Source organism: Oncorhynchus nerka, linkage group LG3, assembly GCF_034236695.1.
Source record: "Oncorhynchus nerka isolate Pitt River linkage group LG3, Oner_Uvic_2.0, whole genome shotgun sequence".
NCBI lineage: Eukaryota > Metazoa > Chordata > Actinopteri > Salmoniformes > Salmonidae > Oncorhynchus > Oncorhynchus nerka.
Genome location: NC_088398.1, coordinates 10,739,302 through 10,883,056, shown reverse-complemented (window position 1 = coordinate 10,883,056; position 143,755 = coordinate 10,739,302). Strand labels below are relative to the sequence as shown.

General features: G+C 44.6%; 7 protein-coding genes, 2 long non-coding RNA genes and 2 pseudogenes across 13 annotated transcripts; 10 read left to right on the top strand and 1 right to left on the bottom strand.

Moving 5' to 3' along the window:
* The first annotated feature begins 25,582 nt into the window (after positions 1–25,582).
* On the top strand, positions 25,583–28,260 carry LOC115125544 (uncharacterized). Its single transcript, XR_003862985.2, has 3 exons — positions 25,583–25,647; positions 25,747–25,778; positions 27,267–28,260. It is a non-coding gene; the product is annotated as an uncharacterized LOC115125544 (long non-coding RNA).
* Positions 28,261–43,381: 15,121 nt separating this feature from the next.
* On the top strand, positions 43,382–48,388 carry LOC115114058 (IgGFc-binding protein-like; the record flags this gene model as incomplete). Its single annotated transcript, XM_065006626.1, has 8 exons — positions 43,382–43,429; positions 43,934–45,160; positions 45,372–45,712; positions 45,831–46,056; positions 46,217–46,402; positions 46,495–47,099; positions 47,262–47,832; positions 47,991–48,388. Coding segments are annotated over exons 1-8 (3,600 nt in total), but the record flags the coding sequence as incomplete, so codon positions are not given.
* A 4-nt stretch (positions 48,389–48,392) lies between these two features.
* LOC135564020 (IgGFc-binding protein-like) lies at positions 48,393–51,613 on the top strand. The gene is made up of 7 exons (XM_065008416.1): positions 48,393–48,588; positions 48,680–49,223; positions 49,385–49,581; positions 49,827–49,965; positions 50,114–50,442; positions 50,563–51,136; positions 51,281–51,613. Exons 1-7 carry the CDS (start codon positions 48,430–48,432, stop codon positions 51,457–51,459), a joined length of 2,121 nt encoding a protein of 706 aa, XP_064864488.1. The 5' UTR covers positions 48,393–48,429; the 3' UTR covers positions 51,460–51,613.
* A 6,362-nt stretch (positions 51,614–57,975) lies between these two features.
* Positions 57,976–59,353, top strand: LOC135563627 (uncharacterized). Its single transcript, XM_065006619.1, has 3 exons — positions 57,976–58,092; positions 58,597–59,165; positions 59,339–59,353. The coding sequence occupies exons 1-3, from the start codon at positions 58,047–58,049 to the stop codon at positions 59,351–59,353; spliced, it is 630 nt and encodes a 209-aa protein (XP_064862691.1). The 5' UTR covers positions 57,976–58,046.
* An 805-nt stretch (positions 59,354–60,158) lies between these two features.
* LOC135563626 (IgGFc-binding protein-like) lies at positions 60,159–62,898 on the top strand (annotated as a pseudogene).
* A 1,677-nt stretch (positions 62,899–64,575) lies between these two features.
* Positions 64,576–67,431, top strand: LOC135563625 (IgGFc-binding protein-like; annotated as a pseudogene).
* A 40-nt stretch (positions 67,432–67,471) lies between these two features.
* Positions 67,472–68,132, top strand: LOC135563624 (IgGFc-binding protein-like). Its single transcript, XM_065006605.1, has 2 exons — positions 67,472–67,953; positions 68,043–68,132. Exons 1-2 carry the CDS (start codon positions 67,558–67,560, stop codon positions 68,130–68,132), a joined length of 486 nt encoding a protein of 161 aa, XP_064862677.1. The 5' UTR covers positions 67,472–67,557.
* A 14-nt stretch (positions 68,133–68,146) lies between these two features.
* LOC135563623 (IgGFc-binding protein-like) lies at positions 68,147–70,007 on the top strand. Its single transcript, XM_065006604.1, has 5 exons — positions 68,147–68,588; positions 68,750–68,946; positions 69,195–69,284; positions 69,482–69,655; positions 69,924–70,007. Exons 1-5 carry the CDS (start codon positions 68,147–68,149, stop codon positions 70,005–70,007), a joined length of 987 nt encoding a protein of 328 aa, XP_064862676.1.
* A 3,961-nt stretch (positions 70,008–73,968) lies between these two features.
* LOC115102204 (IgGFc-binding protein-like) lies at positions 73,969–80,171 on the top strand. The gene is made up of 11 exons (XM_065006596.1): positions 73,969–74,156; positions 74,275–74,848; positions 74,941–75,545; positions 75,708–76,278; positions 76,428–76,951; positions 77,118–77,661; positions 77,823–78,019; positions 78,265–78,403; positions 78,553–78,881; positions 79,002–79,575; positions 79,720–80,171. The coding sequence occupies exons 1-11, from the start codon at positions 73,998–74,000 to the stop codon at positions 79,896–79,898; spliced, it is 4,395 nt and encodes a 1,464-aa protein (XP_064862668.1). The 5' UTR covers positions 73,969–73,997; the 3' UTR covers positions 79,899–80,171.
* Positions 80,172–81,006: 835 nt separating this feature from the next.
* On the top strand, positions 81,007–88,173 carry LOC115102198 (uncharacterized). Its single transcript, XR_003859423.2, has 5 exons — positions 81,007–85,078; positions 85,238–85,434; positions 85,616–85,872; positions 86,078–86,168; positions 86,505–88,173. It is a non-coding gene; the product is annotated as an uncharacterized LOC115102198 (long non-coding RNA).
* On the bottom strand, positions 87,311–106,885 carry LOC115102181 (neural cell adhesion molecule 1-like). 5 transcript variants are annotated; one of them, XM_029621831.2, is made up of 16 exons: positions 106,636–106,873; positions 104,690–104,761; positions 102,433–102,627; positions 101,717–101,854; positions 101,342–101,482; positions 101,083–101,200; positions 100,588–100,742; positions 97,455–97,597; positions 97,196–97,334; positions 95,187–95,354; positions 94,820–94,940; positions 93,013–93,142; positions 92,720–92,885; positions 89,007–89,208; positions 88,750–88,875; positions 87,311–88,327 (listed from the first exon to the last, which is right to left on the bottom strand). In XM_029621831.2, the coding sequence occupies exons 1-16, from the start codon at positions 106,694–106,696 to the stop codon at positions 88,288–88,290; spliced, it is 2,115 nt and encodes a 704-aa protein (XP_029477691.2). In that variant the 5' UTR covers positions 106,697–106,873; the 3' UTR covers positions 87,311–88,287. The 5 variants fall into 5 exon arrangements, with proteins under 5 accessions (XP_029477691.2, XP_029477700.2, XP_064864481.1 ...); XM_029621840.2 differs by having other exon boundaries at positions 89,007–89,211; positions 101,342–101,479; XM_065008409.1 differs by having other exon boundaries at positions 89,007–89,211; positions 93,013–93,140; positions 94,821–94,940; positions 106,636–106,871.
* Positions 106,886–143,755: the final 36,870 nt, after the last annotated feature.

Below are 143,755 nucleotides of genomic sequence, written 5' to 3'. Positions count from 1 at the left end.
ACACTGTCTAGGCTATTGATTAGAACATCATACAATGAAACAGGTCCCTAGCAGACCAACACAATGTGACAGGTGTTACACGAGATGGGGATTTAGAAAGAGAGAGAGCATGAGAGAAAAGCACACTTGGATACATTTATAAACTACGCTTAGTTTAGCCCCAACATCTTGCCCCAAACTGCTGCTCTTATGGGTCAGAATTATAATGATGTAATTACTTGTTGAAGGTCTCCGTTAAGTATCTCTTGGACCGAGTTCCGCTTAGTGGAAAAGATTTGGCTGACAAATTTTATTTTGATGACTGCGTCTCATTCGTTAACGGGTCTACGTCTCTGATTGTCCACACGATGTCACACTTTCCTTTCTCTGAGTAGTCTGTTCCTTGCAGATATTCTGAGAGTAGTCTTCTCAGGAAGCTAATCAGCCATGTCGAAGCTCCCAGCTTTGGTAGAAGTGGCCGTGTAGACAACCGATGACAACCGTAGCCATAATTGTTAAGAGGTTACTTTGTCTTCTTCCTCGTGTTGCGTTTGTGGGGTTGTGACTATCTTAGATCACGCTGCAGCTGTGGTCCGTTTAAGTCTGTTATGTTTTTTATTGTTTTTTTCACCTTTATTTAACCAGGTAGGCCAGTTGAGAGCAAGTTCTCATTTACAACTGAAACCTGGTCAAGATAAAACAAAGCAGTGTGATACAAACAACAACACAGAGTTACACATGCAATAAACAAACGTACAGTCATTAACACAATAGAAAAAATATATATACAGTGTGTGCAAATGAGGTAAGATTAGGGAGGTAAGGCAATAAATAGGCCGTAGTGGCGAAGTAATTACAATTGAGCAATTAAACACTGGAGTGATATTTCTATTTACCCATGGGCTGTGTACAGGTGCAATAATCTGTGAGCTGCTCTGACAGCTGATACTTAGAATTAGTGAGGGAGACATGAGTCTCCAGCTTCAGTGATTTTTTCAATTTCTTCCAGTCATTGGCAGCAGAGAACTGGAAGGAAAGGCGGCCAAAAGAGGAATTGGCTTTGGGGGTGAACAGTGAAATACACCTGCTGGAGCACGTGCTACGGGTGGGTGCTGCTATGGGGACCCGTGAGCTGAGATAAGGCGGGGCTTTACCTAGCAAAGACTTATAGATGACCTGGAGCCAGTGGGTCTGGCGACGAATATGAAGCGAGAGACAGCCAACGAGAGCATACAGGTCGCAGTGGTAGGTAGTATGTGGGGTTTTGGTGACAAAACGGATGGCACTGTGATAGACTACATCCAATTTGCTGAGTAGAGTGTTGGAGGCTATTTTGTAAATGACACCGCCGAAGTCAAGGATCGGTAGGGTAGTCAGTTTTACGAGGGTATGTTGGCAGCATGAGTGAAGGATGCTTTGTTATGAAATAGGAAGCCGATTCTAGATTTAATTTTGGATTGGAGATGCTTATTGTGAGTCTGGAATGATAGTTTACAGTCTAACCAGACACCTAGGTATTTGTAGTTGTCCACAAATTCTAAGTCAGAACCGTGTAGAGTAGTGATGCTAGACAGGCGGGCAGGTTTGGGCAGCGATCGTTTGAAGAGCATGCATTTAGTTTGTCTTGTATTTAAGAGCAGTTGGAGGCCACGGAAGGAGAGTTGTATGGCATTGAAGCTCATCTGGAGGTTAGTCAACACAGTGTCCAAAGAAGGGCCAGATGTATGCAGAATGGTGTCGTCTGCGTAGACGTGGATCAAAGAATCACCAGCAGCGAGAGCGACATGATTGATGTATATAGAGAAAAGAGTTGGCCGGAGAATTGATTGAACCCTGTGGCACTCCCATAAAGACTGCCAGAGATCTGGACAACATGCCCTCCGATTTGACACACTGAACTCTGTCTGAGAAGTAGTTGGTGAACCAGGCGAGGCAGTCATTTGAGAAACCAAGGCTGTTGAGTCTGCCGATAAGAATGTGGTGATTAACAGAGTCAAAAGCCTTTGCCAGGTCGATGAATACAGCTGCACAGTATTGTATTTTATTGATGGCGGTTATGATATAATTTAGGACCTTGAGTGTGGCTGAGGTGCACCCATGACCAGCTCAGAAAACAAATTCCATAGCGGAGAAGGTACCGTGGTATTCGAAATGGTCGGTGATCTGTTTAACTTGGCTTTCAAAGACCTTATAAAGGCAAGGTAGGATAGATAAAGGTCTGTAACAGTTTGGGTGTAGAGTGTCTCCCACTTTGAAGAGGGGGATGACCGTGGCAGCATTCCAATCTTTGGGGATCTCAGACGATACGAAAGAGAGGTTGAACAGGCTAAGAATAGGGGTTGCAACAAATGCAGCAGATCATTTTTAGAAAGAGAGGGTCCAGATTGTCTAGCCCAGCTGATTTGTAGGGGTCCAGAATTTGCAACTCTTTCAGAACATCAGCAATCTGGATTTGGAAGAAGAAATGGGGAGGCTTGGGCAAGTTGCTGTGGGTTGTGCAGGGCTGTTGACCGGGGTAGGGGTAGCCAAGGTGGAAAGCATGGCCAGCCGGAGATAAATGCTTATTGAAATTCTCAATTATCATGGATTTATCGGTGGTGACAGTGTTTACTAGCCTCAGTGCAGTGGGCAGCTGGGAGGAGGTGCTCTTAATCTCCATGGACTTTACACTGTCCCAGAACTTTGTGGAGTTTGTGCTACAGGATGCAAATTTCTGTTTGAAAAAGCTAGCCTTTGCTTTCCTAACTTCCCTGAAAAGTTGCATATCGCGGGGGCTATTTGATGCTAATGCAGTACGCCACATTTTTAACTCACATGTTTTATACCCCCGGGTCACAAAGGGCGTTTCCGTCTTCATGGCAAGTTATTTGGGGCGTATTTTTACCAGGCAAGGTATCACAATGTTGACTCTGATCTAGTTTAAACAACTAAATTCACAGTTCATCTTTACGTAAACATTCTCTATGATCTGGAGATTTTCTACACAACGCACAGGATGTAAACACCATGTATATCAGGTATCAAGGTACGACCCAGATTCAGACCGTGTCGAAGTAACTATGTTATTACAGCAATATTGGCAAAGGTACAGGATGGCAGTCAGGCTCAGGGTAAGGGGCAGACAGAGTGGTCAGGCAGGCGGGCTCCGAGTCAGTACAGGCAAGGATCAAAACTAGGAGGGTGAGAAAAGAGAGACTTGGGAAAAGCAGGAGCTGACACAAAAATACTGGTTGGCTTGACAAACAAGACAAACTGGCAACAGACAAACAGAGAACACAAGTATAAATACACCCCCCTAGGTGCACCACCTGGTGTCCTACCTGGGCGCATACCTGGTTGGCCGGGGTGCCGGCGGTGGAAGTCAAAGATTAGGGCCGGGTCCAGGATGTGTCTAGCGGGGACCCAGCACCTCTCCTCCGGGCCATAACCCTCCAAGTCATCCAGGTACTGGCAACCCCTGCCCCGTGGTCAAACCCTCAGGAGGTATCACACTGTGTACGCCAGATGGCCATCGATGGCATGGGGTGGAGGGGTGGGCCTGGAAATAGAAGATAAAGGGCTGTGAGACACGGGCTTAATTCTAGACACATGGAATATAGGATGAATATGAAGGGTATGGGGCAACAGAAGGTGGACAGCAGAGGGGCTAATGATCTTGCAGATGGGGAAAGGGCCGATAAACCAGGGAGACAGTTTGCGAGATTCCACCCGAAGGGGCAGATCCTGGGTGGACAGCCATACCTTCTGCCCGAGATGATACTGGAGAGCCGGGGTCTGATGGTGATCCGCTTGTTTTCGGTACCTGGAGGTGGTCTTGAAGAGAGCCGACCGGGCAATCCTACTGGTACGACGACAGCGGCTGACCAAACATCAGGGCAGAAGGTATGCCGACCACCTCTTCCTGCTCAGGGAAGAGCGGGGGCTGATACCCCAGAGAACACTCAAAGGGAGATAAGCCCGTGGCAGAGCACGGATGGGTGTTGTGGGCGTATTCGACCCACACCAACTGCTGGCTCCAGGTGGTGGGGTTGGCAGAGACCAGGCAGTGCAGCATAGTTTTGAGGTTCTGGATGGCTTGCTTCAACTGGACATTGGACTGGGGGTGGAACCCGGAGGACAGGCCGGCCAACACCCCAATGAGGTTGCAGAACGCCTTCCAGAACTGGGACGAGAACTGAGGATCCAGTCGGAGACCATGTTCATGGACAGTCCATGGATCCGGAAGATGTGCTGCACCATGAGCTGGGCCGTCTCTTTGGCAGAGGGTAGTTTGGGGAGAGGAATGAAGTGGGCGGCTTTGGAAAACCGATCCACCATGTTCAGGAAGACGGTGTTGCCATCAGATGGGGGAAGACCTGTGACAAAGTCCAGGGAGATGTGAGACCAGGGACAGTGGGGGACAGGTAGAGGTTGGAGGGAACCAGCCGGAGCTTGCCAAGGAGTCTTTTTCTGTAAACACACCATGCAAGCAGCAACAAATGCGGACACATCAGGAACACCAGGCCACCAAAAGCACTGTAAGCACAAAGACCAGGGTCCCACGGGCGCCCGGGTGGCAGGCAAGCCTGGAGGAGTGGGACCGTGGAACGGACGGCTTCAGGAATGAACATCCGGTTATCAAGGCTCCCCCCGGGGTTCGGCTGGGGACGATGCATCTCACGGACCTGCTTCCCTACTTCCCAGCTGAGTGTCAGATGGATGGACTCGGGTTCTGGGGTAGTAGTCATAGGGCTACAGCGGCGGGACAGTGCATCTGGCTTGGCATTCTTGGATCCCAGCCAGTATGAGAGGGAGAAGTTGAACCGTGTGAACAGCAGGATTCATCTGGCTTGACTGGAGTTGAGGCACTTGGCGGTGCGGAGATACTCCAGGTTCTTGTGGTCAGTCCACACGATGAACGGATGTTCCGTCCCCTCCAGCCAGTGCCTCCATTCCTCCAACATCATCTTCACCACGGGAAGCTCACGATTCCCTGCATTGTAGTTCCATTCCGTGGCGTTGTGAAGATGAGAGAAGAAGACGCAGGGATGTAGCTTGAGGTCAATGGCAGAAAGCTGGTACAGGACAGCCCCACTCCGACATCCGAAGCGTTGGCCTACACCATGAACTGACGAGATGGGTCAGGATGAACCAGGATGGAAGCTGTGATGAAGCGATCTTTGAGGTCCCAGAACGCCCGGTCAGCAGTTGGAGTCCACGTGAACGGAACCTTGGGCGAGGTGAGTGTTGACAGGGGGGAAACCAGGGTCTGTATAAAGTGGCGATAGAAGTTGGTGAACCCCAGGAAACGTTGCAGATCCACCCTGGATGTAGGCTGAGGCAAATCCATCACTGCTCTCACCTTCCCGGGATCCATCTGGACACTTCCAGCAGAGATGATGTAAACCAGAAAGGGATTGGTGGAGCGATGGAACTCGCACTTCTCCGCCTTTACAAGAAGGCGTTGAAGGACCTGCCGGACGTGGAGCACGTGTTCTTGAGGGGAGTGGGAGAAGATGAGGATGTCAATGTAGACGAAGATGAACCGGTTCAACATGTCGCGGAGGATTTACCAGAGCCTGGAACACAGCAGGGGCGTTGGTGAGGCAAAAGGGCATGACCAGATACTCGCAGTGAAAACTGGCTTTGAAGGCTGGTGTTGAAGGCAGTCTTCCACTCGTCCCCCTCCCGTATCCGCACCAGGTGGTAGGCGTTTCGTAAATCCAGCTTGGAAAACAAAGCGGCTCGAAGGCTGAGGAGATGAATGGTAGTGAGTAATGATTATCGGTTCTTAACTGTAATGTCCTTGAGTCCCCGGTAGTCAATGCACGTACCCAGGGTCTTGTCCTTTTTCTCCACAAAGAAGAACCCTGCTCCGGCGGGAGAGGAAGAGGGACAGATAAATCCAGCAGCTAGGGAGTCCCCAATGTAGGTATCCATTGCCTTGGTCTCCGGTCCCGACAGAGAGTATAGACGTCCCATGGGGTGGTGTGGTGCTAGGGAGAAGGTCAATCCCGCAGTCTCAGGGTCAGCGCAGTGGAAGCAATGTGGCCCAGGCCTTGCTGAACCCCTCTCAGAGGTCCTGGTACTCCACAGGAATGGCAGAGAGGTCAAAGGCACCTTCCAAGGTTGTGTAGTCTTCAGGCAATGAGCGTGGCAGAATGGACTCCAGCCAATGATGGTACCAGTAGACCAGTTAATGTGGGGATTGTGTCATTGGAGGCAGGAGAATCCCAATAACACAGGAATCAGAGGTGGACTTGATGAGCAGGAACTGGATAGCCTTGCTGTGGATCCCCGACACCCGTTAGTTGATGGGAGTGGTGTTGTGGGTGACTCGGCCTATAGAGCGCCCATCCAGTGCTCCAATGTCCATGGGATATAAGAGATATAACAAAATATAGTTATCACACCTTAATCATCTAATTGGACTGTAAATTGATAACTACATGATACGTATACAGCTATAAGACACTCGTTTTGGGCAGTCTACAGGGATAACCTATGGACTTCTGGCAGAGAAACTGGTGAGTACAGTAGCTTTAGGGTCAAAGGCCTCAGGGTAAATTTTCAACTTTACCCAGGCTGGCATTTTAAAATCAAATCAAATTTTATTAGTCACATGCACTGAATACAAAAGGTCTAGACCTTACAGTGAAATACACGACTCAAAAAAATAAAGCGAACACTTATACAACACAATGTAACTCCAAGTCAATCACACTTCTGTGAAATCAAACTGTCCACTTAGGAAGCAACACTGATTGACAATACATTTCACATGCTGTTGTGCAAATGGAATAGACAACAGGTGGAAATTATAGGCAATTAGCAAGAGACCCCCAATAAAGGAGTGGTTCTGCAGGCGGGGACCACAGACCACTTCTCAGTTCCTATGCTTCCTGGCTGATGTTTTGGTCACTTTTGAATGCTGGCGGTGCTTTCACTCTAGTGGTAGCATGAGACGGAGTCTACAACCCACACAAGTGGCTCAGGGAGTGCAGCTCATCCAGGATGGCACATCAATGCGAGCTGTGGCAAGAAGTTGTGCTGTGTCTGTCAGCGTAGTGTCCAGAGCATGGAGGCGCTACCAGGAGACAGGCCAGTACATCAGGAGACGTGGAGGAGGCCGTAGGAGTACAACAACCCAGCAGCAGGACCGCTACCCCCGCCTTTGTGCAAGGAGGAGCAGGAGGAGCACTGCCAGAGCTCTGCAAAATGACCTCCAGCAGGCCACAAATGTGCATGTGTCTGCTCAAACCGTCAGAAACAGACTCCATGAGGGTGGTATGAGGGCCCGACGTCCACAGGTGGGGGTTGTGCTTACCGTACACCGTACAGGACGTTTGGCATTTGCCAGAGAACACCAAGATTGGCAAATTCGCCACTGGCGCCCTGTGCTCTTCACAGATGAAAGCAGGTTCACACTGAGCACATGTGACAGACGTGACAGAGTCTGGAGACGCTGTGGAGAACGTTCTGCTGCCTGCAACATCCTCCAGCATGACCGGTTTGGCGGTGGGTCAGTCATGGTGTGGGGTGTCATTTCTTTGGGGGGCCGCACAGCCCTCCATGTGCTCGTCCGAGATAGCCTGACTGCCATTAGGTACCGAGATGAGATCCTCAGACCCCTTGTGAGACCATATGCTGGTGCGGTTGGCCCTGGGTTCCTCCTAATGCAAGACCATGCTAGACCTCATGTGGCTGGAGTGTGTCAGCAGTTCCTGCAAGAGGAAGGCATTGATGCTATGGACTGGCCTGCCCGTTCCCCAGACCTGAATCCAATTGAGCACATCTGGGACATTATGTCTCGCTCCATCCACCAACAACGTTGCACCACAAACTGTCCAGGAGTTGGAGGATGCTTTAGTCCAGGTCTGGGAGGAGATCCCTCAGGAGACCATCTGCCACCTCATCAGGAGCATGCCCAAGCGTTGTAGGGAGGTCATACAGGCACGTGGAGGCCACACACACTACTGAGCCTCATTTTGACTTGTTTTAAGGACATTACATCAAAGTTGGATCAGCCTTTGGTGTGGTTTTCCACTTTCATTTTGAGTTTGACTCCAAATCCAGACCTCCATGGGTTGATAAATTTGATTTCCATTGATCATTTTTGTGTGATTTGGTTGTCAGCACATTCAACTATGTAAAGAAAAAAGTATTTCATAAGAATATTTCATTCATTCAGATCTAGGATGTGTTATTTTAGTGTTCCCTTTATCTTTTTGAGCAGTGTACTTACTTACGAGCCCCTAACCAACAATGCAGTTAAAAAAGATTTTACATAAAAAATATGAATAATAAATTAAAGTAACAAGTAACTAAAGAGCAGCAGTAAAAAATAGCGAACCTATATACAGTGGGGTACCGGTACAAAGTCAATGTGCGGGTGCACCGGTTAGTTGAGGTAATATGTACATGTAGGTAGAGATATTAAAGTGACTATGTAAAGATGATAACAACAGAGCGCTGCAGCGGTGTAAAAGAGAGGGGGCAAATAGTCTGGGTGGCCATTTGATTAGATGTTCAGGAGTATTATGGCTTGGGGCTAGAAGCTGTTTAGAAGCCTCTTGGACCTAGACTTAGTTCACCTGTACCGCTTGCCGTGCAGTAGTAGATAGAACCGTCTATGACTAGGGTGGCTGGAGTTTTTGACAATTTTTAGGGCCTTCCACTGACACCGCCTGGCATGGAGGTCCTGTATGGCAGGAAGCATGACTTCAGTGATGTACTGGGCCGTACGCTGATAGAGGAAAATATGGTTGAAATGACTAATTATGTATACATTCCAATCAGAAACTGACTAGTCCAAATGCTATAATGTACGGTACATGTGAGTTATCCCTCTTGCTCCCTTTCCCAATTGTATATAATGTAGTCAGGAGTTAGTAACAATAATAGGTATGTTCCTTAGTTCATTCAGTTGTACAAATCTCCAGGTGGTGGGAACGGCCATCTCCAAATGGTCGGGAATGTTGATTTATGCTGACTGGCCTTGACTTCGTGCTGATAACGCGGAGGCTTGAAAGTTAGAGGGGCCCTCTGTTTGTGAAACGGAACGTTTGGAAAACGCTGACGTCATTTTCAGTTTATAACCTGTGGAAATGTGTGTAAGCATTCAGTACTCTCTGGAATTAAACGCTCTTTACCTGGCTTTTAAGACTGGTCTCGATCTACTTCATGCATAATTAATGAACTTACACCTCATTAATGAATAGAAACGAGTGTGAAATTGGTTTTGGCAATTAAAGCATAGAGTAATTTAGAATTTCTCTATCAATTTGGTCCTTTGAGCCGGATCTAAAATATCCCTCTCTGTGCCTGTAGGTATTACGCTGGAAAATCGTGCACGGACGAGTTTTGACTCATTTTACTAAAGACCTGACCTCTGAATTGAGGTAAAAATTTAAACAGGCCTGCGTATTATCACAGAGGACAGAGAGGGTGACTAGATTCAAACGAACAATGCTTATCCCAGTCGGCAGCAGGTAAAGTAGCCTTTATTCTTGAATTTGGGAGGGATTATTTAGGATATTTATTGATTAAAATGTTATGAAGGAGTTGAATTTGATCAATAATAGGTGCTTGAATATTCAGAACAAATAAAATGGGTTTCTACCGGGGGTATTAACCAGGATATCGATAAAATGGAAGCAGGACCGAAATTGACCTGAGGTAAAGTGCGCTACCAACAAATAAACTAGAGCTTAATACGGCCTGGTTTTGCAAGCCAAGGATTATTAAGGAGTGATATAGTACGCATTGGAGAATTAGGACGCTTGTTCCGTACAAATAGGATGGCCAATACTTCAATAAACATACCTAAATAAAGTTTTTACCTAATAGTCTATCTGTATATGGGAAACTGACTGTGGAAAGTAGCAGATAGATATGTTAAAACAGGTGAGGATAAATTAGGCTTGGTGAGAAGGCAGGGTAATTCTAGGCGAACAGAATAAATGAACCTGTACAATGCTGAAAGAAATTAATATCTGAAAGAAATTAATATCAAATGATACGTGATTAGTCTATAGTAGTGAGATTTGAGACATTTTACGTTGAAAGTCCCAAAAGGAATATCCTACGGGTGAAATTTGAATGTCCGATCAAAAGTCTTCTATAGACGTGGTTCACAGGAGAGGTCAACTTAGTCTAGAGAAGTGAGATTTGAGACATTTTACGTTGAAAGTCCCTAAAGGAATATCCTACGGGTGAAATTTGAATGTCCGATCAAAAGTCTTCTATAGACGTGGTTCACAGGAGAGGTCAACTTAGTCTAGAGAAGTGAGATTTGAGACATTTAACGTTGTCCCAGAAGGAATATCCTATGAGGGAAATGATGTCCGATCAAAAGTCTTCTATGGACGCGGTTCACAGGATGGAAAATACATACTGATTATTTTTAAAGGGACACACACGTAGTCAGACTTCGCCCAAAATGATCTGGTGGAATAATGTATTGAGATAGGAGTCGTAATTAAATAGATGTATCATAGAAGAGAGAGAGTTACCTAAAGTTAAATGGGGGGAACTCAATCTGAATAGGGAATATATATTTTACAAAGGCAGGCAGATTTGTGGCTATGGCCAGCAACGGAATTGCTAGACACTCAATGGGGCTATATAGTGCAACGCTTTGGACTATAAATTAGGTAAGAATAGTTGAATCGTAAGAAGTTGTGATTGTTTTTCTGATTATTGATTTTTGGTTAAGGTAACACCAGTGAATTTGAACAAAAAGTAACGTATTCTAAAAATGATCTGATTTCCGTTCTCGTTGCGGGGAACAAATGAAAAGTCTTATCTTAAAGGGACAGTGCACGGTAATCACAGTGGTTTGAGTGTATGACAGTGGGAAAAAATATTGTGGGACGACAATTCGAAGAGAGAAAAATAAGTTACATGATACATCAAGAGATTTAAAACGAACGACGTGAAGGGATCATAAGAATTATTGGGTGTCATTGTAGGAGTAAATGTTTGGGTTAAGGTGATTTCCCTGTTCCCAGAGACAAGGCATTTTTAAGGCGAGCACTCACTAATGCTGGTCTGAGTTGTAATTAGACAAGTGAATAACGTATTGGGAATATAGTTGTAATTAAAATACTAAGTCAAAGACGAGACAGGTATTTAGAGCAAAATGGATTCTAAATGATAACAAAGAGACAATTATGGTTTATGTCCATCGAAAAGGTTTTATAAAATTGGCGAATTTAGAGATGTTGGTTGGGGTGGTAAATTATAATTCAGGATTAGAACAGATGTGATAAATTAGGTTTGGTTAATCGAACAAGAATTATTTACAATCCATTTGAAGTCGCTACGAATTGGCAGGTTGAGCGCTTGATGATGACGTCACTAGCGCGACACTTTTGTCACCAGAGACTGGGAATAACGGAGCAAACTGTATGGCTATTAGTGTGTGTATCGAGGCTTCGAGTAACCTTTCAGAAGTTGAGATAAAAGTGTTTTGTTTATTTGTTTATTGGTTATAGTCAATTTTTGGGTTTGATTTAATTTAGTTGAACAGTGTGTTCTGGCGGGTTTAGGTAGAACTCTTTGTTCCGGAACGGATGAAAGTTACCCATAAGTAAGTAAATTAAAAGAGCCATGAGGGAATGCAAATGCATATTTATTAAATATCGGGGATTAAATTACGGATTCCTTACACTGCGAAATGTACGACATTTGCGGCAGAGAGAAAAAGTTATGCATTGGATAATAATGTTATCGGGTTAATTGTATACATTTACATTACATTTAAGTCATTTAGCAGACGCTCTTATCCAGAGCGACTTACAAATTGGTGCATTCACCTTATGACATCCAGTGGAACAGTAGTGCATCTAAATCTTTTAAGGGGGGGGTGAGAGGGATTACTTTATCCTATCCTAGGTATTCCTGTATCTAAAGGTAGCATGGTCATTTAAGTAAACATATCCGTAGACGATGTTTAAAATTTACGATTATTGATTTGAGTCAAAGGGGAATTATCATTAGGTTTTAGTTATAGTTCACTTATTGAGTTTCTGATTCGAGGTAGCATTAGTGAATGATAGTTAGGGATGTGGTGGCTCACTTTTAGAGGCCTCCTGGGATTATAATTTTGGGGGAGAGTGCAGCTTTAAACGACCAAATTGAAAAAGGTCTGCAAATTATATATATATAAAACAACTGTTAGAACGATTTGTTTTAGTGCAAGGAGATTTTAAAGAGGCACGCTCACATATGGAATCTTATGAGATGTTTTTTTATGGGTTTGAATCATACAGGTGACTATTTCTATTGTAAGGATAAAGGGATCTTTATGTCTAATATGGTATGGCCTTTTGACCTTATCATGACTGGCTTCTGGGGTCTGATCAGCTTCAGGGGAGAGTCATTTGTATAATGAATGGGGTCATATTGAGTTACTAGTTTTAAGGTAAATTCATTAGAAATGAAGCAGTTTTGGTTGAGGGTTTAGAATTACTGTTTGAACCGCAAATGAGAAAGTGGTTCAGGATTCTGTCTTATAACATTAGCTGTGAAGTTTTTTTTTTTTGGATGGGCTATTAGGGAATTGGTATTGTAACAGAGAGAAAGTCATATTCATCATTGAGAATAAATAGGGGAAGATAACATATTTTGAGCCAACAGGGCAGGGAAGGAATTGAGGTATTTTTGTTTGATTTTAACACCCGTGTACAGGAGTTCAAAAGACGGGGGACATTACCTGTGTAATGGGGGAGGGTGTCCGTATGGGGATTACATGATAACCAATTTGGGACAGTTCTGGGACTGGAGAAGAGGATATCCTTATGGCATAGGGAATCCCACAAAGGTGGATAGGTTTTCCATGAGATGGGGGAAACCTGGGAGTACTGTTGAACTTTGTAAAGGTGATGAAATCCTACTAACCATCAAAACTATTAAGCTCTCTGATGCAGGCACTTACACCCCCGGACTACAAAGGACCGGGACAGACACGGTGGGTGTGTTTTCTATTAAGGTACTGCCAAAAACACAGGTCTCAGACGAGCCAGGGGGCCAGACACACTCCTCTATCACCCCTGGACCGAACCTGCCACCACTGTGCTAAAAATCCCATTCAGGTAATTAATGTTAGACTATTCAGCTATTGATCAATTAGACACGGAGACTGGTTTTGATGGTAGGGACAATTTGTGGCTGTCTTATACAGAATAGACTTGCTTAGAATATGCTTCTTGCTAGTCAGGGGGGAGTCTGCAAGATGTTCGGTGAACAATGTTGTACGTATATCCCTAATAACACCAGTCCAGATGGTAGTATATCTAAGGGCCTTAAATGGGCTCGATGCACTATCTGCTGAGATGAGGACCATGGCGGGGGTAGAGGAGTATACTGGTATGGTGGTTACTGGATTTCTGACCCTAATTCTTGTATTATTTGTTATTGATGTGATGTGCTGCTTGCATCATACCGTGTTTTACGAAGTCTGTTACAGATGTGGTGAAGGCTTCAGGCATGATGCCTTTGCTTGATGCTCCAGTTGGAGAGGCTGAGGTGAAGCATGCTTTGAGGGGAGGATAAGACTGACTGAGGATGACCCATGTATGTTTGTTCTCCCTGTCGTGAAGGGTGGCATGGTGCCCACCTGGTGCTGGATAAGAATAGCTGAGAGGACCAGATGGGTTATAAGAATGCTTTGTTCTGCTTTACTCTGTTTTACAGGACCAAAGTTTTATTCCACACTTTGCAACACATTAAATCCATGTTATTGTCAGATAGAATACTGAGGGTCCCCAAGGAGAGGGCTTGTTAGTGTAGGAAGGATTTTTAATATGGTTAGCATTTATTAGATTATAAGTTTTTAAATAGTATTATATTTAACAGGAATATAGGACATCTATGAGGAGTTAGGATTATTGTTAGGATTAAGATAGATTGATTAAGGAATTTGGAGAAAAGCCGCTCATAGATATGTTTTTTTTCTAAAAGAGGGTCCATGGGTTTGGATGGAGCCAAATAGTGAGACATGTAGTTCAAATTTGGAAAACATGAGAAACATACAGAGGAGCCCTCCCCCGCACTGCAGAGACCTTGAAGGTTGGAGAACAGAGAAGCTTTAGAAGGGGGACCAGGACGAGCAAAGATAACATAGTGGGTAGATAAGTTACTGAGTGGAGACAAAAGTGAGAATTGGACATGTGGAAAATGAAAGGGACACTCCTAAATGGAATTTCAGACATAAGGATAATTCACTAAATCTTATCTAAGTCATTGTATAAGAATAAGGCAAGGTTGTTACCTGGGCAGAGCCAGGTAACAAAAGGGGGATGGGTAAATAGTGTTCTAGAATAGGATGTGACCTACGGGATAATTAACTAATAAAAAATATAAAAAAATGTTAATTGGTTTGACGAATAAGAAACTGTTTTATTAACCAAACCTGTATGGTCAAAAGTTTTATGCCCAGCAGGAGAACTACAGAGGGAGGTGGCACACGAGATTCAACCAGGAGACTGGATCTGGATCCAATCACTAAAGAAAAAAAACTGGAAGCAACCTCGGTGGGAGGGACCATTCCAAGTACTACTGGTGACTGCCTTCGCTGTGAGATTAGCCGAAAGAGCTACCTGGGTACATATCACACATTGTAAGAGGGTAAGTCACACTAGCACTGTCGGACGATCACAGGAGTAGGAGAGGAACCGTGACCCATATGGAACGGGGGTCAAACTCCTTCTGAAGATTCCCTATACCCGACCTTTCCCCAGCTGTGAGCGTTCATAGAAGTGAAGTGATGGCTTGGCCTCTGGCTGTTGATATGTTCTCGGGGAGAGGGTGGGGCTTCACGTGCGCACTGACCGTCCTGAGCTGTTTTATTGTGGGGGCCATATTCCTGATTCACCATGATCCCCCCGGAAAGTGCCAAAGAGGATAATTTGACTCATGTGCTAGATGAGGGAAATGGGATGTTACCTAAGATTCTCAGAAGGTCACTGAAACAAAATAGTAAGGAAGTGAGGGTGGAATTGGGCAAGGATCTCTCAGTAGAATTTTGTGTAGATCAATTGGGGTCATTCACCCCTTGGCAGTCTAGAACCATGGGACTCTATGGGAAGTATTTGTGTAAATCACCATATTGATCGTGGACAGGTCATAGCTCACACTGAAAGGGATGGCTACGTAAACCCATACACTCAATTTGGGACCAGGTGGAGTATAGTAAGGGTTGGCGTTTTGGACTGTGTTCCTGAACAGAGGAAGTATTGTATAAAGGTACGAATAGTTCAGACCAAAGACCTCAAAGAAGTTATAGAAGTGGAGACTGGGTTTGGGGAGTCCAACTTATGGTTGGAATGGATTCAATATACGGAAAGATCAGTGGCTAAAGAAGAATGTTACGCCTGTGCGAACGCTAAACCCCAGTTAACAACTATCCCTTTTCCACTGAACGGAATTAATTCCCCTAAGGGAATGGCATGTATGGTAAAGCTGTTCATGAAAGCAGGAATGCCAAATAATGACAGTTGTATTGATTTGCACTATTTATATCCCCAGGAACCAAGTTGGTACAGAGAATATGACCACTGACGAGACCATGTCTGAATTGACAGGCTGGTTGAACTCTGGGGACTTCAATAAAATAAAATGGGCCAGTGTCGACATCTGGTGGTTGTGCGGGGGAATGAGTTTGTGCGGTATTGCCGACTGATTGGACTGGACTATGTGCTTTAGTACATTTAGGAATGCCTTTTACACTCATACAACACCAAGACATGAAGTTAGCCAAAACGAGAGAGAAGAGATGCTCCATCTAGGTCTTTTGGCGAAAGAGTATATATTGATAACATTGGGGTTCCACGAGGTGTGCCGGATGAGTTCAAGGCAAGAAATCAGATACTAGCAGGATTAGAGTCAAGTATTTTTTGGTGGTCTACTCTCAATAAGAATGTAGACTGGATTAATTATATTTATTATAATCAACAGCGCTTTATCAATTATTCCAGAGATGCGATTAAAGGGTTGGCAGAACAGACTGAAGCAACCAGCCTGATGGCTTGGCAGAATAGAATTGCATTGGATATGTTATTGGCTGAAAAGGGAGGAGTATGTGTGATCTTCGGGAACATGTGTTGTACTTTCACCCCGAATAACACAGCTCCGGACGGATCTGTGACCAAAGCCTTAGCTGGTTTGACCACCCTGGCTCACGAGTTGGCAGAAAACTCTGGGGTGGATCCTTCCCTGACTACTAATTGGTTTGATAGTACATTTGGAAAATGGAAAAGTGTTGTAATCACGGTGTTTTGGGCTGTATCTACCTGTATGACTGTTTTAATTTTATGCGGCTGTTGTCTAATTCCCTGTGTGCGAGGCCTTGTTTCCAGGACTCTGGAAAGATCAATGACACTACAGATGGTGCGTTATGGGCCGATTCCAGGTTCTGACCCATGGAGGACTGAAGGCATGTCTACAGAGGAAGTGGACGAATCCGGATCTGTCATTTGTGGGGAATTTATGTTTGATGAGAATAGTGTTGAGATGAAGGGGAATTAGATTGTAATTTGTTTCAATGATTAAACTGTTTTTTTAATAAAGATTGTAAAAAGAAAAAAAATCCTGAAAGAGGAGTTATGATTCTGATGTAGGTTTAAAAACAGTTGGAGTTAAGGTTAGATTTGATTAATGATGGGTGAAAAGTCGGGTAAACATTTATAATAATATTTTTATTTTGTAGATTTGAATGTATAATATTTGATCAAAGGGAGGATTGATAGAGGAAAATATGGTTGAAATGACTAATTATGTATACATTCCAATCAGAAACTGACTAGTCCAAATGCTATAATGTACGGTACATGTGAGTTATCCCTCTTGCTCCCTTTCCCAATTGTATATAATGTAGTCAGGAGTTAGTAACAATAATAGGTATGTTCCTTAGTTCATTCAGTTGTACAAATCTCCAGGTGGTGGGAACGAGCCATCTCCAAATGGTCGGGAATGTTGATTTATGCTGACTGGCCTTGACTTCGTGCTGATAACGCGGAGGCTTGAAAGTTAGAGGGGCCCTCTGTTTGTGAAACGGAACGTTTGGAAAACGCTGACGTCATTTTCAGTTTATAACCTGTGGAAATGTGTGTAAGCATTCAGTACTCTCTGGAATTAAACGCTCTTTACCTGGCTTTTAAGACTGGTCTCGATCTACTTCATGCATAATGAACTTACACCTCATTAATGAATAGAAACGAGTGTGAAATTGGTTTTGGCAATTAAAGCATAGAGTAATTTAGAATTTCTCTATCAACGCACTACCCTTTGCAGTGCCTTGCAGTCAGATGCCGAGCAGTTGCCATACCAGGCAGTGATGCAACCAGTTGGACCATGTTCGTTTGTTGTCGAAGTGGACACCAAGGAACTTGAAGCTCTCGACCTGCTCCACTACAGCCCAGTCGACGAGAATGGGGGCGTGCTCGGTCCTCTTTTTCCTGTAGTCCATAATCGTCTCCTTTGTCTTGATCACATGAGGGAGAGGTTGTTGTCCTGGCACCACACGGCCAGGTCTCTGACCTCTTCCCTATCGGCTGTCTCGTCGTCCCAGACTCCGACTGGGAGCCCCCGGTGCCAAGCTGCCCGCTCTACCTCTGCCCCCTCTACTCCTGCCTCCAGTGGTGTTCATATGCCACAGTTCATTACTGCAGGCTTGACTGTGCCTCAGGGCCAGCAGCATACCACCCTGCATAACACTGCTGGCTTGCTTCTGAAGCTAAGCAGGGTTGGTCCTGGATGGGAGACCAGATGCTGCTGGAAGTGGTGTTGGAGGGCCAGTAGGAGGCACTCTTTCCTCTGGTCTAAACAAATATCCCAATACCCCAGGGCAGTGACTGCCCTGTGTAAGGTGCCATCTTTCGGATGGGACGATAAAAGGGGGGCTTCACTCTCTGAGGTCATTAAAGATTCCATGGCACTTATTGTAAGAGTAGGGGTGTTAACCCTGGTGTCCTGGCTAAATTCTCAATCCGGCCCTCAAACCATCACGGTCACCTAATAATCCCCAGTTTACAATTGGCTCATTCATCCCCCTCCTCTTCCCTGTAACTATTCCCCAGGTCGTTGCTGCAAATGAGAACATGTTCTCAGTCAACTTACCTGGTAAAATAACGGATTAAAAAAAAGGGCCAAAAGGGCACAGCATGGAGGTGTTGTTGTGTTCTGTGTCGCATGACCTGCACCACTTGTTCAGTTTGCCTATGCTTTACATCAGAAAGAGACTGCTATGGGACATGGCACAGGCAGCAAAATATTGTGGAGAGGACTTCCAAAGGGTCTACTGTTTAAAAAAATTCAAAAAATCTAATATTTTTTAAAACATTTTTATTTAAAACAATTGTGTGTTAGAATTGCTTTTTGATATGTTGCATATAGTTATTTGCACTGTTGTATATAGTTATAGGTCATTTCACCAATTTGGCCACTTGGGTACATTTGGGCAACTTGTGTGGGACACCTGGGTGACTTCATGCTAAATGTCATGTAGCTCACCCATTCCTGAAGTTATCAGTCTGACGCTTTGAACACCTACAGTTGCCCTCTTGTGTTATCCATCAAAATTATCTCCAGCATCCTATCTGACTGTGTGGCTATTCTAGTACATGTGAAAGATCATGCTACAACAATTTAAAAAAGGAAACGTATGCTCTTTCTTTCTCTTTTCTTCCACCAGATCTACTGTGTTATATTCTCCTACATTCTATTAACATTTCCACAATCTTCAGAATGTTTCCATTCAAATGATACCAAGAATATGCATATCCTTGCCTCTGGGGCTGAGCTACAGGCAGTTAGATTAGGGTATGTCTTCAGGTGGAAATTGAGAACAAGGGATGCAGCCATAAGAGGTTAAGGACTGAATAGAGGATATTTTTCACCAGTCGGATCAACCTCTCCCATACCGCCCCCCCCCCCATGGTGGGCTCCAGAGGGAGGGTTGAATGACCAGTAATTCATTTTCAATCTTGTTGTGATCCAGCTCTTTCAGAGCTTCTCCTAGCTCTCTGTGTGTTCCATTGTCTGTTCTGATACTTGTTGCTGGGCCCCTTCGACAGATGAATCTGTGCAGGGCATTGATGCAGGCATCAGAATCCAGATAACTAGCAACGTCTAGATGGACAGCTCGACTCACAAGGCAAGTAAAGATCACACCATACCGCTTCACATGAACACGGCCTCGCTTCACCTCTATGGGGCCGAAGTAATCTATGCCCCCATGGGTGAAAGGCGGCAAATCAGGTGACACCCGATCTTGTGGAAGGTCGGCCATCTTCTGTTCTCCAGCTCTAGCTTGCATCCGCCTGAAACAGCTCTTAAGCTCTCTGTGATATGCTAGTCCCACCTGGCCAAAAGCCAGGGAAAATGCAGAGCGCCAAATTAAAATAAATTACTATAAAAATCAAACTTTCATTAAATCACACATGCAAGATAGCAAATTAAAGCTACACTTGTTGTGAATCCAGCCAACATGTCAGATTTCAAAAAGGCTTTTAGGCGAAAGCAAACGATGCTATTATCTGAGGATAGCACCATAGTAAACAAAAGAGAGAGAAGCATATTTCTACCCTGCAGGTGTGACACAAAACGCATAAATAAAATATAAATCATGCCTTACCTTTGACAAGCTTTTTTTGTTGGCACTCCAATATGTCCCATAAACATCACAAATGGTCCTTTTGTTCGATTAATTCCGTCCATATATATCCAAAAGGTCAATTTATTTGGCGCGTTTGATCCAGAAAAACACTGGTTCTAACTTGACCAACGTCACTACAAAATATCTCAAAAGTTACCTGTAAACTTTGCCAAAACATTTCAAATTACTTTTGTAATACAACTTTAGGTATTTTTAAACGTAAATAATCGATCAAATTGAAGACGGGATGATCTGTGTTCAATACAGGAAGACAACAAACATCAAGCATGCTTTCTGGTCTTGCGCCTCTACCAAACAGTACACATGACATGACACTTGTTCAAGATGGCCGTACTTCTTCATTACACAAAGGAATAACCTCAATTTCTAAAGACTGGTGACATCCAGTGGAAGCGGTAGGAACTGCAAACAAGTCCCTTAGAAATCTGGTTTCGCAGGCTCACAGGCGTGATTCAAACAGTTTTAGAAACTCCAGAGTGTTTTCAATCCAAATGTACTAATAATATGCATATCTTATATTCTGGGGATGAGTAGCAAGCAGTTGAATTTGGGCATGCTATTTATCCAAAAGTGAAAATGCTGCCCCCTGTCCCAAAGAAGTTAATGTTTTCCCTATGTAAGACAGACTGCAGGGGCATTTCAACATGCAAACGACATTGGGGGACATGCAGGTAATCAGGCCTTTAATCCTAAATCTTTGTCCTGTGCAGAGGTGGGTAAATGAGTCATTTGAATGTTGATATTGTGAATCTATGCTACAGTGGGGAGAACAAGTATTTGATACACTGCCGATTTTGCAGGTTTTCCCACTTACAAAGCATGTAGAGGTCTGTAATTTTTTATCATAGGTACACTTCAACTGTGAGAGACGGAAAAAAACTAAAATCCAGAAAATCACATTGTATAATTTTTAAGTAATTAATTTGCATTTTATTGCATGACATAAGTATTTGATACATAAAAAAAGCTGAACTTAATATTCGGTACAGAAACATTTCTTTGCAATTACAGAGATCATACGTTTCCTGTAGTTCTTGACCAGGTTTGCACACACTGCAGCAAGGATTTTGGCCCACTCCTCCATACAGACCTTCTCCAGATCCTTCAGGTTTCGGGGCTGTTGCTGGGCAATACGGACTTTCAGCTCCCTCCAAAGATTTTCTATTGGGTTCAGGTCTGGAGACTGGCTAATCCACTCCAGGATCTTGAGATGCTTCTTACGGAGCCACTCCTTAGTTGCCCTGGCTGTGTGTTTCGGGTCGTTGTCATGCTGGAAGACCCACCACGACCCATTTTCAATGCTCTTACCGAGGGAAGGAGGTTGTTGGCCAAGATCTCGCGATACATGGCCCCATCCATCCTCCCCTCAATACGGTGCAGTCGTCCTGTCCCCTTTGCAGTAAAGCATCCCCAAAAAATGATGTTTCCACCTCCATGCTTCACGGTTGGGATGGTGTTCTTGGGGTTGTACTCATCCTTCTTCTTCCTCCAAACACGGCGAGTGGAGTTTAGAAAAAAAGCTACATTTTTGTCTCATCAGACCACATGACATTCTCCCATTCCTCCTTTGGATCATCCAGATGGTCATTGGCAACCTTCAGATGGCGTAGTGTGTTACTAATGGTTGTCTTTGAGACTGCAGTCCCAGCTCTCTTCAGGTCATTGACCAGGTCCTGCCGTGTAGTTCTGAGCTGATCCCTAACCTTCCTCATGATCATTGATGCCCCACGAGGTGAGATCTTGCATGGAGCCCCAGACCGAGGATGATTGAGCGTCATCTTGAACTTCTTCCATTTTCTAATATTGTGCCAACAGTTGTTGCCTTCTCACCAAGCTGCTTGTCTATTGTCCTGTAGCCCATCCGAGCCTTGTGCAGGTCTACAATTTATCCCTGATGTCCTTACACAGCTCTCTGGTCTTGGCCATTGTGGAGAGGTTGGAGTCTGTTTGATTGAGTGTGTGGACAGGTGTCTTTTATACAGGCAACAAGTTCAAACAGGTGCAGTTAATACAGGTAATGAGTGTAAACAGGAGGGCTTCTTAAAGAAAAACTAACAGGTCTGTGAGAGCCGGAATTCTTACTGGTTGGTAGGTGATCAAATACCTATGTCATGCAATGAAATGCAAATGAATTACTTAAAAATCATACAATGTGATTTTTTGGATTTTAGTTTTAGATTCCGTCTCTCACAGTTGAAGTGTACCTATGATAAGAATTACAGACATCTACATGCTTTGTAAGTAGGAAAACCTGCAAAATCGCCAGTGTATCAAATACTTGTTCTCCCTAATGTATGTTCTCTCCTCGTTGTGTTCAGTAATATGGCGTCGTAGCGCAGTTGAGTATTGAATACTGAATGTATCAGGCACGTTGTGCGTAAACGGAGGTGTGAGGATTGGATGAGTGAGTTTTGTACGAGTTGTTAATATGTTGAGCTGAAGTAAAGACGTTCAATTTAATTGCACAACACGCCTCCTTGCATTTGTAACATTTGGCGACGAGGATGGCTGAGTTTAGCTTACCTCCACCATCTCCATTTCTCCCAGTCCCTGGAGATCCACTTGTTCCATGGAATCGCTGGTTTCAATCCTTTCAGTTGTATATGGTAGCTAGCAATCTACATGGAGCTGCCGATGCAAGAAAACAGGCGATTCTACTCCACTGTCTCAGCGCTGAGGGACAACGTGTCTTCTCCACTCTACAGACAGTGGATAACAACTTTACATCAGCGGTCCAAGCTCTCGAGGAACACTACAGTGGCTCATGCAGTGTGATCCTGCATCGTTTTCTCTTCAGACAACAAGCTCAACTGCCAGGTGAGTCCATAGCATAGTCTGTCTCCTTGAGAGAGCTAGTGGGACCATGCAGATTCGGACCACTCGAAAACAAATTTGTACGTGATCAGTTCATTGAAAAAACATAATGTGCTCACTGAGGGAGACATTGTTGTTAGAGACCGATAATCTGACACTGGAGAAAGCACTTAATATTGGAAAACAAATGGAATTTGCTCTCGCTGACCTACATAAACTACAGAGCGCATCTCAGGGGGCGGGGCTTCATACACTGGCTGAGGCACCAGTGTAGGAAACACTGGAGGGCGACTTTGTTCATATTGTTGTTCATATTGTGGCTCCAGTGGGCATGCTACAAGAGCATTAACATGTCCAGCAAGGGGCAGCGATGCAAGAACTGCAACAAATACAATCATCTTGCCCAATGTTGTTGTTCAGCAGCGGCAGAACATCATCGAGCAGATGCAGGACGAAGTTCACCAGTCTCCATTAACTCTGTACATGATGACTCAGTTGTGTTCAAGAAATGTGACTCCTACATTGAGGGTGTTAAAACCTCACTGGTGATTGACACTGGAGCGAAAGTGTCACTTTTGAACAAAGCCACTTATGAATCATTCTTCTCACATGTGCAACTGCAGAGACCAGCAGTATCCCTCTACAGTTACAACCACACACCAATCTCAATCATTGGGACTGTCTCACTGCCAGTCTGTTACAACAACAAAACCACACCGGCCAGCCAGTTCTACATTGCAACAGATGGCTCTAACATCCTGGGACTGGACTTATTTCCTGTCCTAGGGTTCAAGATGTCAGATTCAACTGGTGCACATGTGCATCACTTGCCTACACCAGTGTCTACGGAGTACTCAAAACTGTTTGAGGGGCTAGGTCACCTCAGAGGTTTTGTCCATCGGCCTACAGTCAACAAAGATGTCAAGCCAGTAGTGCAGCCATTGCCGAAGGTTTCCATTGACAAGGGACTTGAAAAGCTCCTGGAGGATAACATCATCGAGCCCATTGATGCCTCGCCATGGGTCTCAAATCTGATAGTTGCGCCCAAGAAAAATGGCGATCTTCGGATATGCATGAACCTCAGGGCCGTGAACAAAGCTATTATTGTCGACAAGTACCCACTACCAACTGCTGAGGAGCTCACAACCCATTTTTATGGATCCAGGTTATTCAGCAAACGCAGGTTGCCCTAGCACATGAGAGTCGAGATCTCACTGCATTTATAACACACAGCAGATGTTTTGTCAGCTCTTTGAGAATGGGGCCAGACTCAACACTGAAAAGTGTATGTTCAGGGTGTCAGACGTTGAGTTTCTTGGATACAGGCTCTCCAGCCAGGGCATCACCCCCATCCTGTCCCATGTGGATGCCATTCTCACATTCCCTGAGCCTCAGCCCACAGCACAGCTAGCGTCATTCCTCGGCATGGCAACATACTACTTACGGTTTCTTCCAAACTACGCTGAGACAACTGCTCCTCTTCGACGGCTTCTGAAAAAAGACTCATCATGGAGATGGACTGCCAGGATGCTGTGCAGGAGCTCAAGTTGCAGCTCACATCGACCCCAACACTGGCTCACTTCGAAACACATCAGCACAAACGATTGTCACCTGTGATGCCTCGGCACTCGCCCTTGGAGCGATTTGTCTCAACTGCACGAAGGCGTGGATCGGCCAGTGGCTTTTGCAACATGGGTCTTGTCTCTGACTGAACAAAAGTACTCTGTGGGAGAGCGAGCACTGGCACTTGTACTTGTACGGCAGACCATTCAAACTCTGCACAGACCATCAAGCCCTCACAGCACTGCTGGCCTCACAGGGTTCTGGACACAAGCCTCTATGGCTTTTCAGATTGTCAGACCGTCTGAATGTCGTGTTCAGTAATATGGTGTCGTAGCCTAGTTGAGTATTGAGTACTGTTGCTTTAAAAATGTATCAGTGTTAATGGAATTTATATGTTTAAATGAATGATTACAATATTCCACCCTGAAACCATATAATTGTATGAAATTGAGTATAATCATAAAATTATTATTAATGATGTGTGTAGTTTTAATCAGAATTAGGGTAAAACAATATATCTGTACAATATATCTTTATAGTATCTTAAACACAGACTGTCTGAGCAAAATTCGGTGCCGACCTTGCTAGGGGCCTCTGAGAGATTTGGGAGAGGGCAGTGAGTACTCCCTAACCTTGAGGGAGGACAGGGAGTGTTTCTCACGGTCTCCATAATCTATGTCGGCTGGGTAGGGAGACAGTACGTGCGTAGGATACCTTCTGTTTGTGTGTGAAAGTATGTGCATAAGGAGTCTGTTTGTGTGCAAAAGAATGTGCATAAGGAGCTAATATAAAATGAATGGTTTTGTACAACGAACCAGCGCTCTCGTGAATAAACATTTTGACTATTTTAGCTGGGCCTTCGTCTGTTTCATTCAACCAGTATCTTACAAATTATGGGTTGCAGTCCGAGTCGTTTAATTGAATTGGTTTATGAACATTGAGAACATAATTCTCGTGACAATCAGGCGCGTTGTGCGTGAAAGGAGGTGCGAGGATAGGATGAGTGAGTGTTGTAGAGTAGTTAACATGTTGATCTGAAGTAAAAACGTTCCGTTTTAATTGCACAACAAGCCTCCTTGAATTTGTAACACTCCTGCTTCAGGAAGTGATGTCACTGAGTACTGCCCCTATAGGACCTTCTACCTCCACCTGGGATGTGGATGCCTGATGGAGAGCTAAGGGTCAAAACGTTGTTATAATAAAATCATCTGGGAGCATGAGCAGCATGCGTAATGTGCAGTAGCCTATATATCATATATGTATTGGATAACATCACAATCATTTGGTATTTTTTAACTTGGGCTCATAAAATGTATTTAATGTATGGCTCATCAGGCTTAGGTAGCATCAGGCTTGAATATTAGATTAAATCTCTAATCAAATCAAGACGTAGGCCTATTTATATGCTTTTGAATTACACTTCCGGCTTTGGAGAGAAATACTGTATAACCTGGAGAAAAGTGATTTCTTCTCGGGATGGAACAATTGTAAAATACCTGGAAAATATTCAACCCTAGTCCACACTTCAGTCCAGTTGGTGGCAGTAACGCACCTTTAATTTGGTTCCGACTGCAATATCAATCCACTGAAGAAAAGAGTGGGACTTTCTTTGTTCCTTGTTCTCAGAAAATGGGGTACGTGTTAACATAGCATTCCACAAATGTTTAACAAAGTCCATGGATTATTAGAAGCCGATTTCAAAGAGTGTATGTCTCTCTGTCTTTGTCTTTCAGGTTGCACGTGGTCTCCATACCTCTTATTATCAGTAAGTAAAAAAGTGTTACCATATGGTTTGTATGGACTAGTAGTAGGTCCTATATCAAACTTTTACAAATACCCTTTAAATAAATGGCATCCCTCATCAATGATCACAGGTGTACATTGATTAGTGCATTAGTGTGCCTCAAGTTAAAAAATTTGACTACATATTCCACATTTTTTGATGAAAACAAATAATAAATGCCTTAACAAGCCCAGGTAAACATATGTGCTTATAGAAAGTCTACACACTGCTTGGATTACTTCACATTTTATTGTGTTACAAAGTGGAATGAAAATGTATTTAAATGCCTTTTTTTGTCAATGATCTACACAAATTGCTTTTTCGAAGTGAAAGAAAAATTCAAACATTTTTTAAAGATGAATGAAAAATAGAATAGTAATATACCTTCATTAGATAAGTATTCACCCCCCTGAGTATACATGTTAGAAACACCTTTGGAGTCATTACAGCTGTGACTCTTCTTGGGTAAGTATCATAAGAGCAGATTAAGTCAAAACTGTAACTTGGCCACTCAGTACCATTCACTGTCTTCTTGGTAAGCAACTCCAGTATATATTTGGCATCGTGTTGTTGGTTATTGTCCTGCTGAAAGGTGAATTCCTCTCCCAGTGTCTGGTGTAAAGTGGACTGATGCAGGTTTTCCTCTAGGATTTTTTTGCCTGTGCTTAGCTCCATCCTGTTTCTTTGCATCCTGAAAAACTCCCCAGTATTTCCCGATGTCAAGCATACCCATATCATGATGCAGCCACCACCATACTTGAAAATAAGGAAGCCGTTAAACAGTGATGTTTTATATTTGCTCCAAACATTGAGGCCAAAAAGTGTATTCCTTTGTTGTGATTTGCTGCAGTATTACTTTAGTGCCTTGTTGCACACATATGGATGTTTTGGAATACTTGTATTCTGTATATATTTTTTTCTTCACTAACATCCCTAAGCAGTTTCCTTCCTGTCCTGCAGATCAGTTCAGAAGCACGACTGTATCTTTGATGTGTCTGGGTGGTTTAATACATAATCTAAAGCATAATTATTAACTTAACCATGCTTAAAGATATATTTATTCTCTTATGTGTTATTGTTAACCATCTACTAATCACTGCCCTTCTTTAGGAGGCTTTTGAAAAGCTCCCTGGTCTTTGTAGTTTAATCTGTGCTTGAAATTCAATACTTGACAGAAGTACCTTACATGCTGACCAGACCGCGTGCGTGCGTCTGCGTGCGCATGTTAATTTTGTCCCCCCCCCACACCAGACGTGATTAAGACACGCAGGTTGAAATATCAAAACAAACTCTGAACCAATTATATTAATTTGGAGACAGGTCGATGAGCAAACATTTATGGCAATTTAGCTAGCTAGCTTGCTGTTGCTAGCTAAATTGCAACAATTTAATGATCTATTATTAATTATTACCAATACCATTCTCTCTTCCACATCATTCTTCTCTCTTTCCACCTATTCCATATATCAGTGATATCATCGGTGCTAACTACAACCAGTCTACAACCCAGAGAAGTGGCAGCTCCGGGCAGTGACTTCACCCTTAGCTGCTCTTTTCCTTCATCTAAAAACCTGAATCTCAACCACCTGGTCATCAACTGGCAGCGTGAAGAATCCGAGATGGTCCACAGCTATTACCATGGGAGAGGTCAGCTAGAAAGACAGAGTGTTGTTTACAAGGGACTCATCTGTTTGAAGACCAGCTCGCTGTGGGAAATGCCTCACTTACACTGAGTGGTGTGCAGCCGAGTGACCAGGGTCAATACACCTGTGATGTGACAGATGAACAGGCTAGCACCCAGGAAAAGCTGCTAGTTTTAGTTGCAGGTAAGTTCCATTGTTGCTGCGTGTTTCTTTTGGTGAACAATTTTATTTATTTATTCTTTATATATTTTTTTGTATTTCACCCCCTTTTTCTCCCCAATTCCGATCTTGTCTCATTGCTGCAACTCCCTAATGGGCTTGGGAGGCAAAAGTCAAGTCATGCGTCCCCCGAAACATGACCCACCACACCTTGCTTCTTAACACCCGCCCTGACGGGTGTTCACCTGACGACCGAGGTCAGCCTGCAGGCTCCTGGTCCGCCACAAGGAGTTGCAAGAGCGTAAGAGCCAAGTAATGTCCCCTTGGCTCTAAACATATCCAGGTGTTAGAATGGCCAAGTCAAAGTCCAGACCTGAATCCAATCGAGAATCTGTGGAAAAGAACTGAAAACTGCTGTTCACAAATGCTCTCCATCCAACCTCACTGAGCTCGAGCTGTTTTGCAAGGAGGAATGGGAAAAAATGTCAGTCTCTCGATGTGCAAAACTGATAGAGACATACCCCAAGCGACTTACAGCTGTAATCGCAGCAAAAGGTGGCGCTACAAAGTATTAATTTAAGGGGGCTGAATAATTTTGCACGCCCAATTTTTCAGTTTTTGATTTGTTAAAAAAGTTTGAAATATCCAATAAATGTCCTTCCACTTCATGATTGTATCCCACTTGTTGTTGATTCTTCACAAAAAAATACAGTTTTATATCTTTATGTTTGAAGCCTGAAATGTGGCAAAAGGTCGCAAAGTTCAAGGGGGCCGAATACTTTCGCAAGGTACTGTAGGTCACTGTATGGACTTGGAACCTGTTTTGCATCAAATCTTACAAGTGGTGTCCATTACGATCGATGACAATGTTTAAAATGAATTAGCTGATGGTATGGGTTCTTTGATGAATTAAATATTTTCTCCCAGACATTCGCTCAATCAATAGTCTTATCATTGACAGCGAATCCTATACCCATGTTTTAATGCTTTAAACATTTGAAAAATGTTTCTCCTTTTAGTAATTGAAGATGACAGTAAATACATAACCTCTGGACAAGAATGTAAAAATCCACACTATCATCGGGTGCCTTCCCAAACTTGTACCCAATGGGACCCCACAGGCACAAGCGCTGACCGCAGTCTAAGATATAGAAAGAATGACGACCCTGGCAAATCAAAACGTAAGGACACCCTCTGAGTTGAATATATCCCCTAGGTTATGGACCCCTTTTGCAGACCAGGCTCAATTGGTTTACTACTGGAAGTAATAGCCTTGTTATGCCACAGAGGTGTATGGAGATGCCATTTCCAGTTACCACCTAGAACCCTTCTCAACCTTCCTAAAATTCTCAATTGAATTAGAAATAATAGGACCAAAATACAATATTCTTATTAGATATATCAGAAATGAACGCATCCTGTAGTCTATTAGGTGAAACAAGTTCTTCCTCAATAGTTCTCCAGGAGACTGATGCAGACTGATCAAACCATGATCTAAGTGGGCGTAACTGGTGGTCAATACTCAAATTTGGTCATGCAAGTCCACCATTACACTTCTTTCATTGTAACACCTCAAACCTGATCTTTGGATGCTTGCGATTCCAAAGGGATTCACATATAAATGTATCAATCATTCCGCAATAACCTAGTGATGGAGGGAGTGGAAGCAACGCTAGTTTTATAAGGAAGCATGCAACTTCTCCCAAATGGTTAGATCTCGTTAAATTTGATCATAATTCCAATTCAGCAGACAGTGCAGAGATGTTTGTGTACTATAATAAGTGAACTGAGTTTGCATAGGAATTGTTGAGGGAAAGTGACACTTTCGTGGGCGCTTCATTAAGCAACATTAATGCTGATTACGTCCGTTATTGTATCTCAGACACCCAGACAGCAACTTGAGTTCTTCAAATGTAGATAATAAAGATGGGATTGAATTATGAATATCTGTCATATATAGTAGGATATCATCCGCATATAGTGATATTATATGAGTGGATCATTTAAGCAGTATAGGAGAAGAAATTACATTCTGCCTTAGATGTTTGGCTAAAGGCTCTAGTGACAGAATGAATAATGTTGGGGATAGACCATCACCTTGTCTACACCCCTGAAGAATAGGGAACAGACTTGAGTGTATGCCATTAGTAGACACCATGGCAACAGTATTAGCATATAACACACGAACATGTAGATATATTTTTTTCAGAAACCTAATTTTGTTGCTGCATCTTTATAATGAAACTTAAATGGTGACAACTGACCTTACAAAAGTATTTATAATATCTCAATCCAGCCCCTTATGATGATACCAGGCTATCCGTCTAAGCCACTTGTGATGGCTTCATTGTCACCCTCCCTGCCTCTCAGGGGTATCCCCAGCCAGAGGTACCATGGGAAGGTGTGATGGGCAATGACATCACCACTATGGAGTTGGACAGCAGGGGGCGCTATGAGCTGGAGAGTGAAGTGACCCTGAGGCTGAACAGCACTCTGACTGTTACAGCCAAGCTGAGACTGAGGGTTCTGGACCCGAGTTTTACTAAGTCTCTCACACTCCACCCACCACCAGGTACAATATCAGGGTTCCAAGGTTTGTTCGTTGACTCAGTGTTGTTTTCAGATACTTAATTTACAGTTCTTTTTGCGATTTGATATTTTTCATCATTCATTTGTTTTATTCTTCTGGTGCTGTATGTACCTAACACAGTCCATCGAGATGTGATACCATACTTGCATATAGTGTTTAGAGGGAGCTGCAGGTCTCAGAAGGTGATGTTATGTGCAAAGCTAAGCTGCCTGCAGCTGGCTCCACCACCACATCCACCCCCTTTTGACCATGTCCTTCTCCAGGGCAAGATGTGATTGTGTTGTTCACAATACTATACTACAGTTCATGATCAAGTACTAGTCAGATATAGAGGGAAATGTTGTCTATTTCAGTGACTGAGGTTGAGTGTTCCTTTCTTCTCTCCTCCCTTCCACAGTGTGCTGTGTGATGCCTGCTGAGCAGAGGAGAATATTGTTGATGTATCCACTGCTGCTAATGCTGTTGGAAGAGGTCTGAGCAGGAGACCAAAAAGGATAAGAAAACACAAGACTATAATTTTTAACCAGGCAAGTTAAAACAGCAATCTTCAGTTAAGGACAAATTCTTATTTTCAATGGCGGTCTAGGAACAGTGGGTTAACTGTCTGTTCAGGGGCAGAACAACAGATTTGTACCTTGTCAGCTCAGGGGTTTTGCAACTTGCAACCTTCCGGTTACTAGTCCAACACTCTAACCACTAGGCTACCCTGCCTCACCAGAATGACCTTCAGTCAACAGGCTTTATGCCAGAGCAACTATCATTGCTTGTTTACAGAGAAAACATAAAGGGAGGATAACCTTTTACACCAAAGTCCATTTTCATGGACAATACATTATACACAAAGTTCAACACAATACAGTTGACTGATTCCTTACAGGACTCAGACTAACTCAAAATCATATGAGGAATGGGAGCTGCACACCGCACATAAACTTGTCTGGCCTAGCTGGATGGTCACCCACATAAATGTATATACTAATATTTTGTTTGCGTATACTCCGCCCATTTCCCTCCCAAATATTCCAATTTGTGCCACCCATGAGTGAGTAACCTACATGCCAAGTATAGACCACATATTGTTACATTACAGCCTTATTCTAAAATTGATTAAATCTTTTTTCCCCCTCATCAAACTACAAACAATATCCCATAATGACAAAGCAAAAACTTTTTTTTACACATTTGTGCAAATGTAAAAAAATAAATTAACTAAAATATTATATTTGCATAAGTATTCAGACTCTTTACTCAGTACTTTGTTGAAGCACATTTGGCAGCGATTACAGCCTCAAGACTTCTTGCGTATGACGCTACAAGCTTCGCACACCTGTATTTGTTGAGTTTCTCCCATTCTTCACTGTAGATCCTCTCAAGCTCTGTCAGGTTAGATGGGAGGCGTCGCTGCACAGCAATTTTCAGGTCTCTCCAAAGATGTTCGATTGGGTTAAGGTCTGGGCTCTAGCTGGGCCACTCAAGGACATTCAGAGACTTGCCCCAAAGCCACTCTTGCGTTGTCTTGGCTGTGTGCTTAGGGTCATTGTCCTGTTGGAAGGTGAACCTTTGCCCCAGTCTGAGGTCCTGAGCGCTCTGGAGCAGGTTTTCATCAAGGATCTCTCTGTAATTTGCTTCGTTCATCTTTCCCTCGATCCTGACTAGTCTCCCAGTCCCTGCCTCCACCATGCTTCACCGTAGGGATGCTGCCAGGTTTCCTCCAGATGTGACACTTGGCATTCAGGTGAAAGAATTCAATCTTAGTTTCATCAGACCAGAGAATCTTGTTTCTCATGGTCTGAGACTCCTTTAGGTGCCCTTTGGCAAACTCCAAGTGGGCTGTCAAGTGCTTTTTTTTTTTACTGAAGACTGGCTTCTGTCAGGACACTCTACCATAAAGGCCTGATTGATGGAGTGATGCAGAGATAGTTGTTCTTCTGGAAGGTTCTCCCATCTCCGCAGAGGAACTCTGGAACTCTGTCAGAGTGACCATTGGGTTCTTGGTCACCGCCCTGACCATGTCCCTTCTCCCCCGATTGCTCAGTTTGGCCGGGTGGCCAGCTCTAGGAAGAGTCTTGGTGGTTCCAAACTTCTTCTATTTAAGAATGATGGAGGCCACTGTGTTCTTGGGGACCTTCAATGCAGCAACATTCTTTGGCACCCTTTCCCAGATCTGTGCCTCAACAAAATCCTGTCTCAGAGCTCTACAGATATTTCCTTCGACCTCATGTCTTGGTTTTTGCTCTGACATGCAATGTCAACTGTGGGACCTTATATAGACACGTGTGTGCCTTTCCAAATCATGTACAATCAGTTGAATTTACCACAGGTGGTCTCCAATCAATTTGTAGAAACATCTCAAGGATGATAAATGGAAACAGGATGCACCTGAGATCAATTTTGAGTTTCATAGCAAAGGGTCTGGATACTTAAGGTAATTCAGTTTTTTTGGTATGAATTTGCTAAACTTTCTAAAAACCCGTTTTTGTTTTCTCATTATGGGGTATAGTGTGTAGATCGATTATGAAACCTGAACCTCAACAACGTGATTGTCAACTGGCAGTGTGGAGAATCAGAGGTGGTCACAGCTATTACCATGGGAGAGATCAGCTGGAAAGACAGTGTTGTTTACAAAGGACACACTCATCTGTTTGAAGACCAGCTCGCTGTGGGAAATGTCTCACTTAGTGGTGTGCAGCTGAGTGACCAGGGCCCATACACCTGTGATGTGATGGATGAACAGGGATTAAGAGACAAACAAGTATTAAGCTATCGGCACAAAATCAGTTAATAGTCATCTACTTGCCTAAAGCCTATTGCAGTCAGAATTATCCTTAGGTTAAAACTGAATATGAGTGTTGTTGTTGTTTTTGTTTACCCATAGACCCCTACAAGGAGCCCCGGCTCTCTGTACAGTCATCCTGTGACAGCTTCATCATCACCCTCAACTCCTCCCAGGGTTTCTCCCAGCCTGATGTGTGGTGGACGGATTCATCCTAAATATGGATTTGACATTTCACTTTGAGGGCAAATGAGTCATATGAGCATTGTGTATAGATGTACTTCATGCAAGAATAACACCATTGCAGAGTGCAACTTTCCATGACAGTAACTGTTTACAATGCCCTCAATGAAAGGTTCAGTGACCAGGCAGTACTACTAGAGGAACAGGTCTTTGGGATGTGAAGCTGAAAGCCTGTCTCTTTCCCTCTTCTCCTCTTCAACAGAATGCTGTGAGGTGCCTCTTGCAACCGGGGGCAGACCTGCTTTGATATTATTAGGGATAAGTCTCGCTTTGCCATGCAAATGAACTGAATCCCAAAAAACATTTCCACTGCATTTCAGCCCTGCCACAAAAGGACCAGCTGACATCATGTCAGTGATTCTCTCGTTAACACAGGTGTGAGTGTTAACAAGGACAAGGCTGGAGATCACTCTGTCATGCTGATTGAGTTTGAATAATAGATTGGAAGTTTCAAAAGGAGGGTGGTGCTTGGAATCATTGTTCTTCCTTTGTCAACCATGGTTACCTACAAGGAAAAGGGGGCTCGCTCACAATTTTACCTAAACACAGCCATGAATAATGAATGGTACCAACACATCCTCCGAGAGCAACCTCTCCCAACCATCCAGGAACAGTTTGGTGACGAACAATGCCTTTTCCAGCATGATGGCGCACGTTGCCATAAGGCAAAAGTGATAACTAAGTGGCTCGGGGAACAAAACATTGATATTCTGGGTCCATGGCCAGGAAACTCCCCAGACCTTAATCCCATTGAGAACTTGTGGTCAATCCTCAAGAGGTGGGTGGACAAACAAAAACCCACAAATTCTGACAAACTCCAAGCATTGATTATGCAAGTCTGGGCTGCCATCAGTCAGGATGTGACCCAGAAGTTAATTGACAGCATGCTAGGGCAGATTGCAGAGGTCTTGAAAAATAAGGGTCAACACTGCAAATATTGACTCTTTGCATCAACTTCATGTAATTGTCAATAAAAGCCTTTGACACTCATGAAATGCTTGGAATTCTAATTATACAGTATTCCATAGTAACATCTGACAAAAATATCTAAAGACACTGAGGCAGCAGACTTTGTGAAGATTAAAATTTGTGTCATTCTCAAAACCTTTGGCCACGACTGTAATTCTTATTTGACCTTAAGCTTAAAGTGATATTAAGTATCCGATTTGTTATCGTTCCCCATCTATCAATCATTGCCCTTCTTTATGAGGCTTTGGAAAAGCTCCCTGGTCTTGTAGTTGAATTTGTGCTTCAAATGCAATACATGACTAAGGGACCTTATAGATGTTGTATGTAAGGGGGACTGGTGAGTCCATGTAACTTCTTATTTGATTTAGTAAGCCAAATGTTACTCCTGAACTAATTTTCCTAAACAAATGTGGTGAATACTTATGCAGAAAATATACTAAGCAATGCAACATGTGAAGTGTTGGTCCCATGTTTCTTCAGCTGTAATAAAAGATCCCTGAATTTTTCCAGAAGCACAAAAAGCAAATTTGCTTACATCCCTGTTAGTAAACCTTTCTCCTTTGTCAAGATAGTCCATTCACCTGACAGGTGTTGCAACCTAGACATGTGAAATTCATAGATTAGGGCCTCATTAATTCATTTCAATCGACTGATTTCCTTATATGAACTGTAACTCACTACAATCGTTGAAATGGTTGCATGTTGCATTTATATTTTGGTTCAGTATGTACTTTTGTCATTTTAGGTTTTTCTAATTTATACAAATTTGTTTAATTTTCTTTTCACTTTGACATGGAGTATTTTGTGTTATTTAAATTAAATCTATTTTAATACTACTTTGTAACGCAACAAAATTGGGAAAAATCCAAGGGGGGTGAATACTTACGATACCCACTGTAAGGATTACTTTTCTGTTATTATTTACATGATGGCACAAGGGAATTACCATAACTGTGTGCACTAAGTACCACACCCACACTCTCTCACTATCACTCTCACACACTTTATATGGTAAGAGCTGCTCTAACTTCACCATTTGGAGAGATGTAGGCTTGCAACCCCATAACAACTACAGTATCTTAGCGAACAGTAAGCAGTCAGATCACATAATGTTTTTACATAACTGAAATGTAGAGTATGTTTACTCTAATCAATATTTATGGACATTTTGCCCAATGTTATTGTCAAAGGGTTCCCAACAACTGTGGGAAAAGTACTATCCACCTTACAGTTGGGCTGGTTGTAAAGTTGATGCTACATGATGTTGTGGATGTAACTGCAACTTCTGGGGCATATTACAGAAATATTTCACGTTATTACATGATACTTGGTATCACTCTGTGAGACAGTTCATTACATTACCAATTTACTGTTGCTGCAACGCAGGCATTTTGAAAAGCAACTGTTCAACCAGCATATCAGCCAATAGTTGTTGCAACAAGACATGCTCGACAGAAGGTACAAATACAACACACCTACTCCTCCATCACCACCTTAAGTATAATAGTTTTGTAAATCCATACATTAACCCACCAGGAAACGGTTACTAATAGGAACTTTCATTTTATGGGAGGAATTTGCATTGTCACTTAGATAAAGAATGACATTCAACCCTAGTGATAGCAGTTCAAAAAGGTGCCCTCTGACACGTCACCCTCAGAGCTAGACTGTGAAACCATACATGCATATTAATAATTTGCCCTTTACTTATATTGTTGACAGGGATGAGGCCTGCCTGTGCCCATCATTTCAAAGTGTCAAAGAAACTAAGCAGGAGGAGTGTTTTGTTTGTGAGTTGCAGTGCCATGTATGCCTACTGTTGGTTGTAAGTATGTTGGCAGCTCTGTAATGCGTTTCACATACTCACCTCCCTCTTAAACTATACACACACGCCCATGACATGATGTGTATTTAAGACAAATAAATACTCACCTCAACCCTCTCGTCACACCCCCAAAATCCTCATAAGGATCCATAGTCAATTCTTGTTCTGACCTCTGTCACCCTATTCTTGATTGGGCTGACAGTAAATAAAGATAGTTTTCTTTGTTAACTGGGATGCGGCTCTCATATCCTGTTTCAAGATCAATGTTTCTGTAATGGTATCCATGGTTGGCTTTGTTTGTGTAAGGAAAAAACCTCTAACTGAGATGCTGTGAGTCGAGAAGCAGGTGCAGGTGAAACCATTAATAAAATAACAAACATGAGATGAGACTGCATAACAGTGGCGATAAGGCATGAACAATACCAACTGAGGAAGGAACCTAAGGGAGTGACAGATACAGGGGAGGTAATCAGGAATACAATGGAGTCCAGGTGAGCATCCTAATGATCTGCAGGTGCACGTAATGATGGAAGCCAGGTGTGCGTGATGAAGTATCCCAGGACCAGTGGTTAGTATACTGGCGACGTTGAACGCCGGAGGGGAGGAGCGGGAGTAGACGTGACAGTACACCCCCTCAGACACGAGGCTACCGCCGCAGGACTTCACCGACCAGAGGATGAGGAGCGGGCTGGTTTGGGGAGTGAAGGTGGAAATCACGGATGATGTTGGGATCCAGAATGTCCTCCACCGGAACCCAACACCGCTCCTCTGGGCCATACCCTTCCCAGTCCACCAGGTAGTAAAGCAGACCCCCATGATGCCGGGAGTCCAGTAGGGATCTGACAGCATATGCTGGATTCCCCTCGATGGTCGTGGGGACAGCATCAGCTAGTGGACAAGGAACCACCAGCCTGAGAAGGGAGACATGAAAAGAAGGTGAGAAACAATAGTGACTGGGAAGCTGCAACCTATACGTCACCTCGTTGACCCTCCGGAGAACCTTGAATGGACCCACAAACTAGGGACTCAGTTTCTTGCAGGGCAGGCAGAGTGGGAGGTTTCTGTTAGAAAGCCAGATGCAATCTCCAGGGTTTAACACAGGGGTCGCACTACGGTCGCACTACGAGCAGTCTGTCTGCTCCTTTTGCCGGTGTACGGCGCACTGGAGTCTCACGTGAGCGTCGCTCCACACCTCTTCTGCGCGCTGGAACCACTCATCCACCGCAGGAGCTTCTGAACATACTGGAAGGGGGTCAACCCAGTGGAGGAGTGATGTAGCGAGTTTTGGGCGCACTCTGCCCATGGAAGGAATTGCGCCCACTCTCCCTGCCGGTCCTGACAGTAGTGACTCATCAGGAACCTCCCCAGCTCCAGGTTCATCCTCTTTACCTGCCCATTGGACTGAGGCCAGTACCCGGAAGTGAGGCTGACTGTTACCCGGAGCTTCTCGATAAAGGACTTCCATACGCATGATGTGAATTTAGGGGCACTGTCGGAAACTATGTCCCCCGGAAGGCCATAATGCTGGAAGACCTGCCCGAAGAGTGCCTCAGTGACCTGGATAGCAGTAGGGAGACCAGAAAGAGGGATTCATCGACAGGACTTTAAAAATCTATCTGCAACCACCAAAATGGTTGTGAAACCATCAGAGGAGGGGAGATCAGTTACAAAGTCAATGGATAGATGTGACCAGGGTCGCTGAGGCACGGGAAGGGGGAGGAGCTTCCCTGCTGGAGCGTTCTGGGGGGATTTGGTTTGGGCACATATGGAACAGGTGTTGATGTAACAAGTGACATCCTGCGTTAATATGGGCCACCAGTATTTCCCAGAGATGGATTGGGTAGTGCGAAAAATACCTGGATGTCCAGGGACGACAGCTGAGTGCACCCAGGTCAGCAGTCGGTCCCTTATCTCTGTGGGAATGTAAATACGCTCGGGAGAACAGTTAATGGGTGCGGGCTCCCTGAGAGCCTGGCGGATGTCCACATCTACATCCCAGACCACAGGAGCTACGACTCAGGAAGATGGGATTATAGGCGCGTTCTGGACCTTCTCCCAAATCGTAGAGATGGGACAGGGCATCGGCCTTGGTGTTCTTTGAACCTGGACGATAGATCAGCGTGAAGTCAAACCTTATGAAGAAAAAATAGCTTGGAGCGGATTCAGCTGCCTCGCTGTCAGTATGTACTCTAGGTCCCGATGGTCGGTGAGAATGACGAATGGCTCCTTGGCGCCCTCCAGCTATTGTCTCCACTCGTCCTGGTATACCTCCGGGACGTTGGGCTGAAGGGCATCCACAGGCCTCTCAACCGCCATGGAACCACAGGGGACAGGGAATCAGGTCCTCCAGCATTCGGGTGACCAATCTGTAATTTTCATCCTCGGCCATGAGATGGTAGGGTTATGGCGTTGAAGCCAGGGAGGCCGAGGATGATCTTGTGGACTGGTTCACTGGTAATGAAGAAGGGGATGTTCTCCTGATGAGTGGACTCCACAGTGAGTGTGAGTGGTTGAGTGATGTGGGTTATGGTTCCGGATCCTAAGGGCCGACTTTCATGGACTTGAACCGGAAAAGGAGAGGACAGAGGAAGGGTTAGGCCCCTTTTTTCTCCATTTCCTGTCTGAATGACGTGTCCAAAGTAAACTGCCTGTAGCTCAGACCCTGAGGCCAGGATATGCATATAATTGGTACCATTGGAAAGAAAACACTTTGAAGTTTATATAAATGATAAAATAAGAATATAGAATATAACACAATAGATATGGTAGGAGAAAATCCAAAGAAAAACCAACCAGAATGTTTTTGTTTGGAGCGACCATCCTCTTAAAAATGCAAGAGAAAGGTCATATTGAAAATGAGCTCCCTGGATGCAATTCCTATGGCTTCCACAGGGTGTCAGCAGTCTATGTTCAAGGTTTCAGGCTTGTAACTTCAAAAACGAATAAGAAATATCAGTTTTAGTAGACGGACACAGTCTTGGAAATTCATGTTTGCGCATGCCATGAAGAAATTACGCACCTGCTAAAATCGGTTTCCTATTGAACATATTTCTTTCTGTGTGACCCCTACCTCCATGGGTTCAGGCTCTGATTCCGAGTGTTCAGAATCACTGAAGGTATGGACAGCCATACCTTCTGCCCGAGACGATACCGGGGAGCCGGGGTCCGCTTGTCATCGATACCTGGAGGTGGTCTTGAGAAGGGCCGACCGGGCTCTCATCCAGGTACAACGACAGCGGCGTGGCAGAGCAAGGAAGGGTGTTGCGGGTGTTTTCGACCCAAACCAGTTGCTAGCTCCAGGTGGTGGGGTTGGTGGAGACCAGACAGAGCAGAGTCGTCTCCAGGTCTTGGTTGGCTCGCTCCGACTTGCCGTTGGACTGGGGTGGAAACCGGAGGACAGGCTGGCCGACGACCCAATGAGTGAGCAGAACGCCTTCCAGAAGGGTAGCTTGGGGAGAGAAATGAAGTGGGCGGCTTTGGAAAACCGATCCACTAAGGTCAGGATGGTGGTGTTGCCATCAGACAAGAGAGACGTGACAAATTCCAGGGATATGTGAGACCAGGGATGGTGAATGACAGGTAGAAGTTGAAAGAGGCCAGCCAGAGCTTGCCGAGGAGCCTTGTTCTGTCCACAGATTGTGCATGCGGCGACGAATGCGGAGATGTCAGGAACCACGGTAGGCACCAAAAGTGTTGTCACACAAAGGCAAGGGTCCGACGGGAGCCCGGGTTGAAAACAAGTGGGCCCACTCCAGGAACGAGGGGTGACCCGTGTCAGGAACAAACATCTGATTATCTGGGCACCCACCAGGGTTCGGCTGGGAACGCTGCGCCTCACGAACCTGCTTCCCTATTCCCCAGCTGAGTGCCGTCTTCAGACACGAGCTGGGAAGGATGGTCTCGGTTTCTGGGGATGTAGCCGTGGGGATATAGCGGCGTGACAGCGCATCCTGCTTGACATTCTTGGATCCCGGCCGGTATGAGAGGGAGAAGTTGAACCGAGTGAACAGCAGGGTCCACCTAGCTTTCCTGGAATTGAGGCACTTGGTGGTGCGGGCTCTGTCCACACAATGAACAGATGTTCCGCCCCCTCCAGCCAGTGCCTCCACTACACCACCACCATCTTCACCGCGAGAACCTCACGATTCCCCACATTGTAGGTCCTCTCCATGGCGTTGAGGTGGTGGGAGAAGAAACCGCAGGGATGTAACTTGAGGTCCAGGCCAGAACGCTGGGACAGGACAGCCCCCACACCGACATCCAAAACATCAGCCTCCACCACGAACTTGCGGGACGGGTCAGGATAAACCAAGATGGGAGCTGTGGTGAAGTGGTGTTTGAGATCCCGGTCAGCAGCTGGGGACCATGTGAATGGAAACTTGGGAGAGGTAAGTGCAGACAAGGGGGAAGCCAGGCTGCTGTAGCCCCGGCAACAACGACGATAAAAGTTGGCAAATCCCAGGAAATGTTGCAGCTGTACCCTGGACTTAGGCTGGGGCCAATCCATCACTGCTTTGACCTTCCTGGGATCCATCTGTACACTCCATGCAGTGATGGTGTAACACAGGAAGGGGATGGTGGAGTGATGGAATTCGCACTTCTCTACCTTTACAAAAAGCTGGTTCTCCAGGAGGCGTTGGAGAACCTGTTGGACGTAGAGCATGTGTTCTTGGGCGGAGAAGACGAGGATGTCATCGAGGTAGACGAAGACGAACCAGTTCAACATGTTGCGGAAAACATCATTAACCAGAGCCTGGAACACAGCAGGGGTGTGGGTAAGGCCAAATGGCGTGACCAGATACTCTTAGTGACCGCTGGCCGCGTTGAAGTCTTCCACTCGTCCCCTTCCCGTATCTGCACCAGGTGGTAGGCATTCCGTAGGTCCAGCTTGGAGAACACAGTGGCCCCCTGGAGCGTCTCGAAGGCCAAGGAGATGAAGGGTAGTGGGGAGCGGTTCTTCACCGTGATGTCGTTGACAACCCTGCGCTGGCGGGGGAGGCAGAAGGGAGTCCTCAATGTAGGTCTCCATAGTCTTTGTCTCTGGACCCAACAGAGAGTACAGTCGTCCCCGGGTCTGAGTGGTGCATGGGAGAAGGTCAATCCTACAGTCATATGATCGGTGCGGTGGAAGCGAAGTGGCCAGGGCCTTTCTGAACACCTCCCAGAGGTCCTGGTACTCCGCAGGAATGGCGGAGAGTTCTGGGGCAACTTCCGAGCCCTCAGGAAGACGTCCTGGGGCAGGCTGCGCTGACTTCAGGCAATGGGTGTGGCAGAATGGGCTCCAGCCCATGATGGCACCAGCAGACCAGTCAATGAGGGGATTGGGTCACTGGAGCCAGGACAATCCCAATACCACGGGAACCTGAGGAAACTTAATGAGCAGGAATTGGATTGTCTCGCTGTGGTTCCCTGACACACGTAGTTTGATGGGGGTGGTATTGTGGCCTATAGAGTGCCCGTCCAGTGATCTAACGTCTATGGAAATGGAGAGGGCTGAGTGGGGATGCCCAGCTCAGATGCCAGGGTGGCATCCAAAAACTATCATCGGCCCCAGAGTCGATGTGTACCCAGAGAGATTTAGACTGGTTCCCCAACAGCAGGATGGCATGGAAAGGACTGCGAGTAAGGGGAGAGGAAAAGTTCTCCATAAAGCCCACCAGAGTACTCGCTCCTTCTTGATGAGTCTGTTTTTGTAATGGCCAGGTAGCTACGACATGTCCTGTAGTTCCACAATATGGACAGCTCTGGGTGTTGAGTCGGCATATGCGCTCAGCCGGAGTCAATCTCGCCCTGCTCGGGTGCTTGGACTCCAAAGTAGGCGAGTCGGTAGCCCATGGTGAATCCCGAGAGAACTCAGGTGACGTCGGGTTCACTCGGACATGTAGAATTTGGGGGTCTCCGGGATTCTTCGGAGGCGAGGTGGGAATCGAGCGCGACAGGTCACAGGATGGTCAAGGCTATGAGGGAGTCAAGGTGCATGGGCAGCTCCCGGGCTGCAAGCTCATCTTTGACCACCTCCGATAATCCGTGAAGGAACAATGCTTGCTTGTTTATTATGGGTGTGACCCGCGGAATTGCTCCAGCAAAGTATTGATTGCCTGGTCATGGCATTCTGCAAGGGTATGGAGTCCCTCCAAAAGACATTGCAGTAACTTCTCGTGTCGTCCAATGGTGGCTCCTTGCAGGGAGACAGTATTGTGGAGCTGGTCTGAGTCTGCTGGGTCGGTCATGGCCAGTTGGTACTATCACGTTTCAGGTAAGACCCAGATGCAGACATTGTCAGAAAAAAAAGTGTATTACTAGTACAGGGGCAGGCATAGGTCAGTAATCCAGACAGGGTGCAAAAGATCCACAACTGCAGGCAGTCTCAGGATCGGAGTAGGCAGGGATCAGTAATCCAGTGTGGTGTGGAAAGGTACAGAACGGCAGGTAGGCTCAGGGTCAGGGCAGGCAGAAAGGTCAAACCGTGAAAACTAGAAAACCGGAACTAGAACAGACAGGAGCAAGGGGAAAAACGCTGGTTTCACGAAACACAAAAAACGGGCAACAAACGAACATATGTATAAATACACTGGGGATAACAGGGAAGATGGGTGACCCCTGGAGAGGAGTGGAGACAAGCACAAAGACAGGTGAAACAGATCAGGGTGTGTGCGACAAAAGTAGACGTTGTGAGTCAAGAAGCAGGTGCAGGTGAAACATTTAATAAAACAAGAAACATGAAATGAGACAGCATAACAGTGGCAATAAGGCATGAACACAGGAACAATGCCATGTAATGGGTCCAGGTGAGTATCCTAATGATCTGGAAGTGCACATAGTGATGGATGCCAGGTGTGCATAATGAAGGATCCCAGGACCAGTGGTTAGTATACTGGCGACTTCAAACGCCAGAGGGAAGGAGTGGGAGTAGACGTGACAAAGCCTATGTAAATGTTTTGGTTAGATGGAATCTAAAGATGCAAAGTTGTCAATATATGCATTACAGTCATATATACGCTATGTTGACTTAATAAGCACGGTAATTAAATATTTTGGCAAGGATTGTGTTATTTTTTATCGATCCTCTTCACAATATAAGACACCCTCTCATCCCTGTCTGTCTGTTATATCCTTCATGGTCCCACCAACAGGTAAAGTATGGACATTAAGTCAATATTTTGCATTAGAAATATTGGTGAAAAGTATCAGTTGAAGACCAAATTATTACGGAGCTGAAAGTGATTTGAAATAAACTATTTCCTGTCTTCGTACATGCATGTACAATGTACTAATGCATAGTAATCACATTATTTTTGTGAATGTAATTTATTGATGGATATTAATTAATGAAAGTAAATGCCTTTACTATTAATTACACTTGTCTTCTCTCCCTGTCAGTAGCCATGGGGCCAACTTTCCTGCTTTGTGTGGCTGTCACCCTATTCAGAGGTATGAATCACAGTTTACCTTTCAATATTACATGTCATGTAATCACTACCAGAATTTAGCAAGTTGATCATTTATTATTATCTAACATTATGGGTACAAATAATACAAATACTGTACCGTAGCTTGGCAAATTAAATATTTCTAGACTCCTCTAATTAGAAAGTACATTCATGTAGTTTGTTCTGCAAGGCACACTATATTATAGACATGTAATACTGGTTATAAAGCTATGCAGGGGGAAGCGACAGCATGTGTATTGTTATGTACACAAACATTTGTATAAGGTCATGTCATTCAAGCAAAAACCAATTATTTTGTGCCTTACTAAAATGACACTTGACAGTCAGTGAATTCAGCAAGAGCAGTCGGAGCAAGACAATTGTACTGTACTTAATTAAGCTATAGTATATGTTTCCTTATTAAACTGATATTACATTAGTCAAATGGTTGTGAGAAGAATGCAGGTGCTCATCTGTAAAATGGTCTTTCTTCCTTTATGTTTAGTGGTCAGTGGATCATGCCCAGTGGGGCGGGAGTTCATTACTGCCTTTATGCCTAACTATTTGCTGAGCTTCCAAGATGATCAGAGTCTTAAACTGGCCATAACCACACAGGATTATCCAGCCATTGTTCAAATTCAGGTCAATGCAATCGGCTTCTCGACCTCAGTGAAAATAGAGAAACAGAACACCAAATGGATCGGCATACCTGGTACCGCTGAAATTGGGGGTCCAGGAGCTTCCACCAAAACAGTGCAGGTCACCTCCAACTCTGACATCTCGGTGGTGGCCTTCAACTACAAGTTCTCGACTGGAGACAGCAGTGTGGTCTTCCCGACTGACCAGCTGGGTACTGACTATGTGGCCTTCACCCCTGTAGGGGGTCCAAGCAACATGCACAAGCTTATGTCTATTATCAACGGCAAAGAGCCCAACAAGATCACGATCATCCCTGCCTCCAACATTAATCTCAGTGGCGTGGATTCCTGGAAACAAAGACAGGCGGTGATTGTTACCGTGGACCCATACCAGGTCTACCTCTACCAAAGCTATACCACTTTCACTGGGACCAGGGTAAAAGCTAAGCACCCTGTGGCAGTCCTGGGGGGACACGAGTGCATTGCAGATGGAGGCCGCTGCAATCACGTTTACGAACAACTGCTACCGGTACAGAGCCTCTCCACCAATTACCTGGTTCCTTCCATGCACATGACCGAATCAACAGACTTTGTCAACATTGTGGCCTCAGAGGACAACACTCTAGTGAAGATCTTTGAGGGAAAGGTATCCACTGCTAAAGAGCTGAATGAGGGGCAGGTGTATGTGATATCTGTCCAACCCAAATATCCGCTGATCATCAAAAGTGATAAGAAGGTCATGGTGATGTACTTCAGCAACAACAAGCCCTACGATCCGTTCCTCACCAACATCCTCCCAACGTCTGATCTGGCCAAAGAGTGGTCGGTGGACACGCAGAGCAAATTCGAGAGCACATTGGTCATTGTCTCCGAGGGGGAAGGGATCAAAACCGTTAAAGTCTGTGAAAAAAATAATTGTGTGAAATCTCTCCAATGGACATCATTCAACTCAGACCCTAAGTACATGTGGGTAAATGTTCCATTGGGAGAGCAGCAACAGCATTTCTCTATCAAAGGCGACTCCCTCATGACTGTTTACGTTTATGGTGGCATGCCAAGAGACGGCTACGCTACAACAGGAGTATGTTCCAAAGGTAAGATGTTTATTTGACACATGCACTTAACTGGCCTATCAACTGCCCCTCGACACCTCCCCTGTTAAAGAGGACAACTCTTAAACAATACAATGCAACGCAACACATCGCAATGCAACGCAACACAAAAAAATATATCGCAACACAACACAACAAATGCACTGCATGAAAACTAGAGTTAGTCTTGAACGTTGATCCTGTTCTCACTCAGGCACTGCACCACCCACTCCATCACCAGACCCATGTGAGAAAGTCAAATGCAGAGAAAAGGAAGAATGTACAAAGGGGGTTTGTGCCCACATCTCCAAAGCAATCTGCAGGGCCGTGGGCGACCCCCACTACCTCACCTTTGATGGGGAGCGATTTGACTTCCAGGGGACCTGCTCTTACATCATGGCCACGGTTGTTAAATCTGAACCTGGCCTCATCCCGTTCGCTGTCCTGACCAAGAACAACCACAGAGGGAACAAGAGGGTGTCTTTCGTAAGGAAAGTCTCAGTCACAGTCTATGGGCTGACTGTGGTGATGAGCACGCATAGAGGGAAGCTTGAGGTAAGTAACAAGAGACCAGAGAGAAATTATCAGGACTGGGGTCGGTTCCATGGTAAATTTGGTCAACCCAGGAGGTGAACTGAATGGTTTTTCCATATGCTTATTGGTCTTTTCTTAGGTGAATGGTGAGAATGTCTACCTGCCTGTGACCCTGGCCGGAGGAAACCTAACGGTGGTGTATAGTGGCAGCTATGCTGTTCTGAAGACAAATTTTGGCCTGAAGGTTATGTACGACTGGAACATGAAGTTCTACATCACTGTCCCCAGCAGCTACTTCCGCACCCTGGGTGGGCTCTGTGGGAACTACAACGGGGATCACAATGATGAGTTCACTAACCCCAAAGGTAACAAGGAACCCACAGTGGTGAAGTTTGCCCAGAGCTGGAGAACTGAAGACGGCGACTTGTTCTGTCATGATGACTGCCAAGGGGAATGTCCTAGCTGCACTCCGGCTCTCCAACAGAAATACAAGGGAGAGAAGTCATGTGGTCTCTGGCCAAAAAGACGGCCCATTCGCCAGCTGCCACAAGGTCCTGGACCCAGGCATGTTCATGGACAACTGTGTCTATGACGTCTGCATCAATAAAGGCATCTATCAGTTCCTCTGTGAGAACATGAAAAGCTACAATGATGCCTGTTTGGCCGAGGGGGTCAAAATTAGCCCTGAGTGGAGGACAATCACTGGATGCTGTGAGTTTCCTTCTTTCCAGACATTTCATAAAGATTTTTAGATTGTAATTTTCACAATTATTTAAATATATTTTCTCATTTCACATTTGCAGCACTGGAATGTCCGTCAAACAGCTACTACGAGGCGTGTGGCACAGCTTGCCCTGCCTCTTGTTCAGATCTAGATGCCGAAGCAAAGTGCAAGGAACCCTGTGTGGAGACTTGTCAATGCAACAAGGGCTTTGTCCTCAGTGGAGACAAATGCGTCTCCAAGGGGAGCTGTGGCTGCTCTTATGAAGGACGATACTACCCATCTGGAATGAAGTTCTGGGAAGATGACAAATGCACAAAGCAGTGTGAATGCAATCCAGGAACAGCCAAGGTTGAATGCAAAGCAACAGCATGCAAGAAGTCAGAGATGTGTGGCCTGCAGATTGGTAAGAGAGATTGTTACCCAACATCTTATGCCACTTGCCAGGGTTCAGGCGACCCCCACTACCGCACGTTTGATGGCAAGAGGTTCGACTTCCAGGGAACGTGTACTTACGTTCTCTCCAAATTGGTCAGCAAAGATGACAAGTCTCTGGTGCCTTTTGAGGTGCTTGTAAAGAATCAGAATAGGGGGAGGAACACGGCAGTGTCTTACACAAAGACAGTCACCGTCATTGTCTTCAAAAACATCATCACCATGAGTAGGGACAACCCTGGCAAAGTATTGGTAAGCTACCTTAAAATGTTATCCATTCCAAATGAATGACATAATTGCATTCCGGGTTTACTTGGTCAATGAGCTTTTATGATTATACTATTTAATGTAAGAGGAAATATCAGGACAGTATCATCCTTCGTGTTTCATCAACGTTTCTTTCTCTCTTCTCAGGTCAACAGCCAGTATGTGAACTTGCCATTTGATGTAGAAGATGGCCAACTGTCCATCTTCCGCAGTGGGTATTTCGGGGTGGTGAAGACCAAATTTGGCCTGACACTGAAGTTCAACTGGAACAGCCACGTCTCCCTAACCCTCCCCAGCACCTACTCAAACCTCATCGGAGGGCTCTGCGGAAACTGGAACGGCCAACGGAACGACGACCTCCTCAAACCAGACAAGAGCCCTGCCAACACCCCAACAGTATTTGGGGATAGCTGGAAAGTGGGGAACGACCCTGGCTGCTCCAGCGACTGCGACGGCAAGAAGTGCCCCACCTGTGACCACAGCCTGATGCTTGATTACCAAACAGGGAAATATTGCGGCAGGATCACAGACAGAAACGGTCCGTTCAAGTACTGCCACGCCAAGGTGGACCCCACAGAGTACTATGAGGACTGTGTGTTTGATATGTGTCTGTACCGTGGCCATGCCTCTGCCCTCTGTAACGCCCTCAGCACCTACACCACTGCCTGCCAGGATGCCCCTGCCAAGGTGGAACAGTGGAGGTCGGACAGCTTCTGTCGTAAGTAGTGCATAGACACACCTCATCAGATGTGTATTTCAAAACAACGACTGTAACAATTATGGTCATTACAATATGTCAGAAGTGGCTGGTCTAGCTAACAGCTCCTGGTTCCCGACATTATTCAATTGTATCATGTTTGACCTAATGTGTTGTAGCATCTTCCTGCAAGGTCAACAGCCACTATGAGGTGTGTGCCTCAGGCTGCCCCCAGACCTGCAGTGGCCTCGATGAGCCTGAGAGCTGTTGGAACTCCCTGTGCACCGAGGGCTGTGTCTGTGACGACGGCTTCATACAGAGCGACAGCGAGTGTGTGCCGCTGGCTGAATGTGGCTGCATTCACCAAGGCCAATACTACCAGATGGGCCAGGTGTTCTTCCCCAGCAGCCAGTGCAAAGAGCGCTGTGTGTGTAAAAAGGATGGACACATGGAGTGTAATGTGAAGTTTGCCTGCGGTCCCAATGAGAAGTGCCAGGTCCAAGACGGGGTGCAGGCTTGTATACCCATGAGCACGGGCACCTGCCATGTGAGCGGGGCCAGGAGATTCCACTGCTCGATGGCAGCTGCTTCAGCTTACACGGGGACTGTGTGTACAAAATGTTGGAGGTTGTGGAGAAAGACGGATCGATGGCTCCATTTGTTGTGTCAGTACAGCAGTTGACCAAGATTGATGATGCAATGGTCACCAGGAGGGTTGAAATACAGGCCTACAAATACAAGATATCTATGTCTCCCAGAGTTATATGGGAAATAACGGTAGTTTTCTGTCTTGATCTACTCATTTCAGTATTAAAAAGCAACACTTGATTAGAAAAACGGATGTTTTCAATCATTCCTCCTTTCACAGGTGGATGACGTTGCAACAAATCTCCCGCTGTCACTCGGAGATGGAAAGGTCAGGGTCTACCAGAACGGCATTAACATCATCGTGGTAACAGACTTTGGCTTGATGGTGACCTACGACACCGTTGCTGGCGCCATCATACAGCTTCCATCCACTTACAAAGGTGTTACCGGTGGTCTCTGTGGCAACTATAATGACAAGAAGGAGGATGACTTCCTGCTGCCCAGTGGGCTGCAGGAGGCGTCTGTGGAGAAGTTTGCAGCGGGGTGGTTGGTGGTTCAGGAAGGGGTCAAATGTCAGACAGGATGTGACGGTGGCTTGAAGTGTCCTCCCACCAGTGGACCCCCGCCGGCTTGTAGCATCATAAAGTCACCCAAGGGTCCATTTGCCCAATGCCATGCTGTTGTGCCACCACAAGAGCACTTTGAGGAGTGCACGAAGGAGGGAGAGGGTGGGGATGCCCTGTGCCGCCACTTACAGACGTATGTGACTTTCTGTCAAGCATCCGGTGGCCTTGTCAGCAGCTGGAGATCTGACCAGTTTTGTCGTGAGTAAATTTTGATATTGAAAGTTGATTTACCTTAACCTGGTTTATCTTAGTGTATAATATTTCTCTAACCTAATGCTCTGCTGAAAAACAATTGAAGCTGAAGCTGATTTAAGTTTTTTGATAACATGCATCTCCTCCCATTTCCATCTGTCCTCCAGCTCTGACGTGTCCAGCTAACAGTCACTATGAGTTGTGTGCCGACACCTGTTCTTCCACCTGTGACTCTCTGAGTGAGTCTCCCAAATGCCCACTATGCCAGGAGGGCTGCCAGTGTGATGACGGCTTTGTGTTTGATGGTGGCAAGTGTGTCCTACTGGAGAACTGTGGCTGTGTGGTTGATGGACACTATTACAAGGTGAATACTGATTTATTGTGTATTGACAAGTAAATTGTTTTTTCATATCTCAAAAATTTAATGGTATCCTAAAGTGATTATTACAATTAAAGACATGCATCTGTTCTATGCTATATGCAAATATAAAGTGCAAATAATATAATCAGTCACTATCCTTGGTAAATATTTATTGTTTACAGTCGTCCTATGGTTTCCACCATAGTGTAAACTCAATGATATCATTTACATGTCTTGCTGGTTTTCAGTCTGGCCAGTCTGTGATGCTGGGCAACTGTTCTGAGACCTGCAGCTGTGCAGCAGGAGTATTCACCTGCAAGAACTCACAGTGCAAAGAGGGTCAGCAATGTGGGTTGAAGAATGGAGTCATGGACTGCTACAGCACAGGTAAAAAAAACATGAATAATAATGCAACCAAACAGATATGGCTTTGTGTTAGTACATTTGGATGTGAAATTATGAACTTTGTCAATGTTCTTATTTTCATATTACTATGATCAGGATTTGCTAATGTCTCTAATGCACATTTTGTCAGACCCCTGTGAGGATACTGAGTGCCGTGAGAAGGAAAACTGTGTTGTGATGAACAATAAGGCGGTATGTGTGGCCCAGTCCAAGGCCACCTGCTGGTTGTTCGGTGACCCTCATTACAGCACATTCGACGGCCAGCCCTTCTCCTTCATGGGCACCTGCTCCTACATTCTGGTGAATACGACCGGCAAAGATCAATCCCTGCCTCAGTTCAGCATCCTGACCAAGAACGAGCTGCGCGTCAACTCCAAAGGCTCCTTCCTCAAGTCAGCCAACATAGACCTGAGTGGTCACAGGATCACCATTCTCAGTGGCCAAAGAGGGACAGTGGAGGTGGGTGGCTTCCAGTTATACGTGATACAGTTTTTCCATGTTGAAGTTGAATGTAAGAATCCTCTATGCTCTCCATTCGCTTTAAGTCCTCTTTAAATCCTCATCTCTCTATCTTCTCAGATTGATGGCATTAGGTCTGCCCTCCCTTTGAGTTTGGAGTCTGACAGCATCAGAATCACAGAGTCTGGTATCCAAGGGACCATCCAGACAGATGTCGGCCTGAAGATCACTTTTGACTGGACAGCCTTCTTCATGGTGACCATCAGCAGCAGTTACTACGACAACCTCGGTGGTATCTGTGGCAACTACAATGGTAACAAAGCAGATGACTTCACCACTCCCACAGGTGTGCTTTCATCAAATACCACGGCGTGGGTGGCATCCTGGAGTGTTGCCGACGGTGACCCATTCTGCTGGCACGTCTGTAACAGCAACTGCCCCACGTGCTCAGATGCAGACCGGGCACTTTACACTGGACCACAGTACTGTGGTTTGATGACAGACAGAGGGGGCCCATTTGAACAGTGTCATAAGAAAGTGCCGGTGAAGGAGTTTGCCTCAAAATGCCTCTATGATGTGTGTCTGAATGAGGGTCGACAGGAGGTGTTGTGTGAGGCCTTGGCTAACTACGTGGCCGAATGTCAGCAGGCTGGGGCTGTTGTCTCACCACTGTGGAGAAAGGCCTCCAACTGCCGTTAGTACTCAGCTATAACAAAACATCACATTTAGGAACACAAACATTCTTAAATGTGTATAATGACACGATAGAACCACTTGTGCATTTGCAGCATGTATTAGGACTACATTTGTGATGTTTGTTTATTCTTAACTCGAACAGCCCTGGACTGCCCATACCACAGCCACTATGAGCTATGTGGCACAGCCTGCCCTGCTACCTGTGCCGATCCCAATGTCCCAGAGATCTGTTCCAAAGTCTGTGTGGAGGGCTGCCTGTGCAACAAGGGTTACATGCTCAGCGGTGAACAATGTGTCATCAAGGTGTCAGGGTGTGGCTGAATGAAAAAACTCCTGAACAAATACGTAAAACCTGTACATATCAAGTTTGGAGGCTTAATTTTCAACTAAACTCTCATGGCTCCAAAATATCCCTTAAAAATTCAAATGTCCTGGTTGTAGGCTAGAGCATTTCGACATAAAATCATAAAATTACCTTAAAATGACCTTCTGCATTTGATAACATATTCCAAACTATATAATGTTGTGAGGGATTATGAGTATTCATGCATGGAATTGTTATTGAACTCTATATTCATTAAAATTCAAATATAATCCCAGAGTTGTGTATTACTAAAACAGAGATTATCTCTGTACGCGTGTATCTGTTTCTATCCTTTACAACTTTCAAAAGCCTAATAATAAACATATTGCAGCAAAATGAGTCCTTGTCATCTGTTTATCAATCATTTAGTTGGAAATACAACAGTTTTGATTTAGTCAGATGACTCAAAAACTCTCAAGTAATTAATTCAAACAAAACGGTTGAGTATATTAATCTTGTATATGCCATGCCATATTATATACTGCCTCTGCCCACTGGGCACAGATGTCAGTTCAACATCTAGTTTTGAATTATTACTTGCGAGGTATTGAGTTGTCAACTGATGTGAAATCAACAACACGTCACCATGTCGTTGGATTTAGGTTAAAAGTTTGGTGAAAAAAGACAATCCCCTTACATTGATGCCTTTAGGCAAATCCAATCCGTTCTTCACGTTGATTCAATATCATAGTATTGATTTTGGGGGGTGGAAATGACATGGAAACAACATTGATTCAACAGGTTTTTGCCAGTGGGTCATATTGCAAAATAACAGAAATCAGTTTGATGGTTAAGCTATTATATTGTTGTGGCCGTTGGAATTTTTTTCTCTCCAAAAAGCAGAAGTTTGACAGAAATTTCAGCGAAATAGATGTTTTATGTTGACATCAGTACTTCTCCACAACCTTCCAGTCTTCAATAAGAATAATTTGCCCAGTCACTGCTGGTCAGATAACACAGCAGAGATGTTGGTACTACGTTCTTGGATCAAAGATTGTATTAATTATATATTTTCTGGAATACTACTCTCCTTCCTACAGGGCTAAAGTCGCTATGCACTGTCAGTACAGTCTAGTTATCTATGTTAACTCTACTCTCCCTGCCAGGTACATTTTATTTTGCTTCAGTTAATTATATTCATCAGTGGAAAATGAATAAATCAGCTTAGTGTAGTCTGCCACTAGCACAGTCAGTGTAGTCAGCTCATCTATCCCCATTGAGACTGTGTCTGTGCCTTGATCTAGGTTGGGCAAAACTAAACATGGCGGTGTTCGCCTTAGCAATCTCACTGGAATAAAGACCTCCTTCATTCCTGTCATTATTGAAAGAAATTGTGATATCTCACCTCACAAAATAGTGCTACTTAATCGCTCACTTCCAAGGCAGTTATAGTCAATGAACTATAATCTTGATGTGATTGGCCTGACTGAAACATGTCTTAGGCCTGATGAATTTACTGTGTTAAAGGAGGCTTCTCCTCCTGGTTACACTAGTGACCATATCCCTCACACATCCCATCCCGCAAAGGAGGAGTAGTTACTAACATTTACGATACCAAAATTAAATTTACAAAAAAATAAATGACTGCATTTTCTTCTTTTGAGCTTCTAGTCAAGAAATCTATGCAGCCTACTAAATCACTTTTTATAGCTACTGTTTACAGGCCTCCTGGGCCATATACAGCGTTCCTCACTGAGTTCCCTGAACTCCTATCAGACCTTGTAGTCAAGGCAAATAATAATAAACATTTTGGTGACTTTAATATTCACATGGAAAAGTCCACAGACCCACTCCAAAAGGCTTTCGGAGCCATCATCGACTCAGTGGGTTTTGTCCAACATGTCCTTGGACCTACTCACTGCCACAGTCAAACTCTTGACCTAGTTTTGTCCCGTGGAATAAATATTGTGGATCTTAATGCTTTTCCTCATAATCCTGGACTATCGGACCATCATTTTATTATGTTTGCAATAGCAACAAATAATATGCTCAGACCCCAACCAAGGATCATCAAGCCATGCTATAAATTCTCAGACAAACCAAAGATTCCTAGATGCCCTTCCAGACTCCCTCCACCTACTCAAGGATGTCAGAGTACAACAATCGGTTAACCACCTAACTGAGGAACTTAAATTAACCTTGCGTAATACACTAGATGCACCCCTAAAACCAAAAAACAGTTGTCAAAAGAAACTAGCTCCCTGGTATACAGAAAATACCCGAACCCTGAAGCAAGCTTCCAGAAAATTGGAACGGAATGGAATGGCGCAACACCAAACTGGAAGTCTTCCGATGAACTTGGAAAGACAGTACCGTGCGGTATCGAAGAGCCCTCACTGCTGCTTCATCATCCTATTTTTCCAACTTAATTGAAGAGAATAAGAACAATCCTACATTTATTTTTTATACTGTCGCAAAACTATCTAAAAAGCAACATTCCCCAGGAGAAGATGGCTTTCACTTCAGCAGTGATACATTCATGAACTTCTTTGATGAAAAGATCATGACCATTAGACAGCAAATTACGGACTCATCTTTAAATCTGCGTATTTCTCCAAAAGCTCAGTTGTCCTGAATCTGCACAACACTGGGAGGACCTAGGATCAAGGGAGACACTCACATTTTTTAACACTATGTCTCTTGACACATTGATGAAAATAGTCATGGCCTCTAAACCTTCAAGCTGCATACGGGACCCCTTTCCAACTAAACTACTGAAAGAGCTGTTTCCTGTGCTTGGCCCTCCTATGTTGAACACAATAAATGGCTCCCTATCCACCGGATGTGTACCAAACTCACTAAAAGTGGCAGTAATAAAGCCTTTCTTGAAAAAGCCAAACCTTGACCCAGAAAATATAAACAACTATCAGCCTATATCAAATCTCCCATTCCTCTCAAAAAAATGAAAAAGCTGTTGCACTGCAACTCACTGCCTTCCTGAAGACTAACAACGTACACAAAATGCTTCAGTCTGGTTTTAGACCCCATCATAGCACTAAGACTGCACTCGTGAAGGTGGTAAATTACCTTTTAATAGAGTCAGACCAAGGCTCTGCATCTGTCCTCATGCTCCTAGACCTTAGTTCTGCTTTTGATACCATCGATCACCACATTCAAATCAAATCAAATGTATTTATATAGCCCTTCGTACATCAGCTGATATCTCAAAGTGCTGTACAGAAACCCAGCCTAAAACCCCAAACAGCAAGCAATGCAGGTGTAGAAGCACGGTGGCTAGGAAAAACTCCCTAGAAAGGCCAAAACCTAGGAAGAAACCTAGAGAGGAACCAGGCTATGTGGGGTGGCCAGTCCTCTTCTGGCTGTGCCGGGTGGAGATTATAACAGAACATGGCCAAGATGTTCAAATGTTCATAAATGACCAGCATGGTCGAATAATAATAAGGCAGAACAGTTGAAACTGGAGCAGCAGCACAGTCAGGTGGACTGGGGACAGCAAGGAGTCATCATGTCAGGTAGTCCTGGGGCATGGTCCTAGGGCTCAGGTCCTCCGAGAGAAAGAAAGAAAGAGAGAGAATTAGAGAGAGCATATGTGGGGTGGCCAGTCCTCTTCTGGCTGTGCCGGGTGGAGATTATAACAGAACATGGCCAAGATGTTCAAATGTTCATAAATGACCAGCATGGTCGAATAATAATAAGGCAGAACAGTTGAAACTGGAGCAGCAGCACAGTCAGGTGGACTGGGGACAGCAAGGAGTCATCATGTCAGGTAGTCCTGGGGCATGGTCCTAGGGCTCAGGTCCTCCGAGAGAGAGAAAGAAAGAGAGAAGGAGAGAATTAGAGAACGCACACTTAGATTCACACAGGACACCGAATACGACAGGAGAGGTACTCCAGATAAACAAACTGACCCTAGCCCCCCGACACATAAACTACTGCAGCATAAATACTGGAGGCTGAGACAGGAGGGGTCAGGAGACACTGTGGCCCCATCCGAGGACACCTCCGGACAGGGCCAAACAGGAAGGATATAACCCCACCCACTTTGCCAAAGCACAGCCCCCACACCACTAGAGGAATATCTTCAACCACCAACTTACCATCCTGAGACAAGGCTGAGTATAGCCCACAAAGATCTCCGCCACGGCACAACCCAAGGGGGGGGCCAACCCAGACAGGATGACCACAACAGTGAATCAACCCCCTCAGGTGACGCACCCCTTCCAGGGACGGCATGAGAGAGCCCCAGTAAGCCAGTGACTCAGCCCCTGTAATAGGGTTAGAGGCAGAGAATCCCAGTGGAAAGAGGGGAACCGGCCAGGCAGAGACAGCAAGGGCGGTTCGTTGCTCCAGAGCCTTTCCGTTCACCTTCCCACTCCTGGGCCAGACTACACTCAATCATATGACCCACTGAAGAGATGAGTCTTCAGTAAAGACTTAAAGGTTCTTTTAGAGAGATTGCAAACCCAAATTGGACTACACGGACAAATTCTGGCCTGGTTTAGATCTTATCTGTCAGAAAGATATCAGTTTGTCTCTGTGGATGGTTTGTCGTCTTACAAATCAACTGTACATTTATGTGTTCCTCAAAGGTTCCGTTTTAGGACCTCAATTGTTTTCACTATATATTTGACCTCTTGGTGATGTCATTCGGAAGCATTATGTTAACTTTCACTGCTATGCAGACGATACATAGCTGTACATTTCGATGAAACATGGTGAAGCCCCAAAATTGCCCATCCTGGAAGCCTGTGTTTTTGACATAAGGAAGTGGATGGTGGCAAATGTTTTGCTTTTAAACTCGGACAAAACAGAAATGCTAGTTATAGGTCCCAAGAAACAAAGAGATCTTCTGTTGGGTACGACAATTAATCTTGATGGTTGTACAGTCTTTTGACGAACATATCAAGACTGTTTCAACGACAGCTTTTTTCCATCTATGAAACATTGCAAAAATCTGAAACTTTCTGTCCAAAAATGATGCAAAAAAATGTATCCATGCTTTTATCACTTCTAGATTAGACCACTGCAATGCTCTACTAAACACGGCTGCTAGAATCTTGACTAGAACCAAAACATTTGATCAGGTGACGTCGGGTTCACTCGGACATGTAGAATTTGGGGGTCTCCGGGATTCTTCGGAGGCGAGGTGGTCAAGGATGGTCAAGGCTATGAGGGAGTCAAGGTGCATGGGCAGCTCCAAGCTCATCTTTGACCACCTCCGATAATCCGTGAAGGAACAATGCTTGCTTGTTTATTATGGGTGTGACCCGCGGAATTGCTCCAGCAAAGTATTGATTGCCTGGTCATGGCATTCTGCAAGGGTATGGAGTCCCTCCAAAAGACATTGCAGTAACTTCTCGTGTCGTCCAATGGTGGCTCCTTGCAGGGAGACAGTATTGTGGAGCTGGTCTGAGTCTGCTGGGTCGGTCATGGCCAGTTGGTACTATCACGTTTCAGGTAAGACCCAGATGCAGACATTGTCAGAAAAAAAGTGTATTACTAGTACAGGGGCAGGCATAGGTCAGTAATCCAGACAGGGTGCAAAAGATCCACAACGGCAGGCAGTCTCAGGATCAGAGTAGGCAGGGATCAGTAATCCAGTGTGGTGTGGAAAGGTACAGAGCAGCAGGTAGGCTCAGGGTCAGGGCAGGCAGAAAGGTCAAACCGTGAAAACTAGAAAACCGGAACTAGAACAGACAGGAGCAAGGGGAAAAACGCTGGTTTCACGAAACACAAAAAACGGGCAACAAACGAACATATGTATAAATACACTGGGGATAACAGGGAAGATGGGTGACCCCTGGAGAGGAGTGGAGACAAGCACAAAGACAGGTGAAACAGATCAGGGTGTGTGCGACAAAAGTAGACGTTGTGAGTCGAGAAGCAGGTGCAGGTGAAACATTTAATAAAACAAGAAACATGAAATGAGACAGCATAACAGTGGCAATAAGGCATGAACACAGGAACAATGCCATGTAATGGGTCCAGGTGAGTTTCCTAATGATCTGGAAGTGCACATAGTGATGGATGCCAGGTGTGCATAATGAAGGATCCCAGGACCAGTGGTTAGTATACTGGCGACTTCAAACGCCAGAGGGAAGGAGTGGGAGTAGACGTGACAAAGCCTATGTAAATGTTTTGGTTAGATGGAATCTAAAGATGCAAAGTTGTCAATATATGCATTACAGTCATATATACGCTATGTTGACTTAATAAGCACGGTAATTAAATATTTTGGCAAGGATGTGTTATTTTTTATCCATCCTCTTCACAGTATAAGACACCCTCTCATCCCTGTCTGTCTGTTATATCCTTCATGGTCCCACCAACAGGTAAAGTATGGACATTAAGTCAATATTTTGCATTAGAAATATTGGTGAAAAGTATCAGTTGAAGACCAAATTATTACGGAGCTGAAAGTGATTTGAAATAAACTATTTCCTGTCTTCGTACATGCATGTACAATGTACTAATGCATAGTAATCACATTATTTTTGTGAATGTAATTTATTGATGGATATTAATTAATGAAAGTAAATGCCTTTACTATTAATTACACTTGTCTTCTCTCCTGTCAGTAGCCATGGGGCCAACTTTCCTGCTTTGTGTGGCTGTCACCCTATTCAGAGGTATGAATCACAGTTTACCTTTCAATATTACATGTCATGTAATCACTACCAGAATTTAGCAAGTTGATCATTTATTATTATCTAACATTATGGGTACAAATAATACAAATACTGTACCGTAGCTTGGCAAATTAAATATTTCTAGACTCCTCTAATTAGAAAGTACATTCATGTAGTTTGTTCTGCAAGGCACACTATATTATAGACATGTAATACTGGTTATAAAGCTATGCAGGGGGAAGCGACAGCATGTGTATTGTTATGTACACAAACATTTGTATAAGGTCATGTCATTCAAGCAAAAACCAATTATTTTGTGCCTTACTAAAATGACACTTGACAGTCAGTGAATTCAGCAAGAGCAGTCGGAGCAAGACAATTGTACTGTACTTAATTAAGCTATAGTATATGTTTCCTTATTAAACTGATATTACATTAGTCAAATGGTTGTGAGAAGAATGCAGGTGCTCATCTGTAAAATGGTCTTTCTTCCTTTATGTTTAGTGGTCAGTGGATCATGCCCAGTGGGGCGGGAGTTCATTACTGCCTTTATGCCTAACTATTTGCTGAGCTTCCAAGATGATCAGAGTCTTAAACTGGCCATAACCACACAGGATTATCCAGCCATTGTTCAAATTCAGGTCAATGCAATCGGCTTCTCGACCTCAGTGAAAATAGAGAAACAGAACACCAAATGGATCGGCATACCTGGTACCGCTGAAATTGGGGGTCCAGGAGCTTCCACCAAAACAGTGCAGGTCACCTCCAACTCTGACATCTCGGTGGTGGCCTTCAACTACAAGTTCTCGACTGGAGACAGCAGTGTGGTCTTCCCGACTGACCAGCTGGGTACTGACTATGTGGCCTTCACCCCTGTAGGGGGTCCAAGCAACATGCACAAGCTTATGTCTATTATCAACGGCAAAGAGCCCAACAAGATCACGATCATCCCTGCCTCCAACATTAATCTCAGTGGCGTGGATTCCTGGAAACAAAGACAGGCGGTGATTGTTACCGTGGACCCATACCAGGTCTACCTCTACCAAAGCTATACCACTTTCACTGGGACCAGGGTAAAGCTAAGCACCCTGTGGCAGTCCTGGGGGACACGAGTGCATTGCAGATGGAGGCCGCTGCAATCACGTTTACGAACAACTGCTACCGGTACAGAGCCTCTCCACCAATTACCTGGTTCCTTCCATGCACATGACCGAATCAACAGACTTTGTCAACATTGTGGCCTCAGAGGACAACACTCTAGTGAAGATCTTTGAGGAAAGGTATCCACTGCTAAAGAGCTGAATGAGGGGCAGGTGTATGTGATATCTGTCCAACCCAAATATCCGCTGATCATCAAAAGTGATAAGAAGGTCATGGTGATGTACTTCAGCAACAACAAGCCCTACGATCCGTTCCTCACCAACATCCTCCCAACGTCTGATCTGGCCAAAGAGTGGTCGGTGGACACGCAGAGCAAATTCGAGAGCACATTGGTCATTGTCTCCGAGGGGGAAGGGATCAAAACCGTTAAAGTCTGTGAAAAAAATAATTGTGTGAAATCTCTCCAATGGACATCATTCAACTCAGACCCTAAGTACATGTGGGTAAATGTTCCATTGGGAGAGCAGCAACAGCATTTCTCTATCAAAGGCGACTCCCTCATGGCTGTTTACGTTTATGGTGGCATGCCAAGAGACGGCTACGCTACAACAGGAGTATGTTCCAAAGGTAAGATGTTTATTTGACACATGCACTTAACTGGCCTATCAACTGCCCCTCGACACCTCCCCTGTTAAAGAGGACAACTCTTAAACAATACAATGCAACGCAACACATCGCAATGCAACGCAACACAAAAAAATATATCGCAACACAACACAACAAATGCACTGCATGAAAACTAGAGTTAGTCTTGAACGTTGCTTCTGTTCTCACTCAGGCACTGCACCACCCACTCCATCACCAGACCCATGTGAGAAAGTCAAATGCAGAGAAAAGGAAGAATGTACAAAGGGGGTTTGTGCCCACATCTCCAAAGCAACCTGCAGGGCTGTGGGGACCCCACTACCTCACCTTTGATGGGGAGCGATTTGACTTCCAGGGGACCTGCTCTTACATCATGGCCACGGTTGTTAAATCTGAACCTGGCCTCATCCCGTTCGCTGTCCTGACCAAGAACAACCACAGAGGGAACAAGAGGGTGTCTTTCGTAAGGAAAGTCTCAGTCACAGTCTATGGGCTGACTGTGGTGATGAGCACGCATAAAGGGAAGGTTGAGGTAAGTAACAAGAGACCAGAGAGAAATTATCAGGACTGGGGTCGGTTCCATGGTAAATTTGGTCAACCCAGGAGGTGAACTGAATGGTTTTTCCATATGCTTATTGGTCTTTTCTTAGGTGAATGGTGAGAATGTCTACCTGCCTGTGACCCTGGCCGGAGGAAACCTAACGGTGGTGTATAGTGGCAGCTATGCTGTTCTGAAGACAAACTTTGGCCTGAAGGTTATGTACGACTGGAACATGAAGTTCTACATCACTGTCCCCAGCAGCTACTTCCGCACCCTGGGTGGGCTCTGTGGGAACTACAACGGGGATCGCAATGACGAGTTCACTAACCCCAAAGGTAACAAGGAACCTACAGTGGTGAAGTTTGCCCAGAGCTGGAGAACTGAAGACGGCGACTTGTTCTGTCATGATGACTGCCAAGGGGAATGTCCTAGCTGCACTCCGGCTCTCCAACAGAAATACAAGGGAGAGAAGTCATGTGGTCTCCTGGCCAAAAAAGACGGCCCATTCGCCAGCTGCCACAAGGTCCTGGACCCAGGCATGTTCATGGACAACTGTGTCTATGACGTCTGCATCAATAAAGGCATCTATCAGTTCCTCTGTGAGAACATGAAAAGCTATAATGATGCCTGTTTGGCCGAGGGGGTCAAAATTAGCCCTGAGTGGAGGACAATCACTGGATGCTGTGAGTTTCCTTCTTTCCAGACATTTCATAAAGATTTTTAGATTGTACATTTCACAATTATTTAAATATATTTTCTCATTTCACATTTGCAGCACTGGAATGTCCGTCAAACAGCTACTACGAGGCGTGTGGCACAGCTTGCCCTGCCTCTTGTTCAGATCTAGATGCCGAAGCAAAGTGCAAGGAACCCTGTGTAGAGACTTGTCAATGCAACAAGGGCTTTGTCCTCAGTGGAGACAAATGCGTCTCCAAGGAGAGCTGTGGCTGCTCTTATGAAGGACGATACTACCCGTCTGGAATGAAGTTCTGGGAAGATGACAAATGCACAAAGCAGTGTGAATGCAATCCAGGAACAGCCAAGGTTGAATGCAAAGCAACAGCATGCAAGAAGTCAGAGATGTGTGGCCTGCAGAGTGGTAAGAGAGATTGCTACCCAACATCTTATGCCACTTGCCAAGGTTCAGGCGACCCCCACTACCGCACGTTTGATGGCAAGAGGTTCGACTTCCAGGGAACGTGTACTTACGTTCTCTCCAAATTGGTCAGCAAAGATGACAAGTCTCTGGCGCCTTTTGAGGTGCTTGTAAAGAATCAGAATAGGGGAGGAACACGGCAGTGTCTTACACAAAGACAGTCACCATCATTGTCTTCAAAAACATCATCACCATGAGTAGGGACAACCCTGGCAAAGTATTGGTAAGCTACCTTAAAATGTTATCCATTCCAAATGAATGACATAATTGCCTCTGGGTCTATTTTGTCAATGAGCTTTTATGATTATACTACTTAATGTAAGAGGAAATATCAGGACAGTATCATCCTTCGTGTTTCATCAACATTTCTTTCTATCTTCTCAGGTCAACAACCAGTATGTGAACTTGCCATTTGATGTAGAAGATGGCCAACTGTCCATCTTCCGCAGTGGGTATTTCGGGGTGGTGAAGACCAAATTTGGCCTGACACTGAAGTTCAACTGGAACAGCCACGTCTCCCTAACCCTCCCCAGCACCTACTCAAACCTCATCGGAGGGCTCTGCGGAAACTGGAATGGCCAACGGAACGACAATCTCCTCAAACCAGACAAGAGCCCTGCTAACACCCCAACAGTATTTGGGGATAGCTGGAAAGTGGGGAACGACCCTGGCTGCTCCAGCGACTGCGACGGCAAGAAGTGCCCCACCTGTGACCACAGCCTGATGCTTGATTACCAAACAGGGAAATATTGTGGCAGGATCACAGACAAAAACGGTCCGTTCAAGTACTGCCACGCCAAGGTGGACCCCACAGAGTACTATGAGGACTGTGTGTTTGATTTGTGTCTGTACCGTGGCCATGCCTCTGCCCTCTGTAACGCCCTCAGCACCTACACCACCGCCTGCCAGGATGCCACTGCCAAGGTGGAACAGTGGAGGTCGGACAGCTTCTGTCGTAAGTAGTGCACAGACACACATCAGATGTATATTTCAAAACAACTACTGTAACAATTATGATCATTACAATAAGTCAGAAGTGGCTTGTCTAGCTAACAGCTCCTGGTTCCAACATTAAATTCTATCATGTTTGACCTAATGTGTTGTAGCATCTTCCTGCAAGACCAACAGCCACTATGAGGTGTGTGCCTCAGGCTGCCCCCAGACCTGCAGTGGCCTCGATGAGCCTGAGAGCTGTTGGAACTCCCTGTGCACTGAGGGCTGTGTCTGTGACGAAGGGTTCATACAGAGCGACAGCGAGTGTGTGCCGCTGGCTGAATGTGGCTGCATTCACCAAGGCCAGTACTACCAGATGGGCCAGGTGTTCTTCCCCAGCAGGCCAGTGCAAAGAGCGCTGTGTGTGTAAAAAGGATGGACACATGGAGTGTAATGTGAAGTTTGCCTGCGGTCCCAATGAGAAGTGCCAGGTCCAAGACGGGGTGCAGGCTTGTATACCCATGAGCACGGGCACCTGCCATGTGAGCGGGGCCAGGAGATTCCACTCGTTCGATGGCAGCTGCTTCAGCTTACACGGGGACTGTGTGTACAAAATGTTGGAGGTTGTGGAGAAAGACGGATCGATGGCTCCATTTGTTGTATCAGTGCAGCAGTTGACCAAGATTGATGATGCAATGGTCACCAGGAGGGTTGAAATACAGGCCTACAAATACAAGATATCTATGTCTCCCAGAGTTATATGGGAAATAACGGTAGTTTTCTGTCTTGATCTACTCATTTCAGTATTAAAAGCAACACTTGATTAGAAAAACGGATGTTTTCAATCTTCCTCCTTTCACAGGTGGATGATGTTGCAACAAATCTCCCACTGTCACTCGGAGATGGAAAGGTCAGGGCCTACCAGAACGGCATTAACATCATCGTGGTAACAGACTTTGGCTTGATGGTGACCTACGACACCGTTGCTGGCGCCATCATACAGCTTCCATCCACTTACAAAGGTGTTACCGGTGGTCTCTGTGGCAACTATAATGACAAGAAGGAGGATGACTTCCTGCTGCCCAGTGGGCTGCAGGAGCCGTCTGTGGAGAAGTTTGCAGCGGGGTGGTTGGTGGTTCAGGAAGGGGTCAAATGTCAGACAGGATGTGACGGTGGCTTGAAGTGTCCTCCCACCAGTGGACCCCCCACCGGCTTGTAGCATCATAAAGTCACCCAAGGGTCCATTTGCCCAATGCCATGCTGTTGTGCCACCACAAGAGCACTTTGAGGAGTGCATGAAGGAGGGAGAGGGTGGGGATGCCCTGTGCCGCCACTTACAGACATATGTGACTTTCTGTCAGGCATCCGGTGGCCTTGTCAGCAGCTGGAGATCTGACCAGTTTTGTCGTGAGTAAATTTTGATATTGAAAGTTGATTTACCTTAACCTGGTTTATCTTAGTGTGTAATATTTCTCTGACCTAATGCTCTGCTGAAAAACAATTGAAGCTGAAGCTGATTTAAGTTTTTGATAACATGCATCTCCTCCCATTTCCATCTGTCCTCCAGCTCTGACGTGTCCAGCTAACAGTCACTATGAGTTGTGTGCCGACACCTGTTCTTCCACCTGTGACTCTCTGAGTGAGTCTCCAAAATGCCCACTATGCCAGGAGGGCTGCCAGTGTGATGACGGCTTTGTGTTTGATGGTGGCAAGTGTGTCCTACTGGAGAACTGTGGCTGTGTGGTTGATGGACACTATTACAAGGTGAATACTGATTTATTGTGTATTGACAAGTAAATTGTTTTTTATATCTCAAAATTTAATGGTATCCTAAAGTGATTATTACAATTAAAGACATGCATCTGTTCTATGCTATATGCAAATATAAAGTGCAAATAATATAATCAATCACTATCCTTGGTAAATATATTATTGTTTACAATCATCCTATGGTTTCCACCATAGTATAAACTCAATGATATCATTTACATGTCTTGCTGGTTTTCAGTCTGGCCAGTCTGTGATGCTGGGCAAACTGTTCTGAGACCTGCAGCTGTGCAGCAGGAGTATTCACCTGCAAGAACTCCCAGTGCAAAGAGGGTCAGAAATGTGGGATGAAGAATGGAGTCATGGACTGCTACAGCACAGGTAAAAAAAAACATGAATAATAATGCAACCAAACAGATATGGCTTTGTGTTAGTACATTTGGATGTGAAATTATGAACTTTGTCAATGTTCTTATTTTGATATTACTATGAGCAAGATTTGCTAATGTCTCTAATGCACATTTTGTCAGACCCCTGTGAGGATACTGAGTGCCGTGAGAGAGAAAACTGTGTTGTGATGAACAATAAGGCGATATGTGTGGCCCAGTCCAAGGCCACCTGCAGGGCTGTGGGGACCCCACTACCTCACCTTTGATGGGGAGCGGTTTGACTTCCAGGGCACCTGCTCTTACGTCATGGCCACGGTTGTTAAATCTGAACCTGGTCTCATCCCGTTCACTGTCCTGACCAAGAACAACCACAGAGGGAACAAGAGGGTGTCTTTCGTGAGGAAAGTCTCAGTCACGGTCTATGGGCTGACTGTTGTGATCAGCACGCATAAAGGGAAGGTTGAGGTGAGTAAACAAGAGACCAGAGGGAAATGATCAGAGTTGGGCTCGGTTCCATGGTAAATTTGGTCAACCCAGGAGGTGAACTGAGTGGTTTTCCATATGCTTATTGATCTTTTCTTGGGTGAATGGTGAGAATGTCTACCTGCCTGTGACCCTGGCCGGAGGAAACCTAACGGTGGTGTATAGTGGCAGCTATGCTGTTCTGAAGACAAACTTGGCCTGAAGGTTATGTACGACTGGAACATGAAGTTCTACATCACTGTCCCCAGCAGCTACTTCCGCACCCTGGGTGGGCTCTGTGGGAACTACAACGGGATAACAACGACGCAGTTCACTAACCCCAAAGGTAACAAGGAACCCACAGTGGTGAAATTTGCCCAGAGCTGGAGAACTGAAGATGGCGACTTGTTCTGTCATGATGACTGCCAAGGGAATGTCCTATCTGCACTCCGGCTCTCCAACAGAAATACAAGGGAGAGAAGTTATGTGGTCTCTTGGCCAAAAGATGGCCCATTCGCAAGCTGCCACAAGGTCCTGGACCCAGGCGTGTTCATGGACAACTGTGTCTATGACGTCTGCATCAATAAAGGCATCTATCAGTTCCTCTGTGAGAACATGAAAAGCTACAATGATGCCTGCTTGGCTGAGGGGGTCAAAATTAGCCCTGAGTGGAGGACAATCACTGCATGCCGTGAGTTTCTTTCATTCCAGACATTTCATAAAGATTTTTAGATTGCACTTTTCACTATTATTTACATATATTTTCTAATTTCACATTTGCAGCACTGGAATGTCCATCAAACAGCTACTACGGGCGTGTGGCACAGCTTGCCCTGCATCTTGTTCAGATCTAGATGCCGAAGCAAAGTGCAAGGAACCCTGTGTGGAGACCTGTCAATGCAACAAGGGCTTTGTCCTCAGTGGAGACAAATGCATCTCCAAGGAGAGCTGTGGCTGCTCTTATGAAGGGCGATACTACCCGTCTGGAATGAAGTTCTGGGAAGATGACAAATGCACAAAGCAGTGTGAATGCAATCCAGCAACAGCCAAGGTTGAATGCAAAGCAACAGCATGCAAGAAATCAGAGGTGTGTGACCTGCAGAGTGGTAAGAGAGATTGCTACCCAACATCTTATGCCACCTGCCAAGGTTCAGGCGACCCCCACTACCGCACGTTTGATGGCAAGAGGTTCAACTTCCAGGGAACGTGTACTTACGTTCTCTCCAAATTGGTCAGCAAAGACGACAAGTCTCTGGCGCCTTTTGAGGTGCTTGTAAAGAATCAGAATAGGGGAGGAACACGGCAGTGTCTTACACAAAGACAGTCACCATCACTGTCTTCAGAAACGTCATCATCATGAGTAGGGACAACCCTGGCAAAGTATTGGTAAGCTACCTTAAAATGTTATCCATTCCTAATGAATGACATAATTGCCTTCTGGGTCTATTTTGTCAATGAGCTTTTTATGATTATACTACTTAATGTAAGAAGAAATATCAGGACATTATCATCCTTCATGTTCCATTCAAGTTTCGTTCTCTCTTCCCAGGTCAACAACCAGTATGTGAACTTGCCATTTGATGTAGAAGACGGCCAACTGTCCATCTTCCGCAGTGGGTATTTCGGGGTGGTGAAGACCAAATTTGGCCTGACACTGAAGTTCAACTGGAACAGCCACGTCTCCCTAACCCTCCCCAGCTCCTACTCAGACCTCATCGGAGGGCTGTGCGGAAACTGGAATGGCCAACGGAACGACAATCTCCTCAAACCAGACAGGAGCCCTGCTAACACCCCAACAGTATTCGGGGACAGCTGGAAAGTGGGGAACGACCCTGGCTGCTCCAGCGACTGTGACGGCAAGAAGTGCCCCACCTGTGACCACAGCCTGATGCTTGATTACCAAACAGGGAAATATTGTGGCAGGATCACAGACAAAAACGGTCCGTTCAAGTACTGCCACGCCAAGGTGGACCCCAGAGAGTACTATGAGGACTGTGTGTTTGATTTGTGTATGTACCGTGGCCATGCCTCTGCCCTCTGTAACGCCCTCAGCACCTACACCACCGCCTGCCAGGATGCCACTGCCAAGGTGGAACAGTGGAGGTCGGACAGCTTCTGTCGTAAGTAGTGCACAGACACACATCAGATGTATATTTCAAAACAACTACTGTAACAATTTTGATCATTACTATAAGTCAGAAGTGATTTGTCTAGCTAACAGCTTCTGGTTCCAACATTAAATTCTATCATGTTTGACCTAATGTGTTGTAGCGTCTTCCTGTAAGACCAACAGCCACTATGAGGTGTGCCTCAGGCTGCCCCCAGACCTGCAGCAGCCTCGATGAGCCTGAGAGCTGTGGGAACTCCCTGTGCACTGAGGATGTGTCTGTGACGAAGGGTTCATACTGAGCGACAGCGAGTGTGTGCTGCTGGCTGAATGTGGCTGCGTTCACCAAGGCCAGTACTACCAGATGGGCCAGGTGTTCTTCCCCAACGGCCAGTGCAAAGAGCGCTGTGTGTGTAACAAGGATGGAGACGTGGAGTGTAATGTAAAGTTTGCCTGCGGTCCCAGTGAGAAGTGCCAGGTCCAAGACGGGGTGCAGGCCTGTGTTCCCATGAGCGCAGGCACCTGCCATGTGAGCGGGGCCAGGAGATTCCACTCGTTCGATGGCAGCTGCTTCGGCCTACACGGGGACTGTGTGTACAAAATGTCAGAGGTTGTGGAGAAAGACGGATCGATGGCTCCATTTGTTGTATCAGTGCAGCAGTTGACCAAGATGGATGATGCAATGGTCACCAGGAGGGTTGACATACAGGCCTACAAATACAAGATATCTATGTCTCCCAGAGTTATATGGGAAATAATGGTAGTTTTCTGTCTTGATCTACTCATTTCAGTATTAAAAGCAACACTTCGTTAGAAAAACGGATGTTTCAATCTTTTCTCCTTTCACAGGTGGATGAAGTTGCAGCAAATCTCCCACTGTCACTCGGAGATGGAAAGGTCAGGGCCTACCAGAACGGCATTAACATCGTCAGTGGGTAACAGACTTTGGCTTGATGGTGACCTACGACACCGTTGCTGGCGCCATCATACAGCTTCCATCCACTTACAAAGGTGTTACCGGTGGTCTCTGTGGCAACTATAATGGCAAGAAGGAGGATGACTTCCTGCTGCCCAGTGGGCTGCAGGAGCCGTCTGTGGAGAAGTTTGCAGCAGGGTGGTTGGTGGTTCAGGAAGGGGTCAAATGTCAGACAGGATGTGACGGTGGCTTGAAGTGTCCTCCCACCAGTGGACCCCCACCGGCTTGTAGCGTCATGAAGTCAACCAAGGGTCCATTTGCCCAATGCCATGCTGTTGTGCCACCACAAGAGCACTTTGAGGAGTGCATGAAGGAGGGAGAGGGTGGGGATGCCCTGTGCCGCCACTTACAGACATATGTGACTTTCTGTCAGGTATCCGGTGGCCTTGTCAGCAGCTGGAGATCTGACCAGTTTTGTCGTGAGTGAATTTTGATATTTGAAGTTAATTTACCTTATCCTGGTTTATCTTAGTGTGTAATATTTCTCTGACCTAATGCTCTGCTGAAAAACAATTGAAACTGAAGCTGATTTAAGTTTTTTGATAACATGCATCTCCTCCCATTTCCATCTGTCCTCCAGCTCTGACGTGTCCAGCTAACAGTCACTATGAGTTGTGTGCCGACACCTGTTCTTCTACCTGTTACTCTCTCAGCGAGTCTCCAAAATGCCCACTATGCCAGGAGGGCTGCCAGTGTGACGACGGCTTTGTGTTTGATGGTGGCAAGTGTGTCCTACTGGAGAACTGTGGCTGTGTGGTTGATGGACACTATTACAAGGTGATCACTGGTTTGTGTGTATCGACAAATAAACTGCCATATCATATATTAACAAATCTATGTTATCCTAAAGTGATTATTACAAATATATGCCTATATCTGTTCTACGCTAAATGCAAATATAAAGTGGAAATAATATAATCAATCACTATCCTTGGTAAATATATGTATTGTTTACAATCATCCTATGGTTACCACCATAGTATAAACACTCAATGATATCATTGACATGTTTTGCTGGTTTTCAGTCTGGCCAGTCTGTGATCCTGGGAAACTGTTCTGAGACCTGCAGCTGTGCCGCAGAGTGTTCACCTGCAAGAACTCCCAGTGCAAAGAGGGTCAGAAATGTGGGATGAAGAATGGAGTCATGGACTGCTACAGCATAGGTAAAAAAAATACATCAATAATAATAAAACCAAACAGATATGGCTTTGTGTTAGTACATTTGGATGTAGAATTATGGACTTTATTGATGTTCTATTTTGATATTACTATGAGCAAGATATGTCAGCATCTCTAATGCACATTTTGTCAGACCCCTGTGAGGACACTGAGTGCCGTGAGAGAGAAAAACTGTGTGGTGATGAACAATAGGCGATATGTGTGGCCCAGTCCAAGGCCACCTGCAGGGCTGTGGGGACCCCACTACCTCACCTTTGATGGGGAGCGGTTTGACTTCCAGGGCACCTGCTCTTACGTCATGGCCACGGTTGTTAAATCTGAACCTGGTCTCATCCGTTCACTGTCCTGACCAAGAACAACCACAGAGGGAACAAGAGGGTGTCTTTCGTGAGGAAAGTCTCAGTCACGGTCTATGGGCTGACTGTTGTGATCAGCACGCATAAAGGGAAGGTTGAGGTGAGTAAACAAGAGACCAGAGGGAAATGATCAGAGTTGGGCTCGGTTCCATGGTAAATTTGGTCAACCCAGGAGGTGAACTGAGTGGTTTTTCCATATGCTTATTGATCTTTTCTTAGGTGAATGGTGAGAATGTCTACCTGCCTGTGACCCTGGTCGGAGGAAACCTAACGGTGGTGTATAGTGCAGCTATGCTGTTCTGAAGACAAACTTTGGCCTGAAGGTTATGTACGACTGGAACATGAAGTTCTACATCACTGTCCCCAGCAGCTACTTCCGCACCCTGGGTGGGCTCTGTGGGAACTACAACGGGATAACAACGGCGAGTTCACTAACCCCAAAGGTAACAAGGAACCCACAGTGGTGAAATTTGCCCAGAGCTGGAGAACTGAAGATGGCGACTTGTTCTGTCATGATGACTGCCAAGGGGAATGTCCTATCTGCACTCCGGCTCTCCAACAGAAATACAAGGGAGAGAAGTTATGTGGTCTCTTGGCCAAAAAGATGGCCCATTCGCAAGCTGCCACAAGGTCCTGGACCCAGGCGTGTTCATGGACAACTGTGTCTATGACGTCTGCATCAATAAAGGCATCTATCAGTTCCTCTGTGAGAACATGAAAAGCTACAATGATGCCTGCTTGGCTGAGGGGGAGTCAAAATTAGCCCTGAGTGGGAGGACAATCACTGCATGCCGTGAGTTTCTTTCTTTCCAGACATTTCATAAAGATTTTTAGATTGCACTTTTCACTATTATTTACATATATTTTCTAATTTCACATTTGTAGCACTGGAATGTCCATCAAACAGCTACTACGAGGCGTGTGGCACAGCTTGCCCTGCATCTGTTCAGATCTAGATGCCGAAGCAAAGTGCAAGGAACCCTGTGTGGAGACCTGTCAATGCAACAAGGGCTTTGTCCTCAGTGGAGACAAATGCATCTCCAAGGAGAGCTGTGGCTGCTCTTATGAAGGACGATACTACCCGTCTGGAATGAAGTTCTGGGAAGATGACAAATGCACAAAGCAGTGTGAATGCAATCCAGCAACAGCCAAGGTTGAATGCAAAAGCAACAGCATGCAAGAAATCAGAGGTGTGTGACCTGCAGAGTGGTAAGAGAGATTACTGTACCCAACATCTTTATGCCACCTGCCAAGGTTCAGGCGACCCCCCACTACTGACGTGATGGCAAGAGTCTCAACTTCCAGGAGCGTGTGCTTTACGTTTCTCCAAATTGGTCAGCAAAGACGACAAGTCTCTACAGCGCCTTTGAGTGCTTGTAAAGAATCAGAATAGGGAGGAACACGAAAGTTATCTTACACAAAGACAGTCACCATCACTGTCTTCCAGAAACGTCATCATCATGAGTAGGGACAACTGGCAAAGTATTGGTAGCTACCTTAAATGTTATCCATTCCTAATGAATGACATAATTGCCTTCTGGGTCTATTTTGTCAATGAGCTTTATGATTATGTACTACTTAATGTAAGAAGAAATATCAGGACATTATCATCCTTCATGTTCCATTCAAGTTTCGTTCTCTCTTCCAGGTCAAATAAATCAGTATGTGAACTTTGCCATTTGATGAAGACGGCCAACTGTCCATCTTCTCCGCAGTGGGTATTTCGGGGTGGTGAAGACCAAATTTGGCCTGACACTGAAGTTCAACTGAACAGCCACGTCTCCCTAACCCTCCCCAGCTCCTACCAGACCTCATCGGAGGGCTGTGCGGAAACTGGAATGGCCAACGGAACGACAATCTCCTCAAACCAGACAGAGCCCCAAGCACACCCCAACAGTATTCGTACAGCTGGAAAGTGGGGAACGACCCTGGCTGCTCAGCGATCAGACGGCAAGAAGTGCCCCACCTGTGACCACAGCCTGATGCTTGATTACCAAACAGGGAAATATTGTGGCAGGGATCACAGACAAAAACGGTCCGTTCAAGTACTGCCACGCCAAGGTGGACCCCAGAGAGTACTATGGAGGACTGTGTGTTTGATTTAATGTATGTACCGTGGCCATGCCTCTGCCCTCTGTACGTCCTCAGCAGCCCTGCCACCACCGCCTGCAGGATGCCACTGCTGGGTGGAACAGTGGAGGCCCGGACTTGGCTTCTGTCGTAAGTAGTGCACAGACACATCAGATGTATATTTCAAAACAACTACTGTAACAATTTTGATCATTACTATAAGTCAGAAGTGATTTGTCTAGCTAACAGCTTCTGGTTCCAACATTAAATTCTATCATGTTTGACCCTAATGTGTTGTAGCGTCTTCCTGTAAGACCAACAGCCACTGAGTGTGTGCCTCAGGGCTGCCCCCAGACCTGCAGCAGCCTCGATGAGCCTGAGAGCTGGGAACTCCCTGCACTGAGGGATGTGTCTGTGAAAGGTTCATACTGAGCGACAGCGAGTGTGCTACTGGCTGAATGTGGCCGCGCTTTCACTGGCCAGTACTACCAGATGGGCCAGGTGTTCTTCCCCAACGGCCAGTGCAAAGAGCGCTGTGTGTGTAACAAGGATGGAGACGTGGAGTGTAATGTGTTTGCCTGCGGTCCCAGTGAGAAGTGCCAGGTCCAAGACGGGTGCAGGCCTGTGTTCCCATGAGCGCAGGGGCACCTGCCATGTGAGCGGGGCCAGGAGATTCCACTCGTTCGATGGCAGCTGCTTCGGCCTGCACGGGACTGTGTGTAAAAATGTCAGAGGTTGTGGAGAAAGACGGATCGATGGCTCCATTTGTTGTATCAGTGCAGCAGTTGACCAAGATGGATGATGCAATGGTCACCAGGAGGGTTGACATACAGGCCTACAAATACAAGATATCTATGTCTCCCAGAGTTATATGGGAAATAATGGTAGTTTTCTGTCTTGATCTACTCATTTCAGTATTAAAGAATACCCGTTAGAAAAACGGATGTTTTCAATCTTTCTCCTTTCACAGGTGGATGAAGTTGCAGCAAATCTCCCACTGTCACTGCGGAGATGGAAAGGTCAGGGCCTACCAGAACGGCATTAACATCGCCGTGTGGTAATGGACTTTGGCTTGATGGTGACCCTACGACACCGTTGCTGGCGCCATCATACAGCTTCCATCCACTTACAAAGGGTGTTACCGGTGGTCTCTGTGGCAACTATAATGGCAAGAAGGAGGATGACTTCCTGCTGCCAGTGGGCTGCAGGAGCCGTCTGTGGAGAAGTTTGCAGCGGGGTGGTTGGTGGTTCAGGAAGGGGTCAAATGTCAGACAGGATGTGACAGGTGGTTTGAAGTGTCCTCCCACCAGTGGACCCCCACCGGCTTGTAGCGTCATATGAAGTCAACTTAAGGGTCCATTTGCCCAATGCCATGCTGTTGTGCTACCACAAGAGTACTTTGAGGAGTGCATGAAGGAGGGAGAGGGTGGGGATGCCTGTGCCGCCACTTACAGACATATGTGACTTCTGTCCCAGGTATCCGGTGGCCTTGCCAGCAGCTGAGATCTGACCAGTTTTGTCGTGAGTGAATTTTGATATTTGAAGTTAATTTACCTTTATCCTGGTTTATCTTAGTGTGTAATATTTCTCTGACCTAATGCTCTGCTGAAAAACAATTGAAACTGAAGCTGATTTTAAGTTTTTGATAACATGCATCTCCTCCCATTTCCATCTGTCCTCCAGCTCTGACGTGTCAGCTAACAGTCACTATGAGTTGTGTGCCGACACCTATTCTTCTGTTACTCTCTCAGCTTAGTCTCCAAAATGCCCACTATGCCAGGAGGGCTGCCAGTGTGACTTCTAAGCTTTGTTTTGATGGTGGCAAGTGTGTCCTACTGGAGAACTGTGGCTGTGTGGTTGATGGACACTATTACAAGGTGATCACTGGTTTATTGTGTATCGACAAATAAACTGCCATATCATATATTAACAAATCTATGTTATCCTAAAGTGATTACACAAATATATGCCTATATCTGTTTCTCGCTAAATGCAAATATAAAAGTGGAAAATAATATAATCAATCACTATCCTTGGTAAATATATGTATTGTTTACAATCATCCTATGGTTACCACCATAGTATAAACACTCAATGATATCATTGACATGTTTGCTGGTTTTCAGTCTGGCCAGTCTGTGATCCTGGGAAACTGCAAATGAGACCCCACTACCTCACCTTTGATGGGAGCGATTTGACTTCCAGGGGACCTGCTCTTACATCATGGCCACGGTTGTTAAATCTGAACCTGGCCTCATCCCGTTCGCTGTCCTGACCAAGAACAACCACAGAGGGAACAAGAGGGTGTCTTTCGTAAGGAAAGTCTCAGTCACAGTCTATGGGCTGACTGTGGTGATGAGCACGCATAAAGGGAAGGTTGAGGTAAGTAACAAGAGACCAGAGAGAAATTATCAGGACTGGGGTCGGTTCCATGGTAAATTTGGTCAACCCAGGAGGTGAACTGAATGGTTTTTCCATATGCTTATTGGTCTTTTCTTAGGTGAATGGTGAGAATGTCTACCTGCCTGTGACCCTGGCCGGAGGAAACCTAACGGTGGTGTATAGTGGCAGCTATGCTGTTCTGAAGACAAATTTTGGCCTGAAGGTTATGTACGACTGGAACATGAAGTTCTACATCACTGTCCCCAGCAGCTACTTCCGCACCCTGGGTGGGCTCTGTGGGAACTACAACGGGGATCGCAATGACGAGTTCACTAACCCCAAAGGTAACAAGGAACCTACAGTGGTGAAGTTTGCCCAGAGCTGGAGAACTGAAGACGGCGACTTGTTCTGTCATGATGACTGCCAAGGGGAATGTCCTAGCTGCACTCCGGCTCTCCAACAGAAATACAAGGGAGAGAAGTCATGTGGTCTCCTGGCCAAAAAAGACGGCCCATTCGCCAGCTGCCACAAGGTCCTGGACCCAGGCATGTTCATGGACAACTGTGTCTATGACGTCTGCATCAATAAAGGCATCTATCAGTTCCTCTGTGAGAACATGAAAAGCTACAATGATGCCTGTTTGGCCGAGGGGGTCAAAATTAGCCCTGAGTGGAGGACAATCACTGGATGCTGTGAGTTTCCTTCTTTCCAGACATTTCATAAAGATTTTTAGATTGTACATTTCACAATTATTTAAATATATTTTCTCATTTCACATTTGCAGCACTGGAATGTCCGTCAAACAGCTACTACGAGGCGTGTGGCACAGCTTGCCCTGCCTCTTGTTCAGATCTAGATGCCGAAGCAAAGTGCAAGGAACCCTGTGTAGAGACTTGTCAATGCAACAAGGGCTTTGTCCTCAGTGGAGACAAATGCGTCTCCAAGGAGAGCTGTGGCTGCTCTTATGAAGGACGATACTACCCGTCTGGAATGAAGTTCTGGGAAGATGACAAATGCACAAAGCAGTGTGAATGCAATCCAGGAACAGCCAAGGTTGAATGCAAAGCAACAGCATGCAAGAAGTCAGAGATGTGTGGCCTGCAGAGTGGTAAGAGAGATTGCTACCCAACATCTTATGCCACTTGCCAAGGTTCAGGCGACCCCCACTACCGCACGTTTGATGGCAAGAGGTTCGACTTCCAGGGAACGTGTACTTACGTTCTCTCCAAATTGGTCAGCAAAGATGACAAGTCTCTGGCGCCTTTTGAGGTGCTTGTAAAGAATCAGAATAGGGGGAGGAACACCGCAGTGTCTTACACAAAGACAGTCACCGTCATTGTCTTCAAAAACATCATCACCATGAGTAGGGACAACCCTGGCAAAGTATTGGTAAGCTACCTTAAAATGTTATCCATTCCAAATGAATGACATAATTGCACTCTGGGTTTACTTGGTCAATGAGCTTTTATGATTATACTACTTAATGTAAGAGGAAATATCAGGACAGTATCATCCTTCGTGTTTCATCAACATTTCTTTCTATCTTCTCAGGTCAACAACCAGTATGTGAACTTGCCATTTGATGTAGAAGATGGCCAACTGTCCATCTTCCGCAGTGGGTATTTCGGGGTGGTGAAGACCAAATTTGGCCTGACACTGAAGTTCAACTGGAACAGCCACGTCTCCCTAACCCTCCCCAGCACCTACTCAAACCTCATCGGAGGGCTCTGCGGAAACTGGAACGGCCAACGGAACGACGACCTCCTCAAACCAGACAAGAGCCCTGCCAACACCCCAACAGTATTTGGGGATAGCTGGAAAGTGGGGAACGACCCTGGCTGCTCCAGCGACTGCGACGGCAAGAAGTGCCCCACCTGTGACCACAGCCTGATGCTTGATTACCAAACAGGGAAATATTGCGGCAGGATCACAGACAGAAATGGTCCGTTCAAGTACTGCCACGCCAAGGTGGACCCCACAGAGTACTATGAGGACTGTGTGTTTGATATGTGTCTGTACCGTGGCCATGCCTCTGCCCTCTGTAACGCCCTCAGCACCTACACCACTGCCTGCCAGGATGCCCCTGCCAAGGTGGAACAGTGGAGGTCGGACAGCTTCTGTCGTAAGTAGTGCACAGACACACCTTATCAGATGTGTGTTTCAAAACAATGACTAACAATTATGATCATTACAATAAGTCAGAAGTGGTTTGTCTAGCTAGCAGCTCCTGGTACCAAAATGTAATTCTAAATTTGACCTAATGTATTGTAGCATCTTCCTGCAAGGCCAACAGCCACTATGAGGTGTGTGCTTCCGGCTGCCCCCAGACCTGCAGCGGCCTCAATGAGCCTGAGAGCTGTTGGAACTCCCTGTGCACCGAGGGCTGTGTCTGTGACGACGGCTTCATACAGAGCGACAGCGAGTGTGTGCCGCTGGCTGAATGTGGCTGCATTCACCAAGGCCAATACTACCAGATGGGCCAGGTGTTCTTCCCCAGTGGCCAGTGCAAAGAGCGCTGTGTGTGTAAAAAGGATGGACACATGGAGTGTAATGTGAAGTTTGCCTGCGGTCCCAATGAGAAGTGCCAGGTCCAAGACGGGGTGCAGGCTTGTATACCCATGAGCACGGGCACCTGCCATGTGAGCGGGGCCAGGAGATTCCACTCGTTCGATGGCAGCTGCTTCAGCTTACACGGGGACTGTGTGTACAAAATGTTGGAGGTTGTGGAGAAAGACGGATCGATGGCTCCGTTTGTTGTATCAGTGCAGCAGTTGACCAAAATTGATGATGCAATGGTCACCAGGAGGGTTGAAATACAGGCCTACAAATACAAGATATCTATGTCTCCCAGAGTTATATGGGAAATAACGGTAGTTTTCTGTCTTGATCTACTCATTTCAGTATTAAAAAGCAACACTTGATTAGAAAAACGGATGTTTTCAATCTTTCCTCCTTTCACAGGTGGATGATGTTGCAACAAATCTCCCGCTGTCACTCGGAGATGGAAAGGTCAGGGCCTACCAGAACGGCATTAACATCATCGTGGTAACAGACTTTGGCTTGATGGTCACCTACGACACCGTTGCTGGCGCCATCATACAGCTTCCATCCACTTACAAAGGTGTTACCGGTGGTCTCTGTGGCAACTATAATGACAAGAAGGAGGATGACTTCCTGCTGCCCAGTGGGCTGCAGGAGCCGTCTGTGGAGAAGTTTGCAGCGGGGTGGTTAGTCGTTCAGGAAGGGGTCAAATGTCAGACAGGATGTGACGGTGGCTTGAAGTGTCCTCCCACCAGTGGACCCCCGCCGGCTTGTAGCATCATAATGCCACCCAAGGGTCCATTTGCCCAATGCCATGCTGTTGTGCCACCACAAGAGCACTTTGAGGAGTGCACGAAGGAGGGTGAGGGTGGGGATGCCCTGTGCCGCCACTTACAGACGTATGTGACTTTCTGTCAAGCATCCGGTGGCCTTGTCAGCAGCTGGAGATCTGACCAGTTTTGCCGTGAGTAAATTTTGATATTGAAAGTTGATTTACCTTAACCTGGCTTATCTTATTGTGTAATATTTCTCTGACTTAATGCTCTGCTGAAAAACAATTGAAGCTGAAGCTGATTTAAGTTTTTTGATAACATGCATCTCCTCCCATTTCCATCTGTCCTCCAGCTCTGACGTGTCCAGCTAACAGTCACTATGAGTTGTGTGCCGACACCTGTTCTTCCACCTGTGACTCTCTGAGTGAGTCTCCCAAATGCCCACTATGCCAGGAGGGCTGCCAGTGTGATGACGGCTTTGTGTTTGATGGTGGCAAGTGTGTCCTACTGGAGAACTGTGGCTGTGTGGTTGATGGACACTATTACAAGGTGAATACTGATTTATTGTGTATTGACAAGTAAATTGTTTTTTCATATCTCAAAAATTTAATGGTATCCTAAAGTGATTATTACAATTAAAGACATGCATCTGTTCTATGCTATATGCAAATATAAAGTGCAAATAATATAATCAGTCACTATCCTTGGTAAATATTTATTGTTTACAGTCGTCCTATGGTTTCCACCATAGTGTAAACTCAATGATATCATTTACATGTCTTGCTGGTTTTCAGTCTGGCCAGTCTGTGATGCTGGGCAACTGTTCTGAGACCTGCAGCTGTGCAGCAGGAGTATTCACCTGCAAGAACTCACAGTGCAAAGAGGGTCAGCAATGTGGGTTGAAGAATGGAGTCATGGACTGCTACAGCACAGGTAAAAAAAAACATGAATAATAATGCAACCAAACAGATATGGCTTTGTGTTAGTACATTTGGATGTGAAATTATGAACTTTGTCAATGTTCTTATTTTCATATTACTATGATCAGGATTTGCTAATGTCTCTAATGCACATTTTGTCAGACCCCTGTGAGGATACTGAGTGCCGTGAGAAGGAAAACTGTGTTGTGATGAACAATAAGGCGGTATGTGTGGCCCAGTCCAAGGCCACCTGCTGGTTGTTCGGTGACCCTCATTACAGCACATTCGACGGCCAGCCCTTCTCCTTCATGGGCACCTGCTCCTACATTCTGGTGAATACGACCGGCAAAGATCAATCCCTGCCTCAGTTCAGCATCCTGACCAAGAACGAGCTGCGCGTCAACTCCAAAGGCTCCTTCCTCAAGTCAGCCAACATAGACCTGAGTGGTCACAGGATCACCATTCTCAGTGGCCAAAGAGGGACAGTGGAGGTGGGTGGCTTCCAGTTATACGTGATACAGTTTTTCCATGTTGAAGTTGAATGTAAGAATCCTTTATGCTCTCCATTCGCTTTAAGTCCTCTTTAAATCCTCATCTCTCTATCTTCTCAGATTGATGGCATTAGGTCTGCCCTCCCTTTGAGTTTGGAGTCTGACAGCATCAGAATCACAGAGTCTGGTATCCAAGGGACCATCCAGACAGATGTCGGCCTGAAGATCACTTTTGACTGGACAGCCTTCTTCATGGTGACCATCAGCAGCAGTTACTACGACAACCTCGGTGGTATCTGTGGCAACTACAATGGTAACAAAGCAGATGACTTCACCACTCCCACAGGTGTGCTTTCATCAAATACCACGGCGTGGGTGGCATCCTGGAGTGTTGCCGACGGTGACCCATTCTGCTGGCACGTCTGTAACAGCAACTGCCCCACGTGCTCAGATGCAGACCGGGCACTTTACACTGGACCACAGTACTGTGGTTTGATGACAGACAGAGGGGGCCCATTTGAACAGTGTCATAAGAAAGTGCCGGTGAAGGAGTTTGCCTCAAAATGCCTCTATGATGTGTGTCTGAATGAGGGTCGACAGGAGGTGTTGTGTGAGGCCTTGGCTAACTACGTGGCCGAATGTCAGCAGGCTGGGGCTGTTGTCTCACCACTGTGGAGAAAGGCCTCCAACTGCCGTTAGTACTCAGCTATAACAAAACATCACATTTAGGAACACAAACATTCTTAAATGTGTATAATGACACGATAGAACCACTTGTGCATTTGCAGCATGTATTAGGACTACATTTGTGATGTTTGTTTATTCTTAACTCGAACAGCCCTGGACTGCCCATACCACAGCCACTATGAGCTATGTGGCACAGCCTGCCCTGCTACCTGTGCCGATCCCAATGTCCCAGAGATCTGTTCCAAAGTCTGTGTGGAGGGCTGCCTGTGCAACAAGGGTTACATGCTCAGCGGTGAACAATGTGTCATCAAGGTGTCAGGGTGTGGCTGAATGAAAAAACTCCTGAACAAATACGTAAAACCTGTACATATCAAGTTTGGATGCTTAATTTTCAACTAAACTCTCATGGCTCCAAAATATCCCTTAAAAATTAAAATGTCCTGGTTGTAGGCTAGAGCATTTCGACATAAAATCGTAAAATTACCTTAAAATGACCTTCTGTATTTGATAACATATTCCAAACTATATAATGTTGTGAGGGATTATGAGTATTCATGCATGGAATTGTTATTGAACTCTATTTTCATTAAAATTCAAATATAATCCCAGAGTTGTGTATTACTAAAACAGAGATTATCTCTGTACGCGTGTATCTGTTTCTATCCTTTACAACTTTCAAAAGCCTAATAATAAACATATTGCAGCAAAATGAGTCCTTGTCATCTGTTTATCAATCATTTAGTTGGAAATACAACAGTTTTGATTTAGTCAGATGACTCAAAAACTCTCAAGTAATTAATTCAAACAAAACGGTTGAGTATATTAATCTTGTATATGCCATGCCATATTATATACTGCCTCTGCCCACTGGGCACAGATGTCAGTTCAAAATCTAGTTTTGAATTATTACTTGCGAGGTATTGAGTTGTCAACTGATGTGAATTCAACGTGAAATCAACAACACGTCACCATGTCGTTGGATTTAGGTTAAAAGTTTGGTGAAAAAAGACAATCCCCTTACATTGATGCCTTTAGGCAAATCCAATCCGTTCTTCACGTTGATTCAATATCATAGTATTGATTTTGGGGGGTGGAAATGACATGGAAACAACATTGATTCAACAGGTTTTTGCCAGTGGGTCATATTGCAAAATAACAGAAATCAGTTTGATGGTTAAGCTATTATATTGTTGTGGCCGCTGGAATTTTTTTCTCTCCAAAAAGCAGAAGTTTGACAGAAATTTCAGCGAAATAGATGTTTTATGTTGACATCAGTAATTCTCCACAACCTTCCAGTCTTCAATAAGAATAATTTGCTCAGTCACTGCTGGTCAGATAACACAGCAGAGATGTTGGTACTACGTTCTTGGATCAAAGATTGTATTAATTATATATTTTCTGGAATACTACTCTCCTTCCTACAGGGCTAAAGTCGCTATGCACTGTCAGTATAGTCTAGTTATCTATTTTAACTCTACTCTCCTTCCTACAGGGCTAAAGTCGCTAAGCACTGTCAGTATAGTCTAGTTATCTATGTTAACTCTACTCTCCTTCCTACAGGGCTAAAGTCGCAATGCACTGTCAGTATAGTCTAGTTATCTATGTTAACTCTACTCTCCTTCCTACAGGGCTAAAGTCGCTATGCACTGTCAGTATAGTCTAGTTATCTATGTTAACTCTACTCTCCTTCCTACAGGGCTAAAGTCGCTATGCACTGTCAGTATAGTCTAGTTATCTATGTTAACTCTACTCTCCCTGCCAGGTACATTTTATTTTGCTTCAGTTAATTATATTCATCAGTGGAAAATGAATAAATCAGCTTAGTGTAGTCTGCCACTAGCACAGTCAGTGTAGTCAGCTCATCTATCCCCATTGAGACTGTGTCTGTGCCTTGATCTAGGTTGGGCAAAACTAAACATGGCGGTATTCGCCTTAGCAATCTCACTGGAATAAAGACCTCCTTCATTCCTGTCATTATTGAAAGAAATTGTGATATCTCACCTCACAAAATAGTGCTACTCAATCGCTCACTTCCAAGGCAGTTATAGTCAATGAACTATAATCTTGATGTGATCGGCCTGACTGAAACATGTCTTAGGCCTGATGAATTGACTGTGTTAAACGAGGCTTCTCCTCCTGGAGAACAGCCCTGAAGCAAGCTTCCAGAAAATTGGAACGGAATGGCGCAACACCAAACTGGAAGTCTTCCGATGAACTTGGAAAGACAGTACCGTGCAGTATCGAAGAGCCCTCACTGCTGCTTCATCATCCTAATTTTCCAACTTAATTGTAGAGAATAAGAACAATCCTACATTTATTTTTTATACTGTCGCAAAACTATCTAAAAAGCAACATTCCCCAGGAGAAGATGGCTTTCACTTCAGCAGTGATACATTCATGAACTTCTTTGATGAAAAGATCATGATCATTAGACAGCAAATTACGGACTCATCTTTAAATCTGCGTATTTCTCCAAAGCTCAGTTGTCCTGAATCTGCACAACACTGGGAGGACCTAGGATCAAGGGAGACACTCACACATTTTTTAACACTATGTCTCTTGACACATTGATGAAAATAGTCATGGCCTCTAAACCTTCAAGCTGCATACTGGAACCCTTTCCAACTAAACTACTGAAAGAGCTGTTTCCTGTGCTTGGCCCTCCTATGTTGAACACAATAAATGGCTCCCTATCCACCGGATGTGTACCAAACTCACTAAAAGTGGCAGTAATAAAGCCTCTCTTGAAAAAGCCAAACTTTGACCCAGAAAATATAAACAACTATCAGCCTATATCAAATCTCCCATTCCTCTCAAAAAACATGTAAAAGCTGTTGCACTGCAACTCACTGCCTTCCTGAAGACTAACAACGTAAACGAAATGCTTCAGTCTGGTTTTAGACCCCATCATAGCACTGAGACTGCACTCGTGAAGGTGGTAAATTACCTTTTAATGGAGTCAGACCAAGGCTCTGCATCTGTCCTCGTGCTCCGAGACCTTAGTGCTGCTTTTGATACCATCGATCACCACATTCTTTTAGAGAGATTGCAAACCCAAATTGGACTACACGGACAAATTCTGGCCTGGTTTAGATCTTATCTGTCAGAAAGATATCAGTTTGTCTCTGTGGATGGTTTGTCCTCTGACAAATCAACTGTACATTTCTGTGTTCCTCAAGGTTCCGTTTTAGGACCTCAATTGTTTTCACTATATATTTGACCTCTTGGTGATGTCATTCGGAAATATTATGTTAACTTTCACTGCTATGCAGACGATACATAGCTGTACATTTCGATGAAACATGGTGAAGCCCCAAAATTGCCCATACTGGAAGCCTGTGTTTTTGACATAAGGAAATGGATGGTGGCAAATGTTTTGCTTTTAAACTCGGACAAAACAGAAATGCTAGTTATAGGTCCCAAGAAACAAAGAGATCTTCTTTTGGATCCGACAATTAATCTTGATGGTTGTACAGTCTTTTGACGAACATATCAAGACTGTTTCAAGGACAGCTTTTTTCCATCTATGTAACATTGCAAAAATCTGAAACTTTCTGCCCAAAAATGATGCAGAAAAATGTATCCATGCTTTTATCACTTCTAGATTAGACCACTGCAATGCTCTACTAAACACGGCTGCTAGAATCTTGACTAGAACCAAAATATTTGATCATATTACTCCAGTGCTAGCCTCTCTACACTGGCTTCTTGTTAAGGCTAGGGCTGATATCAAGGTTTTACTCCTAACCTATAAAGCATTACATGGGCTTTCTCCTATCTATCTTTCCGATTTGGTCCTGCCGTACATACCTACATGTACGCTACGGTCAAAAGACGCAGGCCTCCTTATTGTCCCTAGAATTTCTAAGTAAAAAACAGCTGGAGAAAGGGCTTTCTCCTATAGAGCTCCATTTGAAGTCTTTCTCCTTTAAGTCTTTATTGAAGACTCATCTCTTCAGTAGGTCCTATGATTGAGTGTAGTCTGGCCGAGGGGTGTGAAGGTGAATGGAAAGGCACTGGAACGACGAACCGCCCTTGCTGTCTCTCTCTGCCTGGCCGGTTCTCTGCCTCTCTCCACTGGGATTCTCTGCCTCTAACCCTATTACAGAAGCTGAGTCATTGGCTTACTGGTGCTCTTCCATGCCGTCCCTAGGAGCGGTGCATCACTTGAGTGGGTTGAGTCTCTGACGTGATGTTCCTGTCCGGGTTGGCTCCCCCTTCTGGTTCGTGCCGTGGGAGAGATCTTTGTGGGCTGTACTCTGCCTTGTCTCAGGGTAGTACCTTGGTGGTTGAAGATATCCCTCTAGTGGTGTGGGGGCTGTGCTTTGGCAAAGTGTGTGGGGTTATATCCCGCCTGGTTGGCACTGTCTGGGGGTACAGTCGGATGGGGCCACAGTGTCTCCCGACCCCTCCTGTCTCAGCCTCCAGTAATTATGCTACAATAGTTTATGTGTCGGGGGCTAGGGTCAGTCTGTTATATCTGGAATATTTCTCCTGTCTTATCCGGTGTCCTGTGTGAATTCAAGTATATTCCCTCTAATTCTCTCTCTTTCTCTTTCCCTTTCTCTTTCTATTTCTCTTCTCTTGGAGGACCTGAGCACCAGGACCATGCCTCAGGACTACCTGGTCTGATGACTCCTTGCTGTCCCCAGTCTACCTGGTCGTGCTGCTGCTCCAGTTTCAACTGTTTTGCCTGCGGCTATGGATCTCTGACCTGTTCACCGGACATTCTACCTTGTCCCGGACCTGCTGTTTTCGACTCTCTCTCTCTACCGCACCTGCTGTCTCTAACTCTGAATGATCAGCTGACATTTACTCCTGAGGTGCTGACCTGTTGCATCCCCTACAACCACTCTGATTATTATTATCTGACCCTGCTGGTCATCTGTGAACATTTGAACATCTTGGCCATGTTCTGTTATAATTTCCACCCGGCACAGCCAGAAGAGGACTGGCCACCCTTCAGAGCCTGGTTCCTCTCTAGGTTTCTTCCTAGGTTCCTGCCTTTCTAGGGAGTTTTTCCTAGCCGCCGTGCTTCTACATCTGCATTGCTGGCTGTTTAGTGTTTTAGGCTGTGTTTCTGTATAGCACTTTGTGACAAGGGCTTTATAAATACATTTGATAGATTGATTGAACGTATTTATGTTTTAAATCGCGGTTTCCAGGCACACTGGCCCAGACCTGGTCTGTTTGGTACCATGACAGGGACAGGACTACCGTTATCTGTGCATCAAAAGGCTCATCAGTGGTATTTGACTGTACATACATATATTTGACTGTACATACCCAGCTACCCAGATAGTTAGAAGAATTACATGGTTCACTCCGAGAGGCGATACAAAACTAGACGGCTCACAGCAAGTTGATGGAGTGTATAACACATCTAGACTGATTAAAACAAGATACAGTAGAAGAACAGAGTTTTATGACCAAGACAATAACTGCACACTGAAACTCAACAATGTGACTGAAGATGACAGCATTCTTCTTCGGAATTGATGCAAATTAAGGTAATCAGGCCCCTCATCATCAGACTAAACAATTAAGGTATTACCTAACCTAGGATGGTCAGTTATTAACCCTCAACATGTCCTATATTTGGTTATACATGTTTCTTCTTCATGTCAGTCTTATCCCTAAAGTTAAATGAAAATGTCCCTGTTAAATAGAGAGACAACGTCACCCTGGCCTGCACCTCCACCTGTAAACTTCCTCAAATGGAGTTCATCTGGCCTCCCACTCCCTGGTTTCTCTGGTGTCCATGGTGGACAGTGTCCTCTAGGTCCACTTTCCCCTAATGACACTTGGTGCTACTCCTGTGCTCTGGGGCAAGGCACATCTACACCAATACTTCTGGATGTGAGATGTAAGATTTATGCTGTAGTCAGCTATCTTCAATGTGTTGTTTTCTCTTCACAGTGGCCAATGTACATCTGAGATGGCTTGGTTGATTCATTGTCTGTATTAATGTATAAATGCAGTACTACTAACATACAGTCAAATGAACACACACGGAACAATGTTGTTTTCTGTACGTCTGCTTCCAGATGCTCCAAGGGGCGTTTCTGTTAAGGTCAGCCCGAGCCCCGAGGTAGTGAAAGGTCTGACTCTGACCTGCAGCAATAACGCCAACCCTGCAGCAGAGACCTACACCTGGTTTCAGAGGTCAGGACGGCTAACTACACTAAAATTAGGGACGGGGAAAGAACACACCTTCAACGAAATCGATTCTGATGACAGTGGACTGTACTTCTGTATGGCCCAGAAAGCCCTTGGATCACAGACCTGGAGGTGAAAGTTAAAGGTACTGCAACACTTCTGCACTTATTTTATGTCATGCTGTTGTGATGTCTGTCCTGTGTATCTCAACAAAACAATGGCATGCAGACAGGGATATGAAGTATACGGTATATGATGTTGCATGTCATCTGTGGAATATCTTGGAGTTAATATTTTATATACAAAACCATAGTCTCAGTTTTAGTAGTGTATTTTCTCTTGTGTTCCAGAATCAGCCCATTTAATGGTGGTCCTGGCAGCATTTTGGGCTCTCTTCCTTGTCACTGCAGTGATTGTGGTGCTCAACATTTACATAAAAAGGTGAGTGCTTTGAAAATGCGTAATAAAGAACTAATCATATATTATAGTGCATTGAAGGGCCCCCTCTCCCCTATCTTCTTTAGAAATGTACATAATTCCATTCCCCTCCCTCTTTAGCCTTGTATACAAATGAAAATACACTGTCTACAGGCTTGATGTCGTAATCATGTCACAACTGAGACTTACACAACTTCTTTCTTTCCAAATGTTCTTTCAAAAGAGATACCATACAACTGCTGATTTGGTTGTCCCACAGTAGAAAGTTACTAAAAAAGCACAACAGGCTATTTTGTTGGCCTTTATGGGTGAATTCTCTCTTTGTTTTATCATCCACAGACAGAAGTGGAACACGGCAGAGAAGAAGCTTCCTACCAAACCAGTCCCCCAGTTCGGTGATCAGATGAAAGTACAGCACTAACAGTGGCCTTACTCTGGTTGTCATTGCAAATCTGGTTGTCATTGCGAATGGGCTATGTTGTCATTTCGAAACAAACCTTACACATGTAATTTATTGTTCTGTTTTTCTTAGATAATAAAAACCAGCTCGCATGAAAGTGAATGGTAAATATGTAAATCAATCCCATTGAACTTTGAGTTAGTTAAAGTATGCCAATGAGTAGCAAGAGAGTCATTCTATGCCTGGGGCCAGTGCTCAGTATTTTGACTGTATTCTGACTGTTAGATACAGAAAGCAACATTGTGTACACCAGAGGACATCTATGAAAACATGAGACGGTCAGCCAAGCCGATCACTGATCCTGATGACATGAACTACTCAAGTACGCAACTACACAAGCTCCATGTCAGCCTTGCTCCTTCACCCAGGTAAATAACCAGAGTGAGTGAGACACAAAGTAAATTTCACAAGGAAAATAATGTGTATCAAAACAATTGCATAATAACTTGCAAAAATGTGTCCCCAACAATTCAACAACAGGCTTACATTACGTAGTATCTGTAATTTAGTAATAACTACTAGATAAATACAAATATAGCTCTGCACTAAAACTTGTTCCCCTTAAAAGGAGGCAGTGGATGACGATGCAGTTAACTACAGCCAACTGCAAACACACTGAGGTGGTCAGAGAACTTTGATTTCTAGACCACAAGTCCTATAGTATGGTAAACTCAAGAAAAGTGAATGAAAAACAGCATGTTTTTATTTCACATTTTTTTAAATAGCAAAATGCATAGCTGTTATACTGTATGTGTATGTACAAACAATGTACAGTGTACAATGTACAAAATAAACTGTAAGAAAGTGGATAATTAAACAAATACAAACATAAAATTATTATATGAGCAATTTGCAATTTAACAACAGATTAGGTTAAAAATAAGCACATCATATAGCTCTGTAATATATGAGCTCTGTATATTCCGCATGATTAACACTTGAAGAGATGTCATTTTGACACGTTGTTATTTGTTAATGTGATTATGCGGTATACTGTATATCAGGGTTGCCCACCCTCTTCCTGGAGATCTACCGTCCTGTAGGTGTTCAGTCCAACCCTGATTTAACACACCTGATTCTACTAATTAGCTGCTCAACAAGACCTTAACTAGCTGAAGATATGCTAAATTAGGGTTGGACTGAAAACCTACAGGACAGCAGATCTCCAGTAAGAGGGTTGGGCAGCCCTTCTGTATATTGTTAATATGTTCGGATAAAATGTCCTTATTAAATAATGATATGTCACTTACAGATTTTTTTGCAGATTAAAGTGAATATAGACTTCAATAAATAACGAGTTATGATTCAATTAATGAACTACGAAGGTCTCCCTGACAATTTACAGCCGCCTTAATGTACTGAAATATAACACGAATGTACTGAAATATAACATGAATGTACTGAAACATAAAAGCAAGGAAATGTAACACTTAATATGAGATTACACAAGGCTGGATGAAATTACAACAATCTGTCAATGTTAGACTTTACAATTCACAGATAACTTTCCTAATCCTTATCCTTTCACAACATGGACTGTCCTGGGAACTCTCCAAAAACATTTAACTAAGACCCCTCAACTCACAATACTTCCTTCTTTCTACTTTGACATTTACAGGTTCCATTCTTCAGATACTAGGATGTCACTTCCTGTTCAGTAACTCAGGCCTCAGTGGCAGGATCTCCATTGGGGGACGCCTTCCTGAAAGGAAATAATAGGTCAGGTTAGAAATAAAATACAACTCAATACAACTAGCCAGGCAAATATTTAATGAGTCATTAGCTCAGTGACTAAATATGCACATGCAAATACAGGAAAATGAGACTGTGTGCCTACTAATTCTGAAAGGGCATTCCCGTGTTCGTCAGCTCACGTCAACAAAGACTCTAGCAGTGGCAAGTGGGTGGTGGCTACCTAACAATTAACATGGGTATCAAAAAATGGGTAAGGGTGTCACTTTTCACATGGGTATATTAGTTATAATTTAATTAGTCAGTGATCGAACACACTTGCTGACTTATAAGTGCAGAGGTGACTCTTTTTGCCATTTCTTATGGCTCACAACCCGTTTAGGGCGAGGGTGGGCTGTGTCCACCCCTCTGACATCATCATGGGCCACCTACTCGAATTTGGTGAGGGGCGCTTTGTCGCACGTGACCTCCGCCTGCAACCCATTCTTTTCCCCATTTTGGGTCTGCAGATTTGGGATGCTATCCCTCGGTAGTCCTAGCCCATTCAACTTCAAGTCTCTGCATTGAAGGACACACATAAACTGAGGCTCAGGAGGGTTCATATAGAGAAACACACATAACCACACTACAACCCTCTGAATATGTTACATTGAGGAACAGGCAGACAGTAGGCTAGAGAACAGCGTTACCCATTAGAGGTGCCGTCACCCTCCTCCACAGTCTTCATCCCAGGGACCTTCTGCCCAAACAGCTTGACAGCCAGGAACATCAGCATGCCGCAGCGGTTGGTATAGCAACAGGTGGCGTCCACAGCGATCAATAGCGCCAAGAAGATGGCTATGACAATGCCTGCCACAGCCCCTTTCCCCATCCCACCCTTATTCATCTTGGCTACTGAAAGGGAAGAAGGGAGGGAAGGAGTGAGGGAGGGAAGGAGTGAGGGAGGGGATGAAAGGGATGGAGAGGAGAAAGACACAGAGAGGGAGAGATAATCCTATTTAAACTCAGTAAAACATTTTATCCTGACCTGGAATTCTGTTCTGTAACTGTTTTATTTCAGAGATATTTTCCTCTCTATTGGGCAATAGTCCGTTTTCCAGTATGTGACTGTGGTAAAGCTTGTAAGGAATGACATCACCAAATAATGAACTAATTGCTGGCATCTGTGCCTGTTCGCCAGCTCTGCCCGGGACTCTGGAAAAACTATTATAAGGTGAGAGCGCAGAAAGGTGGTAGCGGAGGAGCTGATCCATCGATGAACGTGAGGCTCCGTAGCCCTTGCAATTATATTGCACTCACCCTATAATGGTGGGAGGGTGTCATTCACTGCTATGTAGGGCTGCCGACCACAACCAGATAAGAAAGCTTTTTGGGGGGGTTGTTGCTTAAGGCTACTCAGTGCACCTTAGATATGTACCTACCGTCGGCCTGCAACTTGCCATGCCTGCCGGCTCAGCAAGGGTGCACACGCTCAGACCCCACGGGAGCGTCTCGTCAGCTAGACAAACGAAATGTTTTTAAATGTTTTTAGTGTCATGTCCGTGTCCTATTCTGTTGGCTGAGTCCTGTTAAATTTGTTTAGTTTTTAGGAGTACCTTTTTTAAATTACAGTGTGGGTTATGAAGGGAGGACAGAACAGTTATTGTAGTGCTGGGTCCTATATGTGCCTTCATCACTATCATGTGGGTCTTTTGACTGTTTGAATTGGTCCAAGCTCCTGTCTGCAGTGAAGTCACATGCTTTAAGAGTTCCCATCTTTGTGTGCAGTGTCACCTACTAGTGTGTAATTAAGCTCAAAGCCTATGTTTTTTATTTTTATTTTATTTAACCTTTATTTAACCAGGCAAGTTGAGAACAAGTTCTCATTTACAATTGCGGCCTGGCCAAGATAAAGCAAAGCAGTTCGACACATACAACAACATAGAGTTACATATGGAGTAAAACAAACATACAGTCAATAATACAGTAGAAAAATAAGTATATATGCAATGTGAGCAAATGAGGTGAGATAAGGGAGGTAAAGGCAAAAAAAGGCCATGGTGGCGAAGTAAATACAATATAGCAAGTTAAACACTGGTATGGTAGATTTGCAGTGAAAGAATGTGCAAAATAGAAATAATGAGGTGCAAAGGAGCTAAATAAATAAACACCGTAGGGGAAGAGGTAGTTGTTTGGGCTAAATTATAGATGGGCTACAGTATGTACAGGTGCAGTAATCTGTGAGCTGCTCTGACAGCTGGTGCTTAAAGCTAGTGAGGGAGATAATTGTTTCCAGTTTCAGAGATTTTTGTAGTTTGTTCCAGTCATTGGCAGCAGAGAACTGGAAGGAGAGGCGGCCAAAGGAGGAATTGGCTTTGGGGGTGACCAGAGAGATATACCTGCTGGAGCGCGTGCTAGGGGTGGGTGCTGCTATGGTGACCAGCGAGCTGAGATAAGGGGGGACTTTACCTAGCAGGGTCTTGTAGATGACCTTGAGCCAGTGGGTTTGGCGACGAGTATGAAGCGAGGGCCAGCCAACGAGAGCGTACAGGTCGCAGTGGTGGGTAGTATATGGGGCTTTGGTGACAAAACGGATGGCACTGTGATAGACTGCATCCAATTTATTAAGTAGGGAATTGGAGGCTTTTTTGTAAATTACATCGTCGAATTCGAGGATCGGTAGGATGGTCAGTTATACAAGGGTATGTTTGGCAGCATGATTGAAGGATGCTTTGTTGCAAAATAGGAAGCCAATTCTAGATGTAACTTCAGATTGGAGATGTTTGATGTGAGTCTGGAAGGAGAGTTTACAGCCTAACCAGACACCTAGGTATTTGTAGTTGTCCACATATTCTAAGTCAGAGCCGTCCAGAGTAGTGTTGCTAGACGGGCGGGAAGGTGCAGGCAGCGATTGGTTGAAGAGCATGCATTTAGTTTTACTTGTATTTAAGAGCAGTTGGAGGCCACGGAACTAGAGTTGTATGGCATTGAAGCTCGTCTGGAGGGTTGTTAACACTGTCCAAAGAAGGGCCAGAAGTATACAGAATGGTGTCTTCTGCGTAGAGGTGGATCAGAGACTCACCAGCAGCAAGAGCGACATCATTGATGTATACAGAGAAGAGAGTCGGCCCAAGAATTGAACCCTATGGCACCCTCAGAGACTGCCAGAGGCATGGACAACAGGCCCTCCGATTTGACACACTGAACTCTATCAGAGAAGTAGTTGGTGAAACAGGCGAGGCAATCATTTGAGAAACCAAGGCTATCGAGTCTGCCAATGAGGATGTGGTGATTGACAGAGTCGAAAGCCTTAGCCAGGTCGTTGAATACGACTGCACAGTATTGTTTCTTATCGATGGCGGTTAAGATATCGTTTAGGACCTTGAGCGTGGCTGAGGTGCACCCATGACCAGCTCTGTAACCATATTGCATAGCGTAGAAGGTGCGGTGGGATTCGAAATGGTCGGTAATCTGTTTCTTGACTTGGCTTTCGAAGACCTTAGAAAGGCAGGGTAGGATAGATATAGGTCTGTAGCAGTTTGGGTCAAGAGTGTCCCCCCCTTTGAAGAGGGGATGATCACAGCTGCTTTCCAATCTTTTGGGAATTTCAGACAACACAAAGAGAGGTTGAACAGGCTAGTAATAGGGGTGGCAACAATTTTAGAAAGAAAGGGTCCAGATTGTCTAGCCCGGTTGATTTGTAGGGGTCCAGATTTTGCAGCTCTTTCAGAACATCAGCTGACTGGATTTGGGTGAAGGAGAATGGGGAAGGATTGGGCGAGTCGCTGTGGGGGGTGCAGTGCTGTTGACCGGGATAGGGGTAGCCAGGTGGAAAGCATGGCCAGACAAAATGCTTATTGAAATTCTCAATTATAGTGGATTTATCTGTGGTGACAGAGATTCTTATCCTCAGTGCAGTGGGCAGCTGGGAGGAGGTGTTCTTTTTCACCATGTACTTTACAGTGTCCCAGAACTTTTTTGAGTTTGTGTTGCAGGAAGAAAATTTCCTTTTGAAAAAGCTAGCCTTGGCTTTTCTAACTGCCTGTGTATATTGGTTTCTAACTTCCCTGAAAAGTTGCATATAACGGGGACTGTTCGATGCTAATGCAGAACGCTACAGTTTTGTGTGTGCCTTACACCACAGTTTTCTTCTTTCTACTCAGGCTCATTTGCATAGACAACAGAAATATAGTAGGGCTCCTATGTGAGATACTCCACGTTGTCTTATGAAATGAAATGTTTAATAAAGTATGTAATTGTTTGTTATACTTTTGTTGAGTTCTGGTGTGTCCTTCACTCTGACATACCGGTTAATCGAAAGGTGGTTGTAGCACTACGTTACTCTGCTCAATCCAGTATTTGTCCCACCTCTCGGAAGGTCTCAAGCTTTATTTCAGTACTACAGTATGCCATAGCAGCTTACCAGGCTGTGGGACATTGAAGTTCAACTTGGCGGGGCTGGAGGAGCCGTAGGGGTTGACGGCGAGCACCTCCACCTGGTAGTCTGATTTAAACTGCAGGTCATGGAGGTTGATCACTGTCGAGTTGGACGGCAGGTCCTTCTCCCTCCAGTCCTCGTCCACCTTATTCTAAGAAAGAGAGAGGAGAGGGGTGTGTGTGTGTGTGAGTGGGGGGGGGGGGGTGTAAGGTCTTGCATACTCTGTAATGTCTTGATCTTTTCTCTTCACTGAAAAACAAAAACGCATGCATACTCACCACTCTGTAGCGGACGGTGTAGTGGGTAATGGGGGAGCCTCCGCTGTCCAACTGTGTTAAAGGGATTGAGAACATATTGCCCTCAACCTTCCCTTCGCTGGCCACCAGGTCCGGGCTGTCTGGTTCCCCTGGGTAGGCAGGCAGGTAGAGGCAGTGTGTTGGTACAGTAGGTACAGAGGTCAGGGGTGTTCATGCATCAGCCAGCTTATAACTACACAGTGTGTGAAACTGTTGTAGTAAAATCTACTGTCATGTTAGGGAGGTTGGTTATCCGTGAAAAACTGACTTTTCAGAGTTGTCACGTCAGTACTTTACCTCCTGCGGGCCCGAATGCCGATGGAATGGGAGGATGTCATCAGGAGCGGGGCAATAATGGAGCATGAATAGCCGTCAGCGAGCAGGTGATGATGTCATGTGGATGATCATGTGATAGTGGAATGAGTGAATTATGTCAGATTAATCTTTCTTCCAGCCAATATACAGCTGAAGTCGGAAGTTTACATAGACCTTAGCCAAATACATTTAAACTCAGTTTTTCACAATTCCTGACATTTAATTGAAGTAAAAATGTGCTGTTTTAGTTCAGTTAGGATCACCACTTTATTTTAAGAATGTGAAATGTCAGAATAATAGTAGAGAGAATGATTCATTTCAGCTTTTATTTCTGTCATCACATTCCCAGTGGGTCAGAAGTTTACATACACTCAATTAGTATTTGGTAGCATTGTCACTAAATTGTTAAACTTGGGTCAAACGTTTCGGGTAGCCTTCCACAAGCTTCCCATAATAAGTTGTGTGAATTTTGGCCCATTCCTCCTGACAGAGCTGTTGTAACTGAATCAGGTTTGTAGGCCTCCTTGCTCACACACAATTTTTCAGTTCTGCCCACAAATGTTCTATAGGATTGAGGTCAGGGCTTTGTGATGGCCACTCCAATACCTTGACTTTGTTGTCCTTAAGCCATTTTGCCACAACTTTGGAAGTATGCTTGGGGTCATTGTCCATTCGGAAGACCCATTTGCAACCAAGCTTTAACTTCCTAACCGATGTCTTGAGATGCTGCTTCAATATATCCACATAATTTTCCTCCCTTATGATTCCATCTATTTTGTGAAGTGCACCAGTCCCTCCTGCAGCAAAGCACCCCCACAACATGATGCTGCCACCCCCGTGCTTCATGGTTGGGATGGTGTTCTTCGGCTTGCAAGCCTCCCCCTTTTTCCTCCAAACATAACAATGGTCATTATCACCAAACAGTTCTATTTTTGTTTCATCAGACCAGAGGACATTTCTCCGAAAAGTACGATCTTTGTCCCCATGTGCAGTTGCAAACCATGGTCTGGCTTTTTTTATGGCGGTTTTGGAGCAGTGGTTTCTTCCTTGCTGAGCGGCCTTTCAGGTTATGTCGATATAGGACTCGTTTTACTGTGGATATAGATACTTTTGTGATACAGTGAATTATAGGTGAAATAATCTGTCTGTAAACAATTGTTGGAAAAATGACTTGTGTCATGCACAATGTCCTAGCCGACTTGCCAAACTCTAGTTTGTTAACAAGAAATTTGTGGAGTGGTTGAAAAATGAGTTTTAATGACTCTAACCTAAGTGTATGTAAACTTCCGACTCCAACTGTAGATAGACACTCAAAACAGTAGGTAATATGGATATACTGTAGCTTGTTGACACAAGTAATGCAGTTTGAACAATGATAGTTGGTGACAATTAGTAATAATTATACTGCATTTGCCTAGATATGATGCGATTGGGAGTGAGGAGAGAGAGAGGAGGAAGAGGAGGGTGACACTCACGTATGCCCTGTGTGCGGACGGTGATCTCTTCGGAGAAGCCTCCCTGACCCAGGTGATTCTGTGGGGCAAACCGGACAGAGTAGGTGGTGTAGGGATTCAGATCTTTGATAACCAGGGGGTCTGCACACAAACAACAGGGTACATGAACACACATATTACTTTTATATATGTATACACTCAAACTAATCAAACTACTCATAACTAGTCATATCACTAAAATGGTCATCAGAGGCCTCCCCTGGTTTTAGGGAAATCAGTGTTCAGTTACGACTTCTAGTCCTCAGTGTATTCATTGGCTTCATCCTAACTGTCTCAAACATCATCTACAGTATGAAATAGATTGGTCACTGAGAGCCAGGTTTTTACCTGTGGACTGGATGACTCTCTCCTGCCAATTGTTCTCACGTCCTGTCTTCCACTGGAGGGTGAAGTGGGTGATGGGAGAGCCCCCGTCCACCATGGAAGCCCCCACGGTGAAGTGGACCGATGTGGGCCCTGGGGTGCCACTTACCTGGGATGCTTTACCTGGCCAGGCTGGGGGAGGAGAGATGAGAGAAACATGGAGAACAAGAGGATTGAATGAGGGGGAAATAGGGAAAAAAGAGGGAGGTGCAGAGCAGTTCAAAAACAGAGAGGTGAAGAGGGAATGAGAATGTCAGAGATGAAAGAATAAGAACATTGTCATTAGAAATAAAAAACGGTGAACACTGCAAATGTAAATAAACTCACCAAAAAAAGAAACGTCCTCTCACTGTCAACTGCGTTTATTTTCAGCAAACTTAACATGTGTAAATATTTGTATGAACATAACAAGATTCAACAACTGAGACATAAACTGAACAAGTTCCACAGACATGTGACTAACAGAAATGGAATAATGTGTCCCTGAACAAAAAGGGGGTTAAAAGTAACAGTCAGTATCTGGTGTGGCCCCCAGCTGCATTAAGTACTGCCGTGCATCTCCTCCTAATGGACTGCACCAGATTTGCCAGTTCTTGCTGTGAGATGTTACCCCACTCTTCCACCAAGGCAAGTTCCTGGACATTTCTGGGGGGAATGGCCCTAGCCCTCACCCTCCGATCCAACAGGTCCCAGACGTGCTCAATGGGATTGAGATCCAGGCTCTTCGCTGGCCATGGCAGAACACTGACATTCCTGTCTTGCAGGAAATCACGCACAGAACGAGCAGTATGGCTGGTGGCATTGTCATGCTGGAGGGTCATGTCAGGATGAGCCTGCAGGAAGGGTACCACATGAGGGAGTGGGATGTCTTCCCTGTAACGCGCAGCGTTGATATTGCCTGCAATGACAACAAGCTCAGTCCGATGATGCTGTGACACACCGCCCCAGACCATGACGGACCCTCCACATCCAAATCGATCCCTCTCCAGAGTACAGGCCTCGGTGTAATGCTCGTTCTTTTGACGATACACACGAATCCGACCATCACACCTAGTGAGACAAAACCGTGGCTCTTCAGTGAAGAGCACTTTTTTGCCAGTCCTGTTTGGTCCAGCGACGGTGGGTTTGTGCCCATAAGCTACGTTGTTGCCGGTGATGTCTGGTGAGGACCTGCCTTACAACAGGCCTACAAGCCCTCAGTCCAGCCTCTCTCAGTCTATTGCGGACAGTCTGAGCACTGATGGAGGGATTGTGCGTTCCTGGTGTAACTCGGGCAGTTGTTGTTGCCATTCTGTACCTGTTATTTTTGCCATTCTGTACCTGTCCATCCTGTACCTGTGAAGGTGTTGTTACACGTGGTCTCCCACTGTGAGGACGATCAGCTGTCCGTCCTGTCTCCCTGTAGTGCTGTCTTAGGCATCTCACAGTACGGACATTGCAATTTATTGCCCTGGTCACATCTGCAGTCCTCATGCCTCCTTGCAGCATGCCTAAGGCACGTTCACGCAGATGAGCAGGGTCCCTGGGCATCTTTCTTTTGGTGTTTTTCAGAGTCAGTAGAAAGGCCTCTTTAGTGTCCTAAATTTTCATAACTGTGACCTTAATTGCCTACCATCTGTAAGCTGTTAGTGTCTTAACGACCATTCCACAGGTGCATGCTTATTAATTGTTTATGGTTCATTGAACAACATGGGAAACAGTGTTAAAACCCTTTACAATGAAGATCTGTGAAGCTTTTTGGATTTTTACGAATTACCTTTGAAAGACAGGGTCCTGGAAAAGGGACGTTTCTTTTTTTGCTGAGTTTAGAGTACCTACACTTTAGCTAAAATCGCCCACTGTTTTCAGTTATTTTAGAATTTTATAGTGGTTTGTGGCTGCTTGTCCATTGAGCTGACGTCTCTGTCCAGTGGAATGTTGTGTTAGCGCTAAGTATTATCATAACAGAGTAGGAAGGTCAAGGGTGGCCTTACTCTGCAGGCTGAAGTCTGTGGAGGCGTTGCCAGCAGGACTGATAGCCATGCAGCTGTACAGCCCTCCATCTGAGGACGTCACATTGTCAACGACCAGGACATAGCCATCCTCCATTCTCACTCGACCTCCACCAGTGTCCTGTATCCACACAAACACAACCAGACAGGAACTCAGAGGAGAGAAATATAACAAAAATGTATTCTCTGCCTGATTCTCCCCCAATATTTGTTGTTTGTGTGAATGCATCGTCTGTCTTACCACTGTTAGCAGGTGGTCATTGTTGGTCTTCCTGACCCACTGCAGCGCGGGCATAGGGTGTCCTGAGACGTTACAGGACACTGAGAGAGTCTGGCCTGGCTCCAGCTCCATCTTCTCCTGGCTCAGCACTGCTACAGGATGCTCTGTAAACACACACAGAACAAGAGGCAGGACAAACTGAGTGCTTTGTGTGACAATAACAAACAAATTATAATAGATAAGAATATGTGTAAATGATTAACAATATATGTACATCTTCTGTTAAATAGGAAAAATGATTTTGTTGTGGGGTTCAGATGGCTTCGAAGACCAGCAAGGTATTGGTATGGTTAAGCCAGCAAGATATTGCCATTGTATCTGGTTAGGGAGTGAAAGTGATTTATAATAAGGGTTACATGGAGAAAAACGGACCTCTCTGAAATGAAAATGGATGGGCCTCCCTTCAGCAAAATATATTTGACCTAAACCCTCCCTGAACGCTTGAAAAATAACACAAGTGACCCTCTCCTATACCCCAAATAATAATGAAAACATAAAGTGGATAGCAGGGAAAATTGTCTACCATTTATACTCACTTCTTTGACAGACCAGAACCTTAGATATGAAGTTTTAGAAACTGTTCTATGTCCTGTAAGCATTACATGACAGCGCAGGAATTTTTATTTCACACAGGGCTGCGGCCCAGGACCAGAAGGTTGTGGGTTCGCAGACCACCGTGGACAAGAATATGGGTGGAAAGATTTCCTTTATAGTAAAAGCATTACATAAATCTATAATCGTATTTGCAGGTCCGAGAAAAAATTGCCTTTTATAAATCTTTCATGCAATTCTACGTAATTTTACATATTAGCAGAATATTTTTTAATAACACACAAACTACCGAAATTACAGGCTAAGACAGAGAGTTGTCCCTATATGTTCATCTTATCATATTTCTTTTATGCCAAATGTCTTGTTTTAAATGAAACTGTCCTTGTTTGCAAATTATTAAATCTCTGACATAATGAGGAATCTTGAAGTTAGGCCTACCTTTTCACCCCAGACAGAGTAGGACTATCTTTCCACCCCAGACAGAGTAGGACTACCTTTCCCCCCTAGACAGAGTAGGACTACCTTTTCACCCCAGACAGAGTAGGACTACCATTCCCCCCCAGACAGAGTAGGACTACCTTTCCCCCCTAGACAGAGTAGGACTACCTTTTCACCCCAGACAGAGTAGGACTACCTTTCCAACCCAGACAGAGTAGGACTACCTTTCCACCCCAGACAGAGTAGGACTACCTTTCCCCCCAGACAGAGTAGGACTACCTTTTCACCCCAGACAGAGTAGGACTACCTTTTCACCCCAGACAGAGTAGGACTACCTTTCCCCCCCAGACAGAGTAGGACTACCTTTTCACCCCAGACAGAGTAGGACTACCTTTCCCCCCCAGACAGAGTAGGAGTACCTTTCCACCCCAGACAGAGTAGGACTACCTTTCCCCCCCAGACAGAGTAGGACTACCTTTCCCCTAGACAGAGTAGGACTACCTTTTCACCCCAGACAGAGTAGGACTACCTTTCCCCCTAGACAGAGTAGGACTACCTTTCCACCCCAGACAGAGTAGGACTACCTTTCCCCCAGACAGAGTAGGACTAACCCCCAGACAGAGTAGGACTACCTTTCCACCCCAGACAGAGTAGGACTACCTTTCCACCCCAGACAGAGTAGGACTACCTTTCCACCATAGACAGAGTAGGACTACCTGTTCACCCCAGACAGAGTAGGACTACCTGTTCACCCCAGACAGAGTAGGACTACCTTTCCACCCTAGACAGAGTAGGACTACCTTTCCACCCCAGACAGAGTAGGACTACCTTTCCCCCCTAGACAGAGTAGGACTACCTTTCCACCCCAGACAGAGTAGGACTACCTTTCCCCCCCAGACAGAGTAGGACTACCGACACAGACAAAAATGTGAGTTTTAACTGCTGGCTACTCTTCTTCAATGGCTTAACCCAGCGAGAGAAGGTCACAAGTGTTTCCCTAAAAGCTGTCTGGGTTTAAACATCTTCTGTTGCACAGAACGTGAATAGATTAATCAATCGATAGTGATAGAATTATACGAACAAAAATATAAACACAACATGCAACAATTTCAAAGATTTTAGTAAGTTACAATTCATAGAAGGAAATCAGTTATTTGAAATAAATTGATTAGGCCCTAATCTATGGATTTCACATGACTGGGCAGGGGAGCAGCCATGGGTGGGCCTGGGAGGGCATAGGCACACATACTTGGGAGCCAGGTCCACCCACTGGGGAGCTAGACCCAGCAAATCAGAATGAATTTTTCCCCACAAAATGGCTTTAATAAAGAAAGAAATACTCCTCAGCACCAACCCTTCCCCTCCTCAGACTATCTCGCAGGTGAAGAATCTGGATGTGGAGGTCCTGGTCTAGCGTGGTTACTTACACATGGTGTGCGGTTGTGAGGCCGGTTGGATGTACTGCCAAATTCTCTAAAACAACGGCTTATGGTAGAGAAATTAACATTAAATTCTCTAGCAAAAGCTCTGTTGGACATTCCTGCAGTCGGGCACACATCGATATATAGCCTTATAATCAACTAATTTTAAAACACTAAGAAATATTGGAATTTCATCAATTACAAATTACATGACCCTCCCCAGAACTAAATTTCTTTAAAAAAATACTAAACCTAGAACTTGACTGAAATTGAAAAATCATGAACCTTCTCCATTTTCCTCAAAGGTGCCCATTCTTTCCATCAATCTTTCTGAAAAAAACTGAAGATTCAAAATAAATTCTGATGAAAGACACACAATGCTGCTTTTCCCTGGTTGAAAATGTTACACGGGTAATGGGTTTGAATGGGATCAAATGGTTTGTTTTCTGAAACAGCTTCTAGTGGCTCAGGCTCACTAGACTGTCTGACAGAAAATGGTTGCTTACACAGAATCAAATTCTCCATGATATCTCTGTATATCAGGAACATAAACATCTGGAAGGAAGTATTCAAATAACAAGCCATTTTTTATCTGTTATTTTGGAGAAAGCTTGGTCTTACGAAGCTACAGCTGTTTGTTTCCAGGAGGAGTGTGTTCCCTGATGTTCTCTAACAAACCACACCTGAGACATCCAGCATGATCATGGCACTGCTCTCTGAGATCTTATTCTTGGCCGTGCAGATGTACTCTCCGTAGTCGCTCCTGACAACGGACGAGATAATGAGCTCGCTCTTGTCTGAGTTGTACTTGTAGCGGGACTCATCTGAAGAGTCTGGGCTGAGGAGGGAAGCGCCAACAGACAGACAGACAGAAGTGAGGCCTGGTGCTACAGAACATTAGCACGCTGCTGATAAGGAAGTTGACAGGAAGTGAGACACACAGTCAACCACACAGACAGGATGGCATGCCACATTAGTGGTGTACTGAGACATAAATGACCACATAAATATAGACACACTGGAGGCCTTCACCCAAACATACACTTTCCAATACACACTATTTTTTCTCTCTCTCGCTCTCTCTCTCTCTCTGTGTGTTATTGCAAACTGTTTTGAGCAGGATACTCTGGCTTTACACACATGCACATCAGTGTGAACAAACACACACACACACTCACACTGTCCAGATGATGTTCGGTTGGGGGACTCCCTCGACCAGGCAGCTGAGGGAGACATTTGTCTCTGGTCCGGCCGTGACTTTCTTCACCTCCTCATGGATCTTCGCTGTGGGAGGAACTACAGCAGGAGGGTCAGAGGAGACATTATTTATTATAGTCAACAACAATACACACCTAATCCTCTGGTTTATACAGAGATTGTACGAAATAAAGATCCTAAAACATCCCTTATTCCCTACTGCACTTTGAGTAAACCCACCGTTGACGGAGACGGAGATGTCGAGCTTTTCGAAAATGGGCCGGTCCTTGATTTTAGCCTCACATGTATATGTTCCTCGATCCTTCCTGTTGATGTTGTTGATCTGTAGAGAGTTGTCTTTTAGTCTTGTGATCCGACCTGCTGGGAGCAAAAGACGGCAACAGGAAAAAGAAAGATCAGCCCCATCTCAGCGTCAGGAACACGGATCGGATTAGCCTATGAGCTACGTGACCCCTTCTGCCCCTCAACAGCCTGTCCACCATCGCCACCTCTCCATCGGTCACAGGCAGGCAGGCAGCAGCTAGTGCGAGGAGCTAGGAAGCTAAGAGACCCCCATACCACATGAACAATCAGAACCGAGGGTACCCCTCCTACCTTCAGAGTGCAGTTTCTCATGGTCCCTCTCCCAGTTGACTTCCACCACCGGCTTGCCAGTGACCATGCAGGTGATGACCACATCTTGACCCTCCAGGAACTCATGGTAGGCCAGTGTTTCCCCGAAGGATGGCCGCTCTGGATGAGTTGAGAGAGGGATGGAGAGAGCGAAAGGGTCATTGTGTGTGTGTGTTTTTGGTTTTACTATCCTCAAGGAAAATTTCACCGGTCCCAACAAGGAAAAATTATATCTCAGGCTTAGGGTTTAGGGTTATAATAAGGGTTAAGGGTTAGGGTTAGGAGTTGGGTTGGGGATTTGAGATTTGGGGCTAAGGTTAGGATTAAGGAACATTTCACTCTTCCCCACAAGGAAAAAGGCTATTTTAGGTTTAGGGGTTAGGTTTAGGGTTAGGGTTAGAAATAGGGTTAGAGTTTAGGGTTAGGAATAGAGTTGGGGGTTTGGGGTTAAGGTTAGGTTTAAGGGTCAGGGTTAGGGGTGAGGGAAAATAGGATTTTGAATGGGAAAACATGTTTTGGTCCCCACAAGGATACTAAAACAAACGTGTGTGTGTGTGACAGAGATATGAGCTATGTGGCGTCTTTGATCTTGCAAGACAACACTAATTAGCTTAATACTCAAATAATACGAGAAAACCCTTCAACACTAACTCTTGGTCATATTAGCCAGGTGAAAAGTTTTACTTTAAACATCTTACCATAGACAAAGATGGTATAAGATGTTTGATCTCTGTGACCGGTGTCAAAATCACATAAGCATGTGTACCGTCCTGCATCCTCCATCTTGGCATTCCTGATTAACAGTTTTGACGATGTCTCATCCACTTTCTCAATCTGGTCTTCTTCAGCATCCTCTCCATCTTTCTGCCAGGTGATGTCTCCTTCCCCACCAGCTAAGAGGGGTTATGTGTGATTATATGTATCATATTTTAAAAATGTGTTAATGATATATATACTGTTGAAGTCGGACGTTTACATACACCTTAGCCACATACATTTAAACTCAGTATTTCACAATTCCTGACATTCAATCCTAGTAAGAATTGCCTGTCTTAGGTCAGTTAGGATCACCCTTTATTTTAAGAATGTGAAACGTCAGAATAATAGTAGAGAGAATGATTTATTTCAGCTTTTATTTCTTTCATCACATTCCCAGTGGGTCAGAAGTTTACATTCACTCAATTAGTATTTGGTAGCATTGCCTTTAAATTGTTTAACTTGGGTCAAACGTTTCGGGTAGCCTTCCACAAGCTCCCCAATAAGTTGGGTGAATTTTGGTCCATTCCTCCTGACAGAGCTGGTGTAACTAAGTCAGGTATGTAGGCCTCCTTGCTCGCACACACTTTTTCAGTTCTGCCCACAAATTTTCTATGGGATTTGTGGGCTTTGTGATGGCCACTCCAATACCTTGACTTTGTTGTCCTTAAGCAATTTTGCCACAACTTTGGAAGTATGCTTGGGGTCATTGTCCATTTGGAAGACCCATTTGTGACCAAGCTTTAACTTCTTGTAACAAACTTCTTCTCCGTCTGATGATGAGTAGGACCAAAGCGCAGCGTGGTAAGTGTTCATGTTATTTTTATTTAAACTGAACACAAAACAAAATAACAAAGAGAATAAATGAGGTGTCAGGTGCAGAAACACAAAACAGAAACACAAAACAGAAAAAAACTACCCACAACCCATAGTGGGAAAACAGGCTGCCTAAGTATGGGTCTCAATCAGAGACAACGATTGACAGCTGCCTCTGATTGGGAACCATACCAGGCCAAACACCTAGAAATATAACACACAGAACAAAACATAGAATGCCCACCCCAACTCACGACCTGACGAATCTAAAATAGAGACGTAAAAAAGGAACTAAGGCCAGGATGTGACACTTCTTGACTGATGTCTTGAGATGTTGCTTCAATATATCCACATACTTTTTCTCCCTCATGATGCCATCTATTTTGTGAAGTGCACCAGTCCTGCAGCAAAGCACCCCCACAACATGATGCTGCCACCCCTGTGCTTCACGGTTGGGATGGTGTTCTTCGGCTTGCAAGCATCCCCCTTTTTCCTCCAAACATAATGATGGTCATTATGGCCAAACAGTTCTATTTTTGTTTCATCAGACTAGAGGACATTTCTCCAAAAAGTACAATCTTTGTCCCCATGTGCAGTTCCAAACCGTGGTCTGGCTTTTTTATGGCGGTTTTGGAGCAGTGGATTCTTCCTTGCTGAGCGGCCTTTCAGGTTATGTCGATATAGGACTCGTTTGACCTGTTTCCTCCAGCATCTTCACAAGGTCCTTTGCTGTTGTTCTGGGATTGATTTGCACTTTTCACACCAAAGTCCGTTCATTTTTAGGAGACAGAACGCGTCTCCTTCCTGAGCGGTATGACAGCTGAATGGTCCCATGGTGTTTATACTTGCGTACTATTGTTTGTACAGATGAACGTGGTACCTTCAGGCATTTGGAAATTGCTCCCAAGGATGAATCAGACTTGTGGAGGTCTACAATGTTTTTGTGAGGTCTTGGCTAATTTCTTTTGATTTTCCCATGATGTCAAGCAAAGAGGCACTGAGTTTGAAGGTAGTCCTTGAAATATATCCACAGGTACACCTCCAATCGACTCAAATGATGTCAATTAGCCTATCAGAAGCTTCTAAAGCCATGACATAATTTTCTGGAATTTTCCCAGCTGTTTAAAGGCACTTTAACTTCTGACCCACTGGAATTGTGATACAGTGAATTAGAAGTGAAATAATCTCTGTAAACAATTGTTGGAAAAATTACTTGTGTCATGTACAAAGTAGATGTCCTAACCGACTTGCCAAAACTATAGTTTGTTAACAAGACATTTGTGGAGTGGTTGAAAAACGAGTTTTAATGACTCCAACCTAAGTGTATGTGAACTTCCGACTTCAACTGTATATATATATATATTGCCAGAACATTGTACCAACCTTTGCAGAGGAGCATGGCATTCTCACCCAGCAACAAATCTGTTTTGCTGGTGATGATTTCCATTTTGGCCTCTGACACAGTGAGGAAGAAGAGCAATATTAGAACAACCTTTTAGACACCTAACAGTAACACCACTTGAAACTTCTATATTCTGGAATAACTATTGAAATGGAGAACCTAGAGCCAAACATTTGGGCCTGCCTATCGACTTGACTAAGAATATATTAGTGTGATTAATCAAATACCACCAAACCACAACTGTCATGTATTTTCTACACTGTATCACTAGAACAGACTGTAACGATGCACTCATCAACACTATACATTTATAAGAGAGATCAGTTGATTGATTTGACCTGGGACACCTGCAGAAGGAGAGAGGTCTCAATTGCACCTGTCAACGCTGAAGCCCTGCAGATAGACATCAATCTGGAGACAGTAAGTTAGGCCTACAAATAGGCTCCTGGGGACTAATTGCAGCATGCCGACAGGCGGTCAGGAAAAAACAAGCAGGGACCTTGGCAGTGATGGACTTCCTGAGTAGCACACTATTCCTTCCTGTACTGAGGCTGAGAATGGCTCTATGGCTGTGGATGAGACAGGCTCTATGTCTGCGTCCCAATTCTCTTATATGGCCACATCTCCTTCCCCTCATAACTTACTTTCTTTCTGTCTTTTGTCTTTGTTGGCCACTGAAAGTTGAAATGGTTGGATAGACTTCCAACCTTTTGCTTTCCTTTCTCCTATCATCAATTTGGTTGTAAAACAAGGTCATGGGGCTCTTGGAGCCTAAACCAAATTACAGCAGAGGGATGATGTAGCCTTAACAATCCCGGCTGGGTTAATTAGGATGAGTTTAGATGTGGTGGAATTAGAATAAGAGTAGTTAGTTGGCATCTCTTTTTTGGCATTTTAAAGATCACTGCCAAATTATGGGCTGGGGTGGATTCAGAAAGCATTTATCTCCTATTACAATTCAGCCTCGGGAACAGATGAGCTTGGACATTGCTCTGGATACACCTCACACTCAGAGATAGAATAAAGAAAATCTATTTTTTAACATAAGAGATAAACAAACTCAGTATTCTCTCCTATGTCCTAGCATTCGGGATGCTGTATAGCTGTAGCACCACATTCATGTACTTGAGGAATGTGTTGAAAGTGCTATATATTGTACATGTAGGGACAATTGGCAAGGAAAATGTTCACTTTAGTTAGCTCTGTAAAGTTGGATTGAATCCCTTAGGTAAAATTAAATACATGTTAATGAAAAGTAAGACAAACAAGCAAAGTGCATCTCATGACAGAACACAAACTGTGAACCATGTTCCCTGTGAGGAGAACCCTACAGATGCAGGATCTTAATTTGAGCCAGTTTGCTACAGCATGAAAATAATCCTGCAGCAACAGGAAATGTGCATTATTATGAATTTACATTTTTGTACGGGTTGATAAATGTATTTTAAGGGAAAATCAAGTCTGAAATGTCAAAGTCGAAATTACAAACTTCGGAAGGATTTTTAAACACACACCAAGTTTTAAATGTCCTACATCACAGGAAAGTTCTCCTGCAACAGGTTGATCAAATTAAGATCCTACATCTGTAGCAGTGATATGATCATCAGATATAGGCTATACCAGCTCTGATATACTGATTTCAAGGGTTTTAATTAAGAAAGTCATTACACTGAAGCATAAATACCACATATTCAAATAAATGAACTCCAACAGTGACATTTTTTGTCTATATGTGTCTATATTATTTAAACTATAGGCAAATGCATATTGACAAGTAATGAACAAATAAACAAATAAATAATCGAATAAATACAATTAAAAGCAAAAAAATAGTCAAACTCTCAACAAATATAAAAGTAGGCCTAATTAATATGATTATTTACAGAAATATTCAAACCTTGAAGTGTTTAGGATTTTGTATTCTCACCTGAAAAACCAAGGACCAGCATTATGGAACACATTCTCAAGATGAGCATCGATTCAGCCATTTCTACTTCAACGTTGTCACTATCCTCAATGAATGGATCGATGTAGTCCTTGACACCTGCTGCAGGCAATTGCGCGCGAAAACAACAGTGGTGGAAACATATATTTCATGCTTTTATAGGCAAGAGGAGAGAACCAAGGAGGCAGACAGGGACCCCACAATCTCTCAAATCTCTGCATGCTGCCCTCCCCTGCTCAAATCCACACCCCTTAACATTTTCGGTTCAGATCATGCACCGGGGAAAAATAATGCTGGAAAGTAGCCTTCCCTACCCTATCAGGCGCCACCGCAGGCCCCTGCCTCCGCTCCAAAACACCGGATAAAAGGAACTCTGCACTCCGCACTCCCCCAGGGACGAGATGGAAGAAGATATTTTTATCACTCGACTCCATCAGTTTTAGTTAAAGAGCAAGTTCATCTGAATTCATAATGTGATGAAATTAAGCTATGCAAATAAAACCTGTATTCTTGATTTAATAAAGCTTTTTCATTTCTTGACCTCATTTTTCTGTTCCCATAATTTCTGTTTGTAGAAAATGTCACAATTTGTGTCCGATTTCTCTGGAAAGCTCATGTTAAATGTTGATAATTTATGTTTTCAGCATAAATAACACTAGGTAAAAAAGAGAAAACAATACAATCAAAGTAGCCGAAATTACAGTGTGCCATGAATGGAAAAATAATGTCTCAGAATAAAAATATTCAAGATGCAGGGATTGTACATAGTTGCACTTATTTTATGGAGAGCACTTATTTTATGGAGAGCACTTATTTAATTATCCAACTCCAAAATAAACTGTTACTTGTGCGCTGCACAAGGTATAGATTCGTTTCACATTACAGTAATTCTGACCTAGTTGAGAGATGCAGTATGAGACGTGATAAATCGACCATAGGTCGTATTTTATACTTTTTTAGAGAGAGCAACAATAAGGTTTCTCCGGGGACGTAAAAAAAGTAAAACAAATTTAATTGGTTAATAACAAACAACTACATTTCCAAATAAAAAGTCATCAAAGTGAGGGCATTTCATCTTCTTTTCACCAAACTTTTAACCTAAATCCAATGACATGGTGAAAATGTTGTGTTGATGTTCACGTTGAATTCACGTTAGTTGACAACTCAACCAAATGTCAATCAGAACTAGGCTTTGATCTGATGTCTGTGCCCAGTGGGATCCCTCACTTCAAATGTAGAGTTACACATTTCAGTATAAATCTTGCAATCAAATTAACAATCTGCGAACTCCGGCACCGCATCTGCCCCTTTGATTGTGAACATCCTGGAAACTAGGGCATGGTGTTTATCGTAAAATGAGCATGAAGGTCATTTGGGACGCAAATTAAGTATTTTTCCACAGAATCCTATGAAAACACAGTTCAGTTTCAAGCCAAGCCTGAAACCTACCTACTTTTCATCTTGGTACAAGACATGTCTATTTAAGGTGCACACTCACATACTCATATAGGTTAAAGCATTGGCCTGTCACTCTGGCATGACAGCTATCTAAAAAAATGTGGTAGGTGATGTAATCACAGTTTAGCAAGCAATATCTGAGCTACACACACACACACACACACACACACACACACACACACACACACACACACACACACGTGTACTATTAACCTTGTGGGGACTCACAATTCAGTCCAATTTAAATTCATATTTTCCCTAACCTCTTACCCTAACCTTAACCCGAAAACCTAACCGTAACACTAAACCTAACATTAACTCCTAACCCGAACCCTAAACCTAATTCTAACCCTAACACTAATTCTAACCTTAACCCCAAACCCTCTAGGTAGGCATTTGACCTTGTGAGGATAAACAAAATGTCCCCACTTTGTCAAATTTTTGTTTGTTTACTATTCTTGTGGGGACACCTGGTCCCCGCAAGTATAGTTATCCACGTCCACGTCCACCCCCCACACACACACATGCACAGCATCATCACACTCCTTTTATCTGGCCCGCCACCCAGTAGGAGCTCAGTATCACTCGTGTTCTCAACCAGGCCGCCACACCTCTGAAGTCATATCATCATATCAGCCATGGGGCCCCAGTGCCAGCCAGCCCTTCCCAGCACCACGACGCTGATAGTGAATCAATCGCAGGCTCCGGACCGTGGTCCACTCAGCCATTGGAGACACAGCCCTTCCATCAGGGCTGCCTATCACAGCGATTATCAGCAGCCTCTCATTTTCTCTCATTATAGGGGAGCGTGCTCTTTATGAAAGTTGGCACACAATGGGGAAAAAGTGGCTGTCCCAGCTGTGATTATCTTTGTTTCCTCCTCCTCTCTCTTCTTTTCTCACTCCTCCTTCCTGTCATGTTCATCCCTTGATTCAGAGAAGTACAGGGACATTTGGCAATGAAGCTAGCTACCAAAACCACTATCCTTTTAGGTGAAAAGGAATATGAACTAGCACTGACTGAGAAGAGAAATATATGCAAATATAAATATGTTTAGCTGAATTATCTTGGGTCCAGATCTTTGTTGATGAATAAGTAAAATACCATCAGTCTCAGGTGACAATGGCTAGTCAAGGCACACTCCCCAAAACAAGGACCCCACACCCTCATGTTTTTGGGATGCCACATGACGCCAGTCCCCAAAGTGTAGACCAGCCACCGTTCCCTTCTTTGTCCTCCTCTCATACTGGTAAACAAACAATGGCCAGATGAACAATGGGGTGTTGTTTTGGTGCCAGAATTGCAGCGCTGGTTTAGATAATAAAAACACAAATACCACCACTCACATACTGTACACTGCACACACACACATTCTTAACAGAAACCCCAGATGTGAAGAGACACTGCAGGAAATTGGGACAGACGCCAAAGGGCTCTCGTGACATTTAAGGGCTACACATCAGAGGAGGCTGGTGGGAGGAACTATTGGAGGACGGGCTCATTGTAATGCTGGAATGGAATACATATAATGTTATAAAACACGTGAAATATATGGAAACCACGTTTGACTCTGTTCCATTGACTCCATTCCAGCCATTAAAATGAGCCTGTCTTCCTATAGCACCTCCAACCAGCCTTTTCTGCCACACACCCTCCTGTTGCCTTGTAGATGGCTGGACTGGATTGGGGGTTGGAGGCTGGGGTGGAAGATATCTCCCATGTAGAGTCATAATTATGCTTATGAACAATTCTGTAACTACAAAGTTGAGTCAGGGTTAAGGAACTTAGGAGAGTCTGGAGAAACATAACAGCTGTTAGTTTTCATTTTTCCCCCTTGCTGCTTGCTCTCACTTGTCTGTCAGCCTGTGAATGCACTCTGAAATGATTACAATGTCAAATAAGTCTTTGAAAGGATCCAAGGAGGCTATGGGGCGTTGGTTTTGCCCCGTTGGATCCCTTTCGACCAGATAAAATTATAGAAATGTGTAGCATAACATGCCTTGACTTGCATTCACAGGGGGGAAAGGGTGAGCTGAGGGTAGGGTGTATGTTACAGTCCTCCATGGGCATTGTTGGATTCTGGGTGAAACTTTGAACATTGTTATACTCAGAAGTATAGCAACATTAGTTCCAAAAGAGACATGAGGGGTGCCATAATGAAGCTTGGGAGGGGCGGAGTGCAGGGAACACGATCGCATGTGGCAGTACTTGTAAGGGGAGAAACCCTTGAAGGTTCATGTTACTTAGCCCCCTGCTTAGCAATAATGATGCAATGTTTAGCGATAAGGAGGAGACTCCACCCAAAGTGGGGTATGAATACTACCACAGGGGAAGCCATGTCTGTGTCTGAATTACAGCTGTATAGACCCTTTGGGAAGCATTAAACTTGGTTAAACTTCTCTAGTGTCCGTGAGTTATTTACTGTGAAAATTAGAACCTATTAGAATGTAATATGTAACGAGTAGGGACAACTCTAATACCGAGGTTAATGAATGAACATGTATAAAAGGTAGTCCAGGAGAAAATGACTTTATAGCCCAAGCATCATAACAATAAACTGGATTGAACCTTGAGACCGACCACAGGCTTTGGCAACTCCAACCACATTCCTGTTAACAATAGACAAGGTAATTAAATCATGTTCTGTTGAATTCAAGAAAAACATCATTCCTCTTTATTCTTAGATGCTATTTGTGTGGGTGAGTGACATATAGAAACAGCTTTCATCCTCTGTCACATCAGCAAATCTACAGGCAACACTCACAAAGAATGTCACGTGCTGACCTTTATTTCCTTTTTTTTGTATTTATTTAGTATGGTCAGGGTGTGAGTTGGGTGGGCAGTCTATGTTTGTTTTGGGGTATTTCTATGTTTCGGCCTAGTATGGTTCTCAATCAGAGGCAGGTGTCATTAGTTGTCTCTGATTGAGAATCATACTTAGGTAGCCTGGTTTTCACTGTATGTTTTTGGGTGATTGTTCCTGTCTCTGTCTTTGCACCAGATAGGACTGTTTAGGTTTTCCATGTTTATTATTTTGTAGTGTTCATGTGTACATTTACGTATTAAAAGAACCATGGACACTTACCACGCCGCATATTGGTCCTCTGATCCTTTTCGCCTCTCCTCTTCGGAAGAAGAGGAGGAAATCCCTGACAGAATCACTCACCCACCAGCACCCGCCAGGACCAAGCGGCGTGGTAACGGGCAACAGCGGCGCAAAGAGGAATGGACATGGGACGATGTATTGGACGGGAGGGGTTGCTACACCTGGGAGGAGATCCTGGCGGGAAAGGATCGCCTTCCATGGGAACAGGTGGAGGCAGCTAGGAGAGCAGAGGCAGCCGGAGAGAGGAGCCGCCGATATGAGGGAACACGGCTGGCAAGGAAGCCCGAGAGGCAGCCCCAAAAAGTTCTTGGGGGGGCACACAGGAAGTGTGGCGAAGCCAGGTAGGAGACCTGCGCCAACTTCCTGTGCTTACCGGGGGGGCGAGAGAGACCGGGCAGGCACCGTGTTATGCTGTGAAGCGCACGGTGTCCCCAGTGCGGGTGCATAGCCCGGTGCGGTACATTCCAGCTCCGCGTATCGGCCGGGCTAGAGTGGGCATCGAGCCAAGTGCCATGAAGCCGGCTCTACGCATCTGGTCTCCAGTGCGTCTCCTTGGGCCGGCTTACATGGCACCAGCCTTACGCACGGTGTCCCGGTTCGCCTGCATAGCCCAGTGCGGGCTATTCCACCTCGCCGCACTGGCAGGGCGACCGGGACCATTCAACCGGGTAAGGTTGGGCAGGCTCGGTGCTCAAGAGCTCCAGTGCGCCTGCACGGTCCGGTCTATCCGTCACCACCTCCACGCACCAGCCCTCCGGTGGCCGCCAGTCAGCCAGGGGCCGCCAGTCAGCCAGGGGCCGCCAGTGCCGCCAGTCAGCCAGGGGCCGCCAGAGCCCCTCAGCCCAGAGCCGCCAGAGCCCCTCAGCCCAGAGCCGCCAGAGACCCTCAGCCCAGAGCCGCCAGAGCCAGAGCCGCCAGAGCCCCTCAGCCCCGCACCAGGCTGTCTCTCCGGCTCATCCTTACAGAGGCTCCCGCCTCTCCAGCGCTTCCGGAGCGTTCCTCCTCTCCAGCGCTGTCGGAGTCTCCTGCCTCTCCAGCGCTGCCAGAGCCTTCCTCCTCTCCAGCGCAGCCGGAGTCTCCCGCCTGTTCGGCGCTACCAGAGCTCCCGCCCCTCAGTCCAGAGGCGCCAGAGCTACTCAGTCCAGCGCTGTCAGAGCCTTCCTCTCCAGCGTTGCCGGAGCTTCCCGTCTGCCCAGCGTTGCCGGAGCTTCCCGTCTGCCCAGCGTTGCCAGAGCTTCCCGTCTGCCCAGCGTTGCCGGAGCTTCCCGTCTGCCCAACGCCATCTGAGCTTCCCGTCTGCCCAGCGCCGCCTGAGCTTCCCGTCTGCCCAGCGCCGCCTGTGCCGCCAGTCTGCCAGGGGCCGCCAGTGCCGCCAGTCTGCCAGGGGCCGCCAGTCAGCCAGGGGCCGCCAGTGCCGCCAGTCAGCCAGGGGCCGCCAGTGCCGCCAGTCAGCCAGGGGCCGCCAGAGCCCCTCAGCCTAGAGCCGCCAGAGCCCCTCAGCCCAGAGCCGCCAGAGCCCCTCAGCCCAGAGCCGCCAGAGCCCCTCAGCCAAGAGCTTCCGCCCCTCTGTCCAGAGCTTCCGCCCCTCTGTCCAGAGCTTCCGCCCCTCTGTCCAGAGGTTCCGCCCCTCTGTCCAGAGCTTCCGCCCCTCTGTCCCGAGCTGCCCCTCAGTCCAGTGGGGTCATTTAGAGGGGTCGCCGTGGTTAGGAGGCCACGGAAACAGACAATAAGGCGGACTAAGACAATGGTAAAGTGGGGTCCGCTTCCCGCGCCAGAGCCGCCACCGCGGACAGACGCCCACCCAGACCCTCCCCTATAGGTTAAGGTTTGCGGCCGGAGTCCGCACCTTTGGGGGGGGGGGTACTGTCACGTTCTGACCTTTATTTCCTTTGTTTTGCATTTATTTAGTATGGTCAGGGCGTGAGTTGGGTGGGCAGTCTATGTTTGTTTTTCTATGTTTTGGGGTATTTCTATGTTTCGGCCTAGTATGGTTCTCAATCAGAGGCAGGTGTCATCAGTTGTCTCTGATTGAGAATCATACTTAGGTAGCCTGGGTTTCACTGTGTGTTTTTGGGTGATTGTTCCTGTCTCTGTCTTTGCACCAGATAGGACTGTTTAGGTTTTCCATGTTTATTATTTTGTAGTGTTCATGTGTACATTTACGTATTAAAAGAACCATGGACACTTACCACGCCGCATATTGGTCCTCTGATCCTTTTCGCCTCTCTTCTTCGGAAGAAGAGGAGGAAATCCCTGACAAAGAAACATTTCACAGTCCTTTGTCTTCATTCTTGGCTTGGTTCATGTGAATATTGTAAGTTATATTCAGATAGTAAGATATTTATACATTTGAGAGGAAGGAAAGAGTCCCCCTTGTGAGCCAGAAATCTCTTAAAGAAAAAAAGAGGTATGGAGACCTAGGGGATAGGACAAGAATAGAAGGGGACTGTTTATGTTGGTCCATAGACAAATGCATACAATATACAGACACAACATAAAACAAATAGTGTAAGACTGTTTACATGCAACAATAACGTTTCTAAATTGTTAGGTTCACATAGTAGCCTGGAGAGAATCCTAGGTAGTGGACGGTTGGTAGCACTGCTGGGTAATGAATACTCAAGGAGAGCGCAGCAGGTGTTTATTTTGCCTTCACAGAAGGCAGGAATCGTGGTCACAGGCAGGCAATTGTCATACACAGGTAGGGAAACAGGTGAATCAAAACTAGGACTCAGGGTCATAAATGGTTCTCACAAACGAGCTAGGAAAAGGCTTAGTAGAGTCAAAATGAACAAAACCAAACAAAGGCACAAACAGAATAAACTGAACAAAATAAGGAGCTGATGAGACCAGGTGAGTAACTAACACAGGTGAAATCAATGAAGACAGGGCTACGTTCTGGAACACAAAGAAACAGAACACAAGGTTGACTAAGAAAATAAATACAGAACCTTACATGCTGCAAAGCCCTGTTAACTCAGATCTACACATCATCTGACAAACTGAAATAGAGATCCTGGATGAAGTCCAGGTTTGACCAAAAAAACACCTAATCGGTGTTGGCATTAAGTTCATGCCCCCTTGAACTTACATTACATCTATGTTATTGTTTTGAAGAGATTACGATCCATTCCTAGCCTAAACAAAGGTGGATGTTGCAATTAATTAAATAGAGGGATGTGGCCTTGATCTAAGTATTGTCTGATCTCTCATGTTAAGACTACAAACAATATCAACAGGAGGAAAGGTATCCTGTAATTACTAGCAAGCACGTGCAAATAAAAACCAAGGACTTCAAACGGGTAGTGGAGGTCGCCAATTAATAGAAGGACAGACAAAGAGTGTCATCTAACAATATGGGGGTGTCGTAATGACTTTATTGAACGACTGCCAAAACGATGGATGCTTTTTCATGTAGGGACATGGCACCACATACAGAGTCAAAGTATTTAAATGTGGATTGTGAACAGCAGAGAACATGGTATTGCATGTGTCTTATTGAATTGTATTATTAGGTTCTGAACGAACAGAGAAAAACTCACGGACGACTAGAAAAAGCTCAAACCAAGTTTATTCAACCCACTGGGTCATGCTGTTACGACTTCCGCCGAAGTTGGCTCCCCTGCCTGTTCGGGTGGTGCTCGGCGGTCGTCGTCACCGTCCTACTAGCCGTTACCAATCCCTTTTTCATTTGTCTGTTGGTTTTGTCTTATTAGTTTCACCTGTGTGTATTTTGGTTTAATTAGCTTCCCTATATGTAGTAGTTTGACCCGCCCTTGTTTTGTGCGGGATTGTCTTTTGTTACGTGTGTACATATTAGGTCGTGGTGTATTTTGTTTTCTATACTGGACACCCTGTGGTTTTGGGTTGTCTGGTATAGTGTCCTGCGCCCTGTATTTTATTGGGCTTATCAGTTTGGTGTGCAATAGTAAAGCACTTTACTCCGTTACTCTCTCTCTGCGTCTGATTCCTGCACACACACCTAGTCCCGCGTGACACATACAGCTGCAAAGACAACATACAAGTCACACAGTCACATCTTTATACCTTCCAACTAGGTGGAGTCACCTCCTCGCATGTCTAAGATAACCAATCCTTCTTTGGTGTTAGGCAGAAACACAGTAGGTTCCTCTTACTGGTATTGTCATGGCCCTGTCTAATTTCTAGGACCCTCATGATCGTGGAAGTGAGTATGTATGTGTGAGATAGGACTGTAATCAGATGTTCTTCAATGTGGGCCCCTGTGGACCCCCTTCTAACAGTATCTTCTCTCTTCAACTGTTGACCTTGTCACGAGTTGACTTCCATATACCTCATGGTCCTGGTTCCGCAGCAACTGACCTGCTTATCAAGAACTGAAACTCGACTGTTGTCCCATGCTTCCTTCCATAGGAACATGCATATTCAACAATAATATATTTAAACAGAATACAAACTTTCTGCACTTCCCCTTTTCTCACTCAGTAACTTTCCACACACCAAGTTCCTCTTGACCCTGTTAGATTCTGGGTGAAACTTGGAACATTGTTATACGCAGAAGCATAGTATATTTTACATTTTATTTTACCTTTATTTAACTAGGCAAGTCAGTTAAGAACAAATGCTTATTTTCAATGACGGCCTAGGAACAGTGGGTTAACTGCCTTGTTCAGGGGCAGAACGACAGTTTTTGTACCTTGTCAGCTCGGGGGTTCGATCTTGCAACCTTTCGGTTACTAGTCCAATGCTCTAACCACTGTATTGTTTATTGTTGATTTTCCATTTAAATCTAGATTAGACGTCTTTGTCTTGTCCCATGTATATATCTTTTTACATATTTTTCTTTCGCATTCTTTTTAATATTTTTCCTAGACCTCAACTTCAAAATACTCTCCTGCAACCCGCCTCACCCAATGTGGTGTGGATCTGTTCTTTTTCTAAAGTATTTCTATTTACCTCCGAACTGGAATACCTCAACGGAAGCTAGCTAGCTAACTAGCTACCAGCTATCAGCTATCAGTCAGCTAACCTTTAGCTCGGAAAGCTCTCACCAGTTCGTACAACGCGTTTCAAACCAGAGCATACCGGACCTATTTTTCTCTCCATATCTCTGGATTCCTACCGCAAACTCTGAACCCTTTTATCTGGATCACGGCAGCTAGCTAACCGCAACCCGGGTTGACTACTCCTGGCTAACGTTTCCGTCCCGGAGCAAGCACCAACTAGCCTGGGGCTAGCCCATGCTAGACCCATCTCCCGGCTAGGGCTCCTGAGCTACTCCTGAAGCCCAATCCTCGGCTAAAATATCCGGACCCCTTCTACTGCCGGTACGGGGCACGGAACCCCGCCGATCCTTCACAACTGGAATACCAACATAATCTGCCCAAGGATCCCAACAGGCCCTTCAGGCACGACGTCCCCTGAAGGCCCATTCTGCTTACCTGAGATGGTTCCCAATGAGAGACAGCTGTTTATCCTTGTCTCTGATTGGGGATCATATTTAGGTAGCCATTTCCTCATTTGTGTTTGTGGGATGTTGTCTATGGATAGTTGCCTGTGTGCACCAGTAGCTTCATGGTTCGTTTGTGCTTGTTTGTTTTGTTTTGCTGAGTTTCGGTTTATAAAAAATATGTGGAGCTACTCACACTGCGCCTTGGTCCAATCATTACGACGAGCGTGACAGAACCCTCCCACCAAATATGGACCAAGCAGCGTGTACAGGAGGAGTGGACTCGGGAGGAGATCCTGGATGGTAAAGGACCCTTGACGCCGGCCGGGGAGTATCGCTGTCCGAAGGAGGAGATAGAGGCAGCGAAAGCGGAACGGCGACGATACGAGGAGATAGCTCAAGGAAGCAAGCACGAGAGGCAGCACAAAAAAAATGTTTTTTGGGGGGGAACACGTGGAGATTGGCGGAGTCAGGGTTCAGACCTGAGGCAACTTCCCGTGCGAAGCGTGTGACCGGTGCGCTCTGTTCCAGCTTCCCGCAGATGCCGTGCTAGACTGGGCATTCAGCCAGGACGGATTGTGCCGGCTCAGCGCTCCTGGTCTCTAGTACGTCTCCTCGGTCCAGGATATCCTGCGCCGGTTCTACGCACTGTGTCGCCAGTGCGCCTTCACAGCCCAGTGCATCCTGTGCCAGCTTCCCGCACTTGCCGGGCTGGAGTGAGCATCCAGTCAGGAAGAGTTGTGCCAGCTCTGCACTCTAGACCTCCAGTGCACCTCCATAATCCAGTGCGTCCTGTGCCTCCTCCCCGCACTCGCCCTGAGGTGCGTGTCATCAGCCCGGTGCCACCTGTACCGGTCCCACGCATCAGGCCTCCAGTGCACCTCCACAGTCCAGTACGTCCTGTGCCTCTTCCTCGCACTCGCTCAGTGGTGCGTGTCACCAGCCCGGTACCACCAGTGCCGCCGGCCTTACGCATCAGGCCTCAAGTGCACCTTCACAGTCCAGAGCTTCCGGCGACAGTTCCCAGTCCAGAGCATCCGGCAACAGTTCCTAGTCCAGAGCTTCCGGCAACATTTCCTAGTCCAGAGCTTCCTGCGACGGTCGGCGGTCCAGAGCCAACAGCAGGGGTTCTCAGTCCAGAGCCTCCTGCGACGATCCATGGTTTGGTTCTTCCGGCGACGATCCACGGTCCAGTACCTCCGGCTCCTAGCCATGGTCCGGTGCCCCCAGCGACAAAACACGGTCCGGTTCCTCCTGCGATGATCCCCGCACCAGAGCCACCATGGAGGAAGACGTCAGATCTGCGAGTGGAATGGGTACTTCGTCCCGCACCGGAACCGCCCCCGACGGTAGATGCCCACCCGGACCCTTCCCTATTGAGTCAGGTTTTGCGGTCGGAGTCCGCACCTTTGGGGGGGGGTACTGTCACGCCCTGACCATAGTAAGCTGCTTATTCTCTATGTTGGTTGGGGCGTGATAGTGACTAGGGTGGGTCATCAAGGTTTTTTGTATGTCTATGTTGGCCTGATATGGTTGTGCTTGTTTGTTTTGCTGAGTTTCGGTTTATAAAAAATATGTGGAACTCTACTCATGCTGCGCCTTGGTCCAATCATTACGACGAGCATGACACTTATGCTAGCTTGCTAGCCCTGGCCTGCTAACTGTCTGAATCACCGTGTCCCCAGCCAGCCCAACCACTCACTGGACCCATACGATCACTTGGCTACGCATGCCTCTCCCTAGTATCAGTATGTCCATTACTGTCCTGGTTAGTGATTACTGTCTTATTTCACTGTAGAGCCTATAGTCCTGCTCAATATGCTTTAACCAACCATGTTGTTCCACCTCCCACATATGCGATGACATCACCTGGTTTAAACGTGTCTAGAGACTATCTCTCTCTCTCCATTACTCAATGCCTAGGTTTAGCTCCAATGTACTCTCTTCCTACCATACCTTTGTCTGTACATTATGCCTTGAATCTATGCTATCGTGCCCAGAAACCTGCTCCCTTTACTCTCTGTTCTGAACGTGCTAGACGGACAGTTCTTATAGCCTTTAGCCATACCCTTATCCTACTTCTCCTCTGTTCCTCTGGTGATGTAGCGGTTAATCCAGGACCTGTAGTGCCTAGCTCCACTCCTACTCCCCAGGTGCTCTCATTTGTTGACTTCTGTAATCGTAAAAGCCTTTGTTTCATGCATGTTAATAACATTAGAAGCCTACTCCCTAAGTTTGCTTTATTCACTGCTTTAGCACATTCTGCCAACCCGGATGTCTTAGCCATGTCTGAATCCTGGCTCAGGAAAACCACCAAAAACCCAGAAATTTCCATCCCTAACTATAACATTTTCCGCCAAGATAGAACTGCTAAAGGGGGCGGTGTTGCAATCTACTGCAGAGATAGAACTCTGCAGGCTATCTTACTATCCAGGTCTGTACGACAACAATTCGAGCTTCTACTTCTAAAAATTCACCTTTCCAGAAACAAGTCTCTCACCGTTGCCGCTTGCTATAGACCACCCTCTGCCCCTAGCTGTGCACTGGACACCACATGTGAATTGATTGCCCCCCCATCTATATTCTGAGCTCGTGCTGCTAGGTGACCTAAACTGGGACATGCTTAACACCCCGGCCATCCTACAATCTAAACTTGATGCCCACTATCTCACACAAATTATCAATGAACCTACCAGGTACAACCCCAAATCCGTAAACACGGGCAACCTCATAGATATCATCCTAACTAACACACCCTCCAAATACACCTCTGCTGTTTTCAACCAAGATCTCAGTGATCACTGCCTCGTTGCCTGCATCCATTATGGGTCTGTGGTCAAACAACCACCCCTCATCACTGTCAAACGCTCCCGAGTGGCCGGGGTATCCTGGAATGACATTGACCTCATCCCGTCAGTAGAGGATGCCTGGTTATTCTTTAAAAGTGCCTTCCTCACCATCTTCAATAAGCATGCTCCGTTCAAAACATGTAGAACTAGGAATAGATATAGCCCTTGGTTCACTCCAGACCTGTCTGCTCTTGACCAGCACAAAAACATCCTGTGGCGTTCTGAATTAGCATCGAATAGCCCCCGTTATATGCAACTTTTTAGGGATGTTAGGAACCAATATACACAGGCAGTTAGGAAAGCTAAGGCTAGTTTTTTAAACAGAAATCCTGTAGTACAAATGTCACGTCCTGACCTTAGTTCCTTTTTTATGTCTCTGTTTTAGTTTGGTCAGGGCGTGAATTGGGGTGGGAATTCAATGTTTTGAAGTTTATGTTCTTTTTTCTAGGTTGTTATATTTCTATGTGTTTGGCCTAGTATGGTTCTCAATCAGTGGCAGGTGTTGTTCGTTGTCTCTGATTGAGAATCATCATTAGGCAGCCTGTTTTCCCAGTATGGGTGTGAGTAGTTGTTTTCTGTCTCTGTGTCTGCATCAGACAGAACTGTTTCGTGTTGGTCTAATTTAGTTATTTTGGTTGTAGAGTTAAAATAAATATTCATCATTAACACGTACCACACTGCACTTTGGTCCTCTTCACCTTCTTCAACCCACGACAGCCATTACAAAAAACTCAAAAAAGTTCTGGGACACTGTACAGTCTATGGAGAATAAGAGCACCTCCTTCCAGCTGCCCACTGCACTGAGGCTAGGAAACACTGTCACACCAATAAATCCACAACAATTGAGAATTTCAATAAAGCATTTTTCTACGGCTGGCCATGATTTCCACCTGGCTACCCCTACCCGGTCAACAGCTCTGCACTCCCCACAGTAACTCGCCCAAACCTCCCCCACTTCTCCTTCACCAAAATCCAGATAGCTGATGTTCTGAAAAAGCTGCAAAATCTGGACCCCTACAAATCTGGACCCTCTCTTTCTAAAATGATCTGCCGATATTATTTCAACCCCTATTACTAGCCTGTTCAACCTCTCTTTCGTATCGTCTGAGATTCCCATAGATTGGAAAGCTGCCGTGGTCATCCCCCTCTTCAAAGGGGGGGGGACACTCTTGACCCAAACTGCTACAGACCTATATCTATCTTACCCTGCCTTTCTAAGGTCTTCGAAAGCCAAGTTAACAAACAGATTACCGACCATTTAGAATCTCACAGTACCTTACCCGCTATGCAATCTAGTTTCAGAGCTGGTCATTGGTGCACCTCAGCCATGCTCAAGGTCCTAAATGATATCATAACCGCCATCAATAAGAGACATTACTGTGCAGCCATATTCATCGACCTGGCCAAGGATTTCGACTCTGTCAATCACAACATTCTTATTTGCAGACTCAACAGCCTTGGTTTCTCAAATGATTGCCTCGCTTGGTTTACCAACTACTTCTCCGATGGAGTTCAGTGTGTCAAATCGGAGGGCCTGTTGTCCAGACCTCGAGCAGTTTCTATGGGGGTGCCACAGGGTTCAATTCTCGGGCCGACTCTCTTCTCTGTATACATCAATGATGTCGCTGTAACGGCTTTCATCGGAAGAAGAAGAGGAATCATCGGACCAAAATGCAGCAGGGTACGTGTTCAAACAAAGCAATCTACGTGAAACATACAAAACAATCTACGGTCAGGGCGTGACAGTTGCTCTTGCTGCTGGTGATTCTCTGATCCACCTCTGGATACCTGTATACCTCTGGCCCTTCGTTGGACACTGTGTTAACTAACTTTCAGATGAGCTTCAATGGCATACAATTCTCCTTCCGTGGCCTTCAACTGCTCTTAAATGAAAGTAAAACTAAATGCATGCTCTTCAACCGATCGCTGCCCGCACCTGCCCGCCCGTCCAGCATCACTACTCTGGGCGGTTTTGACTGAATATGTGACAACTACAAATACCTAGGTGTCTGGTTAGACTGTAAACTCTCCTTCCAGACTCACATTAAACATCTCCAATCCAAAATTAAATTTAGAATCGGCTTCCTATTTTGCAACAAAGCATCCTTCACACATGCTGCCAAACATACCCTTATAAAACTGACCATACTACCCGATCCTCGACTTCGGCGATGTCATTTACAAAATAGCCTCCAATACCCTACTCAACAAATTGGATGCAGTCTATCACAGTGCCATCTGTTTTGTCTCCAAAGCCCCATATACTACCCACCACTGCGACCTGTATGATCTCGTTGGCTGGCCCTCGCTTCATACTCCGTCGCCAAACACACTGGCTCCAGGTCATCTACAAATCTCTGCTAGGTAAAGCCCCGCCTTATCTCAGCTCACTGGTCACCATAGCAGCACCCACCCGTAGCACGCGCTCCAGCAGGTATATCTCACTGGTCACCCCCAATTCTTCCTTTGGCCGCCTCTCCTTCCAGTTCTCTGCTGCCAATGACTGGAACTAACTGCAAAAATCTTTGAAGCTGGAGATTCTTACCTCCCTCACTAGCTTTAAGCACCAGCTGTCAGAGCAGCTCACAGATCACTGCACCTGTACATAGCTCATCTGTAAATAGCCCACCCAACAACCTCATCCCCATATTGTATATATATATATATTTTTTACTCCTTTGCACCCCAGTATCTCTACTTACACATTCATCTTCTGCACATCCTACCATTCCAGTGTTTAATTGCTATATTGTAATTACTTTGCCACCATGGCCTATTTATTGCCTTACCTCTCTTATCCTACCTCATTTGCACATGCTGTATATAGATTATTCTACTGTATTATTGATTGTATGTTTGATTATACCATGTGTAACTCTGTGTTGTTGTCTGTGTCGACTGCTTTGCTTTATCTTGGCCAGGACGCAGTTGCAAATGAAAACTTGTTCTCAACTAGCCTACCTCGTTAAATAAAGGTGAAATAAATAAAAGATGCAGTTAATTTAGTCGGAAAGGCACAAACATATATATATATATATACAGTATTCTTTACCTGTCACCCTAAAGCTGTCACCCTGTTACCTGTCACTAATTCCCCACTTCAATTTGCTTACTGCCCCAATAGGTCCACAGACGATGCCATCGCCATCACACTGCACACTGCCCTATCCCATCTGGACAAGAGGAATACCTATGTAAGAATGCTGTTCATTGACTACACCTCAGCATTCAACACCATAGTACCCTCCAAGCTCATCATTAAGCTTGATGCCCTGGTTCTCAACCCCGCCCTGTGCAATTGGGTCCTGGACTTTGACGGGCCGCCCCCAGGTGGTGAAGGTAGGAAACAACATCTCCACTTCGCTGATCCTCAACACTGGGGCCCCACAAGGGTGCGTGCTCAGCCCCCTCCTGTACTCCCTGTTCACCCATGACTACGTGGCCATGCACGCCTCCAGCTCAATCATCAAGTTTGCAGACAATACAACAGTTGTAGACTTGATTACCAACAACGACGAGACAGCCTACAGGGAGGAGGTGAGGGCTCTCGGAGTGTGATGTCAAGAAAATAACCTCTCACTCAACGTCAATAAAACAAAGGAGATGATCGTGGACTTCAGGAAGATGGAGCACCCCCTATCCACATCGAGGGGACATCAGTGGAGAAGGTGGACATTTTTTAGTTTCTTGGCGGTAATCATGGACAAACTGAAATGGTCCACCCACACAGACAGTGTGGTGAAAAGGCGCAACAGCACCTCTTCAACCTCAGTAGGCTGAAGAAATTTGGCTTGACACCTAAAACCCTCACAAACCTTTATAGATGCACAATTGACAGCATCGTGTCGGGCTGTATCACCACCTGGTATGTCAACTGCACCGTCCACACCCGCAGGGCTCTCCAGAGGGTGGTGCGGTCTGCACAATGCATCACCCGGGGCAAACTACCTGCCCTCCAGGACACATACAGCATCCATTGTCACAGGAAGGCCAAAAAGATAATCAAGGACAATAACCACCCAAGCCACTGCCTGTTCCCCCCTGTTACCACCCAGAAGGTGAGGTCAGTACAGGTGCATCAAAGCTGGGACAGAGAGACTGAAAAACAGCTTCTATCTCAAGGCCATCAGACTGTTAAACAGCCATCACTAGCAAAGAGAATCTGCTGCCTACATACAGACTTGAAATCATTGGCCACTTGAATAAACGGAACACTAGTTATTTTAATAATGCCACTTTAATAATGTTTACATATCTTTCATCACTCATCTCATATATATATATATATATATATATATATATATATATATATATATATATATATATACTGTATTCTATATTATCTATTGCATCTTAGCCTATGTCGCTCTGTCATTGCTCACTCATATATTATTATTTATATACATATTCCATTCCTTTACTTAGATTTGTATGTATTCGGTATTTGTTGGGGAATTGTTAGATATTACTTGTTAGATATTGCTGCGCTGTCGGACCTAAAAGCACAAGTATTTCGCTACACTTGCAATAACATCTGCTAACCATGTGTATGTGACCAATCAAATTTGATTTGATTTAAACGCCCATTAAGTGCTGAAATACAGCAGCCTTCTGTGCTGTGCTGTGCCTGTGCTGTGCACAGGTTAGTTTGCCTGGGATTCTCCTGTGGCTGTAAACCTTTACAGAGGTATCTCAGAATAGCCTAAATAAATAAACAGATCAGGCCAGGGACAGGAAGCAGCAGCGTTACATCACATCCCAACACAGATAACTGGACAGAAAATACCTCCCTACCACCCCCACCTGTGTTTCACTATTTATTTATCTAATTTCTTATTGTGGCTCTGACCTCCAACAGGCAACAGTTTAAGCTGAAGGACAGGAGAACAGCAATACATGGATGTCTAAAGAGGATATCCTGGAGATAGTGGTATAAATAGATTTGAAAATGGTTTTCACTTTCCACTGACCTTTGTAAAGACGTGAATTTACACAATTATGTTTTATGCAGACTGGTTTTAGGATCAAATATGCCTGAAAGAGTTTTATCCAATTAATTATGGAAAGATGCACTGTCATGTGCCCTTGGTTGCTTTTGCGAATGACTGATATTTAAAAAATTATGCAAATTATCTTTATTTTTGGTGAAATGAGTTTGGAGTTACAACAGTAAACAATGATTTATGCTAAACCTGTTTCTATAAATATTCTTTCTTAACTTTGCTGCCTGAATTACATAGAATCCATGCCTGCCTCTCTGTCCGCAGGGTTAAAGATTGAAGGGGCTGGATGTGTGTGTGTATGTTGCGCATGTGTACAGCATATGTGTGTGTTACTGTATTAGCCCTCCCTCTCTGTCTCCCAAGACCAGAGACACTGATTCAATTAAACATTGACCCCTTGTACCCTCTGGGACCTGTACCCACCCTAGGACACCCACCTCGCCATGACTACAGGATGGCTGATGGCTCGTCACAGGGTACAAGTCTAACTTTGATTTCTCTCTCACTCATCTCATCCCTTTCCCATCATCCCTCTCCCAACAGCTATGTTTTATCTGGTAGCATTCGGTCACACGCACATAGATAGCAGTGATCTAAAAGCCAGCAATGATCTAAAAGGCAGGATGTCTCATCACTCATCTCATCCCTCTCCCTTCTGGTCCAACCATTGAACAGCTATGTTTTATCTGGTAGCATCCTGTCACATGCATATAGATAGCAGTGGTCTAAAAGGCAGGATGTCTCATCCCTTTTACTGTTAACTGAGGGTAATACAAACTTGCGTTCACTGGCAGTGTCATTTGTGTTTCTGTCAAGACTTTGGAGACAATACATGCGGAATCAGTACATGTGGAGAACATTGCATTTCATAGATGTTTTGCAACTCTCAGGAAGAAGCTTTTGACCAAACCCATGAACCTTCACTGCCCTCAAAATATGTCATATACAGTGCCCTGCAAAAGTATTCATCCACCATGGTGTTTTTCCTATTTTGTTGCAATACAACCTGTAATTTAAATGGATATTTATTTGGATTTTATGTAATTGACATACACAAAATATTCCACATTTGTGAATTTCAAAAAATAAAAAAATAAAAAACTGAAAAGTGGTGCGTGCATACAATTGAAGTTGGAAGTTTACATATACCTTAGCCAAATACATTTAAACTCAGTTTTTCACAATTCCTGACATGTAATCCTAGTAAAAATTCCCTGTCTTAGGTCAGTTAGGATCACCACTTTATTTTAAGAATGTGAATTGTCAGAATAATTAGTAGAGAGAATGATTTATTTCAGATTTGATTTCTTTCATCACATTCCCAGTGGGTCAGAAGTTAACATACATTAAATTAGTATTTGGTAGGATTGCCATTCAATTGTTTAACTTGGGTCAAGCGGTTCGGGTAGCCTTCCACAAGCTTCCCACAATAAGTTGGGTGAATTTTGGCCCATTCCTCCTGACAGAGCTGGTGTAATGGAATAAGGTGTGTAGGCCTCCTTGCTCGCACACACTTTTTCAGTTCTGCCCACAAATGTTCTATAGGCTTGAAGTCAGGGCTTTGTGATGGCCACTCCAACACATTGACTTTGTTGTCCTTAAGCCATTTTGCCACAACTTTGGAGGTATGCTTTGGGTCATTGTCCATTTGGAAGACCCATTTGCAACCAAGCTTTAACTTCCTGACTGATGTCTTGAGATGTTGCTTCAATATATCCACGTAATTGTCCTCCCTCATGATGACTTCTACTTTGTGAAGTACACCAGGCCCTCCTGCAGCAATGCACCCCCACAACATGATGCTGCCACCCTCGTGCTTCACGGTTGGGATGGTGTTCTTCGTCTTGCAAGCATCCCCCTTTTCCCTCCAAACATAATGATGGTCATTATGGCCAAACAGTTCTATTTTTGTTTCATCAGACCAGAGGACACTTCTCCAAAAAGTACGATCTTTGTCCCCATGTGCAGTTGCAAACCGTAGTCTGGCTTTTTTTATTGCGGTTTTGGAGCAGTGGCTTCTTCCTTGCTGAGCGGCCTTTCAGGTTACGTCGATATAGGACTCGTTTTACTGTGGATATAGATACTTTTGTACCTGTTTCCTCCAGCATCTTCACAAGGTCCTTTGCTGTTGTTCTAGGAAAGATTTGCACTTTTCACACCAAAGTACATTAATCTCTAGGAGACAGAACGCATCTCCTTCCTGAGCGGTATGATGGCTGAATGATCCCATGGTGTATATACTTGCGTACTATTGTTTGTACAGATGAACGTGGTACCTTCAGGTATTTGGATATTGCTCCCAATGATGAATCAGACTTGTTCAGGTCAACAGTTTTTTCTGTGAAGTCTTGGCTAATTTCTTTTCATTTTCCCATGATGTCAAGCAAATAGGCACTGAGTTTGAAGGTAGGACTTGAAATACATCCACAGGCACACCTTCAATTGACTCAAATGATGTCAATTAACCTATCAGAAGCTTCTAAAGCCATGACATCATTTTCTGGAATTTTCCAAGCTGTTTAAAGGCACAGTCAACTTTGTGTATCTTAACTTCTGACCCACTGGAATTGTGATACAGTGAATTAGAAGTGAAATAATCTGTCTGTAAACAATTGTTGGAAAAATGAATTGCATCATGCACAAAGTAGATGTCCTAACCTACTTGCCAAAACTATAGTTTGTTAACAAGAAATTTGTGGAGTGGTTGAAAAACGAGATTTAATGACTCCAACCTAAGTGTATGTAAACTTTCCACTTCAACTCTATGTATTAAATAAATTAAATAAGATCTTAAATAAGATCTGGTGCAACCAATTACCTTCAGAAGTCACATAATTAGTTAAATACAGTCCACATGTGTGCAGTCTAAGTGTCACATGATCTCAGTATAGATACACCTGTTCTGAAAGGCCACAGAGTCTGCAACACCACTAAGCAAGGGGTACCACCAAGCAAGCGGCACCATGAAGACCAAGGAGCTCTCCAAACAGGTCAGGGACAAAGTTGTGGAGAAGTACAGATCAGGGTTGAGTTGTAAAAAAATATCTCAAACTTTGAACATCCCACAGAGCACCATTAAATCCATTATTAAAAAAATTGAAAGAATATGGCACCACAACAAACCTGCCAAGAGAGGGCCGCCCACCAGAACTCATGGACCAAGCAAGGAGGGCATTAATAAGAGAGGCAAAAAGAGACCAAAGAATACCCTGAAGGAATGCAAAGCTCCACAGCAGAGATTGGAGTATTAGTCCATGGTACCACTTTAAGCCGTACGCTCCATAGAACTGGGCTTTACAGAAGAGTGGCCATAAAAAAATCCAGGGAAATTCTTGAGGGAAACCTGTTTCAGTCTTCCAGAGATTTGAGACTGGGACGGAGGTTCATCTTCCAGCAGGGCAATGACCCTAAGCATACTGCTAAAGCAACACTCGAGTGGTTTAAGAGGAAACATTTAAATGTATTGGAATGGCCTTGTCAAAACCCATACCTCAATCCAATTGAGAATCTCTGGTATGCCTTAAAGATTGCTGTACACCAGTGGAACCCATCCAACTTGAAGGAGCTGGAGAAGTTTTGCCTTGTAGAATGGGCAAATATCCCAGTGGCTAGATGTGCCAAGCTTATAGAGACATACCCCAAGAGACTTGCAGCTGTAAATGTGGCTCTACAAAGTATTGACTTTAGGCGGGTGAATAGTTACGCACGCTCAAGTTTCATTTTTTTTGTCTTATTTCTTGTTCGTTTCACAATCAAACATATTTTGCATCTTCAAATTGGTAGGCATGTTGTGTAAATCAAATGATAACCCCCCCTCCAAAAATCTATTTTAAAAGCTACTGTATGATGGATGGATGTATACAGTCTACTCTCTCTCTCTCTCTCTCCTCTCTCTCTCTCTCTCTCTCTCTCATTCACTCACCGACACACATATACACACACACCCCAACCTGGGTGTCTCAGTCCTGGCCGTCGGCAATTAGAGGAAATTACAGGAAGTTAATCAGTGTTATCAGTGGATGGCGAGGCTGCAGCTGGCAGAGCTGGACCCTGCTCAAGTCACGTACGGCTGAGAACCTTGGATGATATGCCCAAGGAGGAGAGCACACGCACACGCAAACACACACACACATATACACACACACACATACACGCACACACACACACACACACACACACCTACACACACACACACACATACACGAGCATACCCATACCGGGAGAAGAACATTTTGAAAATAGTTTGCTATACGATTTATCTTCCCAAAAATACTGTGAAAATGTACAGGTAACTGCCAAAATAAAGGAAACAGTTGAGTAATTTAGGGATTCCACCCTGTGCAACTGGGTACTGGACTTCCTGACGGGCCGCCCCCAGGTGGTGAGGGTAGGTAACAACATCTCCACCCTGCTGATCCTCAACACTGGGGCCCCACAAGAGTGCGTTCTGAGCCCTCTCCTGTACTCCCTGTTCACCCACGACTGTGTGGCCATGCACGCCTCCAACTCAATCATCAAGTTTGCGGACGACACTACAGTGGTAGGCTTGATTACCAACAACGACGAGATGGCCTACAGGGAGGAGGTGAGGGTCCTCGGTATGTGGTGTCAGGAAAATAACCTCACACACAACGTCAACAAAACAAAGGAGATGATTGTGGACTTCAGGAAACAGCAGAGGGAGCACCCCCCTATCCACATCGACGGGACAGTAGTGGAGAGGGTAGTAAGTTTTAAGTTCCTCGGCGTACACATCACGGACAAACTGAATTGGTCTACCCACACAGACAGCGTTGTGAAGAAGGCGCAGCAGCGCCTCTTCAACCTCAGGAGGCTAAGGAAATTCGGCTTGTCACCAAAAGCACTCACAAACTTCTACAGATGCACTATCGAGAGCATCCTGTCGGGCTGTATCACCGCCTGGTACGGCAACCGCTCCGCCCACAACCGTAAGGCTCTCCAGAGGGTAGTGAGGCATGCACAACGCATCACCGGGGGCAAACTACCTGCCCTCCAGGACACCTACACCACCCGATGTCACAGGAAGGCCATAAAGATCATCAAGGACAACAACCACCTGAGCCACTGCCTGTTCATTCCGCTATCATCCAGAGGGCGAGGTCAGTACAGGTGCATCAAAGCAGGGTCCGAGAGACTGAAAAACAGCTGCTATCTCAAGGACATCAAATCAAATCAAATGTATTTATATAGCTCTTCGTACATCAGCTGATATCTCAAAGTGCTGTACAGAAACCCAGCCTAAAACCACAAACAGCAAGCAATGCAGGTGTAGAAGCACGGTGGCTAGGAAAAACTCCCTAGAAAGGCCAAAACCTAGGAAGAAACCTAGAGAGGAACCAGGCTATGTGGGGTGGCTAGTCCTCTTCTGGCTGTGCCGGGTGGAGATTATAACAGAACATGGCCAAGATGTTCAAACGTTAATAAAGGACCAGCATGGTCAAATAATAATAATCACAGCAGAACAGTTGAAACTGGAGCAGCAGCACGGCCAGGTGGACTGGGGACAGCAAGGAGTTATCATGTCAGGTAGTCCTGAGGCATGGTCCTAGGGCTCAGGTCCTCCGAAAGAGAGAGAAAGAAAGAGAGAAAGAGAGAATTAAAGAGAGCATACTTAAATTCACACAGGACACCGGATAGGACAGGAGAAGTACTCCAGATATAACAAACTGACCCTAGCCCCCCGACACATAAACTACTGCAGCATAAATACTGGAGGCTGAGACAGGAGGGGTCAGGAGACACTGTGGCCCCATCCGATGACACCCCCGGACAGGGCCAAACAGGAAGGATATAACCCCACCCACTTTGCCAAAGCACAGCCCCCACACCACTAGAGAGATATCTTCAACCACCAACTTACCATCCTGAGACAAGGCTGAGTATAGCCCACAAAGATGTCCACCACGGCACAACCCAAGGGGGGCCGCCAACCCAGGCAGGAAGATCACATCAGTGACTCAACCCACTCAAGTGACGCACCCCTCCTAGGGACGGTATGAAAGAGCCCTAGTAAGCCAGTGACTCAGCCCCTGTAATAGGGTTAGAGGCAGAGAATCCCTTTGGAAAGAGGGGAGCCGTCCAGGCAGAGACAGCAAGGGCGGTTCGTTGCTCCAGAGCCTTTCCGTTCACCTTCACACTCCTGGGCCAGACTACACTCAATCATATGACCCACTGAAGAGATGAGTCTTCAGTAAACACTTAAAGGTTGAGACCGAGTTTGCGTCTCTCACATGGGTAGGCAGACCATTCCATAAAAATGGAGCTCTATAGGAGAAATCCCTGCCTCCAGCTGTTTGCTTAGAAATTCTAGGGACAATTAGGAGGCCTGCGTCTTGTGACCGTAGCGTACGAGTAGGTATGTACGGCAGGACCAAATCAAAGAGATAGGTAGGAGCAAGCCCATGTAATGCTTTGTAGGTTAGCAGTAAAACCTTGAAATCAGCCCTTGCCTTGACAGGAAGGCAGTGTAGGGAGGCTAGCACTGGAGTAATATGATACAATTTTGGGGTTCTAGTCAGGATTCTAGCAGCCGTATTTAGCACTAACTGAAGTTTATTTAGTGCTTTATCCGGGTAGCCGGAAAGTAGAGCATTGCAGTAGTCTAACCTAGAAGTGACAAAAGCATGGATTAATTTTTCTGCATCATTTTTGGACAGAAAGTTTCTGATATTTGCAATGTTACGTAGATGGAAAAAAGCTGTCCTTGAAACAGTCTTGATATGTTCTTCAAAGAGAGATCAGGGTCCAGGGTAACGCCGAGGTCCTTCACAGTTTTATTTGAGACGACTGTACAACCATTAAGATTGATTGTCAGATTCAACAGAATATCTCTTTGTTTCTTGGGACCTAGAACAAGCATCTGTTTCGTCCGAGTTTAAAAGTAGAAAGTTTGCAGTCATCCACTTCCTTATCTCTGAAACACATGCTTCTAGCGAGGGCAATTTTCGGGCTTCACCATATTTCATTGAAATGTACAGCTGTGTGTCATCCGCATAGCAGTGAAAGTTACCATTATGTTTTCGAATGACATCCCCAAGAGGTAAAATATATAGTGAAAACAGCAGTGGTCCTAAAACGGAACCTTGAGGAACACCGAAATTTGATAAACTGATATCCATCGGACTGTTAAACAGCCACCACTAACATCGAGTGGTTTCTGCCGACAAGGTACAAATCTGTTGTTCTGCCCCTGAACAAGGCAGTTAACCCACAGTTCCTAGGCTGTCATTGAAAATAAGAATTTGTTCTTAACTGACTTGCCTTTTTTTACTAGGCAAGTCAGTTAAGAACAAAGTGTCTGGAACTCTGTTGGAGGGATGCGACACCATTCTTCCACAAGAAATTCCATAATTTGGTGTTGGCAACGCTGTCTCAGGCGCCGTTCCAGAATCTCCCGTAAGTGTTCAAACGGGTTGAGATCTGGTGACTGAGACGGCCATGGCATATCGTGAAACAACAGCAAGTTGAGCAGTCTTCGTCGCTGAAGCTCCTGCCAAATGCACCCCAACTATCAATCCTCTTTCATAGTCACTCAGACCTCTTCTTCTAGACATGAGAGCCAAAATAATGGGCAACTGGGCCTGCCCAGCATTTTTATACGTGTCCCTAATTGGATGTTGGATGTTCGTTCCACATATATGTGGAAGCACCTGCTTTCAATATACTTCGAATCAAATCAAATCCAATTTTATTTGTCACATACACATGGTTAGCAGATGTTAATGTGAGTGTAGCGAAATGCTTGTGCTTCTAGTTCTGACAATGCAGTAATAACAAACAAGTAATCTAACCTAACAATTCCACAACTACTACCTTATACACACAAGTGTAAAGGGATAAAGAATATGTACATAAAGATATATAAATTAGTGATGGTACAGAACGGCATAGGCAAGATGCAGTAGATGGTATAGAGTACAGTATATACTTATGAGATGAGTAATGTAGGGTATATAAACATAAAGTGGCATGGTTTAAAGTGGCTAGTGATACATGTATTACATAAAGATGGCAAGATGCAGTAGATGATATAGAGTACAGTAAATACATATACAATGAGTAATGTAGGGTATGTAAACATTATATTAAGTGTCTAGTGATACATTTTTACAGCAATTCCCATCATTAAAGTGGCTGGAGTTGAGTTAGTATGTCAGCTCGGGGATTCAAACTTGCAACCTTTCGGTTACAAGTCCAACGCTCTAACCACTAAGCTACAGTGCCACCCAAACTTGTCAAATATATGGCTCAAGGTGGCCCAACACACTATTAAGACACTATGTTGGTGTTTGCTTTATTTGAGCAGTTACCTATACCTTTGTCATGATATTAATAACATTATATTATCACATCCATAGTCTCACAGTCGAGATGGCATATTCATATGTAAGCTATTTCTTATGTATTATAAGGCCAAACTTACAATGCTTTGTAAAATTGGTATCCTCATCACTTATTAATAAAAACATGTGAACTCTCAACATTACGCAAACACTACAATGTGGTAGTTATGACGCATGCTCCATATAGGAGGGTGGAAAGCACGTAGGCCTATGACCAGGGCACACGAATTCACTCATCCATTACGTAAGGGATACACACTTCCTGTAGGCACTAACTTGATAGATTTAGCATATAGATTAAATGGGAAAAAGGAAATGCATGACGTCTGCATGTGGCCCATTTAAAACTAAAAGACACACCACAGAGACCGTATTTTAGCATAAAGCATAACCTCACAATATGCCAAGCAGAATTCCCAGCTTCATTCCAACACAGAAACACAGAAACAAAGTGACACAGAAACAATTGGCCATGGAAAGCCAACTAAAATGAATCAAGGCTCTGTGTATGGCATCAAGTAGGAACAAAAGAAAACCAAAATAAACACAAGAAATCCCGTAACTAACTAAACCATGTTGAGGTTACCACAAAATAGAAGTCGCGTATGTATTATCCAGAGAGGCAAGAGTGCAGTAGGGCATGTACTCAACCAAATGTCATACAAATAAATGCAAAACACTATGGCCATCTATCATACATTTTATTTATGTAATTAGGAGAAAATATTTAATCCTGGGTTTGATAATAAAATGTTGCTTAAGTTGCTGCTGAGACTCAAAGTAAAGTACAAAAAGTATTGTTCAACAGCAATGGGTCTTTGACAACCAAATAAATAGGTAAGTTAACTGATAAACATATAATAAGGCCTATTACTTCTTCAACTTTGCCTATTCTGTAATCTGTTCAGAAAAGTGAAGTAGAAACCTTACTCACTGGATACACAATTAAATAACATTGAACCAACTTGGAATAGACGTTGAATTGACGTCTGTGCCCAGTAGGTACTTGATATAAGAAATGGGAAAAGTATATTTGACACAAACCTTACAGAGGTAGCCTACTTTATTATCACTAAAAGTACATAAGATTTACGCTGGGCATTACACAATATGTTTCTAAAATGAACAAATGTTTTCATTCATAAAACAGTGTTTTTTCCCCCTATTTCCTCACATAATCTCAGATATTTCATTGAAAATTAAAAGTTTCACAGACAGGCACCCAGCTTAATGATGTGTGTAAAATGAGGGAAATGTTTTGCAGAAACATCCTAAACGGAAATCCAAGAAAAAACACTGTTGGCCTTCTGCAGTGTTCGTACACCCAGTCATTGAATGAAATTGTGGCATACTAAACACAATTAAAAAAAATAAAACAGTCAAATTGTCTATTCAACTAATTACCTGTACTGCATTTTCAAAATTAGAAAAAAATATTATTCAAGCTATAATTCAACCTATTCAAGCCTGCATACTAGAGTAAATATACTTGTATTTCATTTCTTTCTTTTTTAATTGTCTTTCATTTAATTTCTGTAGGCCCATCTTGATTATCTATACACTACATTATTGTATTGCAAATATTTTGATCTATTTTTGGTAAATTATTCAACGTGTGTTAGAATGTGCAAGTAAGGCATTTCACTGTACTTGTGAATGTGACATTACAACTTTAATAATTGCCTTTGACCAAAAACAGTTTAATTGATTGGAATTAATCATTTATGTACAAATAAATAGCCATGTCATGTGCTAAAATCTATCAGAGAATACTTTTCAAGCTCCCACCCAGTCTCCCGCCAATCAATCAATCAATCACGTTAGTGTTTAGATTTAATTTTGGCAACCGTTCTAATAACCAATTCACTGACACTGGCGTTGCCTATCAACTTCGCTGGATGAGGTTGTCAAATGGAGAAAAAATAAGTTACAACGGAAACACATTGTTGAGTACAAGCCTGTTGAGTGCTTACAGTAATTGTTTGTAAAGTTTTGTGGTGGTTGAAATAAAGGTCCCTTAGGAAATAACGCTGTAATCGTACTAGGCTAACGTTAGAGCTCAACTTGTGATGATGCTCTGGTTAGCAACTGGAATTGAGCTTGTAACTAGCTAGCTACCAGTTATTATTATTTTTTTTGCCAATTGTCAATCAAACAAACCCTTCCTCGGAAGGAAGTACATTTCAGACCTCTGCACAAATTCGGTCCTAACGCAGTAAGCTAGATTCCCTGTAGATGGCGGGTGAGGAGAACATAGCCAGGCCTAATAATAACAAAATAACAAGAGAGCTCCACACTTACAACCCACCTTTCTTGCTAATTGGTATGATAGGTAAAGTTCCTATTAACCGCAGCTCTAGGATAATCATGCCTTGTATTTCAGATTACAGTATCAGTTCTACCCTACCCTGTTCAAAATGACCCCAAACAGACAATATTTGTAAAATAAATAGAATATTTATATAGGGCTACGATTACACATGTGCGCCTTGGTTTAAAATATGTAGGTGCACATAAAGAAATTTAGGAGCAAAATAAAAACATTTGAGGTAATAATACTAGAATCCTTGATTTTTCTAGGCTCGTTGGTGCTCCTAAATATTTAGGCATATATGTCAGTTAAATTGTCGCACTATAGAGCCCTGTTAAATGTTCTAATGATTGCTGCAGGTCCCAATTGTCTTCAACGTAACCAATACATTTCTTATTATTTCAGCCTGCAAATCTGGATATGGAGTGTGTGATAGAGCAGTAATGAGTCAACCAAACATTCCGGCAAAGTGGAACCCAAGGACTCTGGACTGTTGCATTGACAGGAGAGTCTAAGTGTAGGCTGTAATAACAAACATAAACCTTATTTAAAATCTTTAATGTCAACCATTTCATAATAACTTGTATCTTCCAGGTTTGTGTGGTACCTTCTGTTCAATGTGCCTAGCCTGTCAGATGGCTGAGAGGTATGGTGAATGCTTCTGTCTCCCCCTGCTGCCAACAACTATGATGATGATGCGCACATCAATGAGAGAGAGAGATACAACATCCCGGTGAGATAGCTGTCTAGTACAGTGCAACAAACCTAAAACACATCTGTGTATTATTGAACAACTACTTTTTATCCTCACAGTGGTATTTCTAATAGCTTGGTTTGACTGTATGATTTATGTGTACTTATACAGTACAGTAGTCACCAGTAAGCTAAATATATAGATATTTGTCATCCCTCTGTATTTCTAGGGCAGCTTAATTGATGACTGGGCAGGGCGCATGTTCTGTGGACCCTGTGCTCTGTCAGATTGCAAGAGATGAAACTGGGTTGAGATTGAAAGGCATTTGAGTTTTGGGGGTCTGTGCATACCTAATAAAAGAAAAACACTGATGTCTTTACAGTATCTGTATAAGGGCACAGGGCGAGACCCAGATGCAGACACGGGAGGCAGATGGTTCAAGTCTCTGATATTTATTATAATCCAAGGGAAAGGCAAAAGACCATGACAAGGTCAGAGTCCAGGAGGTACAGAGTGGCAGGCAGGCTCGAGGTCAGGGCAGGCAGTACAGTCAGGCAGGCAGGTTCAGAGTCAAAACCGGGAGAACTAGCAAAAGAGAGATAAGAAAAAGCAGACCCACGGACAACCACACTGCTTGACTTGACTTGACCAGACGAACTGGGAACACCAGAATAAATACCCAGGGACTAATGAGGAAAACGGGTGACACTTGGAGATGGGTGGATACAATCACAAAGGCAGGTGAAACAGATCAGGGCTTGACAATCTGATGAATTCCAATTGAATAAGTCATGCATGGAATTGACAAAAAGGCCTAATAAACCTGCATGTACGATTACATAACTTTTGTATATAGTGCACAACCATAATAAATGTGTTTTTGTTTATATTCTTGCACATGCAGTTGTCAATTTGACTACTGATTATTGTTTGTTGCTAAAACAATGACAAAGTAAAGTACGATTAATATACATGAGGAAATACTCGCACAGAATTTTCAACACATTTTCATAGTAATGGCAATGGATGGAGGGATGATCTTGGCTGTGGAATGCAATTTATGAATTACCGATGCCTAGTAACATCCTAAACACCAAAGAATGTCATAAACTAACTTTCTAGAAACGTTAGGTTTGTTTGTTAATTAACCTCTAGGTACGTTTTGAAATGGAAAAGAAAAGTTTACTAAAGAGTCATTTTATTTTATAATATTTACATTTGCTCAAGTAACTGGTTACTGTTGCTAGGTAGCTAGCTATTGCCACAGTAGCTAGCTAGTTATTCATATGATTAGCTAGCTAGCTAGAAGTAAAATGTAGGCCTATATTAATTCTGTATTCATTTATATTAATTGAGCAGGGTATTTGCAGGACATATGTGCAACGTATTTCAAGACGCCACTACAAGAACCAAAGACTTTAGCTGGGTTTGCCGGGATTCAGAAAAAGACATGGAGCTCTAGAGTGGTATATGGTATTTTATTAGGATCCCTATTAGCTGTTGCAAAATTATTCATTTTTTTAATGCATGAATATAATTGCTAATTTCCTGCCTAAGTTTGCCCACTTTGCCAATAAAATAATCATTAAAATAATCGGCACCATCAAATGATTTTGTGATGAATAAGCCATCGGATTCGATGAAATAATTTGTCTTTCTGCCCATAATTTCATTTAAAGTAATCCAACGTTTTTTTTCCATCATTCTTTATATAATTGATCTTGGCTTCATAATGAATTTTCTTCTTCTTTTTGTTGAGTTCAGTCACATAATTTCTCAATTTGCAGTAAGTAAACCAGTCAGATGTACAGCCAGATTTATTAGCCATTCCTTTTGCCCCATTTCTGATGGGGCAATGGATTGCTGTGTCTACAGAGATGTCTGTAAGCTATGGCTAGAATGGTACCTACACATTTCGATTGTTTACATACTATTTGATTAATACAAGCCAAGACGTACACTACATATTTATTTTGACAGTGAAGCTAAAACTTTTAAGGTGACTCTATATTATAGCATTTTGGTTTAAGATCAAACATGTTAACTTATATGAGGCAACAGTACAGAATGTCACCTTCTATTTGAGGGTATTTTCATACACATCTGTTTTACCATTTAGAAATAAAATGACTTTATCTAGTGCTTTCATTTTATCTAGACCCCCATTTGAAGCTGTCATATGTATTTGGACAAATTCACTTATTGTGTATTACATTTAGTCAAACGTTTCTTATTTGGTCCCATATACCAAGCACACAATGACTACATCATGCTTGTGACTACACACTTGGTGGATGCATTTGCAGGTTGTTTTGGTTGTGGCGCCCAATAGAAATGAATGGTAAATAATGTATTGTGTCATTTTGGAGTGACTTTTACTGTAAATAAGAAAATAATATGTCTTTGAACACTTCTACATTCATGTGGATGCTACCATGGTTATGGATAAGCATGAATGAATTGTGAATAATGATGAGAAAGAAAGTTACAGATGCATAACTATAATACCCTCAATAAAATTGTGACTTCACCTGTTATTGGTAATGGTAAGATGTTAGCATGTTTTGGGGGAATCTGTAACTTTCTCACTCATCCTTATTCACGATTCATTCAAGATTAGGCCTATCTGTAATCATGGTAGCATTCACATTAATGTAGAAATGTTCAGAAACATATTATATTCTTATTTACAATAATGATTTGAAAATTACTCAATACATTAGTCACAATTCTCTTCTAATGAGTCCAATATACAGTGCATTTGGAAAGTTTTCAGACCCCTTGACTTTTTCCACATTTTTTTTCCTCACAAGTTACAACCTTATTAAAACTATGAAATAACACATATGGAATGATGTAGTAACCAAAAAAGTGTTAAACAAATCCAAATATATTTTATATTTGAGATTCTTCAAAGTAGCCACCCTTTGCCTCGATGACAGCTTTGCTCGCGCTTGGCATTCTCTCAACCAGATTCACCTGGAATGCTTTTCCAACAGTCCTGAAGGAGTTCCCACATATGATGAGCACCATCTCAATTGGGTTGAGGTCGGGTGATTGTGGAGGCCAGTTCATCTGATGCACTCCATCACTCTCCTTCTTGGTCAATAGCCCTTACACAGCCTGGAGGTGTGTTGGATCATTGTCCTGTTGAAAAACAAAGGATAGTCCCACTAAGCTCAAACCAGATGGGATGGCATATTGCTGCAGAATGCTGTGGTAGCCATGCTGGTTAAGTGTGCCTTGAATATATTTTGATTTGTTTAACACTTTTTTGGTTACTACGTGATTCCATATGTGTTATTTCATAGTTTTGATGTCTTCAGTATTATTCTACAATCTAGAAAATAGTAAAAATAAAGAAAACCCCTTCAATGAGTAGGTGTGTCCAAACTTTAGACTGAACTCTAAGTGTTCAGACCCTTTACTCAGTACTTTGTTGAAGCACTTTGGCAGCGATTACAGCCTCAAGTCTTCTTGGGTATGACGCTACAAGCTTGGCACACCCTAAATTGTATCAGCATATCGATTGCGCAACCAGGGCTGGCAAAACCTTGGATCACTGTTATTCTAACTTCCGCGATGCATATAAGGCCCTGCCCCGCACTCCTTTCGGAAAAGCTGACCACGACTCCATTTTGTTGATCCCTGCCTACAGACAGAAACTAAAACAAGAAGCTCCCACGCTGAGGTCTGTTCAACGCTGGTCCGACCAATCTGATTCCACACTCCAAGACTGCTTCCATCACGTGGACTGGGATATGTTTCGTATTGCGTCAGACAACAACATTGACGAATACGCTGATTCCGTGTGCGAGTTCATTAGAACGTGCGTTGAAGATGTCGTTCCCATAGCAACGATTAAAACATTCCCAAACCAGAAACCGTGGATTGATGGCAGCATTCGCGTGAAACTGAAAGCGCGAACCACTGCTTTTAATCAGGGCAAGGTGACCGGTAACATGACCGAATACAAACAGTGTAGCTATTCCCTCCGCAAGGCAATCAAACAAGCTAAGCGTCAGTATAGAGACAAAGTAGAATCTCAATTCAACGGCTCAGACACAAGAGGTATGTGGCAGGGTCTACAGTCAATCACGGATTACAAAAAGAAATCCAGCCCCGTCACGGACCAGGATGTCTTGCTCCCAGGCAGACTAAATAACTTTTTTGCCCACTTTGAGGACAATACAGTGCCACTGACACGGCCTGCAACCAAAACTTGCGGCCTCTCCTTCACTGCAGCCGAGGTGAATAAAACATTTAAACGTGTTAACCCTCGCAAGGCTGCAGGCCCAGACGGCATCCCCAGCCGCGCCCTCAGAGCATGCGCAGACCAGCTGGCTGGTGTGTTTTTATGGACATATTCAATCAATCCCTATCCCAGTCCGCTGTTCCCACATGCTTCAAGAGGGCCACCATTGTTCCTGTTCCCAAGAAAGCTAAGGTAACTGAGCTAAATGACTACCGCCCCGTAGCACTCACTTCCGTCATCATGAAGTGCTTTGAGAGACTAGACTAGTCACCTCCACCCTACCTGACACCCTAGACCCACTCCAATTTGCTTACCGCTCAAATAGGTCCCTAACCCATCTGGACAAGAGGAATACCTACGTGAGAATGCTGTTCATCGACTACAGCTCGGCATTTAACACCATAGTACCCTCCAAGCTCGTCATCAAGCTCGAGACCCTGGGTCTCGACCCCGCCCTGTGCAACTGGGTACTGGATTTCCTGACGGGCCGCCCTCAGGTGGTGAGGGTAGGCAACAACATCTCCACCCCACTGATCCTCAACACTGGGGCCCCACAAGGGTGCGTTCTGAGCCCTCTCCTGTACTACCTGTTCACCCACGACTGTGTGGCCACGCACGCCTCCAACTCAATCATCAAGTTTGCGAACGACACAACAGTGTTGGTTGATTACCAACAACGACGATACGGCCTACAGGGAGGAGGTGAGGGCCCTCGGAGTGTGATGTCAGGAAAATAACCTCACACTCAACGTCAACAAAACTAAGGAGATGATTGTGGACTTCAGGAAACAGCAGAGGGAACCCCCCTATCCACATTGATGGAACAGTAGTGGAGAGGGTAGCAAGTTTTAAGTTCCTCTGCATACACATCACAGACAAACTGAATTGGTCCACCCACACAGACAGCATCGTGAAGAAGGCGCAGCAGCGCCTCTTCAACCTTCAAATTTGGCTTGTCACCAAAAGCACTCACAAACTTCTACAGATGCACAATCGAGAGCATCCTGGCGGGCTGTATCACCGCCTGGTACGGCAACTGCTCCGCCCACAACCGTAAGGCTCTCCAGAGGGTAGTGAGGTCTGCACAACGCATCCCCGGGGGCAAACTACCTGCCCTCCAGGACACCTACACCACCCGATGTTACAGGAAGGCCATAAAGATCATCAAGGACAACAACCACCCGAGCCACTGCCTGTTCACTACCGCTATCATCCAGAAGGCGAGGTCAGTACAGGTGCATCAAAGCTGGGACCGAGAGACTGAAAAACAGCTTCTATCTCAAGGCCATCAGACTGTTAAACAGCCACCACTAACATTGAGTGGCTGCTGCCAACACACTGACTCAACTCCAGCCACTTTAATAATGGGAATTGATGGGAAATTATGTAAAATATATCACTAGCCACTTTAAACAATGCTACCTAATATAATGTTTACATACCCTACATTATTAATCTCATATGTATACGTATATACTGTACTCTATATCATCTACTGCATCTTTATGTAATACATGTATCACTAGCCACTTTAACTATGCCACTTTGTTTACATACTCATCTCATATGTATATACTGTACTCGATACCATCTACTGTATCTTGCCTATGCCGCTCTGTACCATCACTCATTCATATATATTTATGTACATATTCTTTATCCCCTTACACTTGTGTGTTTAAGACAGTAGTTTTGGAATTGTTAGTTAGATTACTTGTTGGTTATTACTGCATTGTCGGAACTAGAAGCACAAGCATTTCGCTACACTCGCATTAACATCTGCTAACCATGTATATGTGACAAATAACATTTGATTTGATTTGACACCTGTATTTGGGGAGTTTCTCCCATTCTTCTCTGCAGATCCTCTTAAGCTCTGTCAGGTTGGATGAAGAGCGTCGCTCACAGCTATTTTCAAGTGTCTCGATGTTCGATTGTGTTCAAGTCCGGGCTCTGTCTGGGCCACTCAAGGACATTCAGAGACTTGTCCCAAAGCCACTCCTGCATTTTCTCGGCTGTGTGCTTAGGGTTGCTGTCCTGTTGTAAGGTGAACCTTCGCCCCCAGTCTGAGGTCCTGAGTGCTCTGGAGCAGGTTTTCATCAAGGATCTCGCTGTACTTTGCTCCATTCATCTTTCCCTCGATCCTGACTAGTCTCCCAGTCCCTGCCTCGGAAAAACATCCCCACAGCATGATGCTGCCAACACCATGCTTTACCGTAGGAGTGGTGCCAGGTTTCCTTCAGATGTGACGCTTGGCATTCAGGCCAAAGAGTTCAATCTTGGTTTCATCAGACCAGAGAATTTTGTTTCTCATGGTCTGAGAGTCCTTTAGGTGCAAACTCCAAGAGGGCTGTCATGTGCCTTTTACTGAGGAGTGGCTTCTGTCTGGCCGCTCTACTCTACTCTACCTGATTGGTGGAGTGCTGCAGATGAACTATGGAGCTCTGTCAGAGTGACCATCCGGTTCTTGGTCACCTCCCTGACCAAGGCCCTTTTCCCCCAAATGTTCAGTTTGGCCGGGCTTTAGAAAGTTTCTTGGTGGTTCCAAACTTCTTCCAGTTAAGAATGATGGAGGCCACTGTGTTCTTGGGACCTTCAATGCTGCAATGTTGCAGACATTTTTTGGTACCCTTGCCCAGATCTGTGCCTCGGCACAATCCTGTCTCTGAGCTCTACGGACAATTCCTTCGATCTCATGGCTTGGTTTTTACTGTGACATGCACTGTCAAGTGTGGGACCTTATATACAGTGCCTTCAGAAAGTATTCAGACCCCTTGACTTTTCCACATTTTGTGACGTTACAGCCTTATTCTAAAATGTATTCAATATTTTCTTCTCAACAATCTACACACAATACCCCATAATGACAAAGCGAAAACAGGTTTTTAGAAATGTTTGCAAATGTATGTATTAAAATACATAATTATGAATACATTAATTAATGTATTTTATTAATGTATTAAAAATTAAAATACCCTATTTACATAAGTATTCCGACCCTTTGCTATGAGACTAGAAATTGAGCTCAGGTGCATCCTGCTTCCATTGATCATCCTTGAGATGTTTCTACAACTTCATTGGAGTCCACCTGTGGTAAATTAAATTGATTGGACATTATTTTGGAAAGGCACACACCTGTCTATATAAGGTCCCACAGTTGACAGTGCATGTCAGAGCAAAAACCAAGCCATGAGGTCTAAGGAATTGTCCCTAGACTTTCGAGACATGGAACAGGTAAGTTCGCTGGACCTTATTCATGGTTCCTTCACGTGTAAAGGTGGTGGAATTATTAGGGAATTAAGTCAAGGTCAGAATACGGCGTATCTATAGACACACCTCCGCCACACCTTAATTTATTCATTTATTATATAGTGGGTGAATAGCATGCTATTCTCATACTTAAATTCAAGGTCAGAATATAAATGGAGAAAAGCGCATAAAAAGAGGATTACGTTCTATTTACGCTTGCTTAACTTGGGTCAGAATCTGGGCCTGAGTGAATATGGTAAAATACATAAAGTGCATTAATTTCCAAACGGATATGTATGGAAACACCTTAAAATAAAATGTGACATTATGTACTGTCGCCTCATCTAAAACATTTGTCTAAATCAAAATGCTGGATTATAGAGCCA

Coding starts and splice junctions, on each gene's coding strand:
- LOC135563623 (XM_065006604.1), top strand. CDS start 68,147: ATGGTGACCTACGACACCGTTGCTGGCGCCATCATACAGCTTCCATCC. Junction 69,285..69,481: donor GAACTCCCAGTGCAAAGAGG/GTCAGAAATGTG, acceptor ACATTTTGTCAG/ACCCCTGTGAGGACACTGAG. Junction 69,656..69,923: donor GCTCTTACGTCATGGCCACG/GTTGTTAAATCT, acceptor ATCTTTTCTTAG/GTGAATGGTGAGAATGTCTA.
- LOC115102181 (XM_029621831.2), bottom strand. CDS start 106,696: ATGGCTGAATCGATGCTCATCTTGAGAATGTGTTCCATAATGCTGGTC. Junction 97,598..100,587: donor GATCATGCTGGATGTCTCAG/GTGTGGTTTGTT, acceptor GTGTGTTTACAG/AGCATCCTGTAGCAGTGCTG. Junction 93,143..94,819: donor GTCCGCACACAGGGCATACG/TGAGTGTCACCC, acceptor GCCTGCCTACCC/AGGGGAACCAGACAGCCCGG.
- LOC135563627 (XM_065006619.1), top strand. CDS start 58,047: ATGGGGCCAACTTTCCTGCTTTGTGTGGCTGTCACCCTATTCAGAG. Junction 58,093..58,596: donor GGCTGTCACCCTATTCAGAG/GTATGAATCACA, acceptor CTTTATGTTTAG/TGGTCAGTGGATCATGCCCA.
- LOC135564020 (XM_065008416.1), top strand. CDS start 48,430: ATGTTGGAGGTTGTGGAGAAAGACGGATCGATGGCTCCATTTGTTGTG. Junction 49,966..50,113: donor CATGGACTGCTACAGCACAG/GTAAAAAAAACA, acceptor ACATTTTGTCAG/ACCCCTGTGAGGATACTGAG. Junction 51,137..51,280: donor GAGAAAGGCCTCCAACTGCC/GTTAGTACTCAG, acceptor TAACTCGAACAG/CCCTGGACTGCCCATACCAC.
- LOC115102204 (XM_065006596.1), top strand. CDS start 73,998: ATGGCCACGGTTGTTAAATCTGAACCTGGCCTCATCCCGTTCGCTGTC. Junction 76,279..76,427: donor GAGGTCGGACAGCTTCTGTC/GTAAGTAGTGCA, acceptor AATGTATTGTAG/CATCTTCCTGCAAGGCCAAC. Junction 78,020..78,264: donor TTGATGGACACTATTACAAG/GTGAATACTGAT, acceptor GCTGGTTTTCAG/TCTGGCCAGTCTGTGATGCT.
- LOC135563624 (XM_065006605.1), top strand. CDS start 67,558: ATGGGCCAGGTGTTCTTCCCCAACGGCCAGTGCAAAGAGCGCTGTGTG. Junction 67,954..68,042: donor GAGTTATATGGGAAATAATG/GTAGTTTTCTGT, acceptor CTCCTTTCACAG/GTGGATGAAGTTGCAGCAAA.